Source organism: Mastacembelus armatus, chromosome 6 (assembly GCF_900324485.2).
Source record: "Mastacembelus armatus chromosome 6, fMasArm1.2, whole genome shotgun sequence".
In the NCBI taxonomy this organism is placed as follows: domain Eukaryota; kingdom Metazoa; phylum Chordata; class Actinopteri; order Synbranchiformes; family Mastacembelidae; genus Mastacembelus; species Mastacembelus armatus.
In genome coordinates, this window is record NC_046638.1 from 7762886 (window position 1) to 7867392 (window position 104507).

General features: G+C 38.8%; 2 protein-coding genes across 8 annotated transcripts; both read right to left on the reverse strand.

Moving 5' to 3' along the window:
* Positions 1 to 1194: 1194 nt before the first annotated feature.
* On the reverse strand, positions 1195 to 22106 carry LOC113133245 (zinc finger protein aebp2). 2 transcript variants are annotated; one of them, XM_026311921.2, is made up of 9 exons: positions 21468 to 22106; positions 20297 to 20498; positions 19471 to 19578; positions 18931 to 19117; positions 17375 to 17499; positions 12625 to 12692; positions 4062 to 4175; positions 2898 to 2927; positions 1195 to 2100 (listed from the first exon to the last, which is right to left on the reverse strand). In XM_026311921.2, the coding sequence occupies exons 1-9, from the start codon at positions 22007 to 22009 to the stop codon at positions 2094 to 2096; spliced, it is 1383 nt and encodes a 460-aa protein (XP_026167706.1). In that variant the 5' UTR covers positions 22010 to 22106; the 3' UTR covers positions 1195 to 2093. The 2 variants fall into 2 exon arrangements, with proteins under 2 accessions (XP_026167706.1, XP_026167705.1); XM_026311920.2 differs by having other exon boundaries at positions 20297 to 20501; positions 21468 to 22104.
* Positions 22107 to 23180: 1074 nt separating this feature from the next.
* On the reverse strand, positions 23181 to 91971 carry LOC113132519 (pleckstrin homology domain-containing family A member 5-like). Of its 6 annotated transcripts, XM_026310670.1 has the most exons (29): positions 91824 to 91955; positions 91650 to 91726; positions 90455 to 90512; positions 54665 to 54748; positions 47230 to 47350; positions 46978 to 47082; positions 45078 to 45150; positions 43510 to 43610; positions 42058 to 42173; positions 40010 to 40513; positions 38326 to 38806; positions 38063 to 38146; positions 37220 to 37339; positions 36210 to 36263; positions 35315 to 35395; positions 32240 to 32302; positions 32031 to 32111; positions 31154 to 31303; positions 30913 to 31014; positions 29943 to 30101; positions 29248 to 29403; positions 28544 to 28664; positions 27846 to 27961; positions 26505 to 26720; positions 26222 to 26383; positions 25500 to 25633; positions 24914 to 25056; positions 24519 to 24618; positions 23181 to 24160 (listed from the first exon to the last, which is right to left on the reverse strand). In XM_026310670.1, exons 1-28 carry the CDS (start codon positions 91913 to 91915, stop codon positions 24527 to 24529), a joined length of 3846 nt encoding a protein of 1281 aa, XP_026166455.1. In that variant the 5' UTR covers positions 91916 to 91955; the 3' UTR covers positions 23181 to 24160; positions 24519 to 24526. The 6 variants fall into 6 exon arrangements, 4 of the variants coding, with proteins under 4 accessions (XP_026166455.1, XP_026166452.1, XP_026166453.1 ...); XM_026310667.1 differs by lacking the exons at positions 29248 to 29403; positions 35315 to 35395; positions 36210 to 36263; positions 37220 to 37339 and having other exon boundaries at positions 91824 to 91954; XM_026310668.1 differs by lacking the exons at positions 23181 to 24160; positions 24519 to 24618; positions 24914 to 25056; ... (6 more) ...; positions 36210 to 36263; positions 37220 to 37339 and having other exon boundaries at positions 28682 to 29403.
* Positions 91972 to 104507: the final 12536 nt, after the last annotated feature.

Sequence of the window (104507 nt, forward strand, 5' to 3'; positions counted from 1 at the left end):
TGCAAGAAAAGCTTGTCTTCCTACTGATCAGTGAGAATTACTGGAGAAAGCCGACGTGGCCTAATTCCTGTTTGTACCCATGACTCCAGGCTTTGCCACAGCCAAATGATCTGAAATTAGTTAAAATGGTGAGACAGAACTGTGGAAATGTTAGTCAGTCAAGAAATTGATAGACCTATTCAACTGTCTTGACTCAACTGAATTATTGTAAATAGGCACTCTAGACTCATAGCATATGCTTATCTTCAAAAACTTCCTGCTAACGGAATACTTTAAAATGTGTGATCCTGTGATAAGTCCTACACTCCATATCAAACTAAATCAAAATAAAGTGGATAGCACGTTGAATACAATCTTAAGCGGTTAAAGAAATAAATAAATGGGACTTGACAGAAGCCTAAATTTGTAATTCTTTGTATTATTGTTTTGAATGAAAACAACACAACTTGAAATTAACTTCATGAAGTCAAACTGTGAAATGGACTGGAGTATGAAAGGCTTCTCTGTAAGGATCACATGTTTGGAGTATTAGAATGATGAGAATTTGTGAAAAATAAAGTCAAAAATATTGTAAGCAAACAAAGTTGTAGCCAAGAAATTTGCTGAAATTGACCAGTTAATAACTTCTTTAAAACATTTGTTGTCACACAAAGATTCACTATTGCTGCATTTTTGTGCTGACACTTTAACATGTTATCACCATTTCCATGACTCATCTCTCAGTTCGCCACCAGATAGTTCTATGAGCTGCTACACAGCATTGCAGATATGCGCAAGACAGAAAACACCAGACAATCAAACTTGCAGTACTTTCCCCTTCAGAAAACAATAAAACGGCACCTGAAGGCCTCATCATATCACTCGGAGTCCTAAATCCCCATGAATTCTGCATGTGTGATTGTGTAAACGCATGACATTTTGAAAAGCAGGACAGCCGCATTGTGGCAGACCTCTGCCTGAACTCAGTTTTCTCTGCAGGCATGTTCACTAACAGCTGAGGCCGGCAGGGGTTCTGCCCTCCTGGCCCAGTCATTAGCTCCTCCGCAGCATGCTCCCAAAGCTGTTCTTCTAATGGACGCCAAATAACCCAGCCAATCCCTCCAACGCACACATGAGGAACTCATACCACAATGGATTCATTGCTCCCATCTACCATTGCAACACTTCTGTACAAACAACTTGCATTTGTCAACATCTGTCGCTTCCATCATTTTATTACAAATACAGTATTCCATCTCCAACAGGGACAACACTCATTAGAAAACACAACTATTTTATCAATAATTATTGAGTCCTTAAAAAGCAGAAATGTAAATTTATCATAACAGATATTATATACACAGTTCAGGTTACTTAGGGTGTGATTTGCATCTTAGAAGTGTGTGCTGAAATGTCAGAGTCATTTTTATGCAGTACTTTCTATGAACTGAGGAAGATTCGGAGCTTACACGATAGTGTTTGTAACTCCTAAGTCACTGCTCGTCTAACAGTCTGCATCACATTGAACAGAAGTCTGACATGACTGGCAAACCTTACTCTTCACTGTCATACACACAATACTGCATTAAGTAAGTATAAATAGGATCATTTTCAAATATCCCTACAGGTGACATTAACATTGATTATCACAGTAAATACGGTTCTATTCAAAACCTTCACAAAAATCCACAGTACACCAGCATTTTCATGTTATAAAAATAAGTTAAAAATCTGCATAAATATTTTACTCAAAACTGATAGAAAATATGCTGCATTTTCTGACAAGGTTACACAAAACAGTTTTTACACCATTGGTTATTAAGAATATTTTCAGCTTGGTTCCTGTTCAAAAAATAAAAAAAACATTCATGTAAGTTTTTGATGAACACAAACTTTTAAAATTGTTAGTCCGATTTCACACGACAAGAGTCGTTGCAGATATACAAAACGGAAAAGAAAAAAGAAGACCTGCAGCACAGCCAAATTCAACTTCCTTTTATCACCACTTCACTCCCCCCATTCAGCAGAGACAGATGAAGAGCGTCCCATCCCACATAGATAAACCTCCTATGAACAAGGATTTCCCCTTTAGTATCAAGTCCACAGATGACTCCTTAAAGGCTGAGCACAAAGACAGGAGACAAAGAGAGAGGCAGAGAATGAGTTGTTCTCATCAGACAGATTACAGTGTGAGAGATATGCTTTATCCTGGATGTTTAGACACTGAGCTGACTCAAATTACAGACACATTACATTGTATTTTAGGGCTTTTGCTGTATTGAACTACTGGGGTCAATTTGTGGAATAAAGAACAACTGCCAAACATGACTTCATGTTTTGAGTGAGACAAGGAAATACCAAGAGGTTGTGGCTTTAATGGTTTCACAGTATACAGGAATGGTGAAACTGTGAGAGATAAGTAATCATCTAAAATGCTGTTTCACCACAGCAGAGCCACAGGTAACACTGAAGATTTACAAGCCCGTCGTCAAGGCATCAGCATCATTGTCTGGGGTGTAGCAAAAATAATAAGGATTTTGAATTTGTGCGATACTAAGGTATAGACCTGTGGTCTTAAAAGTTGAGTTAAGCAAGAACAAGGGAGCACCTCCTCTGTGTTCTCTACGGACACAGACCAATACCACTGTGAAAGTCAAAAGCTCGGATGTTGATAAAAATGTCACATTGTTTTATCTATATATTCATTTATGTTTTATCTTTTATGCATCGTCTTTCTGTACATCTGTGACTACAGCAAAACTGCCTTTATTAAAAATACATTGAATAATTTTATTCAGAACTGAAAAATAATTGAAATAACCAAATACTGTTTGTGTAGAACTGCTATGTAAATATATCTTTACAGTAACTGCATATAAATATATCTTGATCTATATTAAATAAATAGTTCAGCTTACCTGCGTTTCAGCCGCTTTTGAGGGAGTGCTCTGAAATGATAGGAAAAGTTGTAAAGCAAGAGGTTTATTTAAAATTAAAAATAATCTTAAACTACCATTGTGTCAGTTTCATCTACATGTGCATGGGTTTACCCTTCTACATCTACTGCCACAGACACCAACCACCTCATTTGTTTGGAGATTTCATGCATTAGGACAACCTTGACATAAATTGGCTGCGTGCTGACGGGTATATTCAACTATGAAACCAGAGTCCAGCAGCAGCCCCTGCAGTTACTGAGCCTTCAGGTCTAATTAAAATCAGTGAGCCTGTGTGCTGATCAGCACACTTGTGTGCCATATATCTCCGGTAAGATGACCACTCTGTTATTTTAGGCACATTGTTCCTCTTTCAGGATATATTTTCAACCTTTTATGACGTACCATAAAGCTAACCTTGTTTTCTCACCGCAGATATGATACCAAACCTTGCAAAGCTGCATGGGATTCAAATATTAACATAAGCAATGTTTGGTTGAATGTGATGCATTTAAAAACAGAAAATGTAGGTTTACACAGTAGCAAGAAACAACTTTCCATGGTTTAAAATCTCTGTAATTAATATTTCTTAATTTGTGATATATGTATTAGTTGAATTAAATTACAACAGTAAAATACATCCTCAGTTTCTCAGTTAAAATAATCTTTGATATTTAAATAAAAGGAGTGACTTTGTGATCCTTTATGATGAATTTAAACTACCAATTTATAAGGCTACTGCCAATAGCAGGCGTCCTTCACTAGGCTGTACAACCGACACTGTCACATACACAGAAAAAACAATGTTTTCTCTGCATGTTTTTAACATAATTGTTGTAGACAGAAGTTGGTGCCATCTGGTGGAGGAAAGTGTTAAGAATGCTGGACACAAACCTCTACACACACACACACACACACACACACACACGCACGCACGCACGCACGCACGCACACGCACACACGCACGCACGCACGCACGAGAGCTTTTAAACACTTTCCTGTGGCATTTTAATGTTTCACACAATGAATTCTGCTCTGGATTAGACAATATTAACACACAGGCAACATAGCCAAATTGGATCTACTGCAGTATGTGTTGGTATTTACATGTGCCCAGAAGCCACTTGAGCCATTGCATACACTCACCTATAGATGTTTGGATCTAGCAGCATGGCTGTGTCCTGTGGTAGTTGGGATAAGTGCACCACTTTAGTCTTCAGCTGAGATCGCTCTGTTTCATTCACCCACACATCAGGTAATCTGCAAGACAATTTACGCACATGCAGAGAGAGGAGAGAGGACATGTGGTCAGGGTTTAGAGCGTAACAATGAAAGAGCAAGGAAAAAAGGTGGAGAGAAGTGGCAGTAAGGGTAAATGAAGTGGGATGAGAGGGATGGACAAAGAGCCTCATTGAGTCATGGGCACATGTTAACACTTTACTCTGAACACTGAGTACATTTCCATAAGTAACGTGGCCTTGACCCAAGCACTGGGACTGTCACACAGGCACACCGGTGTGCAGACACTTACAGACATGCACAAAGGACAAAGTACACTCTACGTCCATGCTGTCAATCAAGTAATACCTACACTACCTATTTATTATTAGCTTTTGTTCATATACGTGCACTTAGAAAACAGGACTGATGAAAGACTGTGCCTATATATGAATGTGTGGACATATAACATCATTTTAGAGTATTTAAAAAGACCTAAAGTAGCTTGAAGTGTGCTCCTTTAAACCAGAACAATCTGATGAAGTGTGGTAATGTCGTCAATAGTCAGAGATACACACACACATGCACATGATGTACTGTATTGCTCAGCTGCACCTTGGTGTACCCACAGCAATGTGATGCCCCTGTCAAAGAAGGGTGTGTGCAGCATGGCAAGTCGAAGCGCAAAAGAAAGAAACAAAGAACTTAGCGAGTTCACTGCACCTTCTCTCCCTCCTCTAGCCTCCCTTCTCCACCAGCAGCATTCCCCCCGTCACAACGTGCGTCATCACTGGAGCCCCCAGAGATGCACAGGCGCACACACACACATACACACGTACCAGACAGCAGTCAGGCAAGCAAGAAACAATCCAGCTAAATCACTTCTTCACATGCCTAGTCAGCCCATTCAGTAAAATGGTGTGCAGGTAATGTTTCACATGCACCAAATATAGTGCAGTTGGAAGCAGGAAGACACAGAGAACAAAAGGGGGATAAATGATAAAACGGAAAGGTAAAGAGAAAGACAAAGTGGGAAGGGAGGAGTGCCTCCTCAAAAACTGCTTAAAGAGTCGCTGCAGATCCTTTTATGGAAAGTTTAAGTGCCTGGAGGATAGAGTTAGCCACACAGCATAATTCAATAATAGCCACCTGTGATATTGCATTAAACAATCATTCCACAGAAAAATGTGCAAGCCCGTAAGACTCAAGTGGGACTAGACATTCGTTAGGATCACAGTTGAGGGCTTGCCTCACCCACCATCACAGATTAAGGTTACTTTAACAAGACTGTTCATACATACAGGGGTGACAAAAAGAACAAAAAGTGATCGGAGCCAAATACAAATCTCCAATCTTGACACAAAGTCAAAAGCTCATCTTGCCTACAACAAAATGACAGACAAGTGACTTTAGTAAATTAAGCTGGCCTGAGTCCAAATTAAGTGTATGCATAGTTCCTTTAATTACAGTATAAATAGCAAACAAAAAAACTCAAAACTCTTTAAATGTAAACATAGTTTAATAGTTTCTAGTGTAAGGGAACGTGGATAAAACAGTACGAATAGAGAGCCAAACAAATAAAACAACAAACAAACACAATAATTAAAATAAAAAAACTGTCCCATGCCCATGTGGAAGTAGTCATTGATTTCTAAAATATAACCCAAATACCAGGTCCTTCTCTGCTTTGATTCTGTATTGCATGCTGAATATGTCTATAACATATAATGGTGGGGAGTCAAGAAGGAAGTTGAGAAGAGGTAGGGATAAGACAAAAAACAGTCCCCTTCAAAGCAGCTTTAAAGTTGTTTTGAGTTAGAGTTCTTATGAAATCAAACCTCACATGAGAGATGGGGATCTGCTGAGTGTTAAATACGCAGTATATAACACACACCCATAAGTATTTATGTACACGCATGCACGTTCCGCTCCAGAATCACTCGTCAGTGCGAGTGTCCTGTGGAACTGATGAGTTATGATATTCTACTGGAAGTGAGGCACCCAAAAGAGTGCTGCAGTGGGGCGGGGTCACACATATACACCAAAGTGTTCATATCACTCCCCAACATGCACATGACACACACAGATTTACAAAAGACCTAAAAGAGAACTCCATTCACCACCCAAAGACTCCATTCAGGCACAACAAGCCAAATAAAGAAAGATTTATTCTATTTTCCAGATGAGGCTATTTGGCTTGCTTCTTTATGAGCCAGAAATGTACATTGTGAGTGAGGTCTCTGTGGGCAGAGCTACTGGGGGGGCCTGCCAGAGTGAAGCTGGGCTTGAATTGATGGTTAGCTTCAGGCCTTGAGGCTCCCAGTGGTGACAGGCGCAGTAAGTTTAACGCAAAGCAGCCAAGTGTATATTAAATGACTAACATATTAAATGGCTTCATATGGAGCTCAACGGGAATTGCTGCAAGACTTCAGTGAACTGTATTGTGCTGCAAAGCAGAGGAGACAAAAACCTGGTTGAGGGAATGCAGAGGTGACTGCAGCCTATCTTTAACAAAAGATTAGGACTGTAGAATTTAAGTACAATCCCAATTTTTGAGTGTTATAAAGTGAATTGCCTTTGTTCCCTTACATGTTATCCAATCCTGTCTGCAGCTGTTTTAATTTCAGTGAAACTGTGGGGACCATTTCTTTGAACCATAACTGTCCCTCACAAACTTTTACATCACGTAAGGAAACAGTAAAATACGCCAACACAAAGGGACAGTATACGTCATAAAAATAAAAAAAAAGACTCAGTCACCTGAGTTGTATCAGTTAAATCAGTGGTAGTCAGCTATTGTTTAGGAAATTTTTGGAATTTTGTTTGATGTCTGTTTAAATGAGTGAGGTTACCTGTGTGCATCCGTTTCATCCTGAGGAAGATTGTTTAACTACTATTAGATCAAACAAGTGGTTTTACAACACATTTATAAAATGTTGAGAAACATTTCTTGCAGTTCTGTTTCTTTTATCCTCCAGAGACTGGATATGTAAGGGTTTATGGTGTAACATGCTTACCTGCTCTTATTCACTTGCAGCTTGTTCAAAATGCATTAATTTATGTACAACTGTTCCTCAATGACCAGATATATGCACAAAGAAGCAGTTTCACACACTCAAACAAATGTCGCTTACAAACTGTTTAAAGAGATCGCTGATCATTTTCCTAATTATGCACACTGAATTAGTGTTGCCACCCTGATGTGATCAAGTTCCCAGGACTTTTTTTTTTTTTTAAACTTTTGGAAGCTGGGGAAGTTTACACAATGAATAATTTGACAGACTTTGGCTGCATTTTCTACACAGCCATGTCAAGTGGAGAAACAACAGACTGAGGCTGTTTACTTAACAGGCTAAAATATTTGTTTTTACTATGAAATGTTTAGACTGTGAATTTTGAAGTGTTAGAATGGCCATCATTGTATCCATTCTGTTAAAAAAAAAAAGTTTAATTACATATTAATTTGATTTTGTTGGCTAACTGCAATTCATATTCTTATATTATTTTGGAAACCAAAGAGTGATAATCTGCTGATGAGGAGACCCTTATGTGCTTACAGTTACATACTGTGCATTTTGGTAACTGCCAAAATATTAACAATTAGCAATAACCAATAAATAAATGAAAGAAAACAAATGATAAGTTATCTAACAACAGTTTTAGACATAAACAAATGTTGTGTATGATAAACACCTTGTAATTTGACAAGAGTGATGTGCCAAGAAGCATTCAGTGACTCAATGTGTTTTCCACTGTTATGTATGCTAAAGCATTCAATAGCCTGCAAAGGAATCCATTTAGCAATCTATCAAAGATTAGACATCAGTTACATTTCACATCACTGAGCTGCTGGTTCATGTTCAGAGCAGTTCATGCTAATCAGTTACTCATTAATCCAAATGCAGTAAATGAGTGACAATCAGGGTGTATGGTTTGCTCCAGCATTAATAAACATGACTTCCCACATTCACATGGCTAATCATTGACTTAGTGACTGAGAAACATACACGTACACACAGAGTGCAGTGCTTGACACGAACCTCAGTGTTGAGGGTCACGACACTTAATGGCTTACTAAATGACCACCAGATTGTCAGGAAATTATACCAAGACTAAATATTAACTTTAAACTCCTTCACATGCCACAACATAGTGTGCACAAGGCTCTAAGTAAGCAATACTCAGCATTCAAAAAGTAGGCAGGATGATGTCTTTTCAGTTATGGAAAGGCAAAAAAAAAAATAAAAATAAATAAAAGATGTAGCTGTTATCATGTGTGATTAACTAGCTTACTACCTGCGAGAGGAATATAAGATTGTAAGGTAATTTTAGCAGCTGTATCCAGCTCTTTAGTGGATCTCTCTCTCGAACATGCCCTGGGGACAGATCTGACTTACGGCTAGTAATGAGAACCAAGCTCCTGCTCCAGCTGTACAGAGACTGTACAGCCCTTAGCAGAGGGCATCGGACACCATTCTCTTGGAGCACCTCCTACAGGATGCCATGAGGGACACGGTCGAATATCTTCTCCAAGTCCACAAAGCACATGTGAACTTGTTGGGCAAACTCTCATGAACCCTTGAGCACTATGAAGAGGGTATAGACCTTGTCCACAGGGATGAATATCATATTGTTCAAGGTTGTACTATCGGCCGGATTCTCCTCTCCAGCACCCTGGCATAGACCTTCCCAGGGAGGCTGAGGAGTGTGATCCCCTATAGATGGAACACACCCTCCGGCTCCCCTTCTCAAAAAGAAGGGCCACCACGCCGGTATTCCATTCCAGAGGTTCTGTCCTCTGACCGCCACACAATGTTGCAGAGGCATGCCAGCCATGACAGCCTATTAACCTCCAGAGATTTGAGATACTCAGGGCAGATCACGGATACAAGCAACTGAAATGAGCTTTCTTCACAGGGTGGCAGGGTGCTCCCTTAAAGATAGGGCGAGGAGCTCGGTCACCCGGGAGGATTTTGGAGTAGAGCCGCTGCTCCTCCACATCAAGATGTTGGGCATCTGTTCTGGATGCCTCCCTGGGGAGGTGTTTGTGGCATGTCCCACCGGTAGGAGGCCCGAGGGAAGATGCTGGAGGGACTATGTCTCTCGGCTGGCCTGGGAACGCCTTGGTGTCCCTCCGGAAGAGCTGGGGAAAGTGACCAGGAAGAAGGAAGTCTGGGCATCCCTGCTTAGGCTACTGCCCCCATGACTTGGCCCCTGATAAGGGGAAGAAAATGGATGGATGGACTGTGTATCTTCTTCTCCACCCCTCTACAGAATGGATATCTGTATTAATGACCAAAGTATTTTCTTGCTGCAGGGCAAATATATGACTCATCACTGATCCTTCATGGACCAAGCCTAAGGGCGTCTCACTTGTTTTTTTATGTTTCAGTTACTTCTCTCTTTATCATTTGTGCCCTTTGTTCATCACTCTGACTCTTCCCCACATTTCTCTCTCCAACAAACAATTTCTTGCATCTGGGTGTCTTTGAGTCTCACTATCAATCTCCATCTGTGTCTCTCTGTTTGGAATTAAATTGATGAGTCTTGATCCTGATCACAAAGCCTCATATTTATTTTCATCTCCCTTCCCATCATTACTCTTCTAAGCACTAGATTAAACTCCCACATGTGGGTTGTGGAGGAGATTGCAAAGGTGAATGAGAGATGGGGAAAGGAAAGATGAGGAGAAAAGATGGTAGGATGAAGTAGCAGAATCCTCAGAGAACAAGGTTTTAGCTACAGTATGTTCAGAGGCTCTCAGTTGCAGTGTGCTTCATGATGCATCATCTTGATTTCTTGGCCCATTGACACTGTTGCTCTTCCTTTCATTCCTTTTTTTTCTTTTTCCAACCTCTGCTTTGTCTCCTTTGACTTTGTTCCCATCCCCATTACCCTCTTCTGTTTTTCTTCACCTTTTTTGCCATCTTCTTATCATTTCCCACCTCCTTTGCACTCCCTCTTTACTTTCTCATTCTTCTTCTCTCTGGTCTCTGATCATCTTCAGAGGGTGTGCAGTGAAACCCTTTAATGGAAGTGTGGGAGTGTGGTAGGAGATTCCCCTGAGCAAAGTCCCTGCTGAGAAGCACAGTGTTCTGTGAAACTCACTCTCCATGAGACAGGCCCATTTCATAAGAATAGTGACAAACCCAGCCAAGTGCTTTAATGAACTGGGGCTTAAGTGGAGCCAAGGTTCACCTCCAGTGGGCTGAGCATGGTGAGGCTAATCTGGGAATAGGTGTGTAGTGAGTGAGTACTGGGCATAGCAGCTTATGCCACAACAGGCAGAGCATTATTTTATTTTTTTTGCATAAGTTCATCCAAAGGTTATACTAAAATACTGCAATGGATGCATTTATTACTTAAAAAAAGCAACAAAAAAAAAAGCAATGGAAAGCCAGAAAAAGAATAACATCAGCATCCAACTTATTTTGATGCTGATCCACTGTTCTCACAACACTTCAGTAGACCAATTCAAGGTTTACCTAAGTCAAGCAGATGGTGTAGAACCAGTGCCTGCAGGGACAGAGACAGACTTTTAAAGTTCAGTCCACTCCTCATCAGGGCTCCAGGCATGAATGTAGGTATCATCACACAGAGATGATGCTAGCTGATAAGCATGGCTGGTGCCTTTAGCTCCCTTGGAGAAGAGCTCTGGGAATTTAAACAGAGAAGCTACTGAGATATTTTACTATAAGGAAACCTGGGGTGATTTCACTTATTTTACTGTTACTTGGTGCTTGGTCGACCCAAAGGTCATCCTGGTCCACCACTGATGGACATCCCAAAGCTCTTATTTCTGCTCTGAGGAGTCGGGACAAAGTATTTTACAGATTGACAAGCCCCTTTATCAGAAATAAATTTGTGATTGGATGCTTCACACTGAGGACCAGAGGAAACTATGTCTCATGTCGGTTAAAATGTTTTTCCTCAGACCTTCCTCCTTGCAATTTCTCCTTGTGTCTTTTCTTTGCAACTTTTGTGAATGAGGCAAAGATGCAAGTAAAAGACAAGTGAGGGAAACACAGATACAATTAATGGAACTGGGGTTCACCCCTGGACGACTCACACAGAGCTCTCCACAATAAATAGCGGATGAGCCCAGAGAGCAAGGCTGGAAAGAGTTATAGCATAACTTGAGGAAGGCCACCATGTTGACTGCGCTACTGGATGGAAAGGCAAATCGTAAAACTACCAGGGACAGATACACACAGATTGTTGATGTTCACTTGTACATGCACATATCCCAGCTGCTCTAAAAGGAAATGTTTGTGTGACTGGCTCAGTCTTTAAATTGTTATCATGTGCAAGAGATTTGAGCATGTTGTCTTCAGTTTCTTATTTGTACGTAGATCAGTGACATTTAAAAAGGTTACATATAAATGTCAAAGTAAATCTCTTCCTGTTTTAATAAGGTTTAGACATATTTATCATGAATCAAAATAGATAAAAACACACACACACACAACCACACACAGTGAACAGTATATTAAAACAAGTAACCAATTTACAAAGACGATTGATAAAACTTAGTGATGATACATTAATTAAAACCATTATGCCTTTTATCTTGAAAATGAATTTAATCTCATAACTGTCAAAATTCTGTAATTCTTTGATGTTTTATTTAGTTATTTTTTTAAACACTTTAAAGATTAAAGAGGGCAACTTGCATAAGTCTCTCAGAAGATACATGGATCAGAAGGGTTTTGGTTTAATGTTGGTAAAATAAGATTTGCCAATGAATTATGAAGAGAGTTACATTCTATGTTTAGTTTGTTTGTAATCTTGGAATGTCCATCTCTAACAAAACAAGTGCAAAATGTCCTATTTAACAGGAGGGTAGTCATGATGAAAGGTTGACAAGAACATTGTTTTATTTTTTTTTTTTTTAGAAACAAACCCAACTTGAGAAGGATCAGCCTCAGTCTATGTCCATTGTGCCACTGTATTCTCTGACAAGTAACGTAAGCTAATGTAAATCATGTATTTAACTGATACTCACTGGGTGATAAAGCAGAATTAATATTTTTTCATTTATTTTTTTTTAATGCATATTTTAGCTTTGGCTTGTGCAGTTGCAGCACAGCCCCCAGTCAGGAAATGCAAAGAAAGGAAAGATGAGTGAAGCAGGGTTCATAAAAGTTACAGTGCAGTGGTAAAACATGGTAAAAGCCCTACAACCCTTGAACACAGCAGATTGCCCATTATTTAGCTTTAATAGTTATTAGTTATCATGGTTTCAATTACTGTTAGTGACATGCTTGTCTGGTAATTGGTCTATAATTCACAATAATCTCGTGTCATTTATGTGGTTTGAAAAAGCTATATTCTTAATTATCAAGTTATATCTTGTATTAGAAAAAACAACTGAAACTTGTTTTGTTATTGTGTTGAGTGAAATTACCTTTTTATTATCAAACCATATGACTTAAGAAAGCTTATATTAAGCAAGGTAAAGGTTTATGCAGTGCGAGGGAAGTTTACTCACATGTCCTCTGGTGTCCAGTGTAGGAGAAGTTTCACTTTCCCAGACCCTTCTTTCCTTCTAGCCAGTACCTACACAGAGACAAGCGAGCAAAAGTACTTGTTGAACTATAAAATACATTCTACATCTTTGTGTCTTCTTGCTGTCATTTCACTTAGTTAAGTTTTCTCGGCGGTCATTTGGTATATGCATTAACCAAGAACCACAAATGAAAAGTAACCTGAGAATTAGCAGAGGGATTATAATTGACCGTAAAAATTAGGGTTAATTTCAAATTTCAAGTTAATATCAGAATTTATTTATTTAAGGAATAGATTTGCATAAATATGTCTGATTTAGCTAAGATTTCTGCATTCTCTTTTGTGTGTGGAGAACTGGCTTCAAAGACATGCCCCCACCCTGGCCCCATCTCGCTAACGAATAATGAGGTTACATGCTTCAAACATCTCACCAAGTGATATAGTGGCTGATCATTACACTAATAAGCTATGTGAGCACTCTTAATAATGCATGCGATAGCTCATTGAGATTTCTATTTTCAACGGGATCTATCCCACATTCCCCAGTAACACACTGTAAGACAAAGGAAATCAAATTCAGACAAAAGTTTCAAATCCTCCAAGTATCTAAAATTAATGGAGAACTGCTTATCACAGCTGACTTTCTTGACAGCACACTAAACAGTTACCACCATAAACAAGTCACTGCTGTTGTGGATTATGTCAGCATGATATGCTTCAGTGAGTAAGTCTAGAAGAGTGAGTCTAATGGCTTACACCCTTTAATAGGGCACATTCATTTTATCTCTGTTTTGCTATCTGGTTTTACCACGAGTTAATCTGCCAACACAACCACAGACTTAAATGTCTTTCTTCTTCTGCGCTCTTCTTTTTGTGCACTCAAATACAACACCATATTTCCTAAATAGGTGGTCCTTCTTACACATCACATTTACTCTATGAGGCCGTTTTAGTTTATAGCAAAGCTGGTCTGGAATTTACACAAATATTGTCAGTAGGGAAAAGAAAAGGTAGAAAAATAACCAGGAGTGTCAAAAATAGCTATAGCGATACCCACTTGCGTCAAATGGTTCTTTTTTTTTTTTTTTTTGAACAATGTCTATTTTTAGGATACTGAATGAGCTCACACGTGAAGAACTTCTCTTACGCACATGAATATCTCAAATTATTTCTGACTCCAGGGACTGGCTGAGGCATTGATGGAAACTGGTTTGAGGACAGGAGGGAGGAGGCACCAACAAGGCAAGAGAAAGATAGAGACCCAGAATCTGCTGTTACTGCCTTCCTACCCTCCAACTTTTTTGAACATGTATTCATTTTGTTATGTGAACATAATTGATTTTATATATCTCACCGATATGACAGTTCTGTGCATTTTATGCTCAGAGCCACATTTTTCTCTCCTATCCAGCACAAAGCTAAATCTTGCATGAATTTTGCTTTTGGTTTTGGAAGGGACAGTGAATATGGTAAAAGCTGGACAGGCATAGCAGCAGTAACTTAGGGGCTTGTGCCCAACAAAGAATGTGTACCTCTATACTATACATAAAGTACTTTAATATGGATATTTATTTATTAGAAGCTTCGCAAAACTGTGGGGGTTTTACACCATGTCAAACGGTCACTTGGATATATTTACTTAACCCATGCATGGTATGTAGTTTTTAGTGTTTTATTTGTTTAGTGTTTTAGAGGGTTGTAAATAACTGCCAACAATTTGTTTTCATTGCTGGCAAAATGCTGAAGGTAGATACCTGAACAAATATGTTGGGTCTGTTCAAGATTAGTCCACCCGCTTTTGAAAAAGATATATAAACATGATGTTGTAACACAAAGTCCGAATGCTGCAAAGCCTTCTCTGCGAGTGCCCGTGATTAAACCTGATACGATTCATCACACTTGTGGTTTCTGAGAATTAGCAACTGTCAAACTTAAAGAAATTTCCACGACAATTCCTCAGCCAAGTTGGGAGTTTGACCATTATATTGCCATTTGTCTGTGATATACTATGGTGCTCATGGGTGAAGTTCCTCACAGTGGACAAGTGAATGAGTAGGAAGAACAGAACAGCAGATATATCATGATGAATCTGTTTAAAAAAAAACAAACGAACAAAAAAAAAAAAAAGAAACTTCTTGACCTTTGACTCCCAAGCTGGCCGTCCTGTATACCTGCATGTCCTCGCCTCCTCTCTACCCTGACTTCCTGTCTATCTACACTGTCCTGTCAAAATAAAGGCAAAAACTGTCCAAAAAAATAATGCTAAAAAATAAATAAATAAACTGTAAATTTCTGCATCTGTTCAGTTCATAACTTATAGAAATTGGATGAACTGATGAAATGCACATTGTAAAGGGAATCCTGAGGGTTTCACATTCCACACACTTCACTGGATTCCAGATTTCATTTTAGATTGATAAAACTGACATTTTGGTCAATTACTATCAATACCTGATAATGACAAATGTGAAATTATTTTTTTTTTGCCCACTTAATTTAGGCAGTTTGTAACATCCTTCATGGTGGATCCTCTCATTCTATGGAATAACCTACGATCTGCCTGTATCTCTTCTGTTGCATGACCAAAACCCTGACCAAAACCCTGACTGACCAAAACCCTTCTCATCCGGCCTCTAAGTTTGGCCACTCACCCAATTCTAGACAGAGAGTTTGTGATTTTGGACTTCTTCCATTACACAATTACTGTGGCCACTGTGCACTGACACTATTTGATCATGAAGGTCAAGGACAACATCAGGGCTTGGTTGCAGCATTTGCCTACATCTTGCACTGAATGCAATGGGTCCTTTGATAAGCAGCTAAGATTCAGAGAACCAACAGCTGCTTTACTGTCCTGTTAATTAAAATTGCATAGCTGTTACCCTGTGCCCGTAGGATCCTCTCGGTAGCAGGTTAAAATTCATAAGCTTGAGCTATGACCATGTATGTTAAGGCTGAAGATGAATAAGTGAGCTGGTGTTTAAGCAGGATGAAGTAATTTGTAAGCTGAGTGATTTGATGATGCAGTTGGTGTTTTAAGGAACTTAATCCTTTATAGACCCAAGAGAGGGAGGTAAAGGGAGGAAGGGAGGAAACAGGGAGTGAACAGTGGATATTAGTGCAGTTCCAAAACAAGGCAGTGAAACTACAGGACAAAAGCTGGGGGAGGGCAGGCCTGCTAAAACTGGGTGCCTGTCTAGTGTCAGGGGATCAAGCTGTGGATGACGCAAATTGGCGCAATAACAAAAATATCCCATCATAAACATGACTGGGTTGCTTAGGCGTGTTAGCAGACGGAATGGCCAAACTCCACAGAACCCCCACAGTTCTGCTCCATCTCCCCAGGCCTGGGAGGGCCCATTGGGGCCTGGGGTCTGACACAGCGCCGCAGTTCTTCTCCACCGCAAGCCTCCAGGGATTAGTAAGAAGAAGAATGTATGCCCAACTGGCCAGATCGCCTCCCGATTCCATGGCCCTGACCTTTACTTAACCCGTTTCCCTTGTACTTTCTCTCCAAGTCTCTGTTTCTCTCCATTTGTTACTCTCCCTCCCCTGGATGGCGCTTCCTCCTTCTCAGTTTGTGTCCAAATATGTGGTTACCTCTCTTAACCTCTTCCCAAGCTTTATCTTCAGTTTTTTTTTTGTAAAATCTGTGGCTTCTAATGAACAGCTGAGGTTCATAGGAGTAATGCATAGGAATAAAGAGTGAAAATCAACTGAGCTAAGAGGACAATACTGTATTGAGGACAGAACCTTTGTCAACACTGACTTCAACTTCAAAATTATTGAGAATGTAAATGCATATTAATAGGATAGAAATGGATTTACAGTTCTGTGTGCACGTTTAAAACATACACACATCCATTAAAAATGGCTGTGTAACATCTAACCTATGTATAATGGTTCAAAAAGATAATACAGGTCAAATGTCTGCACCAAGGTAACCACTGCCAGTGACTAAACCTTTTCCATATGAATATAACTGGAGACTGTACTGAGAAATAAGTGAGTGGGTGTAGGTATTTTTAATGGAGTACATATGTAAATGGAGGAGGAACTAGTCACCAGATGGTAACCTTTTTCCACCTTATTAGGAATCAATTATACCATTAGGCAACTGACAGTTTTGAGCAAGAGACAGAGTGCTCCCTAGTGGAACTACATAAGAATAGCAGTCATTCAGAACAAATCTACCATTCATGTCATTCAAAATGTCATTACAATTAACCTCGCTTAACACAGAATTCATTCCACCAGCCACTAAAGTTATTGGCAGGGAGAAATGGAAACCCTTGGACTGGAAAAAATTCTTTGTCCTTAGTATTCATATGTCCCCTCAGCAGTGCAAAGATGCTTTACAGCTCATTAATAATGCATGATGCACTAGGCTCAGAATGAAGAGGGCACCATACAGAAAAAAAAAAAAAAAAGATCAAACCATTTTTGCTTAGAAACCCCATGCACAAACAAACAACATAAAGCCTTAAGACAAATCAGATCACACCGTGCAAATATGTTTTAGTAAATATTTTTGTTTGCATTTAATTATTCCTGTCATGATGACTACACTATACTAATTATAGTTAAGTAAATCAACAACTATGATCATTTTTTGCACAGAGTTGCCCATAAAGCAGTGGTATGCATCCAATACAGTAACAGAATGCCACGTTTAACCCTAATTTCTGTAAGCACACACACTACATGACTTACAAAAGTAGTGAAGCACTCACCGTGCTGTGAAAGACCACACTGTGGCCATTGCCTACACTTTCAATGTGGGTGGCAAGGTTGAGACAGATGGCTCTGTGGCGAATAGCATCCATGGTTTGAGCATCGAAGAAGTCAAGCGGCCTCGCTAGTGGGGAAGAAGGAAAAACTCTGATAAGAGCAGAGTCAAAACGTAATCTCAAGGTTTCCACTGTGGCCACAACACATAAAGATTCCATGTTTTTCTCTAAGTATAACCATAAATACAAGGGAATCATCAAGTTAGTATTTTCAGCTAAAGCTATAGTAAGCTCCGACTAAGTGCCTCACTACTCTGCTCAGACATATCAACACTGGAAGTTACACATTTATTCAGGACTTTGGGCTTAAACTTGGCACTTCTTAGTCTATCAAATAAAAAAAAAAAAAAAACAGATTTGCAGAAAGGTATCATAGACAGTACCTGCAACAGATGCAATGTACAACCAAGACAGGAAACGGTTACTGCAAAGATGATGGCTGAAATGCTCTTAAAAAATATCAATACCTCAGCTTTAATTTCCTGCAGTTGATGGCAACTAATAGCTAGGAGTCTAAAAGTTATACTTGGTAAAACAACTTGCAATAGCCTCAGATTTACATATACAACTTGTAGTTCATGTATTTAACTATGCAAAACCAGACCTACAAATGTGGAAAAATGTCTTTGTGTATTGTTTTTGAAATCATGTTTAAACATTTGTGATAGTTGGACAATATAATTAATCAACTTAAATAGCTGATGAACAAACCAGCTAGCTTGCAAATGCATATGACTTATGATAATGTTAGCTGAACTCAGTTTACTATGTCAACTTTCCACAACCCACACCCTACCCCTCAGGTTTGGTTACCATTGCAAAGGCGTTATGAACCAGCCAGACAGAGCGACAATGAGAAACAAGTTGATTTCCACTTGTGAATAGTTTTCATGCAACGTTCAGTTGGTGAGAACAAAGTGAATGAATCAATTGCTGTGCTTGGCTCCACTATTCTTTTGATTTTCAGCAAGCTAGACCACTGCAATGCATTGATGTTATGTCTGTAATGTAACATGGCATGTACTTGGGTACTATACAGTCCAACTCAAAAGACATCACCAGCATTTTGCATTCTTTAGAGTGATAAACTGTACCAGTGTATCTTGATATCAAAATGCAGACGTTGGCAGGTCTTCAAAACTATGAATGGGGTTTTTAAATGGCCTCTCAAGTTGCAGCTAATGTGAATGTGCATATCAAATAATGTTAACCATTTCAACCTCAAACACTGTTCTCTAAAATACAGAACACTGCCATGAGAAAACAATATGTCAGTCAAGCTAACACACCTGTATGTCCTTATGTTTATGTTTATGTGTGAGTTCCAACTCTAGTTTCTCCAACAAAAAAATGTGGGAGGTCACAAACATCTGAATACATTATAAAAGGCACCACCTCAAAATGTGCTCAGCCTGCAATGCTTACCAACAAACAAAAGCAGATAATCACAATGACAGACATTACAACATAGAGTTAGTTTGTGTGTGTCAGGTACGTACGTAGGGAGCACCTGCGTTTATTCTTGAGTTTTTTCCTCTTGTTGAGTCCAGCCTTGGAGGGTGATTCCTCCTTAAGTTTAGCCTGGCTGGACATTTTTGAGGAACTCTGCTGGCTGAAGTGACTTGGAACATGGCGAGCTAGCCCGCCCTGGGAAGCAAAGCTGGCGTTGCACCCACCAACTACACACTGCAGCATAGCCAAAAAAGAAAATAGGAAAGAATAAGGCATATTTTCTACCTGACAGAACAAAATGGCAACACTTTAAATAAGCTACAAATAAATTTTGTTTTAAGGGTGTCAGAGTTAAGGGTCACTGACACAAAAATGTACCAACAAAACAAAAAACAAACACAACAAACACACACAAAAGATTTATGTTTAGTTCAACAAAACTATGATAGCAAAACAACTAAGATGAGGTAATGGCTATATGAAGATAAAACAATCAACATTACCCATAAAGATTATCAGACATCAGAAAGTCAAATGATATTTGAATGCAAAAACAGCTGTAAGTGGTTTCATTATTTGAGTTTTACCTTAAAGGGCTTATCCCCACTGTGGGTCAACATATGCCTCTGGAGCCAACTCTGACTGGTGGACGGTGTGTTATACACCTTACAACCCTTCCACAGACACACAAACACCTGAGGAACACATATAGCAAAGAGAATAGTGTAAAGTGTTCATGTAGGAGTTGTAAAGTAAATAAAAGGACATAAGAGGGGAAGAGTTAAAGATAAAAGTTGGACATTGCAAAGCAATAGTGTAAAAAGAGGCTAGCAGCCAATAATGATTAGGCAAGGATTGTTAGACAAAATAGAGAGAAATTTCTCAAATTACATAGGTAAAGTTGCTTAGTCCCAACTGTGCAGCATACAGTAAATCAAACAATCAGTAAAAGTCAGTTAATACTGTAGGGGAAAGTCTATTTCACAGACTTCTACAATACTAAATAAGAAAAAAAAACAACTAATTTCTCATTTACTTGTAGTCCTAGGGGTATCTAGCTATTTGGAAAGGTCTAGTTTATGTTTTATGATTTGTCTTTAAGAATTTGACTGCTATATAATAAGTTATATTTTAAAATATGTCAACAGCAACCTCTCTTTTCAAATGCATTCTCCCTAGAACTCCAAAAAATGTCCACAATGTGAACAGTTAATGGATGTATTGCACTCACAGAAAGTAGTTCCAAAGAAAATTGCTTTTAGGAACTAACCCATTGAAATTAAAAGTTCACCAAATGCAGCATATTGTGCTCTTTTGGGTATCTGCACAGTTCATATTAAGCTACAGCCAAAAGTCATGGTCGCATGCTAGGACATCAACATGAAGCTTATCTGAAGTTTCAAGTCTACTGACCCCTCCTCTCTGTCCATCCACATGAATCCGCCTAATATGTTCTGCCAGATCAGGACTGGAATTGAAGCACTGTGGGCAGAGGTCCCAGCAGCAGGCATAAGCCACTGCCTTAGACCCAGAGGAGCTAGAACTGTTCTGTCCATTCATCATAGCTGGAGTGGAGCGTCCACTGGACACTGTGCTCTCCATCTCCATCATGGTACTGCTGATATTTTGAGAGAGAAGAGGGTGAAGTGAATAGAAAGACAGGATACAGAACACATCTCCACAGTTAAACAACATGGGCACTACGACTAGAAAGAATATCTTCATAGCTTAGTTGAGGATTTGCACAGCTGTGATGAACAGGTGCAGACATTGCTTGCCACATTACTACAATGGTCACTGTGTGTGAAAGCCTTCAGGCTACAACTGATTTTCAATGCATGCCACTTTCATCACACATGCAAAACCAATAGTATCACTGTATTCAACCTCCACTGCACTGAATTAATAATTTGCTTTAGGCTCAGGAACAATAGTTTGCTCATGCAATAACTGTTACAATGTCTCCTTTAGCATGTCAGGTCCAGTGTTTCAGCTACGGATTTATTGTGTTCAGTGCAACTAGCTTTTAATAAAACTAATCTCCCAAGATGTTTAAAACCTCCCAGCTCACAAAACTATGTTTGATTGCTGCTAAGTCAGCTCGGTGTTTGACCTTCTCAGCACAAAATGATGCTATGTGTAAAGTTTGATAATAGAAAGTAATCTTGTATCCAGCATTGAAACTTTTGAAATGCTAAAACAAATATGCATGTAAACAGATTCTGGATTTGTTAATGAGAGATAATGAGTAGATGTAGAAGAAACTGTAAAAAAGGTACTTTCATTTTGTGTGTGTGTGTGTGTGTGTGTGTGTGTGTGAGTGTGAGTGTGAGTGTTGTGGGTGGGGGCATATGAGACACAAAGCGACCATTTATTGTTGTCCCTGATCTTTATTGTAACTTAGTTAATATGAAAATTGTGATTGTCTGACTGATTACAGAAACATTAGTTTTCCCAATTAAGTGTAAAAGTCTAAATAAAGTGTTACCCAGGGCTCGACGATGAAATGGAAAGATATAGCTGTTAGTAGCTGTTGTCACACCCAGCACTAGCAGACAGTAACCTGTCACTTCCCCGCACCAACCTGTCTTCCGAGTCCATACGGCTCAACGGTTCACCGTCCGAGGATGACACCTCCACACTCGACCGCCTCTTGTCGCCCAGCTCCCCGCCTCCGCCGCTAGGTTTCTCGCCGTCCTCACAAACTGTTTTGCTCTTCTCACAGTCTATGCCCGAAAACCGACTGTCTTCTCCTGGCTCCTCCTTCGCCTCCTTCATTGTGCTCTCATCGGCAGGCTCGCTGTTACCATCTCCCGGACTCTGCTGTGACTCTGGCTTTTGTTCTGGTTCTTCAGGAGCGGTCGTCGCCTCCTCGTTGCCCGTTACAACGCCGTCGCCAGTTACCGCCTCGCTCACGGCCTTGTCTGCCGCTGCAGCGGGCTTGTCTTCGCCGGCCTCCGCGTCCACTTCTTCCATTTTCGGCTCTACGCTGCTGCTTGGTTGCTCTGTTTCCTGTTCGCTAAGGCCCTTTTCTTTCTCCTCGCCGCGTCCCTCCTTTGCCTCAACAGGCGGTACATCGTCGTCAGCACTCACTGCGGGAGTCTCTTCTGTAGCCGCAGCAGCCATTTCAGCGGCAGACGAGCCGTAGGACACTTTCGGTCTTAAATTTTACCCGTAGCACCGTCAACGCTTGGCTGCAGAGGGAGGGCGGGGCCATGTCACGTTGTCTGCTCTCTGATTGGCCAGAGGCGGCACGAGGAGCGCAAACTCTGGTACTTTAACTTTTCCACGTGTTTCCCGAAAACCGCAGGTTCTTTCACAAGGATTACTACAGCAAAGTCTGCCAGAGTAGGGCCAGGGCATGCTCTGTCAGAGACAATGCAGAGTAACTTTATAATCTTCAAATGAAAAGAAAATGGCCCAGAGAAATGGTTACCAATCCAAATGTGAGGACATATTAGACAGGATCTATTCATTCCAAGAGCAGGACAGAAAATCAGCTGTATTATTTGGATGAGGTTGAGAATTAAATGCATGAGTTTCAAGTTAAACTTTTAATGAAATGTCTGATTCGCATCCCTAAACATGCTAAATATGACACGTGAATGTGAATTATAGTACATTTTTACATGTAAGTAAAATTGACATAGTTCAATTTATTAAATGCAGTGTATGAGAGCACTGCATGTTCTGTTTCTTCAGGTTATATCTAACACAATAACTGACATATACAAAGAACTATATTGTATATATTTAACTACACATTGACATATTTAGTAAAAACCTACCATGTTTCTGGGCCAAACTCAATTTATTGACATCTATGGCATATTAGAACAATATCACACTAATATATGTGTTAATAGTATATATTAGGTGGGTTAATCTAACTTGGGCTTTGTGAACTTAAATTCTGGGAAAGTTGAGGTCTTACTCACAAGAAATGCTGTTCAAAATTACAGCAAGAAATCACCAAGGTTGCAGCATTACAGTACAGCAACAAGGGGGAGCCACAGCACTACATATAATCTGCCACTTATAATAAGGGCTTTGAGTCAGACAGCTGAACACAAGAAATCAACCGAAATAAACATACTTTGATTATTTCTGACAAAGCTGATCATTTTAAACCATGAAATATAAGATTTCCCATGCCTCAAAATTCATTCTGTTCTGAGATAATGTTAACACAGTATTTAATTATACAGAAGTCCACAATTATGTTGCAGGACAAAAGCTGGAGACATCTTTACTTTGTCTACTACAGATGAGAGGGTGATAAAAAAGCACAGCACAGTTGTTTGTTAAGAACAGCCACATTTATTTAACATGATATAAAACAGATGGGATATGAACATATGCAAATCAAATCTAGCATGTAACCATATTTTGGATACATCCTCCCATCCTGCTATACCATGTACATTATATACATAGTAAACCTCTGATAATTACACTTTGTACACACAAAAGATTATTTCTGGCTTCACAAACATTTTTATTGCTTTTTACATGTGCTATTCCACCCCTCCCCCCAGGACATCAAACCAACTTCTCATAAAATAGAACCAAACTAATGTTTTTCCTTCTCTCAGTTTAAATATATTTCTCAGCAATAAAAAAACAGACAGAATAGAGTGACTTAATTCAGAACATTCACATAAGTGTTGGCATCAATGCAACAGGGACTACAGAAGATCCCATGTTTAAATAATTACAACCCAGAAACAGGAGAAATTAGAAATTAGAAATAATCTTAGTCTGCAGCAGTAAAGTGGCTCCTTCTTTCAGTATAATGCAGGGAGCTATATCTCTTATACTCATCTTCATAATACAGAAATGTTCTTCACAATAAATGGATACACTTGAATAGTTAGCTGCTGGCCAAAGCCTGAAAAATGAATTAATAATAAAAGACAGGCCTCAAACAACAAGAACATAATAAAACATTATAAATAATAAAAATAAACTTAAAAACCTTGTAATAAGAGAAACAGCAACATAAGATTTTCAAAACGGTATTGTCTAGCCAGGTTATAGAGGGTGTGGCATCCCCAAGAGGAGCAACTACAGAGAAATGTCAGGTGGATTAGGACCTTAAGACGTCACAGTGAGCATACGGAAGTGAGAGGTTAACACCCAGTTTATATAATAGGCAGTTTAACTCTGTAGGCCATGGCCTTGTGCTGATGTCCTTGGTTAAGTCTTCAGGGGCATCTTTATACCTCTACTGTTGTTTCCTTCATGTGTAAGTTTTGACTGATGCCAGAGCCTGTGCTGCAAAAAGAGAAGGCAATGAAAAGTCAAGCTATGCTCCAAAAATAATACCAGGTGCTGAATAACTGGGTTTCCCTAAGTTCATTAATTCAATATTAAAGTCTTAGTTTTTTGTCATTGACAACACATGCTGTGAGTGACTATGCAGACTACAAGAAATATCACACAATTTGAGAAGTGCTGCGTAAAGCTACAGTTACAGAGTAAAACAGAATACATACAAACACATCATATACATTTAAATAAGTTATCAATCTCTTCAATCTGACATGCTGTTATTTCCAGAGACAAAAAATGGACTACTGTGAACACTTTATCATTGTGAGTATGGATAAAACAGGTTGATGAAGGCCCTTACTGGTGCTACTACACACACATGAAGTGAGACCCATCAGTGAGCTGAGGGGGTGTGTTAGGAGACTGTGGAAGGGGTGGAGAAGAGGACGACAAGCTGTTCACTGCAACAAAACAGAGCAACATGTTCAACACACACAGGCACACAAAACAAAAACAAGCAACTAACTGAGCAACTAATGACTAAATGGCCCAAATACAAAAATAATCAGTTGAGTCCATTAAATAAATGGAGAAACTACTGAGACTACAATTATAAATGACACATGCATGGTGTAGTTTGATAAAGCCAAATAAAAAATTGCTCTGAGAGTAGGCTTCCACTAGCTGGTTTTATAACATGCATTCTTTTGATCAAATTCCCTCCACCTCCATCCTCTTCTCTCTCTAGAGATGTACCTGCTACCAACTTGCTTCGTTTGGAGGCTTCTGCTGCCAGCTCGTAGGAGATATTAATCATCTTCTCTTTCTCCTGTACAATAACCTCTTCTTCAGTCTCCTCCTCTGGGCTTAGAGCCATACTGGGCAACACATTCTGCATGCTTGGACCACACACACAGACAAAAATGAAGTATGTAGTATATAGCTTCAATTACAAACATATCTTCAGAATAAATGCAATTACTCTGGGTCAAACAAGCTATTCCTTTTGCATAAATTCCCAAAGGGCTGACATTTAAAATAAAATGTCACTGTGGCTGCAAGATAAGAACATAGACTTCTCTACATCTAAGGCATTGATCCGCACAAAAAAAAGCAGGCGGAAAATGTGGCCTTTTTTGAGCCATCTATGTTGATGCAATGACCTCGAGCAGTGACCTCAAACTTACCCCTCACTTCTAGAAGGAATTTCATGCTTGACATCTGGGAAATATCGGTGCTCACTTGCCAAGACAGGCCTTTACCAAATGAACCTCATCTAATAAATAGGCATGTCCATGCTACTAAACAGTTACTGATGTAAACTCAAAATGGTGTGTTTTACCTATTTTTGGCTATGAGGGCTTTGATGCGGTCAACTTTCCTCTGTTTATCAGCCTCCTGTTCAGGGCTCAGAGCCTCTTCAGGGTCCGACTCCACATAACGCTCAGGAATTAGAACTTTATCAGGCACAGAAAGCTGAAAAAATACAACCAGAGATCAAACACTTCATAGCACATTTCATATAGAAAATGGTTTATAAAATCATTCACAAATATTGTCAATATTATCGCCATCTACAGTACCAAGAGACTGTTCTGCATTTTGGATGTGTGCAATTAAAATATAGCATCACCGCAGGCTTTGTCCTAGAGCAAGAAACATTGATGTGAGAACTTCTGTATGTGGAAATCAGTTGGGAACATTAATATCATTGTTCATTGATGAACTCATGATTAATATCATGAGTTTGCAACTTTGCATATTGGTAGATTCTAAAATGTGATAATAAATTAACTGATTTGTAAGTAATGCCTTGCAGTATGTTATTGCACTAACTGAAATATGTGTAAACAAAACATATGGTTTCACTGGGTTAAAATACCAGCACTCTGCAATTATGTCAGTTTCTTTAATTATTTCACATTGATTACACTCACTTAATATTGAAATGAACACTTAATATTCTATTGGTAAATGTTTCCTAAATAAATCACCTGTGATATTATTAGCCTTCAGAGTAAGGCAGCTAACTGATGAATAAGATAGTAAGCTGCTGAGCCTTACCTCTCGGTCCACATTAAAGTGGTCAGTCTGTGAAGCTTCTTTGAGACGGGCGATCTCCTCAGCGGGTGTCTCCTGGTCCCTCACCACCTCCTGCTGCCTGAGAGAGGCCTCGAGCTGCTGAATGTCACTGCTCATCACCTCTCCTCTGTGCTTCATTTGGGACTATGGAAGACACAAAGCAAGACAAAAATGTGTGACAGGATACCTGGCTTTGCTTTAAACCTATTCGGAACTTCAGTGATGCCTTTGTGTCCAAATAATGTCCCTGTCTGTCATCCAATACCTGCATGCTGCGGAAATGGTTTTCTTTATTAAAGGAGTGACTGCGAGAGGGCGTGTTCTCCTGGATGCTACCCCGGATGCTAAGGCCTTTCTTCTTCTCCCTGAGGGCACCCTGCTGGTGGCGACGGATCCTTTCCAGCTGCTCCTCCACACTCATCCTGGGCCGGCCACTCTCCGCAGCACAAAGCTGCTGTTCTACTGCACTGCGTGGACGCTCCTGTTAGCCAGAGAAGATAACCACAGAAATGCATGGACACCACAGAGGGACACAGACAAGTACACACAATGAAGAGAATTTAATAATAATAAATGCCTGTCAGCTATTAACAAAGCTAAGGCACATATGCCACCATGGTAATTTTTTTTCTATAAGGCCAGAGTTTGGGTGGATAGCTGGCACCATGGCCTGGTTGGGTCAGATCTCATGATGCAGTGATTGCAGTAAATAGTATGTATTGTTGAATACAGTCTAAAAGAGACTAAGTATAACTGCACTTTTCTGCCAATACTGCAAATAATTGAAAAATGTACTTCTTCAAACAAAAAGAACGACAAAGACTTGCATAACAACCATAATAATGACTGTAAAATGACTTTTTTAAAATGACTGTAAATTACTTTAGAACCAAACTGAACAGAGGTGCAAACACTGGATGGAAACAAGGTGATTTCTGTGCACTCACACGCTCATGCTGGCACACATGGGTGCACTCATAGGGGCTGGGGGCTTATTAATGCAAGAATACGGCTGATGATGTGAAGTGAACTGAGGAGAAGTTGCTCATTCTCAGGTTTGTACCATGCTGGAAGGACTGCCAGATGTAGACTCAGTCCAGATGCAGTGGGATGCAGTCTGCACTGTTCAAAGGCCATTATTCAAAGGCTTTAGCTGAACTCTACAGGCCTGTGACACTAATACTATCATGGGCTATATGTCCTACAGTGAGGAATATAAGGTTGTACAGATATGTTCTTTTTAAACAGAAACACATGCAGGGAGATTTAAAACAGGGCACATTCTACAGTGTCATACACTAATGACACTGGTAGTACATTTAACTGGTTAGGATTGAGGCTAAACTGTAAAGAATATGCTTGGGATCTATTTTAGGACAGTCTGGCCTACAGTGATGCAATAACAAGAAATAACATTTGCATTGTTTTTCCACTGCTTAGAGAGAAAAATGACTGGTTTGCCACAAAGGAAGATACTCTGAGTGTTAGAAAGCCCAACACCTAGCTCTCAACAGCTTATAGCGATAACTAGCAACATATGCTGACCCCAAAGGTTAAGAAGTCGTGTCACCTCCAGAGCAGTTAGGAGTTAAGTCCTGATACTCACCGTCCTGGGATCAGGCTTTTTGCTTTTCCTTAGAGTAACATATGATGCTATGGAAGAAGACTCTGGCACTGGAGATTTGGTCCTTGGTGGGACAATGCCAACTGGATAAGACATACCTAACAGGAGACAAGACTGTGAGCCACATGACATGGAACCTACTTTAATACAACAGAGTATACTCCATTTGCACAATATTGTAATTAACAAAAAAGTCTTAATGGAAAATAGCCAAATACAAATAATGATAATATCCAAATCTGAGCACAAAGTACAGTTGCATGAAGTTGAGAAAAGAGAATAACTAAGTTATCTGAGTGCTATGACACTGTCCAGCCTGGTAAAAAAAAACCCCAAGCTATAATGAAATTTATGCTGTGGAAATTGAATCCAGACAAATTCAGGTGCAAATGCCACCGTATTTATAGTAACCACTTTATGCTAAATAATGGTTTGCATGAGAGTTAGTTGTTAGTGTGATACACTGACCAAGCTTATGGCTTTTGGAAAAACCTGACCTTGAATAGATGCCCTCTGTCAAAGTATTGCCTGTGTAATTGCCACTGTGACCACGGCTATCATCAGCACTTTAAACAACTGTAATAGTACAGTAATAGTTTTTAAAATTTATTGGTCTTCTCTGGAAAACTGCACAGCTATCACAAACTGGGATCATATAACTTGATTCCACTCTCATTTACCTTTGCTTCCAGAATGTTCTCTTTCAGGTGGCTGTTCCGATCTGTCCTCTCCATTGCTCTCATCCACTTCAGCTACTGTGGTGAGTTCTGGTTCACTCTTGTACAGCCTGTAGTCTGGTCCCTGCAGATGAGTGACACAAAGTAAATCAGCACCAGTTCAGTTCTGAAGGGTTTGGTTCCAAACTGAAATACCCAAGAATGAGAAACAGTCACATTTTCTCTTAATGAATGACTTCAGGCAGGCAAAATGACGCTTTTACAGACAGAACAGAAAGCATAAAAATAAAAATGTATACAGCTTGCTGGAAAACATTTCATGTTGAGTCTGAAATGCTGTTTACCAGCCAAATGGAAAAGTAGGCAGCAGGCAGATACATTCAAACTCCAACATGGCTTAATTTGAAACCAAGGACAAAACACAGCAAAATGGAATTGCTATGTTTGAACACAGTGAAGGAGACAGAAAAGAAAAACAAAGCAATTCAATTAAAAATAGATCATGAGTAAGGCTCCAACCAAATGAAAAAAAAATGATAGAACTATGGCATCAGGAAAAATCGAGGGATATGATCCAACCGAAAACGATCCAAAACACAAGATATCCATCAATATGGAAATGATACAGGGGCAACAAAATGACTAATGATGTGACGATAAAGCTGAGGGAAGATTCAACCATGTGGTCAATGTGTCAACAAGCTTACACTGTGTGCGCCATTCCTGTGATTGGCCTTTCTGTCCTCCAGCCTGTGGTGTGACGAAGCACGCACACCAGCATGACAGGGAATAGGGGGCACAGTGGGGGGATTGGGCTCGTAGGACTGGGGTAAAGGTGGCCTTGGGGGTACTGAGTCCTCCTCCTGGGGATTATACAGGGAATCAAAGTACAGGAAGCAAGGTGACATGGTGGCACCACGCACACTCAGAGCGACCACTGTCTGGTGCAGAGTAGTGCACAGCCCGGAGGAGGGGAAAACCAGCTGATTAGAGAGCTCAACATGCTGTTACAGACTGACACATCCATTCAGATAACAACACCCATACTGTTCATAAGGGCTGATCCCAAAACTCTTGTTTACCAGCATGTGCAAACCATCTCCAGGAGATTTCTGTAGGGCTGCAAACAGAGATTGCATTTCATTTGTTATTTCTGCCAATTAATGGGTTAATGTTTTGCCTGAAATCCCTGAAAAATCCCTAAAGCCCAAGTTTTCAATTGGCTTGTTTTGTTGGTCACCTGTTAAAAACCCAGAAATATTCAATTTACAATGTTATAAAACAGAAAGAAATAAGACAAATATTCACACTGACTAATCAATTAAATGCATCATTGTTTTTTTGCACTAGAAAACTGTATAACCAAGTGAACCCCATTGTTTTTCTGATAGTGGTGCCTCACCTCATTTTTGTGCTTGCTGAAATTGGTCTTGGATCCATAGAAGTTCATACCATCAACAGCATTTCTCTGAGCTTTATGTTTACTGAGGGCCTCAATCACATCTTGAATCCTCCACAGCTCTTTCTGGATACGGACATGCTGCTGGCTGGGAGGCTCGGTCTGGGTATGCACAGAAAACAAAGACAGGCAAACATCACCAAACATTATCTGCAGATTTACAAACCCAAACTATGGGTTGTGAGATAATGATGTAAGATTAACATGCAAGACACAGCATGAGATGAAACACATGGACATATGCAACAGTAAGAGGGAAGATTGTGAATGTGCTAAGGTTTGGTCAGTGCAGACAGTTATATGTCCTGTCTGTGACAAATTGTCTCAGAATGAGATCAGCAAAAAGGAGAGATGAGAAGAGGGGTACAAGGGTTCAAAAGACGAATGAAGGGATGGAGAGAGAACAGAAATGCAAGATAAGTGGACATGTAATTATGTCCTCCTTACTCATGACAGGTTTGTCTGTACGTGAAGGGCATTTAAGAAGTCCAGGTTCCCTGCTGGGCCTCTGACTTTTCTACTCTGAATTAACTTTGGCTCTGACTCAGGCTAAACTAGGAGTAACTGTTAGAACAGTGATGAAGGACAAGATAAAAGACAGTTTTAATTAAGACCTGCTCTATCACTGCTATAGTCATCAATCACTTACTGTGTTTCTTTGATCTCTGCTTCCCCCCCTCCACAAGGCCGCTGGAGCACAGAAATCTTCTTTACTTTTCCCCCAAAGTCAAAAAAGTGTCTACAAAAAGGACCACTCTATGTTCAAGGGAATCTGCCACATTTTCAGCTTTCTTTGAAGGTTTGCAGTTTATGTGCTCCAACCAAAATCTGACTATTATACCATGCCAGTGTTAGACAGCAGAAGCAATGCAAGATTAAAGTAGCACAGCTTCTGCCTCAAGAATAATCTTACCTGAGGGCTTCCCAGTGCTTCTAGCTGCTCCAGAAGGCTGTTCTTAGCCAGAGTCACATCTACTTCCAGCCTGTCATACTCTCTCCAGGACCGCTCTAACTCCTGGTTTTGGTAGAGGTACAGATTGCAAATGACAATGTTAGAAAAACAAGCAGGGAAATACCGTCATTTTCTCAAGAACGAGTGTTTCAGTGTCCAGCATGAGTATGTGTGCTGCGCATAAATGTACTGTATGACTCACAGCAGTGACTCTGGACAGCTCTCTGCAGGTGCTGAGCAGGCCGTTCTGCAGTAAGTCTCTCTGCTGGATGACACTCTGCATGGCAGCTGGATTGTCAGAGCCCATCTCTATCTCCTGGCTGGCTGACAGCAGTGCTGTCTCCAGCGTGTGCTGAAGGAACACAACATCAAATACACATACAGCACAGCATGTAATTTACCACCATTACCGTTTAAGATCTAACTTTAGCAAAGTTATAATTAATTATTTACGATATCAGCTGAAGTTCTCAAACTTTTCTGACCCATGGCCCTGTTTTTAGCTATCATACCTTTGGCACATGTATTTAATTTTCAAGCCTGGATGCAAGTGACTTATTGTCTTTATGCTGTCCACTGGTGTATTATTTTAGTATATTATAATTTACAAATTGCTTATTTTGTCTTACAAACATTCAATCAAAAAGAGTTTAAGGTCTTTCAACTGACAACTCAAATAATCAGCCACTAATTTTCAAACTTTATTTTTTTATTGTCATGCAGGTCACTCCAAATGAACTACAAATTATATGGTATTTGATACTTGACAAAGTTCTTGTACATCTGCTTGTATAATTTCAGTGTTAAGGTCTGTGTGGAAGACACAGCACACCACTCATGGTGTGTTTATGCAATTCTTGCAAGTCAAACAACTCTTTCAATCTGACAGTAGCAAGGCAATAGTTATGCAATGGTTATGCATTATAACAGATACAAATGGCCTTTCTGCTTTAGACTTAATGCAAGCTACTCTTGTAATTCTATACTATTCTTTTTCCCCCACTCAGCATCACATCCTTAGAAGGATTTAGTGTTTTGCTTGATAATGTAATGATGACTGATGTGAAGTGTTAAGTCACCTTCTCTCTGTACAGCTGCTGAAGTTTGTCCTCCTGTGTCCTCACCACTTTATCCTGTTCACACAACCTGCTAAGTTTGGTCTGAGTAGAAAAAGAATATAAAGTAGAGAAAAGAAAAAAGAAAAACAGAAAAGTGAGAAAAGAACTGACTATTATGTACAGTTAAAAGGAGCATCATGTAATGAGACTGCAACACTTGCACAACTTACGTCAGTGTCAACCTCTTCTGGCATACATACATAGCCATGTTCTCTGTAGTCTTCTGGACTCAACTGTGAAAAAAAGACATTATCAGACATAGACACCAAATATGCACATACACAGTAGAATCTGGAGATCTAATGCAGTGTCATGAAAAGGTTCACTCATTGAGCAATGGGGTTTGGCCTTGAGTTCAAACTCATATTTCACTGAATCAGACAATCTAAACTAGCAAACCAGCAATCTGTAAGTAGCCAGTCTAAACAAAGTCTCCCCTCTGATGATACTGGTGCCTTGTGTTTCATCACCCGTGTTCATTTGTCTCCATCAGCACAATGCAGTGGTTTCATTGGAAATGCGAGGGAAAGGAGCAGACAACAGAGTTGCTTAGTCAACTTTAGATCAGCAGATAAACTGTGTCCAGCACATGCTCTGAAGCTAATTGGAACAAGGACTATGTCTGTCTTACAGCTGTAATTTCCTGAGAGTGTGTGTGAAAGTACATTACTACCTAAATATAATCCCAGAATAATAAACTAACCACAGATTTCCCAGAGACGTTTAATGCACAATACCTCATAATCATTAGAACAATTACCAATTCCAACCAGGTATTCAAACACTTCAATCTAGCAAAAATAGCCAGTATAATACTATACAGTAAAATATAGCCAGTTTCGGGATGTTTCCAATTTCAATATTTTTAACATGCTAATCACTCAACTTCTTCTTAGCAAAAAAACAGCATTGATAAAGAAAGAGGAAATGATTTCAACTGCATTGGATCCCACGTTTCCACATGCATTCATCATATGATGCTTTATAATTCACTCATTCTAACTGTAAACAAATACAAGTGAAGTCTATAAATATCAGGACAATAGCATACTTCTGTGTTGTTTTGTGTTTGTACTCAGACAGAATATGAAATTACATAATGACCTTAACGCTAATGAACTTTTATCTTTATAGTACATCTTTAAAGGTGCAATGTGTAAATTGTGAAAGATTTAGTGGCATCTAGTGGTGATGTCAGAGTTCGGGCTTCTGGAGGGGCAAAGGTGTGCATGGCGCAGGCCAAAATAACTTGAAAAATGGAATAATTGTTTTTTCTCGATTACATAGTTTTTGTGATCGTTGAGAACCGAAATATCAAATATCAATATCAAAATAATAATAATTCGATCAGTTGCACAGCCCTAATTAATGGTTAGCACTGTTGCCTCACAGCAAGAAGGGGCCTTTCTGTGTGGAGTTTGCATGGAGTTTTGCTGGCGTGGGTTTACTCCAGATACTCTGGTTTCCTCCCACAGTCCAAAAACATGTATGTTAGGTGATTGGTGACTCTAAATTGCTCATAGGAGTGAGTGTGAGTGTGTGAGGTTGTTTGTCTTTGTGTGTCTATATGAGGCCCTGTGATGGACTGGTGACCTGTCCAGGGTGTACCCCTGCCTTTCACCCAAAGAGAGCTGGGATAGGCTCCAGCAGATCCCTGTGACGATGGTTAGGAATAAGAGGGTATAGATAGTGGATGGACTGATGAATGGATCTTTTTACTTTAGTATTTAGTATTTTAAGATTTAAAATAAAAAATAAAACACCCTTAATAGTTACGTGTGTGCACTTAAGCCTCATTAACATTAATAGCCTTCAGCCTTCAGTCAAAACAACAAATAAATGACTCACTGTCCAAATACTTTCAGACTCCACTGTACCAATGCTCCATACTTACACCTGCACTCACACACACATCTCATAACACCTCCTTCCTCAGTTGAACCAAACAGTACAGTGGGAACTGAGAATCACGTGGCATTGCACATAGAACATGCAGACTCTCCCACAGCTCAGACAGATTCACTGTGGCGTTGTGTGGTGTGGACAAGAAACGTGGGAAGGAAGGAGACAGACTTGTGGCAGCTGAACAGGTGGCGGCTGGTATGCCAATGAATGAGAGAAGGGGTAAAGGTGGGTGGGAGCAATCTTCAGTGGCACTTTTACACCTCTAGTGGTGGTCAGCCATTGACACATGTCAACCCTCTTTATTCTTTCCATCCGCAGAATATATATATATCTTTATAGATATATATATATATAAAATCTTCAGTGCCCCCCCCCCATGGCTATACTAAGTATAGACTCTCTAGATTGTGCTCAAGTGTCTTGAATCACTAAATCCTGAACAGCATTGACTGTCCAGAAAAGGAGTTAGGTAAAAATGCAGTCCAAATTAAATTTCAGTAACATGGATATGTGTTTTAGAATAGTGGATTTATTTATCATAAATGCCAAAAGTGAAAATTCATTTACCATATTTTCCAAGTCATGCTTTTTTTTAGTTCTGTGACTTGCTCTGCGACTTATATAGTGAAGGTATATGTGTGACTTATATATGTTTTTTTCTGTTCAGTAAGGCCATTTTTGCTAAACGTATTCTGATGTGACTTATAGTCTAGAAAATATGGTGCTACACTTTTTTCACAAATAGGTACTTGCTAATGAGCTGAACTGACATCTGACAACTTGGCAATACAGAATTAATTAGAGCCACTTAAACAAGTCCAAGTGGTTCAGCCAATGAAGGAGACCACATTCTGCAAATGGTTATGAAAAACTCACTCAGTAACCTCTTGGTGGTTACAGTAGTAAACAAAACAAGATATAGAAGGACTACAGGCTTTGCTAGCTAAATGATCTTGGCATGACCACAGCTTCAGCTTTTGATTTAGGATAGTTCCATAGCTAACTGAATATTTTCTAAACACATGGAAATCTCAACAACAAACAATCCAGACTCACAGACGAGCCTCAAAGTGAGGAAAGGATATAACTAAAGAGTGAAACATACGCATCAGACTAGGCTTTTACAAGTCATGCCCTTTCTTTGGCATGACTTTCTTAACAAGAGGAGAACAGTCAAAAGCAATGGATGAGCGGGTGCTGGCGATACAAACAATACAAGGAAACCACTCGCAAAATGCCATGAGTACTTGGACACTGAAGGAGTAGCATTGCAAAACAGACCAAAAGAATAACAGCGACTGGTGAGGATGAGGCGGAGCAAAGCCTGTGGCTGGCCTTACTTGCTGGTAAAGTTGAGGCCTTGGGGCAGAGTTCTCAATCAAAGTGTGAGTCATGACGATTAAAGGGTCATTTTCCTTCATCTAGTCCAGTGTGGAGAGGAGTGATATAGCAAGGGTCAGATTATAGCAGTGCTTCACTTCAGACACAACACCCATAACGATGTTACACCTCACGCGTTCTCTGAGCAGACTGAAACATAAACACATGCCTCCACAGTAGACGGGCATGGATACAGCAACAAGAAGCAATAAGAGATGCTTACAAACAGGATCAGGAGGACAATGTAGTGCAAAGCTCTATGATGCTTACTCATCAGTAGCAGAAAAGCTCCTGGTAAACCTTGTTGGAACTATTGTGATGTATGTGGCAGAAGATGATATATGTTAAGCCTCATCCCTTCATTTGACATATTTCTCAACATTTACACAAATCTAAGGCCAGCTCATTTAAATCAACAAAATTATTATAAGAAATATGTCATTGTGCTTTTATAATTTCTCAACTCTTAAAGCACTACAGAGTAATAAAAGATGACTGTTAAACATTGCTTTGCAGGCACTAAACAATGTGATACACACCTCTGTATCAGTACAGTATTTTATATGAAAGACATAAAGCTTACTCTACACAGAATAGAGTGATATCCATATATTCAGTTACTATCGCTTGACAGCAAGCTTAGGGCATGTATCCAGAATAATGAATAGTCCATGCATGGGCATTGCAAAATAGCTTAGGTTGGAAATGTTGTGGTATGTGACGTTTGTCCATGCTATAATTTAAAAATAATTTTACATTAATTATTATCTAAAATAATAATTACAAAGAATTAAATGAGTTCAGTTTATGATGGGGGGAGGGGGGACAGGGCCATGCATTCATGCATTACCCCACCTGATTGTCCAAAAACATGAGATTCCTTTGGAGGTGATGAGAGAGAATGTCATTCTATTGAATGCAGCAAAAGAGGGGAAAGAAAAGGTAACAGGAGAGTGAGACAAAAGAAAATTCTGAAAACCCAGAAAAAGTCATGTTTTCTTTCTAGCCCTTTCTCTCTCACACACCCACACATGCACATTAGCATGTCATATGCAGTATACTCAAAAATAAACAAAGAGAAAGAAAGGCAGGGCCAGTCAGTGAAAAATTGAGGTCAAATATGATGCACCAGATGTATTTCACAAGGTAATAGAATGAGAATAACATTTTACTAGAGCTCCACAATGAGAAAATTGTCATAGCATCAGCATAGATCAAGTGCTGGGAAAACATGAAGAAAGCATTACGCTGATGCTGAAGTAAGGAATGATTATATCAGATAAACTGGGTGTGAGTATCGTGATACTAACCATCTAAACTACATAAAGAAATGCAGGCATCTTACACTATATTGGTACAAAGTGACTCCAACTCAAGCCTGGTTGACCTACATCAGTAACAAATCTGTAGTCTGACTTCTCAGAAAAGACTTAAAATGCAAAAATCCTCAATTAAGATTTATGTGGTCTTAACCTTCTTAGCCGATCACTCTTTAAACTCGCCAATGGATTTAAGTTTCATTTCCGGCTAACATCTGTCTTGACTCTTTAGTGAAGTAAAGTACTCAATCAACTGCTTGTCCTGATAAAATTCTGATAGATCTGATGAAAGGCTAGTTTTAAAATAAGCATATTTTCATATTTAAACACTTCACCATTCAAAAAAAAGTGATAGCTAAGTAGCTGATCCCTAATTATGATACACAGATAACTTAAAGCCAAAACATATTCCTTTTCTCCTTAAATATGCAACGTGTGAAGATCAAAAAAAGCCATTGGGTCAACATGGATAATAAAAAGTGGGTAAAGATGGCATACACACCACACACTAACACATGCCTGCAGAGGCATCCCTGGGGGCCTGACCTTTGGGTTGTCACCATCCATGTTTAGTTGCATAAGCTGTGCTATAGTGTGCTCCCGGATACTGTTTAGCTCTGCCTGCTGCCGTCGCAGCTTTATTAGCAGCAGAGTCAGTTCCTCAGGCTGTGAGGAAGGGAGGGACATACAATCACAGCAAAACAGGGACACACCACAAGGAGAGTGGAGGAAGAAAGGAGAGAACACACCAGGACAGAAGATTTAGAGGTATAAGACTTGGAATAGGTGAACAGCTGTTAAATCCAGTTATTTCATTTTCATGCAGTTCAGGACCATGAGATTATTGAACGTGCTATTGCTGTCAGCGGCATGCAAATGTCCACTCAAGAAGGAAAATCACATTTATTATAGAATCCAGTTCACACTTTACCAGTTACACACAGACATAGCACTGTGTATGGCATTGACATAAATTCTTGATCTGGCTTATAGAGTTGTGAGTGACAGGGTTTTTAAGTTTGAACTAATGTGAAGTGAATCCAATGAGCTCCTGAAGTGAACATACCCTAAATCCCACCACTTGGAACATACATCTGAGTTCTGCCTAATGCTGTGCCTAAAGCTTCTGTCACAATGTTTTGTTGGAGGGCAATGAAGGACAGAAAGAAGAAGAGCGAGCGGGTAGTGTATGTGGTGTTATGAAAATACCCTCATCTTTCAAATATGTCTAATTACACCTAAATAAATATAAATTAATACGCTAATGGATGTAAGTGTGTAGAACCCAAATGTGAAATTCCTGGATGATGCATAACAGAAAGTATTTTATAGGCACATTTATAGGTCCTATACTTGGTTAGTTAGAAGATAACTCAGATGAGAACTTACTGTTTTGCCTTGGAGAGACTGGGCAGTGACAGTCTGGACTGGGATCCCTGCAGGCATGGATCTCCTATCAGGTGGGTAGGCATACTGCAGGATACAGCAAATTACAAACAAAAAGTCCTTGCCAGTTACACGTATAAATACGTACATTTATATACACATGCACGCATGCACGCACGCACACACACATATACCTCACACCTCAGCTGGACATACTTTATTATTGATTTGAATAAGAAAATGTGTTATCTGTGTCTGTGACTGACCTTGTTGAGTTGTGGCCTGGGTCGTCTGTCAATATTCATGTCTTTTCTGTAGATGGGAGAGGATACCTCAGAACGAGCATTGTTCATGTTGTAGGATCGCATTGGAGAGTAGCCACCGTACATGGACAGGGAGCCGTGGGAAGGTGAGGGGGGAATTGAGTGGCTCGGTGTGGCAAGCTCCGACAGGTTGATCATGGTTTTTGGACTGGCCATATTGCTGTAGAGCCCTGGCTGCATGCTGTAGGTCTGCCTTTGCTGCCACTCATACAGCTGCCACATAGTGTCGTCTCGCATGGAACGGCGCTTGTCAGCTGGCGAGGGACCAAGGGCTTGGTCGTACAGCGATGGTGACAAACTACAGATACTGTCACGCTGTGCCATGCTATTCCTGGGCATACTGCGATAGCCATCTCCGTAATGAGGCATATAGGGTACCCGATGGCTTGGCATGTTCCTAGGAAGCGTCTGGTATGATGTGATGCTGTAGAGAGAGAAAAATGCAGAAACCATTATGAGGTACTTTGACTCACACAAACAAACAATCGGTGTTTATTGAAAGGAAAATAATTTAGTAATGAATATAAACATTCGTACTACCCCAACATGTCAAATAAATTTACAAAAGTATGCGTTAAGAGCAGGATACAGTATGTGTGAATATTTTTCTGTTTCATGTCTTTCTATGTATGTCTTCAATAGACAGAAAGAAGATACCCCCACCCCACCCGACCTCCCCCCACCCTTCTCGACAAATGAGTCTACTGTATTGACAACAAAGCGTTGAAAAGCTCCAAAGTCAGTGCATCAAGAAAGCTCCCTATTAAGACTCCAAGACATACGCTGGCAAGAATGCTCACTCATCTGTAAAGTTCAGTAGCATTAAAACGCTTGTGAGTACATGGAAATAAAGCATCATCCTGGAAGACATGTATGTACTGACAAAAAGAGGCTGCTGAACAAAACAAGAACAGAAAGCACCAAGGCCTTGTTGTGGTTTTGTCCACAATAATATTTTTAAATGAATGCATTCCTTAAAGCAGAACTGAATGTCAGTCAAGTAGTCAAACTACTCAGGGAGGGAGTGGAGGAAATAGGGCAAAGCTGTGTCAAAAATGAGCACAAGCCAGTAAACCAATAAACTGACAGATAAACAGATGGAGAGACAGACTGACAAGACAGGCAGACATGGTGAGAGAGCAAGTTTAATCTCGACCAATTAAAAAAGGGACACTCACAGCAGGGCAGTGGCAGGCAGTAACTCTCGCTAACAGCTCTGCTCTTTTTATCCCCAGTTCTACTTACTGGTATACTTAACAGTGTAAAGTCAAAGTCTTTAAATCATATTGAGGAGTGTGTGGATCCTTTAAATTTAAACAACACAGCTTTAGAAATAAATTGGAAAAAGCTTTTGAAATTTTGAGTCTCTATACATAATGTACTGCATGTGAACACTAAGATACTTAAGGAAAATCCTTCCTGTCTCAAGTTGCAGGTCAATCAGCTTTTCTATTTTGTACTAAGTTTAGTCAAGTTCCACTTATTTTTGACAAGTAAAATATCCTAATAACTACTTATACTGGCATATTCTATCCTGTTGTAGCACTCAAGTTTTGATCTCATAAATCAAGTAATTAACATATTAAAATGTTTTTAAACCTGAAAAAGGCCATAAAAACAAACCAACCTCCTGGTGTCATCGTCTTGATTACGTCCTCTTTGTGTGCGAACCCACTGCTCCAGTTGCTGCATAGAGTTGGTCCTGCTCAGGCTGCGGTCTGGCTCCTGGGTGGGACTTCGTTGAACAGGTTCTCCATTTCCATCAGCTGGGCGCTGCTCTCTAGATCCATTAATATGGGGGCTACGTTGTGACACTTCGGTCTCACTCGGAGTCTGTGGTGAGGCGATGTTAGCTTTGACAACAGCTGCCTGGGCAGGCTGCAGTTTGATGCTGTTGATTTTGGTGAGTGGACGTTCATGCTCTGCCCCGTCTTTCTGAAAGCCGTAGCGCTCAGCTTCTTGCTGCTTTCTCTCTTCTGCTGTAGTGGCGGTCACTTCTGCACTGTGTTCACGGTTGACCTCACGGTTGCGTTCATTGTTCTGGATTTCAGGGTGTGTGAGTGGCAGCTTGTTGTTGGCCACGTGGTTCAGTTCTTGTGGGCCACACTGCTCTACTTTGAGTCTATCCAACCTGAAAAAGACAGACAGAAGCCTAAATGTGAAGAAAAAAAGAAACAAACACCCTGTATTATCTAAAAGCAATGAAGACACATAAGATCAACTAGCCAGTAATGGAAAGATCATGAATTCTTTAGATGATTTTGGCAGGTGGCATACTTTTCTATGTCACAGACCATCAACAAAAGGCGTATGGGACAATATCAAGTATGGGCATATACTGTATGTCTAATGCACTACCTCTAATGGGAGAATGTCCAAAACAAAGTGTAAAGAAAATGGGTGGAGGTGCACAATGTTTCTTCCATCTGCCAAAGGAGTGCAGGCAAGTAAAATGTAATCAGATATTCCCATAAAACACTGCCTGTGTCGGGGCCCATCTCAAAGGTGGTGCTCAAACCCCAGTAATCCATTTGAAGCTCCCTTTTGCCTGCTCTGTAAAACACCTATCTAAAGCTCTGTGGTCCTTAGGGAGGTCCCAAAATGTAATACACACCACTACTTCTTGACCTTAGATGCACTCAAGGTCACAGCTTCAAAGTTCTGCAAATTCCCCTTAGCAGCATGGCTCACTGGGTTAGCAATAAGAGGGCAGCAGGAAAGGCATTCCTGCAGAGTTTCCACTGGTAGCTTTTTAAATAGCAGCACTAGTCACATAATGTCTTCTCCAGCCTTCTGTGGCTCAGCCAGCCCAGTACAGCACACATTTATGAAAGGTCTGTGCATTTACTCACACATGTTTAGCAAAGACTGTACCACTTGGAAAAATTGAATATTCCTTAACATATTAGGTTTTGGTCTACCCTGCCCTATGTTTTTTTAAATACTACCCAGCAGCTTAAAATATGTGAAGACAGTGGATACTTAAAAAAAGCCAGCCTTTACTAGATAAATAATATACTGACGTTATGCTAGTCTTGTAACAGCATCACAGTCCTATTTAACAGAGCTATTCAGTGAATTTCAGGAACTGCTGCTCAGTGTAATTACAGAGTACTCAACCATTACACTCTCTTCAACCATGTAAAAAAAGGGCATTACAGAGGTGGGAAGCAAAATGACTGATATTTAACACAGTTTTTAAAAAGACAAGCAAAACAACCCCATCCTGATGAGTCAGTGATCCTGATCAGCAGGCACAGCTGTGCATAGCATCCAGTGAACCACCTGCACTATGCAATCACATTACTCACATGCCACGAAAAAGGCACTTTGTCCTAAACTTCAACAGTAAAAATGGTTACACAACTTTAAAGAAAGTTGCAGCTTCTTTAACTCAAGAGACCAGAAATGTGAAAAAACTTAACAGGCCTAACAGGCAGATTTAAAAGCATTTGCTTAAATTACACATTCAAAAACAAAAATCAGGATAGAGAAATGAACCAAGAAATGCAAAGTCATTATGCTTGTTTAGAAACTGACTTCAAATGTCTTTTTCAAATGTCTATTTCACCACTTCAAAATGAAACAGCCCACATTAATCTCCAAATTTCAAATAAAATACAGGTGTTTCTGTATAATGGAAAACTGACTGCATTAGTTTGTGTTCCTACAAACCTTTTTACTGGCTCTGAATGAACAAGTGCTGCATCTGTCATTACTCTCATCCAAGACTCCATTTCTTTGGCTGTGTCTGTGCAAAAGTAGTATGTCCGCATGTTGGGATGCATTGCCTGTTTTGACAGTGGACACGATCAGGAACAAGAACAATGGCACACACAAAGTAACCTGAAAGAGAGAGGACAAAAAATCAAGTTACATGGAATTTGCAATACTTAAACCCTGACTACTGCATCAAGGTTGCTTGCTTTCATGTAGTTTTATCACTAAATAACAATAATGTAGAGCTTCAAGAAACTCATGAAAAGGCAAAAATTATATCAATGCTAGTCATATTTAATAACAGTAATAAATGCTCATTTGTAAAATACTATCCACATAAATCAAACCATAAGTTTCATATATACCATTAGTCATATTTAATAACAGTAATAAATGCTCATTTGTAAAATACTATCCACATAAATCAAACCATAAGTTTCATATATACCATTAGTCCAGGGCAGTATATCTGCCACAATATTGTGGGCCTTACCCTGCAGTCCATTGTACGGCAGGCACATTGCTCCACTGTTGCTGTGTTCCCTCGCAGTGAACAAACCAATATATTGTTAAAGCCAGACAGAGAAAGAGAAAAACAATGCTTGGTGAACTACGTAAATATCCTATTTACCAATGTCTGACAAACAAAATAAATGGTCATTGTTATATTTACTGAGGAATTATCTTGAGAAATCGGTAACTTTAAGTGACACGGCCACAACAACAAGAAACAGAAAAAAAAGTTTAGAATGAAAAATACGCAGCCAAAAGTCATCCCACTCATGAGTGAATCACTGTAAACTGAACAGGAAGTCAAAGTTGGAAAAGGAGTGGGCTGTGTGGTTGGAGAGACCTTGAGCAGACTCCCAGGCGTCTGTGTTTGGCTGTACTTGGCTGAACAACTTTGTTCTCTCTTAGGGTTTATGAAGGACCCACAGTGAAATACTGTACACACCACCGAGGTCACATAAAATATGCTCGTTGCCCAGTAACTTGGATTTTCAAAGCCAGCTAAGTGTATACTACACCAATGGCAGTATCCGGCAGACATAACACTTAATATGTATTTTCTTTGCTTTCATTATATGTTTTTTTAATGATTAATTCCAAATTATTTCCGGAGTAAAGATACATGTTTAAAGGACAGTGACCCCAGAAACTAATTAATATGCTTAAGAATTTCTGGGGGTATATGAGACTTCCACAGTAAATTCTACTTCAAACTGTATAGAAGTGATCACAAATATCTCTGGGAGCATAGTACACTAAGCTCTTGAAAACCTAAGATAGAAATTAACATTTTATCCCTAAAATTTAATGCTTTACTTTTCTATGTTCTAATTATACTCAACCATAATGTGCAATCTCAATCTAAGTTTCACAGGAGGAATGAAAACCTGAACTCACCTTGAAAGCATATTTCCTATTAATGTGATCATCCACAGACAGCATGGATACATGAAAGCTCGGTAGGAGGATGCTGCCAAGTATGCCCTCCTCTTTTTCATCTGGAGAGAAAACCCAGTACCAAAAACAATACACTGATTCAATGTCTTATGCGCCTAATATTATTTAAGTTACCAGGGAGGCTCTCCACAGGGGGCTTGAGATTGAGTTTTGAGATTTAAGAACATAATTGCTTAACCTCCCAGTTTAACAAAAGCAAATCTCCACTGAAAAAAGTGCAGGAAAATAAAACAATGTAAGCAAAATTGCTGGTGCAGTCCATAATGTGCATTTCCTTTGTTGGTATGTGTCCATGTTTGTGTGTAAGTGTAAACTAGGGATAGTTTGTAAAATGTAGTCTGTTAGAGATACAGATATTTGCTCTGGAGCAATGTTACAGCCCTGAATCCATTACTGAATTGTGAAGGGCTGCTGCACTAATCTATTCTCCCAACATTTATTTATCATAAAGCCTCTTTATAGCTGCCTCTCTCATTAACACTCATACAAAAAAGAGGATTTTGCAGAACAGCTGTCTGTCGATTTTGTTAGTCACTAGGCGCAAAGTAGGTGACAGGAGCAACTTTCATCAGCACAAATTATGACTTGAAATTATAACTGCATCATGTGAGTAGGGGGTGATAGGTGCTATGTAAGACTTACTTTATGTTTGTTAGTTGTAACAGTTTACCAAGTTACCTTATTGGCTATTTGATTTACATTGTTCAATTCATTTATTCCAGTAGGAATGGTCTAAAATATTCTCTGGACACAGCTGTGTCAATATTATATGTACATATTGGTAGTGCGTGGGAAATGCCCAGTCATTCAGCAGCTTATAAAAAAGATCACATAACACTGGCTAATGTACTTCGAATGAACAAAGGGTAGCCAGGTTTTAGTAACTGAAAGGACTGGCACTTCCACAAGCTTATCATGAATGGTCAAGACAAAGAAAGTTTGTAGTGACCATCTAAAAAAATTATGGTTTTCATTTCAATCCAAAAAATATTAGTTGCTCAGGAAAAGATGGATTGTCCTCACTATATTACACAGCCACATAAATATACCTATTCAAAAGAGTGACTACTGTGATGTTGTGATATGATGGTGGTGATTGTGGCTGTAGAAAAAGATCTATAAATAGCGAGACAAATTGATAATGAATTGAATTTAAGTATTATGAAAGTATCCAAGTACTGTATAAAAAGCATAGTCTCTGGAAACTTGTTACCATTAGTGTGAAATCCAATTTCCTGTTATGCTTCTCTTTTAACATAATGGCTGCATCCAAGCCGTCTCTAAAGCCTTTGCTTTGTTTGGGGGGAAAACTGAACACTCAAATCACAAATCAGTCAACAGGATAACAATTTCAATTAAATTGTCTCTTCTGCTGGTCCTGCCCAGTCGCTTATCACAGGAGCGATTGCCAAGAGCACACTGTGTGGCACTGAAATCACAACAGCTCTGAGCTACTAATCAAAAGCACCACATAGATGAAGCATGTTAATTGATAGGACAGGACTAACCTCTGTAGTAGAAGAGGCACAGGTCAGAGAGCACAAACCACCTCTTTTTCCACAGCTTCATCCCTGTACTGTCCTACAAAGACACCAGAGGAATATGACATAGTTATGCCACAAACTAGGCACAGCTGGATTGTAAAATAACAAAGATAAAGTATTACTATAGTCCCCCCAACCTTGTCTGAAATAATTAGTTGAATTCCTGTTATAGGAAGCTTAATGAATTAGATTAGTGTCTTCAAAAGATGCCAGCCAATTTAAATTTGTTGGAATTAAAACTTTAATTAGGCTATATAACCTTTAGATATGTTATTTTGATATGCAAATGACTGACGGATCACCAACTACCTAGTATTACTTTAATGTACACAGTGTGGATTAACCATGTAGTACTCACATTTTACATTTTCTTGGGAATGAATAATGGTAATTTATTCGGCACAAGAGAAACTTTTTATTTCTGGTAGGAAACAAACATAGTAATGACAGTACTCCACTCTTGTCTATATTTTCAACCCAATAACCAGCTTTCACTTTTAAACAAAACAGGTTGTTTAGTGGTCAGAAACAATAAATCTCCTACACTTAAGTTGTTCTCCATTATCACAATGCTGTGATCAAAGGGGTTTACAAGTATCTGCTTTAAAAGGATGAAGGGTGAGGAAAAAGGGTATTAACTCCCCTGTTTGCTTTATTGGAAAACTTGAGCATAGTCCTTAATCTTGGATTCCACCCAGAGACAAAAGTAGAGGCAGGGACTTTAACAACCTTGTCATTATGGTCAAATGGCATGTAGGCGGCAGTCAACTTTAAATGGAAATTTACTTCCACGAACCAGCATGTTTAACACATTAGTATCAAAAGGTTCTTAATACCAGATGCTGTTCAGTATACTGTATTCATACTGGTTGCAAATCTAAAATTTTATGAAAAATGTGAACTTCTATGGTACATTAATTCATTGCTGTCCATCAAGGTCATTTTACACATTTTACAATGTGTTCATGAATGAACTTTATCAAAAACTCTGTCAGATCTTGTTCTATTCAGGCAGAAAGAGAAAAACAAGGCTTTCACCAATCACATCAATCACTGCAGCATTTTGTTCTCCCAGTGGATCAAGTGAAGGGCTGCAGCTTTTCCTCAGCCAAGGACTTCAATAGCTTCCAGGTTTCAATGGGTCAGGAAAATAAAAGTGCAAATCCAGCTTTTATTCGAAGTAGCAGATTTGTAAGTCTTTTGCTTGATCTATGTCACCCTGATTGAGGTCCCTAAAGAAATAGCAGCTGGCAGCTGTACCAAAGAAAGCCATCATATGTTCACCCAACTGTGCCGGGAGGCTGCAATCAAAACTAAATGAGTCTCCCACTTAGGAACCATGAGAGAGTCCTGCATAGCCAAGAGCTGCTGCAAGCTCCCCCTTTTCACCCTACCGTAAGTAACCAGGGAGCTGTGAGTGACTGGTATTTAAACATTGCCCATGCTGACTGGCAAAGTGGAAACACTGGACAAAGAAATAATCAGATCCTGTAAGACATCAAAAAACTTCCTTTGTGCTCATCTTAAGACTGTTGCCTTGAGCAAAACTACATACATTTAAAAAGGATCTTTTATTCTATGCTAAATTCAGACACTTTTCCCCAACTTTGTTTCTAAATAACATTCATCATATAAACTAATATAAATCTGTGTACACCACTTTCAGATAATAGGTAGAAGAGCAGACTCATCAACATGAATAACCTTAATAGCTTTGCATGATCAGCATATTCCTTTGATGAATACTGTATTATTTGTTTTAGGTTTCAATTTCCCTTTTGAGATCAGTAATGTCATCTATCAGTCTACAGTATAAATTTCAAATTGTGTGTCAAGTTTCACTTAGTTATATAGCCTTACTCACCTGCTTATAAAGCCAGTTTCTCTTCATTACAGGGGCATTAGGATTCCTCCTGATAGAGTTGGATCTCTTCCCAAAATTATGAACTTTTTTGGAAGGCCTTGAGGGCTAGAGAAAGAGGGATTAAATAAGAAAATATGAAACATATTTCTATTTATTTCTCAGACTTTCAATACACTAAATATGATAGTTTATCACTATTCTCCTAATTCAACAAAGGTGCATTATAATCCTGTCTTTATGTGTGTCACTTACTCTTGCTGCTGGACTACCGGGGTTTGCGGCATAGTCTGAGCCGCCTGTGTAATTGGAGGCCTCACTCATTGTGCTTAGTGGCCGTTCCTTCTTCTCATTCGCTGGCACTTTGGAGGCAGATCTAGACAAAAGAAACAAAATATGCCAAAAGCACAGATGCAAGTCATCAGTCAGAAATATAGACTGTCAATTTGTATGTTAAATGACCTCAATGAAAGAGGGAGAATGGGAGGATGGGACGAAGGAGCCTTTGTCATCTTTGTCTTCCCACATCATTCCACTGAACTTCAAACTCAGTGTTATAATGAGATTTCAACATGGGCCTATGAATCAATCCAATTACTCCCACCATGTCACCGCAGATACATTTCCAGTTCTCAAACAGCTTTAAATGGTCTGCAAAGTCTGCCTGACATACTGGAATGCAGCAGTGAATCAGGCCAGAACACATCTAAAAGGTATTTTTAAAGAAAAAGTTGAAAGCATAGTAAGTTCAATACATTTGCCATAGGATAGAACACCTTGTGAAATAAGTTGTCTCTGGCCCATGTAGATGTCCTACATTCTCTAGGAAGGGAACAAGGTTATGGTCTAGAGGGAACAAGACAGGAAAACCAGAACAGGGCAGAAGTTTGCAGTAGTGAAAGAAATGTAATCTCTAAAATACACTTTCAGTTTCAGGTCACTAAAAAACTGAAACTTTTTAAGAAACTGCCAGCTGTTCATTGGAAACACTTTTATTTAACTAGCTTGTTTGAAAAGTGATCTAGCATTGATAGACTTTATAGGTATTATGGTGCAGTTCAACACAAATGAGGTACTCGTTTACTAATCAATAAAAAGTCCATTCATCCATCCTTTATATGTACTTTCCATCCATCTATACCCCCTCACTCAATTTTTCAATATATGCACATGTTAGACACTTGAACAAGACTATTAACACTGAAAAAAGGTGATTTAACAACTCCATGCTGTTATACTCAAGGTGCAGGAACACGAAAAGGGACTACAAGGGATAACATTAGCTCAGTTCACAACAGCAGGCAAGACACACAAGATGTTCATTGCCGTGCAGCACAGTGCCAGTTCTGATACTGCCTGCAGAGCCTTTAAAAGAATGATGACACAACAATCACATCACATTGACTTACCTGTATTTCCAAGAAATGCTTCATAATGCTTAATTATGAAAAGCACTAATTTATTATTATGCATTTAGGCTTATTGACTTTCATACAAGAAGGAGCATTTGTCTTATATTAGCATTCATTGGCTGTCTTAAATATCTCATGCAAGGAAATTCCCTGTAAAGGTCACACAGCCCTGTGGACACCATCAGGGCAGTCACAATGTGGACAACTGGTCGAATGCTGCTCTCCTGAGTTAAATTGCACAGTTTTCCACTCACCACTTTAAAATGGTTGCTTGTACCGAGTGATGAGCAGTCAATAAGATTTGAAATTTTCCTCCCAATGAGCTCTGAAGATTTTCAGCACTTCCAGTGACAGGCGAAACCCTAAGTGAAATATAATCAACGGTGTGCTGACTAGCAATCAAAACAAAGTTTGGGAGTGGTGGAGAAAACGGGCTGACTTTGTTATAAGAAAGATATTGCTCTATTTTATGCTCTGTTCAGCCAACAGGCCATTTCCACGTTCACAGATGGAGCGTGTCTGTGTGTTGGGAGCTTTGTTGATAAGTAGCTTCAGAACTCATAATCTGCATGTAAGGAAACTGTAAAAGTAGTGAGTGTGTCCAATCAGTTGCCTTAACAAAAGAGCTAGCCTATAACAGGTACATACACAGGAAAATAAGAAATTCTACTGCATTACCCAACTTCACAAAATACTTGACAAATGGTTGTTATATTCCTGTTGTGTGACGAAGACAAGTAAATATTAAACAGAGCAAAAGTTAAAAATGCAAAAGCTTCCCACAGACACATTTACCAACATTCCAGCCTACTACTATAAATGTTGAACTTGCCACATGATGAGTACTCATCATGTAGTACTCACTATACTATTGCTTGCTTGAATTCATCTGCAAACTTATTAATTATTGAATCCTGTGCTTAAACAAAGTATCTGTAAATAAAGTTATAACAGTGAGAATTCAGAAGCCAACTTTCAGTTCCCAAGTATTTCCCCATCTGGGCCTCTTTAGTGTTTATTTCTCAACCATTTACAGTGAACACAATGGACACACTCAGCTGCTTCACATCTCTATTTTGAAATGAAACTGGCTCTGACTGACGTCCGCCGAAATGCTAGCATGAGACTACACAACAATTATGTCACTGTCCGTATCCACAGCATGCTGTTTTGAGTGTCTGTCTACTGTAAATTACTATTTTGTCTCCTGACAGCACTAGCTCACAGTGTATGGGACTGTGATGTGGGGACATAGTAATACTACTGAGGTGCAAATATAGCATACATAGTTTTAGTAAACATGTTTTTTTAAATCTTTTTTTTTTATCGTAATTTCATTTATTAAAGGTATCTATTTGTAAAGAAATTCTGGACGAGTTGCCAGATCATCCCAGGGCCAACACAGTCAGATAACCACATGTAATGGCACCCAGTGGAAATGTATTGTACATAGTTGTTCTAAAATCTGTGGACCTTTGGTCTGCTGAAGGAGAGCAGTGCGCCAGGAGGTACATTAGTACACACAGAATACGCCAACTCCACATGTTAAGGTCCATGGATCAAACTCAGAACCTTTTCAATTTGAGATAATATTCTTGTTCACTGGAAATAAGACTGTAACCAGCCTTACATTTAAAGACTTTTGATTTTAACATTAAAGAAATGCTGCTTAACAGAAAGGAACCTGTGGGTTACATCACAAGACAAAGACCTTTTATCAACTAACCCATATTTACTAAAGTGTCACAATCACTTTCTGGACCTGTGTGAGTGTGTGGGTCTGTGTGTACAAAAGGAATCAGGAGGGATTACACTGCCACTGTAGCTTGTGCTCTAAGCACACTGAATGGAAACACAACCGAGTGGCTGGGTGCTTTTCACCATGTTTGGTGGTCAACCTGAATGACAATTTTTTTAATGAACAAAAGACTGGAAGACAAGGCGAGCTTACATATAAGTGTATGAATCTAACACTGTCACAGGTTCATAAAATTTAGAGCTGGGAAGTAAATCAAAAAATATAGAGGTTTTAATACTTAGGGGAGTTAATAGACCTAATTATATCCAGGATGCTATGTTTTGTAAAAGTGTGGTAGCCTACATCTGAAAAACCAACATCATTCATTTTTGCTTAAGTTCTAAATAATTCAAAATCAGGCAACATGCAACATGGTGAGCTAATGCTAAAAAGTAAAGCTAAAAACAGAATCAGGGCTCTTACCCATGTGTGGCATTTACAACCATAACGGACAGGATATGAAGGGGCATTCACAAGCCTAACAGAAGAGCATATTTAATGCATCCTGAGAAATAAGTAAACTGTCAACAAATTGAACTTAATTGTAGTGATATAAAAGATTTGTCTGACAGCTTAGCTTTCACCAAGGATGTACAGCTTTATATTCAGCTCAGGAGAAATGAGTAATGATTTCCCTGCGGTTAGTTCATAAAGTTTCAGATGAAGACACCAAATGGTTCAGACAGTAAAGGGCACCTTCCAGGACTTTGGAATGCAAATGCATAACAGGTCATCAGGCAAAACACTATTCAAACCACCTATGGTCTATTGTTAGTGTGCAACAACAAGGATTATTACCAGACAGACAGCTAAAAAACAAACGAAGAGAACACAGTTACTTGTTTGTACCTCAGTGTATTACCTGATAAATGCTGGGTGACACAATTTTCCAGAATTCACACTACAAAACAGAGGAAAGACAAATTTGTTGAGAATAAAAGCTCAAATCTTTTGACAAATAAGGGGTTTTAAAGATGAGCTGTGGATAGAAAGTATTTTGGTTGTTACTGGTGGAATATAATAATTTGTCTGTGTACAAGACAGTCTGAAAGTAGTTAGACCAGTTACAATGCAAATTAATAGACCAATTATAATAATGTTTTTTTGTTTCAAATCTGTTTGCATTTCAGAATTCATTTAGCCAACTAACAGGTGTGAGAAACTTAAATATACAGAAATAGATTTATTTCTTCATTTATATCTTCATGATATTTTAGTATGAAAACCACAAAATGAATCTAATTGTCATTTATCTAATCCATATGAAAACAAAGATGAGAAGGCAATGTCACAAAATGATTTCAAGAACAGCTGACATCTTTAAGCAAAAGTCACCCATATGCTAAAGCATATCTCCCATGCTCTTCTGCCACTGTATCTTATCAGAAAATATTACTGTAACGTGAATTATGAATTCAGTCGCCAGCAATGATTAACTAGGATATTATCTTGTCTTTAACCCACTTGGGAATGGGGAATATTGATAAAAAGCCCTATTTATCCATTAGCTACTGGTGTCAATCCCAGCTGACACTGGGCTGGGAGCAGGGTGCACCCTAGACAGGTGAGGAGTCTATTAAAAGGCTGGAACAGACAGACAACCATTCACACCTACAGGTAATTTTAGCGTTGCCAATCAACCTAACCTGTATGCTTTTGGACTGTGGGAAGCAGCTGTAGCACTTGGAAAAAAGGAGAGGAGAGCCAACTTTTCTGTAATATAAAAATGATAGTGTTTATAAATACAAATTGCACATAGGAAATCCTATTTTTGGTTGACCTAGCAAATTAAGAACATTAGAAAACATTTTGACGCAAAAAACACTCAACAATACCATACAGTATTTCTGCTCATTCATTTTCAGTATTGCCCTTAAGGGGTCTAATGAGATATTGAAGATACAGCAACAAACTTCCAGGTTTACAATTTTCTCACAAAATAGGTTTTATTCTTGTTTTGGTAAACATGTTTTACAGGTGAGTTAGATAAAAATTCCCTGTGAGCCTGCACATGATCACGTGGGCCACTAAACATAGGCTCAGCCATTTAGAATAATGACAGCAGAATGCTTAGGTTGGCACTCACAGACCTAGGTGACACCACTTGACAAAGATGGGAGACTGTGCCATAACGAGTACATCACAGCATAGCTGAAAATGTATGTGTGAGTAACAGATGTAATATAATATAGTCTATTTATAACCAGTAAGAAATAAAAAGCAGATTAGGAGAGGTTAATGTACAAGTCATTGCTTCATCCTTTAATAATAACACAGTAGAGTTCACTCTGAATGCATTTGTTCAACTGTGGGTCATCTACTCAACTTAAACTGATGTAGAGACTGCAATGATTATGACTAAAGAGGCACAGGCATCACTAATTCACCTGTTCTGGTTGCGTTTAAGGTCAAAGGAGTTTTACATCATTGGAATCAAGTCATTTTTAAGGACCATTTTATTGAATGTCTCTCTTGATCAATGACAACTATGCCAAACACTATGGTACAGCCACAGTGTTTACCTTTCCTCTAGCCTGTTGAGGGTTACAACTTCACTGGAGGTTGCCTGACCCTGCAGAAATTACACAATTCGACATAAGTATTTAAATACATTTTGCACATGATGGCAGATTTTGTTTTTCTTTCAGGACAGCACTGAAGTCTCTTAGTAGAAATTCCTATCTGGATATCTCAAATCTGTCAACTTTCAAACAATCCTTCATCTGAGTTATATTGTACTTTAAGCCATACTGTTTCGGTGTTTTATAGTACATATACTGTATATGCCTTACAGTGGATTCAGTTTATGTTCTAGATAGCTTTTTGTATTTTGTATTTATTTAAAGTGGCGAGCAGATTAGACAGCAATTTTGGCCTCTTTATCACTTTGGCAGCTTAAATCTGTCTTTGCGTTTTGTTACTTGTCCATGCTGAAGATTTCCTCCCTTTGCTACAGCACAGCCAAGTGTTGAGTGACATGCACTATTGTAAACATAAAAATGAGTCAAATAACAGGTTTTTACCTTTGACGTTGCCTATGCGTTGCAGACTAATTTTGCAACTTAGCTATCTTTCACTAATTGCTAAATTAGATATTATCTTGCACTGGCATGTTGTGCCTTTCTGTAAAAAATAGCACAGATGTAAGAGTAACACAATGAGGAGAGGAATGTGTCAAGAGAGTGCAGTGTGGCACTTTTGGCACAACAAGCATTTTCACAAACATTTTTTATTCCATCTCTGTTGCGCAAAATGCAGCACATAAGAATCTGGTGGGGAAAAAAGATTATATCATATTCTAGTAAAGCCAGAACTTTTATTTCTAAGTGACATATTGAAAAAAGCTGAAATTGATGCCCAGGATGTGCCATCAGGGGATTCATACACCACATGTTATTGGACTTTTTCCCACATGGAAGTGAAATTTCATGTCTTGAAAGCAGAACATGTTTCAATTAGCACTCATTGCTCAATAAAATAATTGACACCAGTTGTAATAACTTCAGTGCAACAATATAACATTCAATATACTTAGACAGGTTCCTGAGAGAACTGAGAAACAGTGGTGCTGATGCATGTTGTGCAACATTAACATAAGATGGCTAGGGTAAATGATGAAAGTTGAAGCTGGTGTCATGGTGTGATTCTGATGCAAACAGTCAAGTACATGTATATTTAGCACACTTACAAACTGGGACAGAGAAATAAATTTGAGTGGGAAGGAGGGCAAAGTTATGGGTCAACATCTTCCCGTTTTTTTTCTAGGCAGTGTACTTGGATTTGTCCAAACCTAACTATGAACAGCGTCAGAGTCACAAACAGCATCAGAGCCACAGGTCAGTAAATCTGAAAATGAGAATACTGATAATTCCTGAGGTAAATAGACACTGACTAAGTTTAGTCTGACAGATTCACTAAGTTGTTCTTGAAATGAACGTTCAAGCTGACTGGCCTACTATCCAGTCATGTGGGCAGACATGTGATGACTGTTATGCTGAAGGCAGCATAGATCATCACATGGACACTGCCTGTACTTATGACAATTGAAAATGCCATGAACTCTTGTCCAGGTCAACACAGGGGACAAATTGTGAAGCGTGGCATTCCTACTAGCTGAGAATAAGATACAATAGATTTTTTATATTCAGACATTACCATCAAGACTAGTTACACTATCTTGGCAATTACACAATAACATCCCAATTATGTAATAAATAAAACCCGAGAAATATCTGAACGTGATATTTTCATACAGTAGGCTATTTCTTATTTCTAAGGAATTTGTTTCGGAAACAGACAACTGAGAAAACTGAAGAAGCACTGAATGGGGGTTTTGAACTGAAAGGGCAACACTGTAAATAGATGGTGGCACAGCAACAAGTTGTGCAATGTTGCCTATACATCATGAGTTTCAAAAGCATATTGTAGTGCTTAAAAATCCTACCCAGCACCATTCTAAAAATATAAACAACAGACTTACTGTTCATTGACGACAAAGATACAGTTGTCTTGTGAGGGTAAGCTTGAGACAGGATGCTTGCAGGTCACCTTCCGCTCATTGTGACTATTGAGAATAAGAAGGGAGGAAAAAGAATGTTAGATCAAATTGCATAACATGTCAGTAAACTAATACTTGATCTATCTTGATTAATGGTAAATGGATGTGCTGCTTACTGTTCTGTGAACCCAAAGAAATTTTTATATGCAAAACATGAGAGCAGCTGAGGTTGAGTTTGTACTATTAGGTGGAAATGCTGAGAAGGGGAGTTAAAAGACCTAACACTCCATATAGCCAGGACAGACACACAATATGGAAATAATAATTAAAAGCTGTGTAAAAGGAGGAGTTTATTACTCAAACTCAAAAACTGTGAAACCTGGTCAAACTACACATTCATTGGATCAGTGTGCTACCAGCATGGCACAAGAGGAAGACAAAGTATAGGTACTGAGAGCCACAAATAGAAGCAGAAATATGTTACATAATGTATAGGAAAAACATCTACAGCAAAATACATTTTACCTTCTCACATAAGAGGATCAGAACTTCAGCTTTTACATCAACCTAAAATAATTTACCAAAGGAAAAAAGCAATTTAGACCTAGAAAGCTTCAATATTAACACATCTTCATCAAAATCTACAGGCTCCATCAGGCTGCCGTGCCATTCCACACTCTATGTCTAATGACAGAATTCACAAAGATGCCATCCATCATGCTGTCCAATTACAGCAGCCCACAGTAACTTCCAGCCTAACATGATAAGAACATCAGGATACAGACCACACAGTGTTTGGAGCAGAAGAGCCCAAGAAACTGGGTCCTTCACAACAGCAGCAGCTTTAGAGTAAACCAGAGCCTGGTCAGTGTTGTGCGCGATGTGAATGGCCTGGGGGTGGAAGGCTCAGTAAACATTCCAGTAAGAATTACAAGCTTTACTGTTCTTTACTGTTGCCAGGAAAATCTAAAAATAAGTTTTAGTTTCAACTGTGTCATTGGAAAATTGAGATGCTCAATTAATTCAAGGTGAAGATTCAGTTCATCAGCTTTTTATCTCATAACCTACAATCTTGGGAAGTTAACAATCAATGGTTATGTTAACAACTTAAGTCTTCCAACTACTCCCTTTACATGGCAGACAGTTACTCTATATTTCATGAAGTCTGGCTGTACTCTAAACTCTAAGCTACTGCCCAAAAATAACAGTTTTTAAATATGGGGTACTCTTGTACTGAAAAGAGCAAATACCAACTATAGAATAGGGGTTTTAGTTTCAGTCTAGCCTGGAGAGCAACAGTTACCACAGCTCTGGTCTATAATTACAGAAGGCACTGTTGGCAGTAGAGCACTCTGTGCGGTCTTGGGGTAGACCAACAGCACCATTTTTCTTTTGGTATCCCTTTGCACACGCCTCTACTGCTCTGTACATAGGTTAAATACAGATTTCAGAGAAAAAATAAAGTCTACAGTAAACACTTATTTAGGTACACACTACGGCGACAGAGAGATGATGTTATGTGGAATTGTGGATGTGACTCAATCATCATCAGAGGTCTATATGATGGTACAGCAACTATGTAATCTCAGCACACAAAGTCACGCAAACCAAATGCACATTACTTGTCTATGGAAAAATGGCTAAAGCCAAAGACAACAAGTCAAAAATCTACTATAGCTACCCAAAAGAGAGGCTATTAGGTGAGTGAAGGACTCTCAGGACTCTCTATTTACTTAATGTTAAGTAATCTTAGACAGGTATTTGCTAAAATATTAGCCAAAGAAAAATGATACTGGAACTTGGCACAGCCTCAAAAGCACAGTGGGTGATTAAAACATAATTTCTGTTTATCAGGATTTTTAAAAGGACACAGAAACAAGCCAGTTCAACATACCAGTTAATCTACTCTACCTCTGTGGAATCGCAATTTTGAAATGTATTTTCTGGAACACATCGCTATTTGACATCTGCTCGATGACTCAGCCTAATCAATCATTATCATGAATCCCCACTACCAGTGTACTGATTTTGGCCTCCCACTTCCCTCTGCCAAAGGTATAAATAAGATTAATGTCCCCTATAAAATCAATAAAATGTCATATCAAATTAATTTTAGATAAAATACAATGTCTGACTTAAAATGAAATAGGAGATTGTTATGCATTTCCAGTTTTATTAGCTGCCAAGCTACCATTAGATGGATCAGCACTGCTGATGAACCTCTGATATAAAATATGTAAATTATACTGGCTAAATAAAAATGATCAAAGATATTAGTTAAAATATGCTCTTCTTAGGATTTTATCTATATAATTAAAAGTCCCCTCAGACTTTAAATACATTTTTGCACATGTGCTGACTGACAGGTATAGGTTCAGTGTTTTCAGAGGGGGGTGTACAAACTCAGAGGTTCTTTGCCTATATGATGAAAGCTATTTGAGAAGGTCTTAAATATTCCCAACATGTTCCATGTGATATGAGGGGGCGGTGACTTCTTAAAACACAGTGGAAAACATGTGGGCTGTGAAGTAAATGATGACTGTAGTTATGTAGGTCTGAACAGGCAGGATGAGTAACAGCAACAACTTCCCGTTTAGTAGAAGAATCTCCTTTTGGATTAATGCATGACTTTTTTTAACTACATTACACTGCTGTTTTGTTATCCTATTCAAACTATGCTGGAGTGACATTTAGCCAGTGTACCAATGTCATAGAACTGACAATACAGAAAAAAAGAAAAGATGAAGATGAAACACATAATGAAAAATAAAATTTTAGGAACAGACTGCAGATTCAAAATCACTTGATTCTGCGCAACTACCAGCTCAAAATTAAATCTTCCTTTGAGTAAATATGTTTTCAAAATATTTCTTCCATCTGATTTTAGCTTACAACACCATATAAAATGGTCACACATGTTCTGAAGGATGTGGTTTGTGGTCACTACAGTCAAGATCAAGTCAGCATAAAATCACTGGGCTGTAGTGTAAAGAGAGCATATGGTAACATTTTTGCTTCAACAGAGGGCATTTAGGGTTAGGATTTCTTGTTTTTCAGAGGGAGATGTTAGTTTATGGAGTGGCTATGGGTGAGGGGTACAAGAAGGTTCCTTGTCTCTTGACCTCAGATATTTACAAGTGGGAGAGAGCTAGAAGCGGCAGTCAGAGTAAACTATGCTGCAATGAGGAGGGTTGAGCAGTTTTCTGGGATCAGTACTGTCCAGTCCACAATAATTAGCAGTGAGCTGCAGTAATGAAGAGCTTAAGGTCTGGGGGTCAGCCCTCCACAGGCTTAGCTTTTATTGTTCTCGGTGGGTCATTGATCCCAAACTCCCCTTCTATTATAGTTTAAGCACAACAACTGAGAGGCACCAAAAAGTGTATTTACATTAAACAATGGGTTTTAAAAGCATATCATTTGATTTTAACACCATGGTTTAGGGGCCCTACTGCAGGCAGTATATTTCCATAAACAGCTGATGGAAGACGGAAGAAAAATAATATTAAATGTTTTTAAATGTGGGGTAACTGCAAAAAGTGAAGGGCATTTTTGTCATGCAATGATAAAAAAAAAAATGGAATAAATTTCTCTGTACCTCATCATGTAGAATGTGAACTGCTGCAGCTAATTTGGCTATGGGGTAATTAATTGAAAAAGGCTTTTAGAACCAGCTCTCCAACTTTGATAGTCTAATACTAAACATGCAAATGGATGAGAACAATTACCTAAGCTGCATCTCATGTGAAATGACAGGGGTGGAGGACTTTATTAATGTGTGACACTTTCAGACACTATGGCAGTGTGCTGTAAAATGGACCTTTAGTTATCTGTTTATATGGTTTATACCAACACATACAGTACCATTAAATGGTAATTTTCTTTAACAATTTATTGTTGTTGCTCTATATTCATAGTGAAACCCAGAATGACTGAAGATGCTTTAAACTCTCACAGTAAGATATGTGACAACTTTTTTAAGGTATCACCTATTAGGATTACACTGGCAGTGCTGGGCTGGTGATTATACCATCCTACTACATCCTAATAAAACAAGACTTCAAGGTACACATCAGTTCTAGCTCTCTTAACTCAAACTCATACATATATGAACAAATCCCATTTGACTCTGCATTCATCATGTAATTATTTGTTGATATTTAAAATAACCTAATGAGATTCCACCCCACATATATGAGATAATTTCTATATGCCAGCACATTATAGGAAAATCTACAGGCTAAGTCTACTACTAGAGTTCGTTAGGAAAACCTATATACAAATCCAACTGCAAATCACTAAAAAGAAGCTCTAAATGATAATTAATAAATTGTTAATTTCTATACAGCAGATATATTATTAATATTAACAATTAATATATTATTGTACAGAAAGGAACTTAGGCACAACATTGGATAAGGCCAACTAGTACCGTTTAACAATTTCATATTATCAGGTGAGTATCCTTAACTAGCATAGAAAATAGCAGGGCTGCAGTGGAGCTCCTCAGTACTATATGGGCATTGAATGGAGGTATGAATAGCCCTTCTCACAAAAGCTAAGCTGAATAAGCAGAATAGGCAGTTTGTGAGAGGGCATGTGGGGGGCAGCAGGAGAAAAGACAAAACAGGGGCTTTGCTGTCCCTGAGAGGCCAAATGAAAGGGAGTGCAGCAACGTAAAGTAATGTGCTGTCACAAAATGGCAATACCTGGACAACTGTAATATCTTTGTCTTACCTGGGCACAAATCTTGGAAAAACACCACAAATATTGTGGAGGGCACAGCCTGTAGCTTCAGCTGCATGCCTGTTAAGCTTTGACTTTCACCTTGGACCTTTTTACTTAAGCTCAAAAAGCAGCTGCTCATTCAGGGAACAAATCTGATTTTTTCCACAAATAATTCAATTAGCAGCCCTCTCTAAGCAGCTGCGACTGTGTGCAAAGCATGTCAAGGTGACACAATCGAACAGGGTAGTCAAGATGATTTCAGAGCCATGGAAACAAGCTGCATTATTGAAGAAACATAAACCATGAACTGAAGAAAGTAAATTTTGTATCTATGGAGAATAATCAGGAAACAGCTGGAAAAAACTAGTCATAGCCTGATTACAACCTTCTCACCCAAAGCCAACTTGTTAAACTTTTAAAAAGTTTATTAATCTAAAAGAACCTAATTTCCCAATGTTGCAGCAGCTGCACACATAAAGTTTCTATCTTCACTTCTGTAACCTTGCTAAACATTCACTGCTCAATTTCAGGCTCCATTAAAAACAAAAGCAGCCTAGTATTCAATATGGCTTTCCGGGAAGATACAGTAAAGTACTGGAAAGAAAAGCAAAGGCAGGGGGTTGGTTTAAAGTGCTGTATCAAAAACACTGCATGATACCTGTGTATTAGCTTCATGAAGTTAAAGTAGGAATCACATGCATACTGTTCAGATAAGTAGGTCCATTGCAGGACAAGGAGCATAAGTGTAGCACCCAAAATGGTACTGCTGATCTAATCAAGGTCAACTAAGGAACAGATGACAGATAGGCTGGGATGGTGCAGGGAGGTGTGTGAAAAGGACGTAAATATCAACTTCAGATTTCTTGTACATTCAACACTAGTAAGAACTGAGAAGTAACAATTGCTTTCAGGATCTCATTTCCCTTTTCACCCCACCCTGAAGTAAAGAGGCAGATTAAATGAGAAACATTTGGATTCTTGCAAAACTGAAAATGTTTCTTTTCACAACACTACACACACAAGCTAGTACATTTCTCACAAAATGCTACCATCATGCAAAATAAAACATGTGCCCCACTGAACCAAGTAATTAAGTTCACAAAACACATACTGAAGGGCCAGTGCTTACATTTATTTTCTCCATAGTTTAGTAAAAATGCTAGCAAGGACAGTAGGCCTGTACATGACAATACAAAGATGGGTTAATTAAGTACATGGAGCACACTCCTCTGAATATTTTACCATTCCACTAGTTCATCTCCCTGAAGCCCCACCCTCCTCCTCTCCCCTTGATGTTTTCTGCTTAGGGAGTGCTGAGACTGCAACACCAGTCAATAACAAGGCATCTGTTTATTTCCATTAATGCTGAACTGCTCCTTCATAATTTCAATCTCTCATGTTTAGACAATTTATTTAGGAGGCCAATCTAAATGAACATGTCCTGTCCAAGACTTTTTAGTTAAATATTTATTAGACTTAATCTAACCAGCTGGAGCTGTACACTGTCTAAATGAAATATGTGCAAGAATTGTGCAACTATTACCTCACAGTAAACATGACCTTAAACATATGATAGCTTGCCAATGAAATGATGTTTTGCAGTTCCTTCAAGAGCTATATATCCAGCTGAACATCAGAAATAAACGTCTCTAAGAAACATTGCTGGAGCATCTGTGTTTTCAGGTCTGCAGGAAACATTGCACATTTAGGACACAGAATGAGCTCATAGGAAAAGCAAATTAGTACCAATGGCACCATGGCTCTTCCTTCTCTCCTTACAGATTTAGAGTGACTGTCATCCTAATCTTTAGGCTTTATACAGTAAAAGCAGCTCTAAACATGCTATACCACACTATACTATACCTAAGATGCTTAATAAATATGAGGGTAGACATTCTGAAGGACTTTACTGCGCACGTATACTTAGTAGTCAGTCAAACCACAAGACAGCTAGCATTATGCCTAAAAGCACATCCTCGAGGATGGTGAGGAACAGGTTTAACTGCTCCCTGTGTGTTTACAGGAATTTTACCATAAATTACAAGGATCAAAGAGCAATGACAATAAAATATCTGTTACTTAGAAGATCTTGGAGGGTGAGCTGGGTTCATGAAGAGAGGACAGTGTCTGTATCACTAAAGGAGAGACAGTGGAAAATGGTCTAATTAAGGGTTAACTGACTGTATTAACTGACAAAAGCTTTTAAAGGTCCAGAACCACCATGTAATTCAGTACTGTCAGAAGTAGAAAATATCATCTGAAGCAAGTAATCCAGCCATGAGGGAAAAAGTACGTCTCTTCAGGGCCACTGGTACTAAATGGGGCATGGGAAATGCTGTTTTCAGTAACTGGCAGGACAAGCTTTCTTTTCTGAGTGAAAATAGACCTGCAGCAGCAGTGAACTACACTTGAGTTATCATGCAGAAACTGAGACAGTTCTAAGTATTTCCCTCCAGGGTTTGCTTTCACTGTCACTGGGAACTTGTGGGATTCAGCTCAATTGAAGATTTTTTTTTTTTTAACTATTAAAGACGATCAGACATTACTAAAAATCATATAAATAATATAGCATTTACAAGCTTCTGTAAGAACTCCAGCAAATCTAGCATGACAACACAGATGCGTTCTGACAAAAACACGTGAAAATACACGGTGAAGCTATGGCAGTGTCCAGCGCTTACACAAACAGCCATGTGTGGACCAAAGGCTGAGTGGGAGCCTGGCAGGAGCCGGTTCTAACTGCAACACAGGAAGCAATCACAGGTGCGGTGTCTAAACTGCCACCGTCGGCACAGGTAAACACCGCAAACAAAACAATTACCATCGCGTTAAAAGCGAACCTCTCAATATATATCGTACGCATTAACAGCAATGCAGGTTTTCTACTTACGACAGAAAAACGTCCACAAACGTCCCGTCAGCAAAACAATCGCGATGAAGTCAAAGAAAAACGCGCAGAAAGACAGACGCAGAAACGTAGATAGGAACATGAAATGTAACTTTAAAGAAGCGTGTGTTGGCGAAGTGCGCTCCCAATCCGCAGCTGGAGACACTGACTGCTGCGCAGCAGCGTGCGCCCGTAGCTCTAACACAGTGAAACCCGAGAGGCGATGATGTCACGGTCCGGATGTAAAAGCAAGCAAGGTGGCCAGTGGCGCTTTTATTATGCCATCCCAGCAAAATTACAGAGCGAGCAAACAGAGGAGGTAAACACAAGCACAAACAGAGAGACTGGGCAGCTACAATGTGCTGATCGTGTCCTGAGGAAGTGGATCAAAGATTACTCTCCTTTGCCTTCACACAGGGTTTCCACAAGGTTAGCCAATAACGTAATAATAATAATAGTAGTAACAATAATAATAACACTATTATCACGTTTTAGTGCTTCCAGCAGAAAAATGGATGGCTAGATTCACCGATTTAACATAATTATTTTAGAGCTGCAAATGATTTGGCTGGTCTATAAAAAGGAAACCCACTATTATGAAACAGAATAGTAAATGAAATATCTCTGTTTAACACTCAAAACAGACAAAAGCAGATATTTTTGACTTCTGCAACTTAACGTTATGGATTATCACAATATCTTTTGTAATGTGTGTGCACAACTTTCAAAGGTGCTATAGAAATGAACTTTGATTTGATAGGTCAAACTTTAAAATTCATTTTAACACAGTTGTTTGAAAGATTTCAGTGTTTTTCAATACCTGTGAATACATGTAGTCACCTAAAACTATGTGCCAACTACTCCACATGTGGGAGGAAATATGAGACAACACCATAGGAACTCAAGACATTTATAATGCCCAATTAGATGAACTGAAATTACACCATACCCAGAGTTAATTATATTTCTTTACATTGTTTATTTGGGACTGTATCCAGACAGGTCCATAATACACAACATAAATACATTTTAGCTTTATTTTCCTCAACGAGTTATGTGATTGAGTATGAATGTGGCTAACGGCACCTTCTTCAGCTCATTCTTCAGCAAGTCCTGACAAAGGGGCATGTTGAAAAATGAGCTATTGCTTCACTGGGGTTTAAAAGACTCATTGTGACAGCATTTTGGATCATCCTGGTAACGCTTTTTTTTTTTTTTTTAAGTTTTTGCAAAACATCATGGCCTCCGTTCAGGAAACTGTAATACTATGTCTCCATCCTTGTCCATCCCAATTACTGAAGCTATGCTATCTGGTTGAGGCTTGTTAGTTTCAATAGGATGAAAGTGAGAGAAAGAAGTGAATATCAAGTAGGTTCAGCAGGGAGCCTGCAGCTATTGAAGACACAAAAACCCGGACAACGACCTCAGCTCCAACCTAGCAGCCATCAGCTCCTCCACTCATCAACCTGCTGGGTGCAGTCAATGGCACAGGAAGACACCCAGACACAGTCAATGCACTATTTAGAGGATGCTATTCTCTCCCTGGTTCCTCCCTTTAACATTCAAGTGCACTGTAGCTCTCAAAAGTCATGGAGTTAGAACAAAAATGAAAATGCTACATATATTTTATGAGTTGAAAACACAATAAAGTAACATTACTAATAAAAACACCATCTGTAAGATAGTATTTAGACCACCTTGACAAGCTCTACTACATAAATAATGCAACATGCTTCCTTATGAAGGGTGTGGGGGGTTGGGGGTACGGGTGGGGGTGCTCTAAAACAATCATTCCATTTCTTCTCCTGGGAGTGCCTTCCATGTTGGAGCTTGGTGCCAGGGGATATGAACACCACCTGGGGCACAGAATGGACACTATAACCCAGGAGGGAGTAAGGGGAATATTAAGCTTTAGCAGGATATGTGATATGATATTTAGTGACCCAATACATGAAAGACAACTCCATGGTGAATAAGAAGCTGGTGCTCCAAAGCCCAAAAAAACTGTCAGGGGGAAAGTCAATGCAAGCTGTTCAGCCATCTGTGTATGTGCTTTGTGTTGCCATAGGAGAGTGTATTTTTTTTATCCAGGATAACTGGATAATAAATGTTTGCTGTGAGCATCCAAATAAAGCCACAGTCTACTGTTCTAAATAACATTCTTTCCACTGTCAAGCCCTTGAAATTGTTATCAAAGGACATGGTGGTTACAGACAACAGTGTACTGGTCAACCTTTTAGCCTCACGACTCCCATGTTGTGTTTGACAACTGCAGCTTAATCAATCTTCTCTCTTGGGGTCCAGAAATTTGTCATGTCTGTCCTGCAGGTGAGCATTTGTTCTGATTGCAACTGTATGCTATTTGTTATAATTTCCTTTTTACAAATTTGGAAACATGCCAAACTCAAGCTTAACAGTGGAAAAACCCAAAGTAGTCCTTACACAGGCATTCAGAGGGAGTTGTAGACCTGACTACTGTTCCAATAATCTGTTTGGGGGAGGGGGCGGGTTACACCAAGGTCATACAAACCTTGTTTTATCTCAGCCCAAAACTTTAGTACTCCTCATTTTATGGCTGCACACCATTAAGCTTTACGGCACAAGGATAACATGGTAAGCAAGCTCAGATCTGTTGATGTTAGAGTGGTTTGACTCTGCCACTGTCTGCCTGTCAAAGCTGAAATCCTTGTAAAGTAGCAGTTCAGTGTGTGAAGGCAGGTATAGAGGCTATGAACAATAGCAACACCTGTGCAACATAATGCAATCCAGTTCAACAGCCCTGCAATATGCAACCCTTTAAAAACGTTAATGTTCAGTTTTTGCTTAGATTGTATGAAACAGTTGATGAGTAATCACAGGCACTGTTTTGATTTTACAGTAAAAAACACTGTTTTGTGTTCCTGTTATGCTGTCAGTCCCTTACATTTAAAAAAGGAATAGAGTAAACAATTTCATGCACAAAGTTTATAGTGTGAACAGCTGAAGTGTGCTGTACTGTTGGGGTTTTGTTTCCAATTGAGTCTTTCACTCCATTCCAAAACCATAATGACTTGAACTGCATAATCTTCTTGAGTGTCTAATAACACGCTGTTAACTGCAGTACAATACAGAGCAAATGGACCCATGCGTCCTATGGATCAGGATGAAAAGTAACAAGACATAAAAATAACCTCTTCTGTACATACCAATTATTAATTAGCCATACAGTGTAACTTTTCAGCTACAGCTTGTACTAGAGGCTTCATCCGGTTCTCAGCTGACAGATGCCAAGTAGAAGCTTTCAGACTCATTAACTGCCCACACAGAGTCAGAAAGAGACAGGAAGGGAGAAGGAATCGCTAAGTGTTCACATGTTTATCCACTCTCAGAGATCCTCTTCTACCTGCCCACTCGCTCTCAACTCTGGCTCTTTCCTTTTCCGCCTACACTCCCAAGCTCTCTCCTTTGTCACTAAGGTGCAGGTTATTACCTGCTGGTGTTCTGAACAGCTGCAATACAGTGACTGCAAGCCACAGCAGCCTGAAGTTGATGATGAATAAAGCAACCACAATCAGAGAATCTGCCAATGCTCTGCAGGGGCCCCTGTTCCAACTGAGTGATAATGAAAGAATACTGCATGCATAAACAGCCCCATTACCAGCTTGTCTTCAGGAAGGCATTGAGAGGATGGGCTGCAAAGGCCACCCTCTTGGAGCATTGATGTGTGAGTGTATAGGATTTTGGGGAGGGGGGGGGGCGGCATCTCCTGCTCTAGTAATTAGCTGTGTGTGTCAAATGAGCCTGAAAAACAACAATGGATCCCTGGATGCCTGAACCTTCAGATCCAGGCAGTCAATCCAGTGACATCAGTGGTTGGAAATAACAGTTCTTTAACCAAGGACTTTGTGGAGGTCACATCCTCAATAAGTAATGAACTTATACTAAGCCAATGCATTTAAATTGGAAAATGAATTGTGTAATACAAACTACGTACAGTAACTTTCAACACAGTCAGACTTCTAGCCTAACCATTATAACGTGGCAGGGCATACTCTACAGAAGATACAAGCCATGATTGATGCTACCCAACATAATTCCCAAAGAACAGAGCAGCAGAGACAAACCTCTTGAGCTGTTACCATCTCTGCAACTGAGATGTGGGAATTGGGAATTGAGAAGTCTCAGCACAAGACAGGTTTTATCATCTGCCTTGACTACAGAAGGCAGAATTATGTTTCTCTCAAGATACAGATAAGCGTCTACACAGACCTATGTAGAGGATGGTATTATAGGTATCAGTAGGTTGCTGAGGACCCACAGAGGCCACCTTCTAAATCTTAACAACTTGTTGTGCAAAGGAAGAAAGCCTATTGGTTGATCCAACCTCATGTCGCAGGGTAGGTTTGAAAGGCAAAGGAAGATAGAGCAGTTAGAGGAGTGGTTGCTAAAAGTAGCACTGATAGTATCAAACAGAGTTAGAAAAAAAATTCTTTAAAGCATCTAACATTATTGCCTTTCTTGTTCTCCTCCTGCATTTATGCTTGTAAACCCACTTGCACTTCCAACTGATTGTAGTGATATGTTATGTCTGTCACAGGGTTGATATTGATTGACATTACCAGGTTTATTTCACATCTTAAGTAAACTGTGACAAAAATGACACTGCCTCTAGTTGGCAGGCATGTTACATTCCCAACCTGTACTAGTATAAAAGAAACACACATTAAAACACCTCAAACTTGTCCTGTGTACATTTGTTTACATGCAGCATGGAGAAGCATAATTCAGTCTAGAGATGAAAGCGTTTACTGAAAGTAAATGGCAAATGATACTGACTGAAAGTATTTCTTTCAACTAAAATGACTGTGGATACACCGTAATGCATGAAAAAGTCAATCTAGATGACTATTCTTACGTTTTGTTGATGTGTCACTGTCAACTGTGACACAATCTTTCACACTGCAGTAAAGACAGTTAAGCAACTGCACCAGATGTGTTTTTGGAATGATGTAAAATGTGTTTATACTTGCACACCAAAGGAAAGACTAATTAGAAAAAGGAATGTTAATAATTATTAACTTTATGGCACTGCTAATAATAATAATAATTTTGCAGAGACTAACAAAACCAACCAATCAATAAGGAAATCAAAATCAGTCCCTGAGGCTGCCAGGAAGTTCAGGGGAACTGAATCCTGTCATGAATTACAGACTGACCATAATTATGCAAGCTGTATAAAATCACTGTGCTAATGACACACTGAAAATCAAGCGGTAGTTATAGGATTTGATACTACTACTACTACTACTACTAATACTACTGGTATACTAGAGCAGATATGCTAATAGAAGGCACATGCAATGTACAGGGGTCAAACAAAGATGCTCAAGTTATAACACTGATGTGGAAAAAGAGGGGAAGAAAAATTAACCCTGTAGATCAGTGAACCCAAAGTGTTTTTCAAGCACAATCACCATGATGAGTGACATCACAGAAGGTCAAAATGAGGACAGGGGGATCTGACAGACCCACTTCACTATTCAGGCTGCTTTGTAAGGCTTGGCAGCACTGACAGTCACCAAAGGTTATAAGTCAAAACAGCAAAAGCATGGGCCTTCACCCAGCCCACTCCAACACAACTCAGCCAAATGATGACTGTTTGCTGACCCAGCGGGACATTTGATTTTTTCCTTTCTTTTTGTTAAATTCTCTGTATCAGCAACTAATGCAGGGTCACCTAAGTCCAGTCATTCCAAAAGCACCAGCCTGTCAGCTTTATATTTACAACACTGAACATGTTTACAACCAAACACCAGGGGAATTGTTTGGTTCTGAATAATTTAAAGTTCAGCTGTTCAAAGTAAACACTAAAACCTTGGGGAAACAAAAAGTGGTAGGACAAGTTTGTTATATTGTGCACTGTGAAAAACTGAAAATGCTGTTAGAATCAATCAAGCCATACAAATGGTGCGCTCTCAGCACCTCTGGGTCTTTTTCTGGCCCTGCATATGAATGCAAGAGGTGGCATTACTAAAACTGTAGTTACATGGGAATTTACATTTCTACATTTTACCATTGCCACTTATCTGGGACTTAGTCGACAAATTCTCTTTCACTATTTTTCATGCAGATTATCACCTAATAAACCATTCATATAAACGCAGTTATGCAAGTTAAATCCGTGACAGCGATTAAATTGATGCACAAGCTGACACACCTACTGACATAGACTGAAAGCGAGTTGGTGTGCAGATGTTTATAGTGGAGACATTTGAGAAATATTTAACCAATACCATGAGCAACAGAGCAAAAGCATACACAGAGCGAACTGAAACTGAGACTTTATTTGGCACAACACAGGTAATTCTGTGTGTGCAGTAAAGCTTAGGGAGCTACAGCTTCAGACCTGTCAAAACAGTTTCATATAATTGGGTAAACTTTGGGCTGTACATGCCAGCTCTCTTCAGGTGAAAGGCAGGTCAGGTCACCAGTCCATCACAAGGCCAGATATAGATGAACAACCACATATGCTCACATTCCCATCTACATCCAATTTAGAGTCACCAATCAACCTAAAGTACATATTTTTGGACTGTGGGAGGAAACCAGGGTACCAGGAGTAAACCCACGCAAGCACGGGGAGAACATGCAAACTCCACACAGAAAGGCCGGGTTGTGAACCCATGACCTTCTTGCCGTGAGGAAACGGAGCTAACCACCATGCTGCCCAGCTTTCATTCCTTCTAAATCAAACTTCCCTCCTCTTTCTCGTGAATGCAAAACAATGCGAGACTTCTTCTCTGCCATAGATGTGTTCTCATAGTAGTTCTGACTATCCTTTGCATGACTGAAGCTGATGAACTTTACAGACCTGGTGTATATGACCAAGTTAGACAGAGCCTTGGTCACTACCACCTGGGGGAAACCCACAAAAGCACGGGGAGAACATGCAAACTCTGAACAGAAATGTCCCAGGTCAGGTTTTGAATCAGGAACCTTAATGCTGTGAGGCAACAGTGCTAACCACAAAGTGACTGTGCTGCCCCCTCATGAGATCAATTTTCAGTTTCAGATTGATTATGAAGAAGCCTTGAGATGCAGTATATTTTGTTGCACAAATGTGAGCTTTTGTTCAGCAACAGACATGAGATAAATGTTATGCTACATGTTATGCTAAATGTACTCATCTCTTGCTGCACCATTTGTAAAATAACACCAATATCTATTCCAAACAACCACAACTTTTAGTTCTCATTGAATGATTCCAGCTCTACATCTGATTTCTGTTTATCACAGTCAGAAGAACAATTTACAGTTTTCTCTCTGGTTGAAAACTCAATTCAGCCATTCAAGGACTACAACAGTATCTAAAATGCCCCACTAAAAGCTTGGCTAGGGCTAAGCTAATTCTCTAAGAAATTCTTAGTTACAGCCACTGAATTGATTCAACAAGTGCAACTATATAACTAAAAAAAAGACAGAATGAGATCATGATTAAGAATGAGAGGTAGTGTGAGATACTACAGCATTGACTACTCCAGATTTCTGAAAGAGACAGAGAGATGGAAAATATGTTTATTTCCATGTTGTGGCTGTAATTGGTGTTTCTCAATACACACTTTTAAAAGCGCAAGATTATAAGCACTGTGTGTACAAAATCGTTGTCTTTCCATTTCAATAAGGCTCTTACAAATAGAAAATAAAGACTGTAAAAGAGATATTCACTATGTCCCACTTTAATGGTCTTAAAATCCTGTATAGTTTCCCTCTTTGTGTAGCTCATTGACAGACCCACAAATAGAAAGAGAACGGTGGCAGTGGTAGAAGGAGGTTTTGATGCACTACCCAGCATTCAGTGGTGTGGAGCATGCTCAGTAGGCCTGCCATTGGGCCACACTCCCACTTTGGCCTACTTCTGATATAACAAATAATGTCACAGAAAGTCTCATTGCAGTGGGGGTGTTTGTCAATATGACAGAAAATGTGTGACACAGAGGAGTCAACGGAATGTAGGAACAAAATCCAATCTCATCAACCACAACCAAAAACAAATAATACCAATGCTTGTGATGGGAGTTACTGATCCAAAACGTCACAAGAAAAAGACATGGACATACTGGAAGGAAAGCCACAACCACAATTGCAGCTGAAGGGAAAAAAAAAAACTTTGATTTCAGAACCACAGAGTGATTGAGAGAGTGACAATAATGAAACGCAACACAGAATCTGTTAAGCTCTAGTTCCTCTCATCCCCAGGCAAAGATAGCTGCTAGCGTGAACAGAGAGACAGAGCAGTCCAATTCATTTCAGAAAGTTGACCAAAAGAAGTGGGTCAGCCATGAGAGTGATAGACCAAGACACTACAGGAGACAGAGAGAAAGCAAGAGTGAGAGGGAGAGAAAAGATCATGTAAATGGGACTGTATGACTTCAGAAAATTATTCATCATGGAAATTAGAAGGAGGGAAATTTGTGGAGTAAATGGTGCATGTTTACACCTAAAAGACAAAGTGCCTGTAATCACGAAGGGCAATATTTACTGAGACATGAGTGTTACCTTACAATTACATGTAAATTTGTTGATTACAATCATATTTTTTCAGGCCTTTTTCAAACCAGATGAGCTCTCTGGCAACAAGCACAAAAACACTCATGTGCTGCGGATTGTCCAATATTATCTTCTTCAGGCTGAAGGAAAGCAAACAGCAGATGACTAAACAAACATTGTGGGGAGCATATATTCCAGTTCATGCATCTAGTTTCAGTCATGTGAAAGTGAAGCACTTTAATAAACAGAACACAGGATTACCTAATTCATTCTACAGCCTATTTTTGGTGTCCATTCTATTCTTACCATTACCATGCATCTACTCTGTTAGGTGCATAATCTATATTAGGCAATACAAGAAAAATAGCACTGTAAAATATCAGCATTTGTTAAAATGTTACACAAGCCAGACACAAAACCACAATATAAATACAAACTATTGTGAAGACACAACAACAAATAAATCAAACACAAAATCATGCTACAGTATATGCTGAATCCTAGAAGAAATTGATTGGCTACTGCTTCAAAACTCCAGCTTGACTGCTGTCTTGCCAGTAAGCCCCATCCAAGTCAACAGAGAAGCAGACAAAGATTAAAACACATAGACTCAAACCATGATTGCTTCACACTCATTAGTGGAAGTGTAAAATGTTTCTCAGTTAACAAATCTAGACATGTTCCTTACAAATGTTTAGCATGTTTAGGTAGTTGCCATAATGGAACTTTCAAAGGAAGTACTAACCTCCTGGTCATGCCTCAATAGCACTTGAATGGCCAGTTTGTACATATAAGTTATAATTTAGTGCAAGGTGAAGATGAACTTGTAAGTATTGTTAAAAAATTAAATTATACGGCTAAAGTGCAACCCAGGCAATGTCTTTGCTGAATTTCCACACCCCGACATTTTATTATTACACCCTGTTAATCCATATTTGAAATGGGGGCAATCAATGCCACTCTAAAACAAGGGTCAGGCGTGTGCAGAGGAAGGCACAGGCAAATTGAGGACAGCTTTATGTGTTGGGCAGTCAACTGAGCTAGTGACTCCAAATTGAGGTTTGGCACATTCATGTATCTTTTCTCTAGCCACTTACCATTATTTTTGCCTTTTGAATCAACAAAGTCCAATTCCAACTTTATTGTATGAAGGGCACATGTACAGCTTTGACTTTTGACGTTATCAGCTCTGAGACAGGGTGTTTTCCATTATATTATTTGCTCACCAGAATTATCAGAGAGAGAAGCCAAATTTGAATCTGTTTTATAGGGAGTGTCTCCTTTTAGGTCACCTGCTGATATGTTTGTAGGTGTGGCTGCATTGCGCAAATCCTCTGAGAAACAGATCTTCAGTCTGTGTTAAAATCCTCTTCCTTTACAGCTCAGCAGGTCTACATACTATACAACCAAACAGTCATGTCATGCTGATATACAATAATTCCTAAAAGGATGACATTTTTTTTCATATAATCAAGCGCCAAGAAAATTGGTTGTACATTTTGCAGGGCGCAGCTCCCCCATGTTTAAGTGCTCTGACCAACAGCTGCATGTTTTAGGTGGGGAGTTGTAAGGGGTCACAAAGGCAATGCATCAAAATCCTCACAAACACTCGTGATAAGAAGGGAGGGAATTACTTGGACAGAGAAACAGAGAGTAAGCTGTTCAACCTAGCAGACTGAACTGTAAAAACAACATAAAAACTAAAGTACACATGCCACCCTACATTTCCTATTAAGGGTAGGTGAATTACACAGAACTTCAAAAAAAGACAGTAGCAAGGGCCACAGAGTTAAACAGCATTAGCAGCTCTGTGAGAAGAAGTCTCACAGTAAGACAAGAAAGAAGGAAAAAACGTGACCTGATGAACACAGCACCTGAAGGTGAAATACACCCAGTCATCCTCCTACTCTTGGCAGAAGCAAGGCTTTTTATTTTTACAGTGAAACATGCAATTAAGTGCCACTTACCTGGACTGATGACAGAACAAGCACACAAGGTGGGAAATGTGTTGGAAAACGTGCTGTTACTAAGGCTGTGCAACATTGTCTAACAAGTACTGTGAACCACAAAACACATGCACCAATCAGCCCTGGCATTATGAGCATTGACAGGTATGTTGAATAACCTTGATTATTTCATTACACTGGCACCTGTCAGTGTGTGTGGTATATTACATTATATGCAGCAAGAGAGCATTCAGTTCTCAAAGTTGTGTTGGAAGCAGGAAAAACTGAGCATCTCCCAAACTTTGTTTGAATCTTTGTAGATGGTTAAAAATGAAAAATACTTACATTGGTCTTTATGAAGAGAAACATTCAGCAGCTATAGTGAAGAAATCAAAACTATAGTGGGGACGCTGTTGAATTTGTCTAAAAAAAAATCATCTCTAACTTGTCCTCATGACCATGGTTTTCACTCTTTTTACAGCTATTTTTCACTGAATGGTAGACAAACGTGTGTTTTTTCTGACAGTATAGAAGAAAAGACATTCACTTAAGAGAGTCCCACAAATGCTAACCAACTGCTGCACTGATACCTGTGTAGACACTATTAGGCAGGTGGTCATAATATTATGGCTGATCGGTGTATATTTATTTGCACACGCTCTATGACAAAAATTTTGTCTTTAAGAGAGTAAAGTTTACACTAATTAAAATAACAAAATCTATGAAGAGATGCTCTGTTAAGGTTAAAATACAAGAGTGCCCTCCAATGGCAACATTAGTTAATTACATAGTTAATTATATTTTACTTTTTTTAGTACTTTTCATGAAGGAATATAATTACATAATAAAAATGAAGAGGTGATTAAAATAATTTCAAGGCAGCTTTGGGAAAAATTTGTTTGTCAAGGTTATGCAATTGCATTTCTTAAAATTTAGAAAATGAAAAAAGATAGAAAATCCCCAGGATTTTAAGACATTAAACTAGATCAGTTTGGAATATAAAATACTACCACTTAAAGTATTAAAGATTTTAAGTAGAATTTTCACCAAAGTAAACAAAGATACCAATACAGTTAGAATTTTAAAACTGGGTTTATATCATACTTTGATGCCCCCTGCTGGGTAAAAAGCAGTAATTACACTTGGCTGGCAAAATCACTAACAGTACACAGGCTGACATCTGGTCTAAATCTCAATGCTTGTGTCTCCCTATCAACAACACAGTTAATTCCTACAGCTGGAAAAAACATGCAAAACAAAAGCACTTTCCAAAGATGAGCAAGGGAATGCACACAGGCATAAACAATTAACTCCACATAACAGGAGGCCTGGATGATTCAGTAAATGTATGCATATTCATCAAAGAAATGAGAAGGAAAGAGACTTCTAAGCACAGCTGCTTGAATGTTATGACTTGTCAATGTTAAGTAGAGCAGTCTTACAGAGAAACAGAGAAAAACTCAAACAGAAACAGGCCATTATTTCCTGTCAACTACTTTTCCTTTACTCGCAAGAGTCCAGTAGCAGTGCTCTGTGTACTTTCAGGCATAAGAGTGCCCACAATAATGCTGACAAGTGAAAAAACCTTCCATTGTTTCCTGGTTATATTAATGAGTACAGCAGATTTAACCTAGGCAGATATTATCTCTATGAATTATGATATTAATACACACTTCCTGCCAGGACACGTGCCAAATCCTAAAAGTAGTATTTTGGATTCTACTGTTGCATCAGACACACAAACTATAGACAAAACCCTCCAGCGCTTCTGCGTTAAACCTGTGAAAATTCTTATATCTTATTTTATTTTTTACACAATCATTCTTTCATTTTGAGCTCCCACAGAGGGATAGAGATTATTTAGATCAAGGATTAGACTGTTTAAAACTCAATCAGACAATGTCAGAAACTAAACCTTGATCAAAGAGTCTAACATTAATTTTTAAAAAATAGCTCCAGTCAAATGAGGAAACCTCAAAATAATTCAGATCAAAGCGCCTTTTATGTCTCAGCTGCTCAAATAGATGTGCAACTCATTCTGCAAATGGCTGTGCTGGAGGAATACGAAACAAAAGCACATGTCACTGAGACAATCAAACACGAACAGCCCAGACACTGAAGGCAACCTCCAATTAACATCAGTTCATACTTACATTTATTCTCCACACCAGGTGCAGGAAGAATGTCACAGCACCTTTTTTATTAGCTGCTTCTGTGATATCGCCAGGTTACTCCAGACCAATTTTAACCTGTTGCCTCTCCAGTGAGTTGCTGGATAATGTGCAGGTCTCCTTTCAGTTACCTGTTGTTTGGTAACCTCGAAAAGGAAAATTGCATGCTGCATCATTTTTTACTTATCAGAATCACCTAAAATTGTTCAGTGAAGACTGAATCAGCTGCTGAACTCCAAGGTCCAGCAGAATCACTAAACTCCTCACCCATTCATATAAAGTGATGCAAACTGCTATTTTTGTTTGCTTCCATCACTGATCTTAATTGCAATCACTGGTGAATTGCATATTGGTAAATGAACGGGTCTGAATTGTCACTGTGCTCACTGTCCTTACCCCACAGTCTAATATAAAAATTACTGCAATCTCTGAACAATCCTGTGCTAAATACACAGTTCCCCTTATTATCACACAAAATTCAAATGAGACATTGGCTGGCTTTGTAAAATATGGAATACGGCCTTTTTTGAAACAGAGAAAACTGTCTTAGATTTCAAGATGTTGAATGTTATTCTTACTGTATCAAACTTGACAGGAAAACAACATTACATTAGTGGGAGGTATGAGTAAAATGAAGCCAAAAGAACAGTGTCTGTAACAAACAAAGAAACACTCTAAAATAATGATGCTGCTTTCTAATCCTTAGCTGTGCCTTGATGTTGTACATCAATATCACAGAGAGAGGACATGCTGCCACATTGCCAGTGTAAAGACCAATTCACTTGCAGCCTCCAGGGTTTTTCTCCTGTGTGTTTTAGTCTGAGTAGGTCTGAGTAGGTATGTAGTTTTTTTTTCAGCTGCCTAAGGAGAGTGGCAGCTGAACTGCAAGCGTAGCACTTTACTTTTATTTTTGCAATTAAAACGGTGAAGAAAATATTTGTTTATGTGAATGAAACAGCCAAAGTCAATCTTGAAATAAGAGTGTCACTATCAGTAGCTTAGCAGAGGATAACTAATTTTGTCATCTTAATATTATAAGAGAAGGATGGGTCATATTTCAGAGAGGAAACAACAGGAAAGTTAAACTGTCATCTTCTATCCTCCACATGATACAGTGATACAGGCACGTGATATAGTAATACAGGCCTGTAATATAGGCTTTTTCCATTTACAAAACACATGATTGGCAGACTTCCATGACTCATGGATAATCATCAGTGTTATCGGTGTAGTTTTTAATATAGGCAGCATTGATAAACAACAAAATAGCATCTAAAGCAATGTCCATGAATCACAGCATTAGGCTGGTTTGAAGAGAATGAGATAGAAAGGGAACAAATTATGCAGACATAAGTGTTCCCAACAGGACCTGATTGATTCTCCCCACTCCATCAAGAAGTATAAGTGTAAAACAAGGTGGAAACTGAGATCCTCTTAAAGAGTAGGTAAACTCAGCCCAGTTTGTAGAGAAGCTCGTCAAGAGAAAAAAAAAATTTAAGCAAGGCTCAATCCTGCTTCAAACATGCTCTCCATAAAAAAGAATGCTTTCTAAAAAAAGGCCTCTTCAACTCAGAGACAGTAAAAAGGGATGACATACCTTGTTCGGTCATCTTAGAGGAATAGAAGACGAATTTCACAAAGAGTAAAAAAATTAAAAACAAAAAACTATACTACACCCCTACTTCCTAGAAAATTAAACACATTATACCACATTAATATGAACAGTCTGTCAACAAAACAGTGATACGCATAATTAAAGTTATGCTTGAACTGCTATAGTCATCTTGAGCAACACTGCAAATCTTCATATCTCTATGGATGTTACGTTTTTGAGATGTAATAGGCGTTGACTGTTAAAGATTACATGAAAACCACAGAAATACAAAGAAAGCAACAGGATTGCCACAAGTTTGGGGCATGACTAATATAACGTGTAATACGTCATTGTTTTAAAAACTCCTGGCTGGACATTTGTGTCATTCCAAATTCAATGAGAATAGTATGACCATATGCCATATAGGAGGTTTATTTTGTCAGCTTTTAAAAATGTGTGCAGTGCTGCAGTGAGATGTGGTTGAAGAAAAGATTGAAATCTTTCTTTAAGGAAAGCTCTAATCGTTAACACCTCATTACTAGGATGGCTCTGATAAAACTGGAACATAACAAACAAACCATAGCAAACCTGGCTCAATATGGCTGCTGAGCTAGAAGAACAGACTGTGGTACAGAAGGATCGTTATGAGATAAAGATAAAAATCTGAAAGCGTGACATGTTTAGGGCTCAACCTGAAATCTCAAACACCTATGTTCCTCCATGCTAGACAGACTGCAGGTAGGTACTCATCATTGAAACTAGAAACATCAACACCAAGATACATAGATGTCAATGTCTGTGCAGTCTAGCCTAGTATGACTCCAGACTTGGACTCTCTTGCCCATACTTAAAATTCTGTCAGGCATGTCAAATAGGTCTGGCAATACTTTGGTGAATGGATGGCTCCATGAAAGAAATAAATGAGCCAAACAGAGACACATTACCAATCAGAATTAGCATCAGTAGTTGCTAAATCTATCCAAAATTCACCCATAGTCCAAAGTGAACAGCTGGTAAGACTTAGCACAATCAACAGACTCTCAGCTGTGATGTATCTTGTCAAATACTGCTTTGTAGTCACAGCTGACTATTGTCTTTATGTACACATGCTCTGACTGAACACTATATTACTAAACTGTGGCTGTGTGTTCATTTATGTCCCTGTCCCTGCTTCATCTTAAGAGATCCTTCTCAGCATTTTGTAGGTTTCTATGGGGAAGTATCAAAGTTAATTGTCATGCGTAAATAAAATTATTCTAGTCAGTCTAGCCTCTTGGCAGTAAAGTCCATGAGATCTGCTGGAACCTATCCCAGCTCCCTTTGGGTGAAAGGCAGGGGTACACCCTAGATAGGTCGCCACTGCCAGTAAAGTAAATGTGAAAAAACACTATCTTGGTTCTGCTTAATGGAAAGATGTCAGCACTGTCCTGCGAGGGTTTCTACAACAAATGAATACACACTGCTATTTTGACTGTAGGTAGGGTAAAACCAATTTTGAGGTTGGCAGTAAGCCAGCTTCAACTGTGCTTTAGTTCTTGGCAAAGAGCAAACTTCTTGTGTACACATTTACTCTGTCACACTGAATGACTAATGAGCCTCCCGCCTCCATAAATAAACAATGAAAACAAATAGGAAGAGAGGCAGCTTCTAAAAAGCTCAGAAGATCTTAGAGTCCACTTACAGCTTGTTCTAAATCACTACACAGAAACTTCCTGCAGATTTGACAGAGATTTGGATTCTTTTCAGAAGGAGTTGCAAATCTGTAGCATCAAGCACCACGGCCTGGGTTTATCAAGCAGTTCAGAACTCCCCGAAATCATGCACATCAAGTCTGACAAAGACTAAAAATACTAAGAGACTTGAGAGTTATTTATGAAACTTCCAACACAGGCTCTTACTAAGGAAAAGTTTTCCTTTGAGAGTGAGTGGCATCACTGTTATTCAAAACAGAGCCAAATGAAATTAAAGATGACATCTTTTATTTTATTTTGAGTAGTGTGGAATTAAAAACATTCAAATGACTGGCTCTTAGCTAAAAATATGGGGAAAATAACATTAGTTGTGTGCGTATGACGATTTAAGTACAAGTAGTTTCTAAACACATAATTTTTATTAAAACTGTAGATTCAGCAAGCCAAAACCAAAATAGCCCTAAACAGATAAGTTCAGCGATAGTTACATAGTGTAACAAAAAAAACAACAAAAAATTACTATTCTTTTCCTTGTCACTTAATTTGACAATTGTTTTACAACATATCACATAGAACCATCCTTCCTCTGTAAACTCTTGTTCAGCTTTCTAACCTGATTTTTCTATTTTATTACATTATATATCTTAATGTTTCAATTTGCTGTTCTTACATCTGCACCTAAACAAATTCTTCACATACATACACATCATTTAGGCTAATACACTGGAAATCAGTGAACAATGGCCTTCACCAAATGTCTTGTTTGGTTTGACCAACAGTTCAAAAACTAAAAATATTACGATTTACTTAGGTAAATCGTAATATACTAATTAACAAATTGATAAATCTATTACTCATATCATTTTTCCCTATGTGTCAAGAGAATGTTATTTAAATGCAGCACGCTTACTTATTTTTAACATCCTAGCAAAACATTACCTATTACCTTTATAATACACAGTTCACTTAATGTGATGTGACAAACTCTTTCTTATGTTGGAGCAAACAGTATTGTCAACTTCATACTGGGGTTCATTTCTCTACTATTGTGCCATTTACACCAGTTATACTGCCTACCCCTACATGCTTACACCATATTACAGTACCCACCCCCACATTCAATAGGGACCATCATCAGTCAAGTGGCAGGCAGTAATAAAGCTGTCACACAGAGAAGATGCCATCAAACAGTCTGTGCTGAATCCTGCTGCTGTACAAGAGCTACAGAGGCAGAAATATAGCAATCATAACATCACAGTTAAAATTTAGGGTGTATTTATCTGAACCACCAGCAGAGGTCTTACAGTGAAAAATAGTAGGATCCCTCTCATCCAGAGCGGAGGAGGAATTCCTACACACACAGGTTTGTGAATACCAGCACAAAGGTGGGAAAGCTGGATTTATCCTTGAGTAAGTAGCAGTGATGTTTAAACCAGACTCTTGTCGACCGGTGACATTTATCGCTACTGCTGCAGAAAAATGCTGCAGAGGGCTGACAGCTGATTAGACTGATGGATTGCAAACCATTACTACAGTTATGAAGCCCCTATCAACTCCCCTCACTCTGGCCTCATCTCTCACACTTTCACAGGTCTTCTAACTGAAACTGAACGCCATCTGCACAGAGCCGATACGCTGTATGAAAAGAGGGACAGATTAATTTCATTGCACATAGTCCTTAAAGGTAATCTGTGGAGATTTTAACCACTACTGGCAAGATAAAGTGGTGTTTTGATGAGTAGATCTCCATGTTGTTTGAATTATGGGTTCTGGCTCCACATGGACAAGAACACATTGTAAGAGTTTAGAGTAAGGTTATTTGCGGTATCCCACCAATTCTCTTTAGCTATTTGTGAATCACCTGACCTGGGAGAGACGGCTAGAACTCTGGGAAGCAGGAAGCATGCAGTGTCTCCAAGGCACCAATTTAGATAAAAGGATGCACATTTAGAAGTTTGTTTTTTCCAGGGTTTTCTGTTTGCTGGACAAACTACACCACTTCATTTCTAATAGGGGACAAAAATGTTTTCTGTGAGTCAGATCACACTACGGCACATTCCTCCTAGTAACTCCAGTGATGCCATTAAGCTTGTGAGAAACACAAATGTACAATATGAATCACAGCAGATATACATTAATCAATGAGAGACTTGACACAGAGCTCAAATATTTGTTTAGGCAGGAACAGGCAGATTCGAATACAGAGCGTGGGAGAGGACTCTGACACTATAAGAGTCACCACTTCACAGCTGATGAGTGTAGTTTCGGATCATTGCCACTATCTATGCATCATTCTCTCTACCCAGAATGAAGAAGAAATAACAGGTACAGATTTAAGTCAGGCTGTAGCTTTATTTTGAAAGAAGCTTTGAATATCTAATCTGGTGGGTCTTATAACAGTAATACACTGCAGAATTGACCTGGACTATTTATATCTGTCAAGTGCCCCATTTGGCAGCAGAATTTACAGGGCACTCAAGTCATGATGGGCTCACACTAAAATCTATGCACACAGACATACAGCAGAAAAGGCTCAGTAAGTGGCTGTAAAAAAACCATTTCACTTTGATGTTTGCTGGGAATAAAATGGAACTCCTTCATATACTTATGATATTACATAAATACTTTTAGACGAATGGGTTCTACAAGTGCCAGCCCTGGAGATGGACTAAAGAAAAATATAACTCATCAGCGCATCTGATCTGATTAAATATTAGACATAGAGCAAGGGTTTTCATATCTCTATAATGGACAGTCATCCACTTCATTCCAATTATTAACACTCACAATATGGTTCCCATTAGTAAGAAAACCGAGCAACTTAGAGAACAGCTATAGACATTAATAATGCCTTGCTAACAACATACATTATGTCTTGCCAAAACAACATGTGCCTGGGATAGACAACTGTGGGACATGCAAGGTCTGCAGGGGGAATGATGCAGCTGACACTGCTGCCAGAAGAGGGAACAGACAGAGTAAGCCAATGCCACAGGACCAGGAAGGTACAATATTAATTCTCCCAGTGCCGCTGGTAAATTGAAAACTTGGCAGTAAGCAGTACATCAGTACATCAACAAACCTTTCATTCAGTACTGTGGAAGAATGTAAAAAATTGATTTGTTGCAATATTTTAATGAATCCTTTTAATGAAGGTATGATCACTATGAAAACAGAAGTTTGGCTTCTTGTTCTCTTCAGCTACTGAAAAAAAACGAATGTCTGTTTGGATGTGGATAAAGACAAATTCAGAGGCTGAATTTGCAACGATTTGTTTCAGGAAGCGGCATACTGCACTAAAGCTCTCTGTGGATTCTGTGACATGGTGCTAAAACAGCTACCAGCTGTAGAGCATTCAAGCAGAGTGATGGATTCCTAAAGCTCCCTAATCATCACAGACCATCTGGAAAACAACCGGGCAATGCACTGTCCACTGGACTGACATGGACAAACAGGAGAGACAGAAAGGAAGAAAAAGATAGGGAGAGAAGGTGTATGCTTCACCAGAACATGATACAGCAGCTCTAACATTTTAAGGGCTCAAGAGAGATCCATCACCAAGATCACCGAACAGACACCACAGTAAAGAGGTTTTATTAGCAAATAAAAGTTGTTTCTAGAGCATGAGCATTTCAGTCAAAGGGTGTAGGTTTCACTACCATAGGGCCTGTCCAATGGTTGTGTGTTTACACTCAATTTAACAGGTTGGAGTATTTTGACATTTGACATCAAAAGAGATCAGAAAACTGCCACGATACTGGAGTCAACCACATGGCTTGAGGGCAAATGCTGCTAAAACATGCTCTTTTGTGCCTCTCTTATATACCCCTGTCTACTATGTGCATAAAAAACTAATGGTACAGGGAATGTATAAAAAAGAATGCAGAGGGACATTTAACCAGTTTCTTAAAATATATTAATTGAGACATCTATCAACATCTGAAAAATGTAGATAGATGTATGATTGCATATTAGCTGGTATGTCAGGTGCCTCATATAGACCTAATCATATGAGGAATAATAATAAATCAAAAACAGATTCCCATGAACACAACTGCCCCCAGTTTCAACCTGGCGCAACATCAACAAAGCTCATTGCAGATTACTGCAGGGATTACTAAAGTTCAACAGCTTTCTCAGCATGAAATGAAAGACACAACACAACTAAGAGGCTTTAGGACTTTAGAATTACTGCAGGCTTCATTTCCCCCTGTTAAATCCAAGAAGTAGACCTATATCCAATCAATATATTCCATACCATGAGGGACTACTGGAAAATAAGTATAAAATCTGACAGTACAAAAATGACAAAACATGTCTGTCAGATTACACTTGGAAAGTCATCATGTTGTTACTCACGGTAACTGGAGAGACTACAATCAAAAAGTCCCTTGATTCCCTTAAAAGCAGCCATGCCTTTAGCTTTCAGGCCAAAGATGACAATACTTCTTGTAATACAAAACTGGAAATAATCAAATATTAGTGCTCACAAATTGAAACAACAAATGCATTAAAAAAGAAAACAGTGAACAAATTCAGAGGTTAACTGATGTGAACTGAAAAAGTGCCTTAATCAGCACCTGAGGCAGCCACCAATATCAGACAATCTCTTATACATATGTTCACAAACAACATCTAAACACCAAGACACATGCAGAGTTTTCTTCCATTGTTAGGTGGATGGCTGTGAACCCAGAGAGCAGGTATCTCAAAGTCTACCTAGTTGACTTTCTGCCTCCCTGTCAGCACCCAGCCTCATAACAGTGAGTTATAGAGCCAGACAGGAATGATGTACAACAGATCCAGATCCACTAGTTTCCTTCTTAAATCACATTACACACACAAGTAAACAACATGAGTATTAAGCACTGACAGAGTTAGTGAGTCAGCAGCCATCAGAGCATTCCCCTGCCCAAGGGGTGAGTAAACACTCAAGATTTGCAGTTTGAATAAAGCATTGTCCCCTGCTCTGTCATTTGGTAATGTTAGCCATGTGCATGGGAGCATTCTACTTCTTTGCAAACCCACCATTTAAAATTGTGCAGGTGCTTAAAATTACCTCACTGAAAATTACTCACTATATAATTCCAAACATTCAAACATTAGTGTATAATAATAACGGATTAGATAGAGACAATGATTGGCATGAGTGAAGACAGAGAGGTACTGTATTTCCTCAAGAATCTATCATTCTTACAGAACACCTCAATGCAATGTTTCTTAGACCATGGTATTTTCCCTAAAACAAAAAGTCATTCCTCATCTAAAGTGCATTCAGTTTTGAATGGTGTTCAGTTTTGTCTTCGCAAGACATGCATGTTAGATGAATCGAAAACTAATTTGCTAATAGGTCTGTCTCTGCATGGCAGACAGGCACATAAATTGTCTGCATGAAACCTGTCACTCAACCATATGCTGTTACTCAAGGAAAATGAATGAAAGAATCTGGAGCTTGTTGCCATTTTTAATAAATCTATCTATTAAATGATAAGACATATATAATATGTATTTGCCAATATCTGCCTGTTGCCAAACTTTATGAAACATGATGTGTATATTTTGATTGAAAATGGGACATTCTATAAAATGAAAATTTTGGTTTTGCATGTATGACACATTTTTGATGCTTATCGTTTTTTGAAGAAAACTGTAAATACAGAACTTTGAGTTGTTTTTTTCTCTTGCTTGACTGCACAACATGAAATAACACACACACAGCACATTGTATAACTACCATGCACACAGATTTAGTAACAGTTCTTTTGCATGTAGAATCAGGTTTTGGATGACTGATACAATGATTTGTGATTGGTCACAGCTTTCGTTTGACTAGAGAGCCCCAGGTTTGACCAGTGCAAACACCCAGGGCAAACTCACCCATCTGAGTTTAATGCGTTTAATGAGCTACACATGCAGGGCAAAATAGTGTACAACCCTGTCTTACATTTAATTTAATTCCACCTCCAAACACTTGGTCCCATCTCTCACACACTCACTACTGTGACTATATTTTCAGGGTTATATAATCAGGTCTGATATAAAGCTTTTCTCACAGAAAGAAGCTTGGATTATTCTCCAAAGAGACGAGCCTTTAAATGTCTGCTATAACCGTCTGTCTGACAGTTACAGAGGGTTCACAGGGACGCCTGTCGCTCTTGTCCTGAAAGCCTCTAAGTTCTTACTCCATTCCAGGTAACACTACAAATAAAGCTACAGCAAACCCACACAGACAGAAGCAAGAAAGAGCTCATTCCTCTTATTGTCCCATTGGATTGGGGATTTTTATTCACTTTAGCTGATGTCAGTCATGAAAATGAAAACAAATCTCCTATGCTTCAAGTCTGTGACATGCTAATCCATTTTTCAGATATCTGATAAGAGGGCTCATTTTACTGATGCCCTGAAGTGTCAGTGTCTGAAGTGTCTGCAACTGCAGAGATGAAACTTGGAAAGAGATGAGGCAAGACAAGAACAGAAACACTAGTTTGGACAAATGGCATAAATACTGTAATTCACTTAGTATTGTCAATTATTACTGATACAGTACTACATTTTGGAAATTCTCATCTGGCTGTGTGAAATATGGGAAACAAGTACATTCCCCAAATGCTTCTTTGAAATGGATATAATCAATATTTTGGATTAATTTTCACTTACAGGGACAAACCATTAGAGAAACATAAGAAATTCACCTACAACTGAATGGTGCTCTTTATCTACTACATATTGAAATAGGCAACAATGTATGCCTTTTTTCCACTGTTGCATATTTAGGCAAAACAAAAAGTAAAATACTAAGAGTTGTAGTATTCTAAGTAAGGGGTCACAAGGAAATAGTCTTTGAGCTACTGCCAATATATTAAGTTTCTGACTAAATCTTCAGTCTTGCACTCAGTGAACAAATACTCTGCTCTGCTTTCACATCTTATTTCATATCTTGGTGTTATGGCTATAAATGAAGGGTTTTTTCATTACAAACATGCAGGCAGACTTGTTAAGCAATAAAAGATGCTGATTTGAGGGCACAGCATCTTTATGAAATTTCATCATATTTGTTTAGGTTAGGTTAAGTTTTGTTTCTCTAAAAAAAAAAAAAAGTCGCTATGTGATCCATGATGCTAAATAATAGGAAATATAAGGTTTCAAAGTAGCTTTTTTCCACAGTAGTCATTATGACAAACAGAAGGTTTAATAGTTCACAAAGTCATCAAAGGGAGGATTTCATTACTTAGACTTGCATAACAATTACCAACTGAATATTGATACACATGGAAGAAATCTAATCCTCCTACATTTCAATCTACAGTCAACCAGTGTGTGGGCCTTTAAAGCAGAAAATGAGCCAACAGCTAAACAGAAATCCACTAGAGATTTTTGTCATAATTGGCCAAATTTCAACTGACACTGGTTTCCTCTGTTCAGTATGATGAATTATGCATCACTAAAAGTGAGCGGCCTAATGAAAGTTGTGGTTGCAGAGGAGACGAGTACAACATTTATATTTTACGCTGCACTTTATACTGATGAGCACTCAGAAGCGGCAAATTGCCCTCAAAGGATAATGTCATCAACTAAAACATTAATAACTGGACAGCAGTCAAGCTAGACTTCAGGCCTAGAGCACTGTTAGTCTGCTGTATGAGCATCCTACTGTATGTACTTATTATTGACTCATTAGCCCTCAAAACAAGATGTCAGCTAGCTCACTCTGTATCCTACGGCAATTAACCCTGACTTCAGCAGATAGGTTTTTCCCTCCTTTCCGTGACAGAATTAATGAGACAAGAATATAGAACAAAGAGAGGGAACTGACAGGAGATCTGCACCTGTCTTTTCATAAACATAATTACCGTAAATACTTCCTGCATCCACAAGGCAACACACTCATAATTAGGGTCATCATTTTCCCACTATAACATTATGCTTTCTGCACCACTCAAGCCGACTGGATTCCTTTTATTCTATACATGTTTTCACAGGTCAAAAATCCTCCTAAACCAACAATTCAACTTAACATGGGTTCAAATACCCAAAGCAACCCCCCCACCTGTTTCACTTTTATTTTTCAAAATGAGGTTTAAGTTGAAATGTAGGATTATGTGCTACGGAGATAAAAATGGAAAACACAAATCTGCCAGATGGCACAGTCTCATCAAAACAAACTGAACATATACTGTACTCTAGGTGACTGTTGAATTTTATAGATAAATAAAATGTCCAAGTTCTCCATGTACAGCAGTATGCTTCATAGAGCCTATGCAGAATATACAGATTACCCTCAGCCTCAGAGTATCTTACCCTTGATACAGAACCGAGGTTCGATAACAGATAATTCTCCCAGCTCCTGGCTCTCAATGAAGGGTACATAAGAACAGACAACTTCATCTAAAGGAAAAACTGTCTTTTACTCTGATGTGTGGATTATTGTTTCAGCTCTTGGGGGACCAAAGCAAAAAATGTATATATAGATGAAATTCTCTGGTCTCTAATTTATTGCCAAGTTAAGCCCTTGAGACCAAGGCCAAAAGCCACTAGCTTAAAAGTGTGAATATATTAGGACTAATTGGCGGAGCTATTCTCCTCATTCTCTTTTGTCATTAAGCTGCAGCAAATGGGAAGATGCAATGATACAGTGATGGGCATGTGATCTTCAGACATAAACAAACAAATCTGCAAAAAAATAAATAATAGCAAAGTTGAACAGAAGCAACACTGAAATAAATTTCTTCAACTTTAGCATTTTTTTTTTTTAAATAGGCAAAATTTTCAACTCTTTGCTGCTGTCTGACTTGGAAAAAAATAGTCACAACAAACTGACTTTAGTTCTGCCTGTGAATTAAATGAACAGTCTAATAGTTTGCAGGTTTGCACCTCCTCATGAGTTCACTCTGTTAGCGAGGAAACAGGTACTGGCCAGTTGACGCACACATGTGGTTCCCCCAAATAAAAGGCTGAATTGGCAATGGGCCAACAATGCATCCAGAAACTCAAAGAAACTGCTCAGTCTGAGGAGAGCTGCACTGACTTTCATCCATTCAAAACACACATTACCATAAAACAATTAAAGCATGTGACTGACACTGCCTGTAGTCCACATTATCATTCCAACAAGCTGCAGCCCATCCTCCCCAATTTAGTTCAGCAGTAGACAGAGCACAATCTGCTTCTTGATGCTCACACTGCGTAACCCGATGGTAACTGCCAAGCCACAAAGCCAACGTGTGAATAGGCCAGATCCTTTTTGGAAGCTAAAAAAAGCCAGAAATGAATAAATGATCCAGATTCTCAATCTGAAAGCAAGAAGGATTTAAAAGTTAAAAAATAGAACCCTAAATGTGTAATGCTTAATACTTAATAGTGAACTGATGATAAAGTAATGATAATCTTCTGTAAAACATGATATTAACTTATCCATCTGTCATCAGGCTGATAGTTTTGAAGAGTATTTAAGAGTCCTTTTTGGCAGACTCACATTAAGCCTCAAAATGTCTCAAATACTGTCCAAGACAGTGATCACATAAACCTGTCAACAAATCTCAATGTCAAAATAATGAGTCACAATCAACTTAACAGGCATGGTTTTACACAGCCCAAACACTCAAAACTTTTAAGGGATCTCTTCTTCACAACGAACTGACATATCAAATCTTGTGTCTTGATTTGACCACACCAGTTTATCAGAGCATGCTTTACATCACAGCCAACTTTATGACTTTATGTCACTTCCATTTTGACCACATAACTCCTACCAACAAAGGGGAAACCTTCTGGATATGTTGGAGTAAACTAGGTAAATGTGCTTTTGTAAAACAGTCCACAAAAAGGTACCTTTTTCAATTATTTCCATGCCACCCACAAAATTTGCATCACCCCTCGTTAAAATGATAACAGTGTGGTGTACAAAATAAGCAGCACTTATTCCTACCAGTATTTGTAGGCCCACATCAAAAGGAGCAACATATAACATTTTTTATACTGACAACATGAAATATGAAACATTTCAAATTTGGAGCTCACAGTTGAACTTTAACTTAGTTCCGTTTATGTGGTGTTCAAATATAAATCACAGACATTACACGTAGGTACAGACATTATGCACCACTAATGAGTTACAGAGGGGAATGAAGAAATAGCAGGAAATAATGTTGAAGGATGATTGGAAGATGACAGTGCATGAGAGGGAAGGTAATCTATTGAACTGCAGTGTGTATTTTTGGAGTGGATGCTTGCTAAAGTGACAAGATTCTATGTAAATAAATGCAAGGGAATGATGTGTCACAGTGCTCCTTTCTGGAAATTGTTTTACAGATCTGGACACATTACTCATCTTAATTTGCTTAACACTTAAGATGTCATGTTTTTTTTTTTTTTTTTACTGTTTTAATATATTCAATGAGGGCAATGTAAGGACATATGGTGGGGATGATTTAGTTTTTTTCTTGCTTAGCTGCAGTTCAGAGAAGGCTCAGTTAAGACACCTGAACACATATTTTGTTTACTATTTGGTTATTTTTATAAACAGAAATAACTAAAAGACTCACATTTTTCACCTTCTTTGCTAAGAAACAAATAAAACCACAGATCATCTTTGCTGATTAGTGGTGCATTAGCCAATACATGGAGCTGTAAATTATCCTTTTAAGTTTGCCAGAGAATCAATACGCTTACTGTCGCTATTAAGATGATTGAGACAACTGTCAGCTGAGCTAATACTTCATAAATAAATTATATTATATAGTTTTAAAAATGATCTGAATTGTACATCAGTCTCCACTCTTTTAATCTTCAGTAAAACTATCACATAAGGTTATTCTCACATACAATTATTTGTACTGACAACTGGGTTGAGACTAAAACAAAGCTGTTATTTAATCTGCAGCTCCTAATGGCACAACAGCTGAATTTACATAACTTCTTGTACAAACTTAAAAACAGATTTAAACTTTAAATATGGATAAAATTAAGCTTAGGCAAAACCAATGGATTTTCATAATTATAATACACGAAATGATTAGTTCGTAACTTATTTTACAAACATTACCGTAACTGACTGTGCAACACTCACAGGTATCAACTAATGAATGAGGTTCCCAAGTCTGCTTTGCACTGAGAAGCTGTGGTAAAATACTAGAATATAAAATTATGGTCTTTCCTTCTAGTAGGACTGGCTGGTAACATACCGCATGAAGCTCCTCAAATTAATGAGTAAGTCAAAGAAGTAGAGGGGATTCAGTGAGGATAATAAGGTATAATATTGCAACTTTATAGCCTGTATATTGCAATGCCTTCAATCATACAGAAGCATTCTTGTACTTTGGCAGAGAAATTCATCTGCGAAATATCTATACCTGCTGTGTGAAAAAGTATTTCATTAAGACATACAAAATAAAATATTTTAACTCACATCCATGGATTTAAAATATTCTGAGGAGAGATGATGAATCAGTGCTGACTGAATGACAGCGCATGTGATCTCTTTTGATTACTTGCATGCATCAGTCTACCGGGGAGGAGAGAGGAAAATGTGAAATATTCTGTAGTTCAAAGACTGTGTAGCATAGCCAAATACCAGCGTTATTCATGTAGATCCTGGTTTTCAAAAAGAGAAGCACAAACTGAACAAACCAAAGTCGCTTAGTCAGTATGGAGGACATATCACATTTTCTCCTGCCCACACATGTTCAAGAGACAAGTATAATTGGGATAAGATGTTCTAATAAAATCAATGGATGGAGACTTTAAATAAGAAATATTTTCAAAATCCTGCAATACCATATATTGGCATGTATCTCAGAAATAATTTCCAGCATCTTAATGTCAAGCATCATTTTAAACTGTGATCAAACCATATCAATCTAAACAGTAAGGATAACTGTCATAAAAAAAGAACATGTTATACTTTAGCTTAGCTCAGCTATGAGCAAGGTAAGTCGTAATAAATAAAAACAGCCTGGCACCCACGTTTTGACTATGTTTGTCTAGTATTTGCACAATGTCCTGTGTAATCATTAACTTTTGTGATAGGGTTCTACAGTACAGAAACAGGGAGTAAAGGTTCCAAATTTATGGCCATGCAATATTTACTTGAACTATACAGGATGTTTCAGATGAAGATGGTATTTGAATGAGCACTTTGTTCATTCGAGAAGAATAAACTGTGTGGCATATTTAGATAGTATGTGTAATTTCTGATGGTTGTGCATGTTTTGTGTAGTGAGGGTTTTAAACTCACTTGATAAAGCACCTTGCTCCTTCAAAAGTATATCCTTCTTCCCATCCAGTGGGTAGGTCTGTTAAAAATTGGACAAACACACATGAACACAGCCTGGTGGTAAAAGAACAAATGCGTGTGTTAAATTATCTAGCCCTTGTCAGCAGTCAACTCACATGATCGGTTTAAAAAAGATGAATCATTTCAAAGAACAATAATTGACAACTATTTTGACAATCAATTTACAGATTCAGTTATTTTTCAAGCAAAAGGGCCAACATTTGTTAGTTCTTCCTTTTCAAATATGAGGATTTGCTGTTTTTTTACTTGTCAATTAAAAAATCTTAGGTTTGGACTGTTATTTGAAGAAATTCTTTTTAAAAAGTTATTGATTTCATCTTCACTAATGATTAATTTGATTACTTATGAATCCATAAAATGTCAGAAATGTGAATCCATAAAATGTCAGAAAATTAATATTAACTGTTTTAGCTCTAAGAAATTATTATTTTTCACTCTTTTGTATACTACAGATAAATGATTAATCAAGAAAATAACGGGCAAACCAAAATAAGTTACAATTACAATCCCACATAAATACAGCAGCTACTCCATACCATTAGTGGAATTGCACTGCAGAGACTTAAGGCTATGGGAGGCTCCAGCTGTAAACAGCTGCTTGGTTGGACATCAACAGCATAACAGATCGCGAAGAAGTGACTTTAACCATGTATCACTGCCTTTAACTTGGCTGATCTGTAGGGTTGGGGTAGACGACGATGATTTTGTAGCTGACCTTTCTTGGCTCCTGAGTCTGTTGCAGCTGTTGCTGTATAGATACCTTTGTTTACTGGTCAAGTAAACATCATGTGTACACATCACCAGAATCAGTGCGGAATAAAACGCGTAGGAATTAGTTGTTGTTGTCAGTCTAACAACTTCAGGAGTAGTCAGAGTCAATTAGTCAACATCGCTCACTGACCAAATAAACCGAAGAGTGGCACGAGCCGGGCAGAGGTGGGCACGAGACGGTTCACTTGTCACAGCACGAGCGCCCAAAGCCCACTCACGCGTTGAGAAACACGGCATGGATGTCAACGCCTCTCTCTGCCAGCGCGGGAAGTATCGGTTTGGAGAAATAATAACAAGTACATATGACGGCGGACGCGTTAGAGGCATCAGGGAAACTTGACAGCCGTGAAAAGTGACACCTTACCTGGAGTTTTTCTGTGCCCGGTTATTACCGCCTCGCCGCTCACTGGATGCAGCCAGGTTGTACTCTTGGCTTCTTCGCTGTTGAGAGAGGGAAACGTATTCGTTATTTAAAACGGTGACTTTGTTCGAAACGGACCGAGATGACGTGAGGCGTTGTCTTTGAAGGGGTATTTACTTAACGAAGAAGACGCGTCCATCCCGAGTAACCCCATAACTCCAGGAAGAAGGGAGACAAGAAATCCACTCGGGCTGTAGATCCGCCGCCATGTCTGGCAATACTGTAGAGTGTCGCGCGGCTCCGCTCTCGCAGGCAGCGCGTACACGGAAACCTTGGCAACGGCGTGGGGGGGCAGGCATTTGTTTGGGACTTCATTTGATTTCCAGACACATCAAATTTGTTATTTTCATCCATGGAAAACCTCGTATATCACTTCTCTATAAACACATTTTTTGGACTGGCTTCATGTCATTGTTTTTGTTTTTTTACTGACTCTAGGGAAGCCTGTGGTTGTATGTAAACAAAGAAACCTCTTTGTATTTCCTATAACCAATAGCGAAATTCACCTGCAGGGGTACAGGGCAGAAATTGATTTACTAAACCCCTTTAAGTTTTTTTTTGTAATAGTAATTTTTAGAGTTCAAATAATTAATCGATTAATAGATTAGTTGATCAAGAGCACACAAACCTTCAACTATTTTTTTGGTCCCCGCTTTCTGTCGGTCTTTATGTTGTGAAACTGCAGCGTCAGCCTTTCACACCATACAAAGACAGGTCATCCAATACCGCTGTGTTTGTTGGCATTGTGTTGCAATGTGTTTTGGACACATGGTAATCCACTAGTGGGCAGGACTGCTGGTAGTGGTGGGAATTAAACCTACCTGCCAACTGCCAGGATATTCACTTTGAGGAATAAATCTAAAGGAAGCAGAAATAGTTAGCCACCTTATCAGTCACCTTATCAGACTCCTAACACAGGGCCCATTGTATTCCTCCTACCTGGAGTAGAATAACCCCACTTTCTGGTACTATGGCTAACAAACGAAGCCCTTGTTTCCATCCAAATAGTTAAGGCAATGGTCTGTGAGAAGATAGAATATAACGATGTTCAACAAGGTTTGCCTTTGATGGATTGCAGAAGGCATATTGTATTTGTAGATTTCTAATTCTGACTTTTTTTTAAAAAAAGGCTAAAATATCTTTTTAAAGAGGCAGGTACAATACCTTACTTGCTCAAACCCCAACTTTTTCATTACTATTCTGTCATTCTCAGAATATCTATGCATTAGGGACATTAGGGTTGTAATGACTGGATTAGAGCCAGATACCTACCTGCATATACTAGAATACCCTTGGAATCTGAAAATGAGGATGTCTCTGAGAGCCGCAGCCTCTGCTTCTTAGTTTTCCAGCAGGCAACTCAAAATCTTCTCAGTGGGCCTATTTCTTGCCTTTCATAGCATTCAGAAAAATGAAACATACAAGCACTATTTCCTATTCCTAAACTAAAATTATAGGCTAACTCAATATATGACTCACAAAACCCTGAATTAATAAGCATATCAGTCAAATGTATTTTACAGTCTACTTTAAAAAAAAACCCTGAAGAGAAAGCCTTAACAGAAAGTCCAGAACTGTGGAGCATTTCATATAATTTTTCTTTTGGCAGGACCAGACATTTCTCAACTGCAAACCACAGTCGCTGGGGTGAATGATATATTCCTCACTGCACTGTAGCTTATCATCTGCACTTAAGCAGTCCAATACCATTTAGTTAAAGTGGAAGCCTCAATGGGAGTGACAAAGTATGTTTGTCATGTAGTGCTAGTACAGGCCTTTTTCAACAACATCAACTTGAATAATAGAAAATAGAAAAAAATGGAGAACATGCCAAACAGATCTAAAGATATTAAGTCCTTTACCCCTACTCCAGCTTGTTCCAACTGTTTATTTATTTAGTCAGAAACTTATTTCTTTGGGATCCACTAAATGTCACATTACACTGATTAATATAGCCTACTGGTAATAATTTTTTTGCAAAATATAAAACTGACTCAGCAGTCTTCGAAGTAGTTGAAATGTTCAAATACTGTCGCATTTTTATAAATACAAGGGTTTGAATATGTGAGGGAGTCATTATTAAGTACATACAGTGTTGTGTGTGGTTAACATCGTGGAATGCATTCTTACATAATTGCTTTATGTTCAGCAAAGCGAGGGTTCTCTGCTCAGTGACACAGGCCAGACTTGAGGCATCAGAATGCAATTAATGGTTGCACATTATCAAGCAGCTGTTGGAGTGCTTTGTTCTGGTGCCAGCTCAGTAGTAGCCTTGTGTCTGTGCTAGGTAAGAGGAAGGATTCTCCTCTTTAGACTGGAACCACTCAGCATCTGTGCAGCCCTCTCATCTGCTGGCATCAAAAGCCTACACAAATACAGCCATCTTTCAGCCTGAACACTGCACTTTGAAATTATTGGATTGTACTACAGAGATAAATTATGCAAATAAATAAAAATAACAGGTATAGCATCATAACATTCAGTCCACAAGTGCAGTTTAAATGGAAAATATCTACTTACAGGGGACAATAACTTCCTATGGTACTGTACTGTTTATCCCATTCCTTACACATTTCTTAATGATGTAAATATGATGTCATCTGTGCATTTCAATTTTACCACACAGGCTCATTTGACTGGCATGCACAACCCACAGACCAGTACAGCTATTAGGGCTAGTCAAGTCAGCAGGGAAGGTTAATAACATTGGAAAAATGGTACAACACTTAATTAAGTTGTAGCTTCAGTAGTAGGCAGTACTAGCAATACCAGCGATAGGAATATGGGGTCACTAGACTTTAAAAGTGGGCAGCAAACGACCCTGAAAGGAGACATATTTCTCACAGCTCACCTCTGAATCAACATGCCTCACCGTTAGTCACAGTCTGACAAAAACCCAACCCACAAATGGCTCTCTGTTAACCACAGTGATGACCTCACTGGATCCAAAGCCTTTTTGGTTGCCATCCAAATGTTTTTCTTTCCAGGTTTTATGAGGTTTCCACTAGTGATATGTGTCATTAAGACTGAATGAATGGGTACTATTTTGTAATTAAAGGATGCTGTAAGTGGTGTGAGTCAGTTGTAACTGTCGTGATTGTGGAAGGAAATGTATTGGGGCTCTGCTGTGGCAAAAAAATTTTTAAAAACCTAAATCAAGCTAAGTTATCTTTCCCAGGCCTATCCAGGTCTACTGGGGTTTATTTTGCAATGTAAAAACATAGTTGAACTTGTGTTCAGTGTGTTAATGTATTCATGGTTACACAATGAAAAAGTTGACTGTTATTTTCCACAGAGAGAACAACAGCCGAGCCAGACAGGAATAAAATATAGCTACAAGAAAAGGCCAGAGCACACACTCAAAATTACTGTCTGTTAAATATGTAAACTAGCAGAATATAATTATCTTACTTAGATATTGTCTTTAAACATTATTGAGTCAGACAAGGAGCACTGTGTATATATAATGAGATTAACATGCCTCTGTCCAGCTCTCTGTGATTGATAACTGCTTTATTAATTCCTATCCTTGCTTAGTAAGCACTATACAGTAAAAGGCTACTGTAAATGGACAGGACTTTGAATAATCCACATAGCATGAACGGGTTCCCTATTGATTCCAGCTGGCATCATTACTCAAAAGATCCTGCTACCGTGGTAAAGTAATGGAGTTAGCTATTAATTAAGATAAAAGACTGCTTAACACTGATGCATAGATAACCTGACGTGTGTGATTCCCAAATATACAGCGCTCATTAAAGCTGGCTATATGTGCTGACATCACAAGTCTTGACTTGCAGCACCTCCTAGTTTCATTTTCATGAGTGCAACCCTGTGCCTTCACCCTGCAGTGTATTTATGCTTAAGTAGCAGATTATATATCAGTTCTTAGAGAACTACTGTACTTCAGGCCAAGTGCTAGTGTGATGTGAAAGTGCAAAAGGCACAGTTATCTGACTCCATGGGAGTGGCTACGTTAAACTGCAGACGTGTATTTAAAACCAACCATTAATACATATATTTGATATGAACAGAGAGAAACTTTTTTTTGACACTGAGGCAGATGACTACTGTTTAAGGGTGCAACCACAACATCTGTTAAATTTTGCAATATTCAGCATGTCTCAGCATGCTGTCCTCCCCTGTTGACACACATATCCTGTGTCTGATGGGAAAGCAGAGCAGTGTGACAAACAGGTCATGAGCATCTTCTCAGGGCACCGCGGGTCATGTGAGCGACGCTGAGAAAGGCTCGAGTCCAGGAATATTTCTTTAAGCCTGATGGCAATAACTCCTCAAAGAGTTCTTACCATATTCCCAAATGATCGTCTAGATTGGGACAATAAATTCAACTTGTTTTTTATTCTTTGATTATACCGCCCTCTCTTTTCAGGAAATACTGCTTAATTTAAAAATAACAGACAGAGTTAATACACAAATAACAGCTCCTAATGGATGAAAAGGCAAGATTAAGTTTTAATATAATGCAGGCATGATTTGATCTTCATAAAAGAAGAAGCGGGCCTCATACATAGACGATCGTATTGACCTTGTGCACAGGAAAAAATACAAAGTTTTTCATGCAGAATCAGCAAAATTAAAAATTAATTCTTGAAAAACACTGGTGATCTTGAAAGAAAATGTAAACAAAGAAGACATGTGTCCCACTATCTATTTGAGATGGCACAACCCACAAAGTAATTAATTATGTAAAAAAAACTGCCTAAATTAGATATTCGAGGGAAGGAAGGAAACATATGACCTACTCTTTGACATCACAGTACACATATTTATGTATGAACATCTGCTCTGCCCGGCGCTATTTTGGGCCTGGAGTTTTCTTTTAATTCAAGGTCATGCAAATGCTGCAAGATCTACGTAACAATTTTTACAACAAAGTAACAGCACAGCTTTAGTCAGCTTCTTATTTGTATTGCATAAAAAGTTTTGTTGCGTCCCTTTGCCTTCTTCATTGGCATTGTTCTTAAGTCGTTCAACTGAAACACAGGAAGTTATTGAGAAATACAGGATTTCCACAAAATATAAGTCACTCCATTGATAGCTCATGAGTGTTGATTCTTGGGTCTGAGTACTTTATCATGCTCTTCAGTGGATTTTGTAAAAAAATAAGTGAGCCACATCCACTATTTGCCACTTTCTGTCTTTCTCTCTCTCTCTCTCTTTTTCTTTTTTTTTGTTGTTGTTGTTTACCAGCCAACCCACATCCTTTGGCACTGTGTAAATGAGCTCTCTGCTGAAACACTTCTAAGCCTTATTTATTTGTTTATATAATGATGTCACACTCTGTAGTAACTGTACTTCAGAGATGAATCTGACTATAATTGATGAAGTATGCAGTTAGAAACCACACAGCTTTATACATCCCATCATGTGAAGTTGACAGGATGCATAAACATTTAATGTTCTGCAACAAGTCATCTATCCTTAGAGACCTCATAAGGCTGCCAGTTTACAGCATGTTAATAAAACAACCCAACCAAAACAGTGGTTTCACTCCTGCATAAGAAGTGTCCAGCACAACACATTCATCTAATCTTAGTAGAATATAAAAATAAACAGACAATAGGTTTGAATGGGACATCCAAGAATTTTAAACACTATAATGTATCATGGGGAAATGTCTTCCTGTCATTTGCAGCCGCAGTTCTCGACAGTACTCAAACACTCAGACAGTCCAATGTTTGTTACAAATGGTTTTAATTAAGCACATGAAAATGGCACAGTGTTCCTGTTGTGTGCCCTGGTTAGTAATATTTGTGGAACAAAGCGTCGGTTAAACATCACACCGCACTATCAATTTTAGATTAGCACTAAATAATTTAGTTAAAACCTTTTCCAATTCTTTCTTTTTCTGTTGCTGGTATGTATTCTGCTTATGTGGTAGATTGTCACTGACACAGCTTTTGGCTTTTTTTCACCCCCACCTCACACCTGTTCAGGGGTAGTCAGTTCATTATTACTTTTGGAGTATTAAATACAGAGCCTACACTAAACACAAGATGAAACATCAGTATATAGAAGAGTCATGATCATGAGCAAGATGACTAGTGTCAGCAAGAGCAGAAGTTCTGGGACAGCGGGTCTGAATTAATGGGAAATCTAAGTACACTTCCTCCCTAATCAAGGCCCAATAAACATATGTAATCCTTCAAAATTCAGGCATTTAATGTGCATCACATAAAAATGTAAAGAATGGTTTAAATTCTTTGTAGTTTCACAATAAATATTTTCTAAAAAGTGAATTCAACACAGCATTACAATCAAACATCTCCTGCTTAATTACTCATAACATATGTATTCCTTGTCACCCATTTCTGTAAGAGTTTGACACAATAGGTGTGTCTACATAAGAGTCTAAATTTGTCAGGCTGTTGGAAAGGCAGTAGGACACAGTCCCGTGGAGAGGTTCTGTCTGGGCCACTAAACACATCCCATATGCTGAGTACCAATGGCTAAGCAGGACCATCTGCTTTCTATAACAGGATGCTGAGGCAAAGCATCCGGGAGATGGTGAGGAAAGAGTTTCTCGTGGCAGTCCGCTAATCAATAACTATTGATTTCTCACTTATCTCAAATACAGCCAGGCTGATGAGATGTCACTCATCTGACCTCCTGCAGGAAGAGCAGCGCGAGGGAGAGATGTGACCAGAGTCAGACACTGAATTACACATACCTCAGCAGAAAAGCTTGCATTCCTGTGGTTTGTAGGAAAAGCAGAACTGATATGCACAGATTTGTATTCACACACTAGCAATATGTATTTGCACAAATTCTTTCAGCCAGACAACTATCTCCTTTTTCAGATTTGACTTGTCAAAGCTTGCATGGATGGTTATCCATCCCAAAGCTTTTTTTATTGTTTTGTTTTTTTTTACTGTTTATCTCCAAACTCCTCCCTCTTCTGCTCTCGCTCTCTTGTTACAGGCAGACAATTAATCAGTGTTTCTGCAGCTGGATGGTTCACATTTACTGCAGCTGCTGTGTTCAGCAGAAAGGTAAAATAAACAAAGAGCAATGACATGGATGGATGGATGGATGGACTGTCAGACTGCTACCTGACAATGGTACGTTTTCAAAGCCCTGTGTGGTTAGCAGTCACAATAAAAGAAAGGGTTAATCTAACAGAGGTATAGAGGCTGTAGATAGAGTCACAGTTATGGTACTGTAACATGCTTGACTGGAAACAATAAGAAGCATTAGGTGTGTGGTTGACGACAGCGGTTCAGCAATAAATCATTTTGTCATGGAGGAAGTAATGTTCAGTTTTTGGGGAAATTCATTAGTTTTAAGGCCTAAACATCATTGAGTAGTTTGAGTGACTAAAGTAAACTCGTTTTACTGCGTAAACATAAGCGAGTAGTTGTCATGCCAAGACAATGAAGATCTATGGGATGATAATGACCTTCTGAACTTTCCAGTATGTTTCAATAGGCGAGTAGGGAATTACAGCCCAAATAGGCTGTTGACATGACAACATTCCAACTGGTAGATGTCCACTGAGTGTACTGCATAATGTAGGAGCTGAATCAGTTAAATGGTTTAAATAAAAATGGAATATTATCACCTTCATGAAAGAAGGATCCATTGCAGAACTATATTAGACTGCATGAGCATTAGTTGTGTACTTAGTGAGCTGCCAACTGAGTGTAGACATCAAAACAGCAGGTGAAGAGCTTATTGTTTGGAATGAGTCATGGAGAGGGCACAGACTATCGCTCTTTTTTGGAGACAGTCAGCTGCCAGGGGATCTGTCTGAAAATGTGAGACAACAAGATTCCCTGGATGACTGCCATGTCGCTGCAGGTACAACTGCGCTGCTTGAGAATTTGGGGGAAAAGCAGGATGCAGTTTGGTACTAAGTGGAGGTACCCTCTGGAAATCTCTGCTTTGTAGTGAATATTTGGCTGAATATAATCTGGGGGATTAATGGGGGCGTGAGGGAAACATTTATAAGCAACAAAGCCTCCACTTATCTTAGCTGTAGCTAGATGTTTTGCATCCTTTTATTTTACCACACTTGGTATGCAACATGGGATCTGATGTAGTGATGCAGGTTTAGAAAAATGCAAATAAGACCTGAGCTGAAACGTCCTTAAGGCTATTGTGTACATTTGATATAGAAACTCAATGATCTACTCAAATCTAGACAATACATATACACGCACACATGCACGCACACACACACACGCACACACACATTCATATATATAAAAACTAAGATGATGTATTCACAACTTGTCCCTTTGACATGATGCTCTGAACAACTTTGGGATCCCAAGGGCTTGACAGAGATTCTTTAATATATTGTAAATTCTGGTTGTCTGGGCCCTAAAGTCCTATCAAGGGACTTTTTCTGGGCTTCGGGCTGGGGTGTGGATCCTCAGCTGGAGCTAGCTAAACAGCATTATCACATTACACTACACAACTACAAGTTGTGCATGACTATGTAAAGGTAACAACAACTGCATAAAATAATCTTATGCTGTGCTAAATTGACTTGGTCAAATCAGGTGAACTATGGATAACACAAATCATAGCAATGGATCCCAAAATTATAGAGTGCCACTGACTTGATACATCCCTACTGTGCCTCACCTCCTATCTTGAAGAATAAAGTTTCACTGAAATACCAAACTGCAATATTTATCACCAATATCACTGTAAACTCAGGTCATATTGCTTTGCACAGTGTATCTGCATACAGTAAAAATAGGATCTCCATTACGAGCCCCCAAAATCCTGCTGAATTTTATAAAATCTTTTGGAGCCTTTTACTTTCACTAATGGGACTTGCACTTACAAGCTGAGTCAGCCACCCATTCTCATAACATTAGGATCTCATATATGTGTGAACGTTTCCACTGTGAATGCTTGTGAATCTGTCCATGTATAATAATGGAATGATGGATGAGTGAACCATTTCCCAATGAACAGTAGTGGCATTTTTCATTAACAGCGCAGATTCTACAGATACGTTTAATATGAAGATTTAATTTTTCTGTTGATTAAATAAAAATTTTGTCAACATTATTTTTCCTACCAAATGGATTTACAAATTAGCATATAAATGTTTGAACACATGGTTAAAAACATGATGTTAATCACCTGCAACACTGTCAAGTTTAAAACACTGTGGCAGCAGAAAATTGAATGAATTCCTTTATAATCCAGACATTATACACAATGTCCGTCTGCATCATAGACATACACTTTATCCACAGATGCTTAACTGACTTTTACAAAACACTCTTCCATGCTGTAGAGTTCAAGTTCTCCAATGGGGGGTGGAACTCACATTTTGATGCTTAACATTATTTAGTTTAATATGAGTGCATGAATTAAATAGGAGGAATGAGAAGGCATGTGAACCATGATAGAAAGTTAAATGGTCCAATTTTCCCTGTCAGGTGATCCCACTTTCCCTCCCATCACTCTTGGCTATCAGAGAAGCTAAAAGACACCAATTAATGTCCCATGGCTATTCTGGGGTAGGATAGCACAGAAAATGATGAGAGAGAATGAGACAGGAGGAGGATATGTAATTTGCTGGGAATCACTGCATATTAGCTGGAACCAGCTATAATTAAAACTGCAGTCAGCAAAAGTTTGACAATTATGGTATAATTTGTAACAGCAGTAATTGAATTAGCTTCTTTATAGTAGTGCTTTCTAATTATAGCTAAATTCTGCATAAGCCATACAAAGTGTAGAACACTTAATTATATTTAGCTGAATTTAGGTAGCTTAAGACTCTTTTGACAAATTCCAAAATAACAATTGAAAAAGCATGGCAGCTTTTCAGAAAGTTAGCTATGTCAGTTTTTAAACATTGCTACATGTCTCCTGCCAACAGGGAAGGAGATGTGCTATAAACAGGCAAAATGAGAGATTTTTAAAAAAATTTACAATAATAATAATAATACCCTGAAATCTGTCTACGTTGTCTCCATAAAACTCAGAATTTCTTTTTTTTTTAATGTCAAACTGATTCTGTGTTGCTGGAATATTTGTCTTTGGTGGTGTTAGCTGGATGTGGCAGGTCTGTCAAAACATGTATTTGATACATGCATGTATCATCAGTGTTATACGTTTCCTAGGAGGGATTTAGATTTGTATCACTGTCTCCATCCTGAGCAGAATAGCAAATCAACACCTCTTCCTACTGCTTTGACTCAGTGATTTCCCTTGGCTGGGATCTGTCCTAATAACCAATTGCCTGCCTCTCTCAACACACCAGCACTGCCAGAGAATGATGACTCTTAAGCCTGAACAGCAGAAATACTGCTAGATGTTGACTTTTTTTTTTCCAACAGATGGCCATTTGCTCAGGGCTATAGCAATATCTCTAGAATGGAATAGCAAGAATACTAAAGAGCTATGTATTTTGATTCATTTTGTATAAACATTACCAACTTCTAATTCTTTTCCTAAGAGTTTTAACTTTAAGATGAACTTCTTTGTTTTACAGTTATAAATACAATACAATTAACATAAAATGTGAATGATTATGTTTTTAGCAGTTTCCTCAAGCTGAAGAAAACCTGATGGCAAAGTTGTGAGAATCCTAAGGAAGAGTGAAGTGAAGAGATTCAGAAAATAAAGCAGTTGTTTCTAATAATGAGCCTAACATTTACAGTAGCCTGTACATTTTTCACCCATCTGGCAAAAAACTCTCCCAGCATGTATAGAGTGTGTGTGTGTGTGTGTGCCTGGTATTACTCACACCTGTTCACACACACACACACACACACACACACACACGCACACACGCACGCACGCACGCGCGCGCGCGCACACACACACACACACACACACACACACACACACACACACACACACACACACATTCTGGTGGCTAAGGTTAAGGTACATCCTTTTTGCAACCCTGACTGATAACATTCATATTTATATTGAAATACTGAATTAGTTTGCAGTAACAAATACATTTAGTAACAAATATGCTGACTGGATTGTATTTTTATTTAACCAATATAACAAGAAAGCATTTTGATTAAAAGTAAAATGTGCACAGCTAACAAAAATTCATGAACACTGCAGATACGTTAAATATCAACATATAAAACACAGATATTACAACTACTTGCATCATTAAGATAACATCTGGGGAATGAGCACAATTTAAGTTGAATATTATGATAATTAATATGACTTGGATATTGCATAGGTCAACTTCTCAATATTTAGCCAAAGTTACATTTCCATCACCATAACAAAGTGTTTTGGTAGATTAAACAGTGAACTGGACACAGATTATCTTGGGTCTCAGTTTCAGTATCCTGTGCTAAGCCATAACCCTATCCCTGTTTAACCACCCACCCTCCCTCCTCCCACCTTCTGATATCTCTATGAAACACGACTGGGAAAACCTAGCAATTATGGTTCCTCCAAAACAGATTTAGCAAAGCCTGTTACTAGTAAGTGAATATCTTCTTCTGGAAACGGGAATGCTAGAGGATATGCTACAGTACAGAATATAAACTGTATATACGTGCATATACTATATGTCAGAACTTGTTTGTGTTATAGCTGGTCACATATCCTGTTATCCTGTGACATCAGGCATTACCACTGCCATTCGGCTGCCTGACCAATGCTACAACGGGCCAGTGACTACCAAATGAGCCGGTGGAAATCCAGCTGGGAATAGACTGCAAAAAGGAAACATGGTCTCGCCCCCACCTCCGCATTCAACTACAGGCACACAAGTCTTGGCTTTTCAAATCCAAAGCATCTGAACAGCTTCATCTTGATGCTGCCTTGTCACAGTATACAACTTGAGCACTTGGTTAAGATAAAAACATGGTCTCTGCACATGACACTGGCACGACACAAAGAAATCAGATGTTCCCACAATGAGCTTAGATGATGCCGCAACATGCTGGTGCATCTGAACTTTACATATTTAATATTGCATTCCCACACACAGTCACACATAAAGACAGCTAATCTTCTATTCACCATCCATCCTCTGGTATTCACAGATGCACATGAGCACTGACAACTAGATACAAAAGCACACCCTACTCTCCTAAATGAGTCCAACTAACAGACTGTGGAGAGGGAGGTGCAGTGATGCAGAGACAGGGGCCATGTACAGGGCTTCATGTTCACTGCCTGGGAATTATCACATCAACCTTGCATGCCCAGTGGTTCTGACAGGCCCAAGGCCAAACCATTACAGCCTGATGTAGACAGCAATGACTCTGCTGGATTATGCAATGACTATTGTTGTGCACCAGTGATTCACACCACACCAATAACATTCAGATTTACACAAACATCCAGAGAGGAAGTTCTTGTTAAACTTGCTAAAACAACCAGCAGAAAATCAGTTCACTTCACTTACATAGAAGAGTTTTCATCATACTTTCATCCACTGCGCTTTGACATTTTGAAGCGTGGACTTTATTACATGAATTAAATACCATCTCCCTTGAATCACTCCGCTGTGCTCTCTAGACTAACAACATGTATTTTCATGATGTATTGAGATTCCACAGTTCACACTGCAATACTTTGCGAGTAATTTTGGCCTGATCAGATGGTGAAAAGAGGGTGCACTCAAAAAGTTCATTTATTGGCAAAACAATTAGTTCTTTAAAAATACAATAAATAAATGGTTATCAAACTTTAATCTGCAGATGGGGATGGATTTTTAGAGAATAACCACTCTCTGTTCAGGAATATTAAAGCTTCAGACAATAACATTTTATAGCAAAATTTTAAGTGGGTCATTTTTTATGTTCCAGTTGCAGTTGC

Bases quoted from the DNA above. Each gene is read 5' to 3' on its own strand.
- LOC113133245 (XM_026311920.2), bottom strand. From the start codon at position 22,009: ATGGCTGCTGCGGCTACAGAAGAGACTCCCGCAGTGAGTGCTGACGAC. The intron at 19,118-19,470 runs GTAAAACTCAAA...GCTATGCTGCAG, and splicing joins GTGGGGATAAGCCCTTTAAG to TGTGTAGTTGGTGGGTGCAA. The intron at 4,176-12,624 runs GTGAGTAAACTT...ATTGTCTTGCAG, and splicing joins CACTGGACACCAGAGGACAT to ATTACCTGATGTGTGGGTGA.
- LOC113132519 (XM_026310670.1), bottom strand. From the start codon at position 91,915: ATGGCGGCGGATCTACAGCCCGAGTGGATTTCTTGTCTCCCTTCTTCC. The intron at 54,749-90,454 runs GTGAGTTTAAAA...TATTCTCAATAG, and splicing joins GGAGCAAGGTGCTTTATCAA to TCACAATGAGCGGAAGGTGA. The intron at 31,015-31,153 runs GTGAGTCATACA...TACCAAAACCAG, and splicing joins AGCTGTCCAGAGTCACTGCT to GAGTTAGAGCGGTCCTGGAG.